The sequence below is a fragment of the Pelophylax lessonae genome, assembly GCF_965119305.1.
Source record: "Pelophylax lessonae genome assembly, chromosome: 2".
Taxonomy (NCBI): domain Eukaryota; kingdom Metazoa; phylum Chordata; class Amphibia; order Anura; family Ranidae; genus Pelophylax; species Pelophylax lessonae.
In genome coordinates, this window is record NC_138769.1 from 507636319 (window position 1) to 507780497 (window position 144179).

General features: G+C 43.0%; 1 protein-coding gene across 1 annotated transcript; it reads left to right on the plus strand.

The window, feature by feature from the left end:
- The first annotated feature begins 56396 nt into the window (after positions 1-56396).
- On the plus strand, positions 56397-101937 carry OBI1 (ORC ubiquitin ligase 1). Its single transcript, XM_082248370.1, has 6 exons — positions 56397-56543; positions 65141-65276; positions 66574-66665; positions 79188-79430; positions 91148-91236; positions 100412-101937. Exons 1-6 carry the CDS (start codon positions 56472-56474, stop codon positions 101778-101780), a joined length of 2001 nt encoding a protein of 666 aa, XP_082104496.1. The 5' UTR covers positions 56397-56471; the 3' UTR covers positions 101781-101937.
- The last annotated feature ends 42242 nt before the right edge of the window (positions 101938-144179 follow it).

Below are 144179 nucleotides of genomic sequence, written 5' to 3' on the forward strand. Positions count from 1 at the left end.
AGCCTCGGCCCTGATGGGTTCACTGCCCCTTATTACAGGAGTTTTGTAGATTTACTTTCATCTCCTCTAACAAATGCCTTCAACTCTATGTGGATCCCCCAACTCCTACCTCATAGGTTACTAGACGCCCATATCACGGTCATCCCCCAAAGAAGGTAAGGATGCAACCTCCGTAGTAAATTACAGACCCATATCCTTGTTAAACTTTGACATAAAGCTGTTCGCTAAAATACTCGCTAACAGACTACTTCCCATTATCCCAAGTATCATAAGCAAAGACCAAGTCAGCTTTGTCCCGGGACGAGAAGCCCGGGACAATACGATTAAAGCCATAAATATTTACCACTGGAAGTCTTCTACTAACTTCAAAGGTTTTATGCTTTCCCTCGACGCTGAGAAGGAATTTGACGGGTTTGACTGAACTTACATGGCAAGCATTTTACGACACCTATGTCTTCAAAATTTCATGTTTAATTTCATTATGTCCCTATACTCAACCCGACAGCTTGTGTTAGGGTCAATGGTCACCTGTCAGACGCCTTCTCTATCGGCAATGGGACGAGACAGGGTTACCCTTTATCCCCTATCCTATTCATCCTTACTTTGGCGCCTTTTCTACACTTCCTTACACACAACCATTTCTAACTTTGCACGCTCTCAATATATCTATACCCCCTGGACTAGTGAATCAATGTAAAACTAACTTCCCATTTCAATGGAAACACGATTCCATAAAATAACTGGGTATACATCTTCCGGACAATCTTTCAGATCTCATTGCCAAAAATTTCCCCCCCATGCTTAAAGCCATTACGGACGATATCAAAAAGTGGAACAAACCACACTTCTCGTGGTTTGGCCATAATTAAAATGAAAATCCTCCCTCGTCTCCTATATTTACTTTAAACGATCCCCATCAAAATTCCTCCCTCCTTTTTCCAATCCTTTAAAACCCTCTGCATAAAATTTCTTTGGAATCCGAATCGTCCCAGAATCTCTTTTAACTTACTGACCAAATCTAAACTCACTGGAGGCATTGGTCTACCTGACTTGAAAAAGTACTATTGGCCATGCCACCTTACAAGAATTTTACATTGGTTCCTTCACAAACAAAGTAAGGACTGGATCTCACTAGAAAATTAATTCGATACCACTCCTATACAATCCCTGCCTTGGATAACTCTTGCTAGACTCCCACACCCCCTTAAGAATCACCCACTAATCAAAGCCACCCTTTCTTCTTTCAGGGATGTCTGTAAACAATCCTCCTTGTCCTCAAACCCAGGCCCTCTGACCCTGGTCAAATTTAACCCTGCCTTCGACCCTGGCATGTCACCAACTTTCCTCTTGGACTACTGGAAAGATGATTTGATCTGGGTGCACCTTTTTTATAAAGGGGGCTCCCTGATTGACCGCATTCACCTCAAAACAGATGTTTCTTCCTCTCCCATACCCAGTTGGACTTACTTTCAGATACCCCACTTCTTAACTACTTTAAACCATATGGATGCACTCTCTACAGACCTTACACCTTTTGAGCGTCTATGCTTGGGAAAGTCCCCCCCAATGCCATCTGCATATGACCTGCTTTCCGCGGATTCCCCGTTGAATTAGACTAAGGTGTTGTCTGAGTGGGAATCAGATCTTAACCTATCTCTCACTGAGCGAGAATGGGGAAATATCTGCTTCATTTCACACAAAAGTTCCCTTAATGTCTCAATACAGGAAAACTGTTATAAACTTCTGACTCGGTGGTATAGGACCCCGACGACCCTACATAAATCCTACCCCGACTCTGCTGTGGTATGTTGGAGATGTCACAAAGACCCTGGCTCGCTCCTCCATATTTTCTGGACATGTCCCAGAATTCAACCTTTCTGGAAACCAATTCATGATATAATCACAATAATGTTAGATATTCCGCAATACTTACTCCACCACACTAACATCCTACCACATCGCTATTGCAAGATGCTGATCCCACACCTGATTAATGCCGCTAAATTATGTATACCTGTGCATTGGAAGTCTCATGCTCCACTTACTATACAGGAATGGTTACAGAGAAGTGACAAAATTGCTAAACTTGAAGAAAAAAATTGCCATTGCACAGGACACGACCGATAAATACGCCCGCATCTGGGATCCTTGGAGTTCATTCATTATTTCACCGACATATGCCACACTGACAAATGTACCCCATTCCCATAACATTTCTGCCATCTACGATCAGTAGTTTAAAAACTCCTGCTTCCCTCACCTCTTCCTTCAGACCCTGCCCAACCCACGTTTCACATGAATGGAGTGAATAGAGGCCCCGTATGATATACTTGATCACCGCCTATGTTTCCTCTCACCTCTAAACAAGGGATAATGATGGGAGGTTACCTCAATATATCCCTCTATTCCTCCAAGACTTCATTACCTTCGCTCTTCTTTCTTACTATACCTCCCTTGATGTTCCTTTTTATTTGAACACCCATGGGACAGAGACTGGGAGGGATCCTCCCTCCCCCCCCAATCCTTCCCCCTCCTTCCCACCTTTCCCCTTATCTACAGTTTGCTAATATATGGTCGGAGACAGACCCTGGACCCTCCTCGTTAGGGGACAGGGACCCCCTCCCCTCATACCCGCCCCTTCATGCAGCAATGCGAACACTTTAGGCTACATTATGCTAGAATAGTGAATAAAAATAATAAATAGTGCGCTAACCTAATGAGTAGATGAAAATCAATAAACATAGAAAATCTAAACTTGCACGTGTCAATATAAGTGCAAACTATAAATAATCATGTTAATAAGTCCGAGTTAGTGTAATAATCAATTCAACACAAATGAGAAAAACACAAGTCTCTCAGATAATGTGAAGTATATGGAACTTCAAAGCTTGAAAAAGGTGTTCCGTGCCAAATAAACGTGCCACTGTGTAAAGGTGATCATATTTCGGTAAGGGGCCACCTTGACAAAAAGAAGGATTTTATATGGGAAATATGATCACCTTTACACAGTGGCACGTTTATTTGGCACGGAACACCTTTTTCAAGCTTTGAAGTTCCATATACTTCACATTATCTGAGAGACTTGTGCTTTTCTCATTTGTGTTGAATTGATTATTACACTAACACGGACTTATTCACATGATTATTTATAGTTTGCACTTATATTGACACGTGCCAGTTTAGATTTTCTATGTTTATTGATTTTCATCTACTCATTAGGTTAGCGCACTATTTATTCTTTTTATTCACTATTATTTGCATTTCTCTAGTGCTGCTTTCCATTTTTCACTCATAATTTGCGCACCTTTCACTTTCACTATTGTTACATTATGCTATGTAGTTTAATTGACTTCTTTGTCGACTAAACCTTCTTCCACGAGACTCTACCCATGACCCCTATTGGTCTACTTAGACATTACCCGTATTGTTATATCACAATATCTTCTCTCCGCAATTTTTGGTGACCCCCCCCAATCGAGAACTTGTCTATCTCTTGTCAAGTTATGGGTTATTGTATATATCAAGCTTCCTGATATTCAACGGCGACAGACCTTCATTAGTCTCTGCCTAAAGTTTATACTATTGAGTTCTTCATGGCATTAGAGTTTAATGTTGCTATGAATATGTTATGATTATCCTGTTTATTCCACTGATGCCCATTTTCTCTTTGTTTTATCCTGCTGTATGATCTGTACCGTGTTATTCAATAAAAATATTTTTGAAAAAAAAAAAAAAAGGTAATTGTTTGCTTATGGCACGTATACGGCTACCAGCGAATTAAAAGACTCGCAGTCCAGGTTTTTCCTGACTGACTTCTTCGGAGTATGAATAAGAAAAAACTTTTTTTTGTACAGTATCAAGAACATTCCCTGAAGGCATAACATTTCAGTTTCTAGGAATGAAAGAAAAATGATTGAAATCCCTATGGTTAAGGGTACTGACCTGTCAGTAATAAAATTAATAATAATTGCAAAAAAAAGAAGTTTGCAAAGACTGAAACTGAAAAACAGATTGGTAATGATTTTAAATTAAGGCTAGGTTCACATTTATTTTGTGCGTGAACATGCACAAAATTGTGCGTGTTCTCGAAATGCACAAAAACACATAGCCCTTTTGAAGGCACGTGGCAGTACCATTAATTCTTAATGGCATCCCCGTCCTCATTCATGTATGCGAAAACACATGGTATTAAAATGCCATGCGATTTATACATGGTATGCGATTTATACATGTTATTAAACTGCAGAGCAATCTTTAAAAAGGGACATGCATTTGTATGATTTTCACCCAAAGGGCAGCCCATTGAGATGATGGACTGCCATAAGCACTACATGCAAAATCACACAAAAACTTGTACGCTCCGTTGCACCTGCATAGTTGTAATTGAAGCCTAATTGGCAAAGATGTTTTGAATTTATAAACACAAGTGGAGCGAGTGGAAAAAAAAGTCTGATAATACAAGATTTCTAATGGAGGACTTGACAAATATACTTGTAAAGGACAATACAAAAGCTCAACCTTTAAATACATATTTTTACCTGTATTCACAAAAAAATGGTCATTGCCGAATAAAAATGTACCGAGAGATAAACAATGCTACCTAGTCATCATTCCTAGCTGAACACAGGAAGCAACTCATTTATACCCAAGCAAAATTAAGATAGATAATGCATCTACCCATGTCTATCCTTTCCTGTGTGTTAAAAAATTTAACTCAGTATCTAATAACCCACTAAATCTTTTTTTCCCCTCTCTTTCAGCTGTGACAGTCCCACGAGACTGGCATACAAAAGATATTGAGCCATTATATATACAGTATACCTTTTTTTTCCTCCAGGCTAAAAAAATATAGGCACATGCAGTTCTGCATGTCAGTCTATAAACATCTATAAGTAACATATAAATTCAAGTTTTTTGTTATTTACTTGCTAAAGTTTTTTCAATACATTGAGGCATTGGTGACATAGCCAGAGCCTTACAGGTGCCTCCCAGGAAGGATACCCCACCAGGGTGATCTGTGTGTGTCTAATGTCACACTGCACCAGATCAATTACAGTATGAAACATGTGTAAGATTAGCCACAAACCTTGTTGGTGGGCCAATACAGTATAAGCTAGAAGAAGGCAGCCACCATTTTCTTTTTTTTTTTTTTGTTAATGGCAGTGCGTCTGTAGCTGTTGTCACATTTAATTAAGGGGGCAGGGATCTGCAATAATAACTAAGACTGGGTAATTATAAAACATGTGTTGTGTAGTGTGTGTATTTCAAACAATTCTAAAGAGGATATACAAAAAAATGATATAGCCAACAATGTCATAACAAAGAATCAGCATGGATTTATGAAATGCAGGTCATGTGTAAATAACAGTTCAGTTCAGTTTTTATGAGGATTTAATTCTATATTTGGATTTTTGAAATGGCATTGGTATACTTCAATAATTTCCTTTTGGGATATTTAGGCCCCGTTCACACTGGGGCGATCTGACTTGCCGGGGCGACCTCATAGGTCGCGGCATGCTGCTCGCACCGCGGCCGGCATGGACTTCATAACATTGAAGTCTATGCAGGTCGCTCCGGGTCGCCCCAAAGAAGCTCCGGACCCTTTTTCTAAGTCGGAGCGACTTGTGTCGCTCCTATTAGAACGGGTCCACAGCTTCTCTATGGCAGGCGACCTACGGCAGCCTGTCAGGTGACCAGGTCGCCTGACAGGTCGCCCCAGTGTGAACGGGGTCTTAAAGTATTCAGAATCTAAATTTTACTAATTATTTGATATTGTTCCTTGAAAAAGCTTCAGATGTAAGATTAGAATGCAAGCATTAGGAAAGAATGTTTGTACAGGAAAAAGAGCTGGCTAAAATAGAGAAGACAAAAGGGTACTGTGGACAGCAGTTGTGTACCAAGTAGTGTATTTTGGTTTTGTGCTGCCCTAGGAAAGACTTAAATCGGGCGCCCCATCTAAATTTGCCCCACCCCTTCATCTGTAAACTCCACCTCTTCCTCTTTAGGCTCCACCTCTTCCTATCAAAGCTACAGTGGGTAGGGTGTTAGGGGGTGAGAGATAGAGGGTGAGAGAGAGGGGGTGAGAGAGAGAGAGGGAGGTGAGAAAAAGGGGGGGTTAGAGAGAGTGGTGAGAGAAAGGGGGCTGAGAGAGAGAAAGGAGGTGGGTAAGAGAGAAGGAGGGGGGAAAGAGGTGGGGGGAGAGACAGGGGAGAGAGAGAGAGGGGGGAGAGACAGGGAAGGGGGCTCCCTTACCCTCCATACTACACCAGGAGGTTCTCCCACCCCCCTCCCCCCCCGGACTCTCACCTTTCTGCAGCCTGTGGCCCATAAGGCAATACCTAATACAGAGTTGGGTAGGTGTCCCTAGGATAATAGATAATATTTAATAGGAAGGGTATCCAAAAGGCAGTAGCTAATACAGAGATGGGTAGTAGGTGTCCAAAAGATGAGAAGATAATGATAGGGTAGATTCCAATTCATTTGGGAGGTAACTGTAGAAGAATAGGTGTCCATAGTGCAGTAGGTAGTAAAGAGAAGGGTTGGAGCTGATAGAGCAGTAGAGTACATAGCTATCCAGGTACTCTACATAGGTGTCCCTAGGACTGAGGTGAAGCCAGCTATTCGGTCTCTATTCTCCAGTCCTGGGATGGGACATTGTAGGTTCTGCAGCAGGAGGCAAAGCAGAGCAGCTCCCAGGCAGTCCCTCTTCTTCCTCCCCATTGTCAGCCACATAGAAATAATTGAGCTAAGTGACGTCCTCTCCGCTCTCCTTCTCCTCTCTGCTGGGCGGGACAATCCCACGTGCAGCTCCTAGAAGAGGTGGCCACGGAGCCCAGATGAAGAGGTGATGCCATCGGAGTATCGGCGGCTGCAGCTTGGTCACTGGTAGAGGAGCTTACACATGAGACTATTAGAGGGTCGGTGTGAAGTACAGTCCGCACCCTCATAGCAATGCCACTGCTGGTACAGTGTCCCTTCTGCCTGGAGGGCAGTGCTGCCCCCGTGTAAAATGCCCCCCAAGGCAAACGCCTTGTTTGCCTTGTGGCAGATACGGCCCTGTGTGTACCACAGGGATCCATGTTTTCTTTATTAATGATTTTTGGGATAAAACAAATACAGCTGCAAGAAAAAGTATGTGAACCCTTTGGATTTCTGCACAAATTGGTCATAAAATGTGAACTGATCATCATCTAAGTCACAACAATAGACAATCACAGTCTGCTTAAACTAAGAACACACAAAGAATTAAATGTTGCCATGTTTTTATTGAACACACCATGTAAACATTCACAGTGCAGGTGGAAAATGTATGTGAACCCCTAGACTAATGACATCTCCAAGAGCTAATTGGAATGAGATGTCAGCCAACTGGAGTCCAATCAATGAGATGAGATTGGAGGTGTTGGTTACAGCTGCCCTGCCCTTCCCTGCCCTATAAAAAAACACACCAGTTCTGGGTTTGCTTTTCACAAGAAGCATTACCTGATGTGAATGATGCCTTGCACAAAAGAGCTCTCAGAAGACATACGATTAAGAATTTTTGACTTGCATAAAGCTGGAAAGGGTTATAAAAGTATCTCCAAAAGCTTTGCTGTTCATCAGTCCATGGTAAGACAAATTTTGTATATAAATGGAGAAACTTCAGCACTGCTGCTACTCTCTCTAGGAGTGACCGTCCTGTAAAGATGACTCCAAGAGCACAGTGCAGACTGCTCAGTGAGGTGAAGAAGAATCCTAGAGTGTCAGCTAAAGACTTACAAAAGTCACTGGCAAATGCTAACATCCCTGTTAGCGAATCTATAATATGTAAAACACTAAACAAGAATGGATTTCATGGGAGGATACCACAGAGGAAGCCACTGCTGTCCAAACAAAACATTGCTGCACTTTTACAGTTTGCACAAGAGCGCCTGGATGTTCCACAGCAGTACTGGCAAAATATTCTGTGGACAGATGAAACCAAAGTTGAGTTGTTTGGAAGAAACACACAACACTATGTGTGGCGAAAAAGAGGCAAAGCACACCAACATCAAAACCTCATCCCAACTGGGAAGTATGGTGGTGGGGGCATCATGGTTTGGGGCTGCTTTGCTGCGTCAGGGCCTGGACGGATTGCTATCATCAAAGGAAAAACGAATTCCCAAGTTTATCAAGACATTTTGCAGGAGAACTTAAGGTCATCCGTCTACCAGCTGAAGCTCAACAGAAGATGGGTGTTGCAACAGGACAATGACCCAAAGTATAGAAGTAAATCAACAACAGAATGGCTTAAACAGAAGAAAATACGCCTTCTGAAGTGGCCCAGTTGGAGTCCTGACCTCAACCCGATTGAGATGCTGTGGCATGACCTCAAGAAAGCGATTCACACCAGACATCCCAAGAATATTGCTGAACTGAAACAGTCTGATCTGCAACTACAGGAAACGTTTGGTTGAAGTTATTGTTGCCAAAGGAGGTTCAACCAGTTATTAAATCCAAGGGTTCACATACCTTTTCCACCTGCACTGTGAATGTTTACATGGTATGTTCAATAAAAACATGGCAACATTTCAGTCTTTGTGTGTTATTGGTTTAAGCAGACTGTGATTATCTATTGTTGTGACTTAGATGATGATCAGATCACATTTTATGACCAATTTGTGCAGAAATCCATATCATTCCAAAGGGTTCACATACCTTTTCTTGCAGCTGTAGTTATTTTTGCTAAAGACTAAACTAGTTAGAAGGATTAACCAGTATGTTAGACATGTTGCAAAAGGATCTTTACAAGATTTCAACATTCAAAGTTAAATGATAAATTCAATAAACACTGCAGAAGGTCAAATTATCTACTGATGCCAGTGCAATATACAGGTGCATCTGAAAAAAAAATAATATATCATCAAAAAGCTAATTTATTTCAATAATTCAATTCAAAGAGTGAAACTCATACAATATATAGATTCAAAACAGAGTGATATAGTTCAAGCATTTTTTTTTTCTTTTATGTTGATGATTATGGTTTACAGCTAGGGATGGGCCGAACAATCCCCTGTTTGGTTCATGGCAGAAATTTCAAACATTGCAAATGTTCATAACCGAATAACGAACCCCATTTAAGTCTATGAGACTCAAACTGGAAAAATCAACAGTGCTGATTTTGAAGCCTTATATGCAAGTAATTGGGCATAAAATGGTTATGGGGGTCCAGGTACTGCCCTCGGAGACATGTATCAATGAAAAAAACGTTTGTAAAAAACATCATTTTTAAAGGAGTAGTCATTTACTGATGCTCAAAGTGAAAGCATAAAAATAAAAAATTCCTTTCAATATAGTGTCTGGGGGGTCCCCATAGTCTGCCTGCAAAGTGGCACTGTACTGTGTATAGAAGCTGTTGCAGCAATAATGACATTTATAAAGTCAAAGAAATGAAATTTTCCCTGCAAGCTTTCTTTATTTTGGAAATAACCGTTTGGGGAGGCAGTCTGTATGAGGCCACAATGTAGTGCACTGGGAACAAGATTAGAGTTTTTTTGGCAGACTTCGGATAGAAGTTATAGGTAAAATTGTAATGATATGCACCTGTGAAACGGGTGCAGATCAATTTAATTGGTCTTTGGGTGTCCATTGTGCCTTCACACTGTAACCCTATAGAGGTACTCTTGATGAAAGCAAGAATTGACCTTGCTGTCAAAAATGTAAATGATATGCACCTGTCAAATAGGTGCTGAAAAATTGATCTTTGGGTGTCAGTGGTGCCTTCACACCATACCCTAAAGAGGTACTTTTGATGAAAGCAAAAATTAGCCTTGCTGTCAACAATTGAAATGATGTGCACCTGTCAAACAGACGCAGAAATATTGGTCTTTGGGTGTTAATTGTGCCCATGAAACCTACACCAAAAATTTTCTTCCAGATGAAATCAACACCCACAAAGCTAGGCAGCCTAGAAGTCTTGCGTAGATTCCATAGCGACATCGGCATCAGGGGCTTGATAGTTGTTGCTAATCCAGGACTAATTCATTTTGATAATTGTCAGCCGGTCCACGGAGTCTGTGGACAGACATGCTCTGTTATCAGTACCAAAACCTCCAGCAGCACTGAACGCCGTTCAGAAAGCACGGTGGATGCAGAGCAGCCAAGCAGCTCAATTGCATACTGGGAAAGTTCTGGCCAGTGGTCTATTCTCATGACCCAGTAACCCAGGGGATCGTCAACTGGAAAGCTCTCCATCTCTGTTTTTACCCCTAGATAATTGTCCACCATATGATGCAGATGCTGCCTATGGGATGTTGAGGCTGACAGCCCTGGATGCCAAGGACTAAAAAAATTGTAAAATGCATCACTGAGTCGGCCCCCTTCTTCACCGCTCTCTTGACCAACAGAAGCCTCAAAACTATGTTTTCCACCAGACTGTAACCAACCAGAGTTGGGAAAGGTGTTACATAAACTCCTCTTTAAGGTGTCCTCAGGAAATTTCATATTCTGCTCCCTCTGTGGGGACGGGATGCGTTCTGAGACTTTCCTCTTATAATGGTGGTCAAGGAGGGTTGCCAACCAATAGTGATCCTTCTCCTTAATGCCACGCATTCTCGGGTCCTTTTGCAGGCTTCGAAGCATGAAGGATCCCATGCAGCACAAGTTTGTGGAGGCATGAGAAGCAGACTCCTCAGGGTCATTGTGCCCATGAAACCTACACCAAAAATTTTCTTCCAGATGAAATCAACACCCACAAAGATAGGCAGCCTAGAAGTCTTGCGTAGATTCCACAGCGACATCGGCATCAGGGGCTTGATAGTTGTTGCTAATCCAGGACTAATTAATTTTGATAATTGTCAGCCGGTCCACGGAGTCTGTGGACAGACATGCTCTGTTATCAGTACCAAAACCTCCAGCAGCACTGAACGCCGTTCAGAAAACACGGTGGATGCAGAGCAGCCAAGCAGCTCAATTGCAGACTGGGAAAGTTCTGGCCAGTGGTCTATTCTCATGACCCAGTAACCCAGGGGATCGTCAACTGGAAAGCTCTCCATCTCTGTTTTTACCCCTAGATAATTGTCCACCATATGATGCAGATGCTGCCTATGGGATGTTGAGGCTGACAGCCCTGGATGCCAAGGACTAAAAAAAATGTAAAATGCATCACTGAGTCGGCCCCTTTCTTCACCGCTCTCTTGACCAACAGAAGCCTCAAAACTATGTTTTCCACCAGACTGTAACCTACCAGAGTCGGGAAAGGTGTTACATAAACTTCTCTTTAAGGTGTACTCAGGAGATTTCATCTTCTGCTCCCTCTGTGGGGACAGGATGCGTTCTGAGACTTTCCTCTTATAATGGTGGTCAAGGAGGGTTGCCAACCAATAGTGATCCTTCTCCTTAATGCCACGCATTCTCGGGTCCTTTTGCAGGCTTCGAAGCATGAAGGAACCCATGCAGCACAAGTTTGTGGAGGCATGAGAAGCAGACTCCTCAGGGTCATTGATGATTACAGTATCTGGAACTGCCTCCTCCAAGCCATGTACTACTCCCAAGGGTTCTGGGGATGGAAAAAAACTGTTAAGGGTTGACGGATGTCTTGCTGTGCTTCAATGCCTTCAAAACTGCCAGAATCCTCCTCCTACCCCTCTTCCTCCCTCTCCTCTTGTGTGTTGTGTGGCCTGGCAAGAATGGTGTCTGCATAAAGCGGGCCTTAAGAGGAAAGGAAATCCTCCTCATCTTCCCACTGCTCTGCCTCGAGTGCCCTGTCCATAATGCCACGCAGAGTCTGCTCCAGCAGGAACACATGAAGGATTGTGTCACTGATGCATGCCTTGTCATGGCTCACCATCCTTGCGGCCTCCTCAAATGGTGACAGTGCATGCATATTTTATCAGCAGCCATTGGCGTAGGAAAAAAAAAAAGCTGAGCTTGTCTTTAGCCAACTGAGCACTGGCTGTGTATGCCTGCCTTAATAGCTACAGACTCTTTTGGTCTGCTTTAACCCTGGGTGCCTATTTTAGAAAGGCTGCACCGCCAAATTTAGGACACATTCCAGGCATGGCACATGTGTCAACTTTCCCTGTCTAAGGGCAGATTGCCATTATCGCACACCACCATTCCTGTCTCCAGCTGGCGTGGCATGAACCACCTTTGGGCTTGCCCCTGCAGAGCTGCAAGAATCTTTGCTCCAATGTGGCTCCTTTCCCCTATACACACCAATTGAAGCACTGCATGGCACCTTTTAGTCTGAATCATTGAATAGCCCCTTGAACGCTTAGGGGATACTTGTGGTTCATAGGACAATTCAACAGAAGAGGGCATAGAGAAGGAGGATGAAGGAGTGTAACTGACAAATCTCACATCATCACCACTAGCTGTATGGAGACATGGCAGCACAACAAGCTGCAGCACTGAGCCCTGTCCTGTATGCTTCTGGGTTGCAATCAGAGTTACCCAGTGTACTGTAAACAAAATATATCGTCCCTGACAATGCTTACTGGACCACATATCAGCAGTACCGTGGACCTTGGGGCTGATCTTGCCTTGCCCAAGGATGCCACAACATTGCCTTCCACGTGAGAGCTAAAAATGGCCTTATGTGAAAAGAAATAGTGACTTGGAACCTGCCATTGTGGTACAGCACATTCTGCAAATTCACGGAAGGGGGCAGAATCCACCAGACACAAAGGCAGGAGTTGTAAAGCCAGCAGCTTTGACAAGCTTGAATTTAGAAGCTGGGCATGTGGGTGGCAGTGACTTTTTGCTGCAGCAGATGGGGCAGATAAATTTTCCTGCTGTCGTCTATTGTTTTTGATGTGCTACTGGCAGACGTTCTGCAAAGACCTGGGACACCCTGCGTTAAACATCATCCCTGTCAGTGGATGCTGCGAGGTCATGAGGTATAGCAAGCTTAAACTGAGATGAGGAGTGAGGAGGAGCAGAATTATGTCCCTTTTGTGTGACTTTCAGGTGCTTTTGCCAACAGGCTGAGTAGGTAAATGCCTTTTAAATGTGGTAAATGTGGTACCCAAATGGCTGGTGTTTTTGCCACACTTGATGTGCTTGAGGCAAAGTTTGAACATTGCAACAGTGCAATCGGTGCACATGTGCTAAAGATGGCCCAGACAGCTGAGCTGTGGAAAGTGAGCCAGGAGATAACAGCTCCACAATGTGGTTGATTAGGGTGGCTGCTCTCTACTCTTCCATGATGGATGCCTTGTTGGGGTTTTGCCTCACCCTTACTTTCTTCCTCTGCTTTATCTGGCACCCAAGTCCCGTCAGTGACATCATCATCATCAAACCCTCCCTCTTCATTATCACTGGAGACAACTTGGCAATATGCTACAGCTGGGGGAACATGACTTCCAAAGTGTGTACCAGTGTTCTTCCCTCTCTATAGGCTCAAGTTCCTACCTTCCTCATTCTCAGAACCAACATCTAAATCAAGTAATGGCTGTGCTTTGTCAAGGAGCAAGAGCCTGATGCTGTGTTCAAATAACTCAGCTGACTCCTGATGCTGGGGCTATGGAAGGAAAATCTATGGACAAGGAGGCAGAATAAGCCACTCTGGCAGCCGCAGCAGACTGTGCACTGCTTGGCTGAAGGAGGATGAGGAGATTGAGGATGGTTTAGTAAGCCAGTCCACCACCTCCTCTGCATGCTGTGGCTGGATAGCACAGGCAACATCACTAAAAAGAGGAAATGATGCCCTGCCTGATGATTGAGCACTTCCACCTTTACCTGAGGATACATACGCTGATGGCCCCCTCACAGTGCAATGGGAACGTCTGCCTCTTCTTGATGCCCTCCCAGACATGATGGGGGGGGGGGGCGACGCTTATTAGAAAATGTAATAAAGATGTGGAAATGCGTACTTGGATGCACTTTGATCAATGGAAAATGATGTTTGGTGCACTTTAACTTGGGTACTCACTACACAGACACACTCCACTGGCAAACTACAATATACTGCCATAAAACTGCACTGATGCACTTAAGTGTACTGCGTTAAACGTGCGGTAATGCACTGAAATATACTGCATTAAATGTGCAGTAATGCACTGAAATATAATAAGTTAAACGTGCATAAACACACTGAAATATACTGTGTTAAAAAGGCAGTAACACACTGAAATATACTGTGTTTTATGGACAGTAATGCACTGAAATATGCTGCATTAAACGTGCAGTAAGGCACTGAAATATACTGTGTTAAACGTGCAGTAACACACTGAAATATACTGTGTTAAATACGCAGTAACGCACTAAAACATACTGCGTTAAATGTGCAGCAACGCACTGAAATATACTGACTTGTCATATGTCCAGAAGACAGTCATTGACACCCTCCGCAAGGAGAGTAAGTGACAAAAGGACATTGCTAAAGATGCTGGCTGTTCAGAGTGCTGTATCCAAGCATTAATAATGCAAAGTTGAGTGTTAGGAAAAAGGGTGATGGAAAAAGTGTGGTAGAAAAAGGTGCACATGCAACAAGGATATGAAGTGTAAAAGATGAATTGGCGCTAATAGAATAAAATCTCTAAAATTCTTCTAAAATGTTAACAATGCATCACAACCTAAAATCCTAGGTAAAAAAGCATGGATAAATAAAAACAATAATAAAAGATCTAACTTGCGTGATGTCTGGTAAACAGGGGATCATATAAAACCCAATAACCAAAATTATGACTGGAGCAATAAAAATGAACAACCAAATTATCGCATCATGCGATAAAAATCGCAATAAATCAATTATCCAAAAATGTGTCTATATCCAATCCAAAATGATAAACCAACCAAATTATTGCATCATGCGAAAAAATCTCAATAAAATCTTCCAAAACTGTATCAGCATCCAGTCCAAATCAATAGTCCCATAAACTATATCAGAAAATCACAAAAACTCGTAAATATATATATGTGATAAAGAAGTGTATCTCAAATGTATTCAATGATGATTCAAGTGCATCATCCAATTAAATGTTATAAATAAATTCATATATACAAAATATTAAATACTAAATAAAATGAAATATACAGTGCCTTGCGAAAGTATCTGGCCCCCTTGAACTTTTCAACCTTTTGCCACATTTCAGGCTTCAAACATAAAGATATAAAACTGTAATTTTTGATGAAGAATCAACAAGTGGGACACAATCATGAAGTGGAACGAAATTTATTGGATATTTCAAACTTTGTTAACAAATAAAAAAACTGAAAAATCGGGCGTGCAAAATTATTCAGCCCCTTTACTTTCAGAGCACCAAACTCTCTTTCCAAAAGTTCAGTGAGGATCTCTGAATGATCCATTGTTGAACTAAATGACTAATGATGATAAATAGAATCCACCTGTGTGTAATCAAGTCTCCGTATAAATGTACCTGCACTGTGATATTCTCAGAAGTCCACTTAAAGCGCAGAGAGCATCATGAAGAACAAGGAACACACCAGGCAGGTCCGAGATACTGTTGTGGAGAAGTTTAAAGCCGGATTTGGATACAAAAAGATTTCCCAAGCTTTAAACATCCCAAGGAGCACTGTGCAAGCGATAATATTGAAATGGAAGGAGTATCAGACCACTGCAAAACTACGAAGACCTGGCCGTCCCTTTAAACTTTCAGCTTATACAAGGAGAAGACTGATCAGAGATGCAGCCAAGAGGCCCATGATCACTCTGGATGAACTGCAGAGATCTACAGCTGAGGTGGGAGACTCTTTCCATAGGACAACAATGAGTCGTATACTGCACAAATCTGGCCTTTATGGAAGAGTGGCAAGAAGAAAGCCATTTCTTAAAGATATCCATAAAAAGTGTCATTTAAAGTTTGCCACAAGCCACCTGGGAGACACACCAAACATGTGCTCTGGTCAGATGAAACCAAAATCAAACTTTTTGGCAACAATGCAAAATGTTATGTTTGGCGTAAAAGCAACACAGCTCATCACCCTGAACACACCATCCTCACTGTCAAACATGGTGGTGGCAGCATCATGGTTTAGTCCTGCTTTTCTTCAGCAGGGACAGGGAAGATGGTTAAAATTGATGGGAAGATGGATGGAGCCAAATACAGGACCATTCTGGAAGAAAACCTGATGGAGTCTGCAAAAGACCTGAGACTGGGACGAAGATTTGTCTTCCAACAAGACAATGATCCAAAACATAAAGCAAAATCTACAATGGAATGGTTCACAAATAAACATATCCAGGTGTTAGAATGGCCAAGTCAAAGTCCAGGCCTGAATCCAATCAAGAATCTGTGGAAAGAACTGAAAACTGCTGTTCACAAACGCTCTCCATCCAACCTCACTAAGCTCGAGCTGTTTTGTAAGGAGGAATGGGCAAAAATTTCAGTCTCTCGATGTGCAAAACTGATAGACATACCCCAAGCGACTTACAGCTGTAATCGCAGCAAAAGGTGGCGCTACAAAGTATTAACTTAAGGGGGCTGAATCATTTTGCACGCCCAATTTTTCAGTTTTTTATTTGTTAAAAAAGTTTGAAATATCCAATAAATTTCATTCCACTTCATGACTGTGTCCCACTTGTTGTTGATTCTTACAAAAAAAAATACATTTTTATATCTTTATGTTTGAAGCCTGAAATGTGGCAAAAGGTCGAAAAGTTCAAGGGGGCAGAATACTTTTGCAAGGCACTGTATAAGCGTGAATAAAATTCAATATAATTCATACATAAATAAATGTGCAGGTGTGTGCTCAAGTCCGTGAAAGTGATACTAATCCTATAACTTCACAATAAAATGAATGGATAAAAATCCTTGTGCAAACAATATAATAAAGTGACTGTTGGTGATTAGGCAAAGCCCTTGTGCAAAAATTAGAATAAAGTGACTGTTGGTGATTTTTCTTTAAAACAATTTTGTGAACTTCCAGTGCTGTGATCCGGAGTGAGCAAAAGGAAACTGAGTGCAATGGCCGCTCACCTCACATTACACCATTACAGGCGCTTCAGCTGGTATTAACCCTGGGATGGGGTTGCTGGATTTTCCCTTTTCTCTTATGGGCTTGTGATTTTGCTGGCATCCACTGCTGAAGGTTTTGGTTTCTCTGGCATCGACTGCTTCACCGATATCCACCGCTCAAATTAAATGCTCCAATGCTCCCAGTTAGTTCAAAAGAATGTATTGACATGCATAGTGAAGTATGTCTTCAAAATTATGTTTTTTTTAAGATAACAATGAAACACTCACATGTAAACAGTAAAAACAGGCAGCCACACAATTGCAGTAAACATCCACGAGGTACTTCCGGTTACGGCCGTGAACCGGAAGTGACGTCACCCGAAAATCATATATTGGGGACATCCATCATCAGATCACATATTTGAAAATAAAAATAGATGGTCCCATAGCGTAAAACCTGCCTTGATGATCATGATACATGATTTTGGCTCAAGCCATAGCTCTGGAGGTGTAGTAAAGTCTCTATTCCTGGAAGCACCTGGACATTTGGAGACCTTAGGTGAAAAATCCTTCCCATTTGTTTGCGTTCAATATAATAACATCTGGTAAGCAGTTTGTACCACTGGTGGCAGTCACTACACTCTTGGTGGAGTCTGGTTTCTATCCGAATCATCCACTATCTTCGGGATTCTTCACGGCTTGTGTGATATACCTTAATGCTCAATTTCTTTTTACGTTTGTAAGTGTTTCTCCTCTATTATCCTAAATTGTTTATCAGTTTTACGCTATGGGACCATTTATCTTTTCTCATATGTATGCAGTCTGATGTTGGATGATCCCAATACACAGTCCAAGCCTTGGAGGTGCAGTGGAGCATTTGACTTTGGAGTGTGTTGCCTTTTGGAGACCTTGGGTGTCAAATCCCTTTGCTTGTTTGGCTTGCATTTAATTGCATTCTGGTAAGCAGTTTGTACTATTGGTGGAGGTTAATTTACACCTAGTGAAGATTGGCGATCATCAGAATCTTTAATTTTTGGAAATTCCTTGATCAAGAGACTTTATGAACTTTTCTAATATATGTGTTATATAGTATATATTTTCTTTTCCTCACAATAGGGGGATATATTTTTATATGACAAATTTGTTGGGGATAAGTTCCCAAATGACCCTTGCATAACTGTACTTTCTGTGTTGCTAGGCTCTTAAACAAAATAAACAAATCAAGAAACAAATCAAAAAAAGCTTAATTTAACACTTTCTTACAGCAGCCTAGACATTGGCGCCAACCGTATGCTCCTTCCTTAGCAGATTGGGCTTGTGAGATGGGCAGGATCGAGCACCTGGAACCAATGCTAGCCTGGGAGAATAATAAAACTGATTTTCACAAAATGATGTGGACAGTCTGGTCACATTTTTGGTTTTCTTCAATTTTGCGGCCTTTGTAACTGCACCTTCTGGGACCTCTCAGCTATAGGTATCATTATTCTCTGCCCCATCCTCATTCCTTGGCCCTATTCTTCTTCTCTTTCTCCCTCCCCCCCTTTTTTTTCTTTTTCTCTCTTTTTTTCTGTTGTTCTTTGTTTCCTACTTCTCTATGGAATTATTTGTTCTTTTAAACCAGTTTCTTGTAATCATGGTGCTCTGAAAGAACTGTTTTAGTTATTTTATGGGCAGTAGCACCGATGTATGTTTGCACCATTTTCAGAGTAATCGCTAACATTACACCATAAGATGGATAAAGTGCTAACTTTTTATACTTATGCTCTGTTCATCTTAACATGTCATAGTGATCACTATTGTTATTACAATCAACGATAGCCTTGCATTTTATTACTTTTACCTTCATGCATATTTGTGCATTCAATGGAACTTGACATTTGCTTTTACGTTTATATTCTGTATTATTTCATTAATGAATAAAACAGTTTCAACATACATTTCTATTACTTAAAGCAACCCTATTATTGCGATCAGCAATGTAAACTAAAGCCAGCTTGTAAAAGAAGAAAATGTATATCTACCTTTCCAGCATTCCCCAGGTCTTAAAGATGTGTTTCAGATCTCCGGTTGCTGCACTTGTATGACACTTCTAAGTATGTGGAATACCTATTTCCCTGCTACAAGCTGTGGTTCCTCCTATTGGCTTCTAATATAGGATTTAGGGGCCAGCAGGAGGAATAACAGCATGCAGAGAAAGCATATAATTAACACACCCTGATCAGCAAAACTGTTACAATTTTCAAATACATGCTGCCAGAAAGGTTAGTATGCTTCTTTTACAGACTAGATTTAGTTTACATTGGTGATTTTAACCCCTTTCTGCTTGTAAAAGCTGACAACTTTCACACAAAGAATTCACTTTCCACCATCTCAACTATCTATCTCAACTACAATAAATTGAAGAATGATTAAAAAAAAAATGTTTTTATTAAATCTTTTTTTTCTTTACTCATGGTTGACCCATCCCTTGTCCCTGACAATAATGTTTTTACCTTCCCCTACAGCCTCCTGGGATAACAACATCATATATTCCAGGAGGCTACAGTCTTCCAATACACAGTGTTGGGAAGGTACATTGGGTGCCACCCCAACAGGGGACATGCTGCAAGGACAAGGATGCCAGTTCAGCGTCCATGTCAAACAGAAAAACATTGGGGTGGGACAGGACCAAGAAGAGGAGAGGGAGAGAGAGAAATACAACTTTGCATTGTTTGGGCTTGTGAGTAAATTTATTCAGTGCAAAAAAGCAGCAAAGGTAAAATTCACATGAATAGAATTTTTGGTGGTTAGTGTAAAGTTCCTCTTTAACACAGAGGCATTTCCTGGGCTTCCCGATCATGTGATCACTGTGTTTGACTGTCACTAGGGTCATGTTATCAGCAGCCCATCCTACCAGCTCCAGATTGTAAACAGTGACTAGGAGCCTTTGGAGACCAGCTGTCCACATACAAGCAATACACAAGCATACCTTCCATTTTTTTGAGACGGGAACGAGGGACACCAATTAGCAAAAGGTTGTAGGCATAGGACACACTCCCTGCCACAGAGAATTATACCAATTATACTGGCTTCTGAAATTTACAAATGCAGCCATTTAGAAATTGGATGAAAGGTTTAGCATTGAGAAGTACTTTTTGAAAGATAAATAGTGCATTTTATATACAACTATATGGATCAGATAAAAATTAGGGACAAATGAGGAGGAAAGAGGGACAGAGAGACTTTGTTCCAAATCAGGGACAGTCCCTAAAAACCAGGGACAGTTGGGAGCTATGCATAAGGCAGGAAGCTCCTTTTGCTAGGGGATGGAGTAGAGCAGGGGTGTCAAACTGAATTTCATTGCGGGCCGCATCAGCATTATAGTCGCCCTCAGAGGGCCGGTTCTATCTGTAGCCCACCACTATCAGAAGTCAAGAGCCCCCACCCTCCCTTACATCACAGTGCTTCCCCTTTACAATGTGCTGCTGCTGGAAAGAAGATGGAGGCAGAGTTGGGAAGTTGGGAGTCAGCTGCCGGAGTCTGCTGAATGCGGAGACCAGTGGAGGTGGAGAGGAGGGGGTAGGAGGATCTGTAGGAGGAGTTGTGTCTTTCTCTCAGCTGCCAACTGCTGAGTTGGGGGGGGGGTCCTCTCTGCAGGTGCAGGGGGAAGCACAGGATCTGGCAGAGGAGTTCTGTCCTCTCTGATGCCGTCTGCTGAGACAGGGTGGGGACAGAAATGAGGGAGATGCAGGAGAGGTGCAAGAGCCACATGAAATGGCCTGGAGGGCAAGATTCGACCTGCGGGCCTTGTGTTTGACACCTGTGGAGTAGAGGATCCCTGGCTGTGTGCTGCATGTGTGCTACAAACTGACAAATATCTGAAGCTGGACAGTGGCGTCACTAGGGGGGGGCCAGAGGGGGCCATGGCCCCACCAAAATTAGTTTGTGCTCCCCACGTGCCCCCCCAATTTATGTGCACAACAACAGTCATGGATTCTCATTCTGCATCTCCACGGATTGGTTGGAAGCCAGGCAGCTGCAGGGAGAGAGAGTAGAGCTGTCAAAATGTCGCTCTGATGTCGGGGATGGGCGGAACTGATATGCGGGACCCGCCCCCTTTGTCAGACAGTCCATCGTGGCCACTAGGGGGCCCGCCCCTGACTGTTGCTAAACATCGGAGCAGACACATGCTGAGAGAGCTCAGCTTCCTGTTAGCACATACCGCCGATCTTCAGGTCTCCCGGGCTGCACGTTGCTGAGCTGACTCTTCTATCTCCCTCCAGCATTACTAGAAGAGCTGTGAGTACACACACAGCTCTCACACTGATTCAGCCTGTCACTGTCTCTTCTAGCTGCAGCACGTCTTTGATCCTTCCCATGCGCTCCCTCCTCCTCTCCTTGTGACTGATAATGGAGGTAAAGTCAGCTACTTTCTCTTTTGTTCGCCCGGCCACTGCACGATGCCTCTCTGATACTTTTTCCTGATGCTTTCCCCTCTCCCCCTCAGTTTTGATAACAGAGGTCACTACACCACACTGGTTCTTTCTGAGCATTCCAGCCAGCACACCTTCTGTCCCTGCATTCTCTGATAGCCTTGTGCTGTGAATCTCCCTGAGCTCCCTCAAACAGCACAATAGGAGAGGGGGTTCAATAAGAGCACCTGTCTTGCTCAGCAGTAGCCTGGCCTGTCATTACAAATACTGTCCCTGTTGATGCACCTGTGATTTCTGCGGGCTCCCTTGCTGGCCTGGCCACCTACCACAACTCACAAGTGGCTGGCATTAAAAGGCCCCTTTCACACGGGCGCACGGAGTCCGTTATGCTCAGTGGGGGATCGATCCACTGATCCCCCGCTGAGCAGACAGATAACAGCTCCGTCTCCACTTTGTGAACAGAGACTGACCTGTTAGATCCCCGCTCTCCTCTATGGGAAGATCGGATGAGAACAGACCGCCTGTTGGTTCTCATCCAATCCAATCCTCCAGACGGTGAACTAAACTAAATTTTTTTTTTAAAGAAAAATCCTTCTCGGTTACTCTGAACTGTGCATGAACAGTCTGGAGCCAGCTGATTTCAGAACTGCTGGGCTCAGCTTCAGATTAGGCAGTGGAATGTGGCTTAACCACTTAAGGACCAGAAAGGTTTTGCCCCCTTAATGACCAGGCCCTATTTTGCGATTCGGCACTGCGTTACTTTAACCACTTAAGCCCCGGAAGATTTTACCCCCTTCCTGACCAGGGGGTTTTTTGCGATTTTTTTTACTGCGTGACTTTAACGGACAATTGCACGGTCATGGGACGCTGTACCTAAGCGAATTTCACGTCCTTTTTTCCCCACAAACAGAGCTTTCTTTTGGTGGTATTTGATCACCTGTGCGATTTTTTTTGATCATGCACTATAAACAAAAAAGAGCATAAATTTTGCAAAAATAACAATATTTTTCACTTTTTTTATATGAAATTCCCCAAAAAAAATGTAAAAATCAAAATTTTTTAAAATTTTCGGCCAATTAACGAGTAATGGCGGCGATCTACGTTTTTTTTTGCGGGACTGCGACATTGCGCCGGACACATCGGACCCTTGACTGACATTTTTAACACTTTTGGGGTACCAGTGACATTACTGCAGTAATCAGTGCTATATATATGCACTGTTACTGTAAAAATGACACTGGCAGGGAAGGGGTTAACTGTATTGGAGAGGGAGGGGTTAAGTGTGTCCTAGGGGCGTGATTCTAACTGTAGTGGGACAGGTCTCCTATTGTAAAAACAGAGATCAACAGTTCTACATAGTAGAACCGTCTGATCTCCATTTTTACACAGGGGATAATGACAGGTGGCTTGTTTACATCAGCCGCCCGCCTTTCTCCCACTCTCTCCTCCTGACCCCGTTCACCTCTTCTCTCCTCTCCTCTCCTGACCCCCTGTACCATGCTCCATAGCACCCCATGTCTGACCTTTGACTGAGGGGGGGCATTGGGTGGAGTATGGGCGGTACTTTTTAAATGTGGGAGGAGCTTGGGCGGGACTTTAAAATGTGGGAGGGGTTATCAAATTTACCTTCGGGCTGAAGCCCGTGGTCTTTTTCCCACCTAGCAACGCCCCTGCTAACAACACAACACACAGACCGGCGGGTGTGTGTGTATGCATGTATGTGTGTATGTATATATATATATATATATATATATAAAATTGCGTTTTATAGTTGGCCCCCCTACTTTTGATCCCGTCCCCCCATGTGCCCCCCCTAAATATAAAAGCTGGAGACGCCACTGAAGCTGGACGCTGCTAACTCTGGTGTAAAGCCCTTACTTGAACTTTGCATATCTAATAGTTTGATTTGTGCTGAGCATAAGCAGACTTTTTGTGTTGCATTTTTGAAGTTTTGTTCTGCTGCTGGAAGCTCTGTTTTGTATGCTTGAAAAAAAGAAAAAAGACTTTTAGGTTTACGATAACCGGCTGTAGCATATGGTCCTAAGGTTCTGGATCCCCTGAATATTACACTAAATAGTTGTCTCTTACTATGGTCTTTTGATTGAAAAAACTGCTAATACTGTATGTCATTTCATTAAAAATATCTTATCTAAAAAGGAAACAATCGCGTTACTATTTAAGGTAAACATCTTCACAGATCAAATCTATTTTCTGCACTACTAATTGGCAAATAAATGCAGTTTAGCTCATAAGTCATTTTGTTGGAATATTATACCACCTAATCTGTGTTCATTAAAAGATAAAAATATCCTGGGTAACAATTTCACTCTTATTAAGGCATGCCCTTTAATTTAAGAACATTTCCTTGTTTTTTGGACTTGGGGCTATAAAAATTCATCTGCTCAGTCACAGACCATTTAATTTTGGATGCATCATTGCCAGTTGGTTACAGTAATTAGCATTCCCTGTGTTGTGGCAGATTCCCTTAAGCTATGCTAACTAGGGTTGCACTTCTTGTATGAAAACATAAGCAGCAATGTGCAAATGAGCCAGGCCACCCATCTCACAGACATAAGCTCAACCTACAGTTTTTTGGCTCAGGGTGACTTGTAAACCCACCTGCAGATCTTATTTACCGGTTATTTATGACAGGGCTGAAAGCATCTGTGAACAAGCACATTATGGCATTCAGATTCATACCTAATGTTTAATAAATTTACTTTTTTTATCATGGCTCGTTAATTCAAATGCCTCAATACTCTCATAAATCACAACTCAAATTTTACCTAGAATTATCTTTGTGTATCTGCTCAACTCAAGATCAGTGAAGGGAAGGTAGACTGGTAATAAATTGCATGAGGCCAGGTTTTGCATTTTTGCCTCAAGGTACAAGTTATAAAGAAAAAGTCAGCGACTTTCTATCTACAAACTCCTTACAGGGGCACAAGTTTGAAAGTGTGTTTTGACCAAAGTAACAATTAATTTTGACAATTTTTTTTGGCTGAAGTCAGCTGATCTGCTGCGTCCAATCACACACAGTGGTCTGTGTTTACAAAAACACAGAACTCTATGTACAGGGAACAGCGATCTGGCTGTTTCTTCACCCTACAAAACAGTCATGGTCTAGAATCAGGCTTAGAGACCAGTAGCTATAGCAGTGGAGTAGCACCCACAGACAAACGGGACAGGTATACAAGCAGATCACCCTGGCTGATGACACGGGTTCAACTGAGGTATTCACCAGAGCGGATAGTGGAGATGAGTTTTGCTATGTGTTAGTACCAGGTCTCAACCCTCAGGATCGCCCCACCAGGAGGTGAGCAAACCGGGGTTCAGTAGCAGATATAGCAGGTAAGGATCAAGCAAAAGCATAGTCAGGAAACTAGCCAAAAGGCCAGTTATAAATAGTTGCAGGTTAGGATTAAGCAGAAGCATAGTTAAGGTACAAGCCAAAGGTCGGTAAGAGCGACAAAAGCAGGATATTGGCTGTAGGGAGCACAATAGTCTGGCAAACAGGACGTGCAGTGACATGGCCTAAATCAGTAAGATCATGGAAGAACACAAGTTGAAGACAAACAAGATTCAAGGCAGGATCATTCAAGGAATTTTCAAGGGGACTGTCACTTCCGGTACCTCCCTTTATGCCCTACGCGTTACGTCACAACCACGTGACTTTTTCAGGGGTTTTTATAGTGAAGGGACACCTTTGAAACAGTATTATGGACTTTGTTTTTGTATGTTTATCACAGAGTATTGTTTTTGGATATCAGTTTTGAACACAGTGCACGCTTGTATTTTCATATAAGGTAAATTTATATTCCGTTGCTCCATTTTCTTTTGCACGGTTATTGCAAAGGTATTTTTTGTATGTATTAGTAAAATTGAGACATTTTTTTATCACGGACAGCGCGGCACCACGCTTTATTCACTTTAATTTTGACCACTAGCTTTGGATAAGCTTTCAAGTGCAAGCAGCAGCCTGCACAATAATTTGTATACTTATTTACATCAGATAGCGCCAGAGCCCACACACATTTTACATGTTGTTATATGTCACTTCTTGTGCACTGCAGTCTGCATGAGTTTAAAGTAACTTGCAAGCAAAAAATGATTAACAGAACATCTAGATTCAAGCCACTTGCGCTGCGAGAGCGTGCTTTTTCCTGAACTGCACGGAAACATGCTGCCCTTTGCAGACAATTCTTAATGGGCCCCCACACATCTAGCAAATGCAAATGCGTTTGTGGCCACCAGATCGCATGGTACAGGAGTACCATGTGGTTTGGTGCAGCACTATTCTAAAAATCATTGCTGTAGTATTTTTTGTGTGTTTCCCATGCATTTGGCAGCTCATTGAAATTAGTTCTAAATGCCAGAGGTGGGGGACTCGAGTCACATGAATTGACTTAAGTCAGACTTAAGTCACCAGTTTGAGGACTTGAGACTTGCTTGACTAAAATTAATAAAAGACTCGACTTGACTTTGACTTGGTATTCATGACTTGAGACTTGACCTTGACTTGAGACATATGACTCGAAATGACTTTACTTTTTTAAGTTATTAAATATTTGCATTTTCTCAAGATGTGTTAAAGCAAAATTAATTTGCCTGTTATGTTTCTGACACTTAAAACACCTCAGTGTGTTCTGATTTTTAGGACACTGGCTGTTTAACAATGGAAATACTTAACATGTTTTTAGTGACTGTGGTGTTGAAACATGACTGGATGAAGGATTTTGAGCTGTTTGGGCATTCAAAGTGTTTCTTTAATATGCAAAGAAAAAAGCACTAAGCAGTTTTGTTAATGTTGAAAATAAAACAAAACCTTTCCTGACCACTGACTTTTAACTGATTTAAATGTGAAAATTGGAGTAGATCAGTATTTTGAATTGATTTGTGACTTGACCAAAATAAATGACTTGACTTGACTTGCTTGACTTCTAGCAGGGACTCGTCTTGACTTGCTTGCTTTTCACCACAGTAACTTGGGACTTGCTTGAGACTTTAAGGTTAAGACTTTAGACTTGCTTGTGACATAGAAATGTGTAAAACTGCACATGCTCGGACGTACCTTCTGTGGTGTGAACCAGCCTTGAAGCTAAACCCATTCATTTAGCTGTTTCTCAAAACAGTATTTCTGGGCATCCTGTAAATGATCACTGTCACAGTTGCTTATGCTCTCAACTGAACTGTCAAGCCATCAACTGACTGATGCCATAATTGATCACATGTACAGCACCAGGGCAACTGCAGATCAAACAGAGGCTAATGCCCCTTACACACGTGCAGATTATCTGAAGACTTTTGTCTTCAGATTTACCTTTTCTATGTAGTGCAAGGGCCTGCCGGATTGCATACAAATTGAAAGTGTTTAGGTTTGACCTCATATTATATGGTTTTGGTAAGTCTGCAGACAAAAGTCTTCAGATAATCTGCACGTGTGTACGGGGCATAAGATGGCAGCTTTGTTTGCTGTAAAGTATAGGAGGGTTTAGTTCCACTTTAAAGTCGAACTGAAGGCAAAATATTTTTTTCATTTTCGATCAAGGTAAGGTTATAACCCCTGTCAGGCTTTTTGCCATCTGTGTCCCATAGGGGGGATTTCTGTTCACTTCCTGTTCCAAACCTACAACAGGAATTGAGATAAAATTCCTCTAAAGTGAGTGAAATATCTATCAGTCACCAGGGTCTCCAAAGCTAGTGTCCCCGTTGGAAGATGTCCCTTCCATTCCAGCTCTAATAACTCAAATTTTGGATTTTCTGTCACTTGTAACGTTCAATGGTCAGGGGAAAAAGAGAATGTGAATTTCCGTAATGGGGACACATGCAGCAATAAAAACCTGACAGGGGTTTTGCATTCAGCAAAGAATTGGCAATGTGTAATGTTTTCTAAATATTTTATTTATTAAATACAGAACAAGCATATTACTTTTTATGATCAGTTAGGTTTGTATCAATAATTACATATTTAATTTTTGCAATCGGCAAGTGGTGCCCTCAAGATGGTTCTCTTTTTATTATGTAACCTTATAGTCATGCAATGAATAGCCTATGTAATTTGATCTTCCTTTAGATAAGCAATGTACATCACAAAGATTTAAAAAAAAAAAAAAAAGAAAAAAACTATGTTGCAGATTCCTACCTGTTTCTGTCCTGATGAAATAGCTCTTTATTTGACCATGTCCTGTGCAGATTGATTCTCAATTGTAGTGACTGTGTCATTATAATTAGTGTTCTGATGTCAAAAGTTGCAGTGTCTGCATCCCTTTAAGAAGTATTTAACCATTAGGGAGTATCTCACCAAAAACAACATTTTCTTGGCAGAAAATGCCGAAAGCCTAACTTGTATTGTAAGGGCCGTATACACAGGCCTAATATCGGAAGGTTTCTATTAAACTGACCGGCCAGAGTATACAGAAGCTGGCTTCTGTTGAATGGGCATGATTAAAAAAGGTCTGCCGATCGGTCTCCGATCAGCGCTCTCAACCAATGACTGAGAACGCTGACTGGTGTGTTCTGGCAGGGGGGTGAATCCCCTTCTCAGAACACCATAGCTCAGTGGGGGAGATTACTATTCCAACTTCGGATTGTTAGTACAGCAGCTCCTCCAGTTTTTCTTTTCGTTCAACTGGCTGGGTTGAACAAAAAAAAAAAATGCTAGTGTGTACTAGGCTTTAGTGCAGAATTGCTCACATTAGCATGTCTTTCAAATTAGTATAATTGGCTGTCTCCATGCAGCCCCTCTATCCCTTTACATGGGTTGCCTGCATGCAGAACCTGACGGCTGAAGCCGCAAAAACACGCAGTCCAGTCACACTGTCTGTGTGAATGAAGCCTAAACCTTCCCCTGAACTCTCTTTCTCCTTCTGAATGAAGAAAAAAAAAAATCAATTATCTTTTTCCCCTAGTCAGAAGAGAAGAGTATAAAGTCCGTTTGTATTGCCCCATTCATACTTGAAAACTGAGTCGATTGCAATTAGCTGCACTAGACCCAGCAGTGGATCCCTGTGATTAGCTAAGGGTTGGGAAGTCCTGCTGAAAGCAATGAGAAGCTGACAGCTCCCACAGCAATTCATGGCTGATCGCATGTAATCGCTCATGCAGGAATTACCTGCGAACAATCGGCCCTGGGCACAGACTGCTTGTGTCCAGGGCTGATCATCCACAGGTAATTACTGCATGAACAATTACACGCAAATGGCCACGAATAGCTGCGGGAGGTGTCAGCCTTCTATTGGTTTCAATCGGGCTTTACCCCAGAGCTAATCGCATCTTAATAAATGCGCCTTCTCTTCTCACCCGCTCTAGATTATTTTGCAAAGGGCCTACATGCTCAGACCTGACTTTTTTTTACTATTGATATATTTGAAGAATTTGTTGGGGTTCATCCTATTATCTTTTCCTAATCGCAGGAAACCACTGCTGGATCTCCCCAAGCTAATCACAAATGACCCCATTCATAATTGTGAATGGGGCCTTAAAAATAAATAACTAAATAAAATAGCTAGATCAGGACTTTAAAATGAATAACTTTATTTAGTGTCAGTGTGTTTTAGTTAGGATAAAAAAATAAAATGTGCAATACCGTTTCTTGGCTCTACTAAGGCTACAAACAACAAATAGTATATACATACAGTATATGGAATTGCCACAGACGTCAGAACTAGGATAATTTATTTTGGGTTTTTCCATTTGGTGGTGGGTTGTGGTAATTGCAAGAAAAATGTAACATTATCATTTACCACCAAATGAAGACCCATTATATCCTAAAAAAAAGTATAATTTACCCAAATACACAAGTAGTTGTGATAAGTACAGTTTGGGTACCATGACAAAATTGCAAGTTTAACTTCAAGCGTTAAGATTTGTTTTACCTTCAGGCAATAAGGGGTTAAAGAAGGGTGCTTCTAAACTTCTAATATCTATATCTTACATTGGATATTTTTGCAGTTCCAATGTCTAAGTTTTTTTTTTGAGTATGGATGAGCTTGGGCATCCTTACGCCAATCCAGTGGTACTATTCCAGTCATTAAAGAGTCCCTAAAAATGAGAAATAAGGGATTTAAAATAAAATAGCTCAGTTATTTTAGGATACGTAGGTGGGTGCCATCTGGTCCAGGTGCTTTATCCACCTTTATTCTGTCTAAATATTTCTGGACCATATCAATTTTGAGCCATTGTGGATTATTTGGGGCTTTGTCAATATCATCACCATTATAGACATGTGCTCCCCCATGCTTTTTTTTGTATACACAGAGCTGAAGAAGGTATTTTCATAAATGAGCCTTCTCTCACCCACTCTAGATTACTTTGTAAAGGGCCTACATGCTCAGACCTGACTTTTTTACTATTTATATATTTGAAGAATTTGTTGGGGTCTACCCTATCTTTTGTTCATTTTGAATTTTTGCGCCCTTTTTTTCCTTTTACATATTCTATTATATTCTTTGTAACATTTAAACAATTATATTGTTAATTTTTATATTTTTAAAAGCTCTTTCCTTAATATGTATAGCTTTTTTTAACTTTGGATGTAAGCCACATAGGTTTCTATTGTTAGCCTAACGTATTGCCCATGGGAATATACAGTATCTCACAGAAGTGAGTACACCCCTGACATTTTTGTAAATATTTTATTACTGTATATCTTTTCATGTGACAACACTGAAGAAATGACACTTTGCAATGTACAATGTAAAGTAGTGAGTGTACAGATTGTATAACAGTGTAAATTTGCTGTTCCCTTAAAATAACTCAACACACAGCCATTAATGTCTAACACCACTGTGGATGGAAGGCTGGCTTTCATCCACAGTGGCCATGGAGCGATCCAGTCCCCAGGAACACAGTGGAAGCAGTTAGACCCTTCACATTCAGATAGAAACATAGAAACATAGAATGTGTCAGCAGATAAGAACCATTTGGCCCATCTAGTCTGCCCAATATATCTGAATCATATGAATAGTCCCTGGCCCTATCTTATATGAAGGATAGCCTTATGCCTATCCCATGCATGCTTAAACTCCTTCACTGTATTTGCAGCTACCACTTCTGCAGGAAGGTTATTCCATGCATCCACTACTCTCTCAGTAAAGTAATACTTCCTCATATTACTTTTAAACCTTTGCCCCTCTAATTTAAAACTGATGAGCCCATGATGATATACACTCTTGTAAGTGTTTTTAACCGCTTGTATTAAATGTACCCGTTTTAATACTGTACTGTAGAGTGGCGCCTCCTTCCCTCTTCTTTCTTGTACACCTTACAGAGCAAGTGCACTCTCTGAGGATGGCAGCCTGAACTACAGTGTAATTTCTCTGCACGGACAGCAGACCCATTCTATGCCCTATATTAACAGTCCAGCTGACTCTATAACATTGGAATTGTGGAGCACCAGACTCCCACCATTCCCCCTCCATTAATGTCTGACCCCTAACTGACCTGTCTGCCCTACTGAATTCTAATTCACCCTGCCCCCCCCCCAAATACTGGTTTAAATACTCCTCCAGCCTTCCTATAAACCTCTCCCCCAGCACAGCAGACCCCTTTCCATTTAAGTGCGAACCATCTTTAGCATATAGGTTGTACCCCAATGAAAAATCAGCCCAGTGCTCTAGAAACCCATTTCTTTAAATTGGTTCTTTTGGAACCTCCACCTTCCATGTATTGTCTTATTCACGTTTGTATTTGAACGGGGGCTGTTCACATACAATCATTGGGGTTTATTATTAAGGATCACCTTTTATGTATTACCCAATATTGTTTCATGTAAGCATCTATTGTTCACTAGCTTTTCATTAATATAGCACATCACTACGAGTAAGGCTGGCCATAGATGGAATGATTTTTGTGATTGCAGGAAAGAAAAATCGCTCAATTCCCCAATCAACACAGTCAGTGTTGACGGGGCAAACCCTTCCACAGAGCCAGTGTATTGTCCCGGCGGGGGAAGCCATATCCACCGGGAGAACACACTGATTATTGCTAGTGGCTATAACAGCCGCTACCAATAATCATATGTAAAATCTGACAGGCTGGTTGTCGATCAACTTGTGTACATTCAGCCTGCCCATACATAGTACGAATCTCAGCTGGATCCTCCTAAACTGGCTGAGATTCGAACCATCCATGGCCGTCTTAAAAAAACACTGAGTTGTTTGGATTATTTTTGGAGTTTTAAGTAGCAGCAGTGAGTTCATACACATACATTTTTGTTAATTTTTCACCTTGCTTTAGTTTTTAATACATAAGTTTGTGATACACATTTTTGTTTTATTTTTTTTAGCAAGGAGAGGGGATACATATAATTAACCCCTTCGCGCCTAAGGATAAAACAAATCTTAATGCTTAAGGCCAATTTTGCAACTTTAACATGTGTTAGTAAAACCGTATGTAGCACCCTACAGGTAGGTGCTAGGCAAATGTATAGTGGGCCTTGTCTGCCTAACAGCAGGCCCATGATTTCTTTTTGTCAGCGTGTCATGGCTTCCAGGTGTTCCTGCTGAGAGGGGAGTCTCGCCACTGGTTCCTGTGAGAGGCTTCTCATAGGGCAGTGGAGGAAACCCAATCAGGGGACACATTCAGGCTTGTAACTACCCCAGAAGGTAGATTATGCCGCAAGGGATTCTGGGAGTGGGTATACGTTTGAGGGAAGTGTGTGATTGGGTGTCTTTGGCGGGAGCAGAGTCCCAGGAGGGAGAGAACGGCTGTCTCTCCTCCTGTTTGAGGAAGAGGATGTCTTGGGTGCTGCCTGAGAATCCAGAGAGTGCTGAGTTGAGCTGAGGGGATCCGGTGTGCCGAGAACCAGCAGAGAGCAAGAGGGGTCCAGTCCCAGGAAAGCCTACACAGGTCGTGAGTAGAGTTGAGCGGACACCTAGATGTCCGTGTTCAGCGGGTTCGGCCGAACTTAAAAAAAAAGTCCGGGTCCGTGTCCCTGACTTTTTCCAAACTTTACCCGGACACCGAACCCCATTGAAGTCAATGGGGACCCGAACTTTTAGGCACTAAAATGGCTCTAAAACACCAATGGAAAGGGCTAGAGTGCTGCAAATGGCAGCAAAACGTAGTTAAGAGCATGGCAAGTGCTCTGCAAACAAATGTGGATAGGTAAATAACTTAAAACAACAAAAAAAAACTGAAAAATAAAACAATTTTCTTCATCTGTGAAGGACGAGGCCCATATGGAGTAGGAGGGAGGTTGAGGTGGTGGTGGATGTGGCAGTGTAGGTGGAAGCGGTGGTGGAGGAGGACGAGGTAGCCAACACTGCTTTTTTTTCAGTCATTTTAAATGAGGGTACACCCCAAAAGAGTGAGAAAGATCAAAAATAGAACAATGGCTGGGTAAGGTCGGTATCCATCTCTATTCTGCACAAGGTATGGAAAAGTCCTGTGGGATCCATGCCTGGTTCATTTTAATGAACGTGAGCTTGTCCACATTGTCTCTGGACAGGCGGCTGCGCTTGTCTGTGATGACGCCCCCAGCCGTGCTAAATACACATTCAGATAATACACTGGCTGCAGGGCACGCCAGCACCTCCAAGGCGTAAAGGGCAAGCTCAGGCCATGTGCCCAATTTATATTAAAAAAGAATAGCGCGCAAATGCAAAAGAAATTACTACCAAATCTGAAGAGAGTCCATAAATAAAAATGGGGGTTTGGTCCCACCATATGGCCATATCGTGCTCAAGCCCACTACTGCGTCAAAGTACCCCATTATCAGTGGGTCCTACACTATCCATGAAAAAGAGATGAATCCAGCCTTTCTAACCCTTGGAGATAATACTCCTTGCTGGGAGAGATGTGCAAATGCACTACAGGGGACTCCTCCTATATCCACTTGATGGTGGACACTGATTGAGTACAGGTGTGTGTGGGGGGTGGGGAGGGCTGCTCAACCTCGACAGTCTGGTCAGACCGAATACATAATAAACAGGCAAAAAATTTGGGGGAGCATACCCATGTATTTCCAAAGCTGCTGCAGCTATGAACCAAAAGACATGTATATTAAAAAAGAATAGCGCGCAAATGCAAAAGAAATTACTACCAAATCTGAAGAGAGTCCATAAATAAAAATGGGGGTTTGGTCCCACCATATGGCCATATCGTGCTCAAGCCCACTACTGCGTCAAAGTACCCCATTATCAGTGGGTCCTACACTATCCATGAAAAAGAGATGAATCCAGCCTTTCTAACCCTTGGAGATAATACTCCTTGCTGGGAGAGATGTGCAAATGCACTACAGGGGACTCCTCCTATATCCACTTGATGGTGGACACTGATTGAGTACAGGTGTGTGTGGGGGGTGGGGAGGGCTGCTCAACCTCGACAGTCTGGTCAGACCGAATACATAATAAACAGGCAAAAAATTTGGGGGAGCATACCCATGTATTTCCAAAGCTGCTGCAGCTATGAACCAAAAGACATGTATATTAAAAAAGAATAGCGCGCAAATGCAAAAGAAATTACTACCAAATCTGAAGAGAGTCCATAAATAAAAATGGGGGTTTGGTCCCACCATATGGCCATATCGTGCTCAAGCCCACTACTGCGTCAAAGTACCCCATTATCAGTGGGTCCTACACTATCCATGAAAAAGAGATGAATCCAGCCTTTCTAACCCTTGGAGATAATACTCCTTGCTGGGAGAGATGTGCAAATGCACTACAGGGGACTCCTCCTATATCCACTTGATGGTGGACACTGATTGAGTACAGGTGTGTGTGGGGGGTGGGGAGGGCTGCTCAACCTCGACAGTCTGGTCAGACCGAATACATAATAAACAGGCAAAAAATTTGGGGGAGCATACCCATGTATTTCCAAAGCTGCTGCAGCTATGAACCAAAAGACATGTATATTAAAAAAGAATAGCGCGCAAATGCAAAAGAAATTACTACCAAATCTGAAGAGAGTCCATAAATAAAAATGGGGGTTTGGTCCCACCATATGGCCATATCGTGCTCAAGCCCACTACTGCGTCAAAGTACCCCATTATCAGTGGGTCCTACACTATCCATGAAAAAGAGATGAATCCAGCCTTTCTAACCCTTGGAGATAATACTCCTTGCTGGGAGAGATGTGCAAATGCACTACAGGGGACTCCTCCTATATCCACTTGATGGTGGACACTGATTATTTATGGACTCTCTTCAGATTTGGTAGTAATTTCTTTTGCATTTGCGCGCTATTCTTTTTTAATATACATGTCTTTTGGTTCATAGCTGCAGCAGCTTTGGAAATACATGGGTATGCTCCCCCAAATTTTTTGCCTGTTTATTATGTATTCGGTCTGACCAGACTGTCGAGGTTGAGCAGCCCTCCCCACCCCCCACACACACCTGTACTCAATCAGTGTCCACCATCAAGTGGATATAGGAGGAGTCCCCTGTAGTGCATTTGCACATCTCTCCCAGCAAGGAGTATTATCTCCAAGGGTTAGAAAGGCTGGATTCATCTCTTTTTCATGGATAGTGTAGGACCCACTGATAATGGGGTACTTTGACGCAGTAGTGGGCTTGAGCACGATATGGCCATATGGTGGGACCAAACCCCCATTTTTATTTATGGACTCTCTTCAGATTTGGTAGTAATTTCTTTTGCATTTGCGCGCTATTCTTTTTTAATATACATGTCTTTTGGTTCATAGCTGCAGCAGCTTTGGAAATACATGGGTATGCTCCCCCAAATTTTTTGCCTGTTTATCATGTGCCCAATTTGGAGACCCAGAAGTTGAAGGGGGCAGACCCGTCATTCACTACATGTAGGCGTGTGCACACATACTGCTCCACCATGTTGGTGAAATGCTGCCTCCTGCTAAGACGTTCCATATGAGCTGCTGCTGCTGTTTGTTGTGGCGTGCTGACAAAGCTTTTCCACATTTCGGCCATGCTAACCCTGCCTTCTGAGGTGCTGGCGGTGCCCTGGTTGCGTTGGCGACCTCTTCCTCCTCCTCCTTTGCCTTGGCCTTGTGCTTCCACTGTGGCCCCGCTGTCAGGTGGGATTGCCAGCAGCATCGCGTCTACCAGCGTGCGCTTGTACTCGCGCATCTTGCGATCGCGCTCCAGTGAGTGAATTAAGGACGGTACGTTGTCCTTGTAACGGGGATCCAGCAGCGTGGCCACCCAGTAATCAGCACAAGTTAGAATGTGGGCAACTCGGCGGTCGTTGTGGAGACACTGCAGCATGTAATTGCTCATGTGTGCCAGGCTGCCCAGAGGCAACGTAACGCTGTCCTCTGTGGGAGGTGTATCGTCTGTGTCCTCTGTATCCCCCCAGCCACGCACCAGTGATGGCCATGAGCTGGCCTGGGAGCCACCCTGCTGTGAACATGGTTCCATCTCCTCCTCCTCATCCTCCAGAACTGTGCCCCTGCTGGACAATTGTGTACCTGGCGTTTGTGGGTGCAGGAACCCACCCTCGGAGCCACTTTCAAATGACTGCCCTGAAAGCCTTGGAAATGTTACCTCTTCATCCTCCTCCTCCTCATCCTGTGCCACATCCTCTTCCATCATCGCCCGAATCGTTTTTTGAAGGAGGCATAGAAGTGGGATAGTTAAGCTGACAACGGCGTCATCGGCGCTGGCCATGTTGGTGGAGTACTCAAAACAGCGCAACAAGGCAGGTCTCGCATGGAGGCCCAGTTATTGGTGGTGAAGTGGTGCTGTTCCTCAGAGCGACTCACGCGTGCGTGCTGCAGCTGAAACTCCACTATGGCCTGCTGCTGCTCGCACAGTCTTTCCAGCATGTGCAAGGTGGAGTTCCACCTTGTGGGCACGTCACATATGAGGCGGTGAGCGGGAAGGCCGAAGTTATGCTGCAGCGCTGACAGGCGAGCAGCAGCAGGGTGAGAACGCCGAAAGTGCGCACTTTCTGCAGCAGCTCTGACATATCGGGGTAATTTTTAAGGAACCTTTGCACCACCAAATTCAGCAAATGCGCCAGGCAAGGGATGTGCGTCAAACCGGCTAGGCCCAGAGCTGCTATGAGATTTCGCCCATTATCGCACACCACCAGGCCGGGCTTGAGGCTCGCTGGCAGCAACCACTCATTTGTCTGCTGTTCCATGCTCCTCCACAACTCCTGCGCGGTGTGTGGTTTTTCCACCAAACAGGCAAGTTTTAAAACTGCCTGCTGTTGTTTACCCCTGGCTGTGCTGAAGTTGGTGGCGAAGGTGTTACGCTGACCGGATGAGGAAGCGGTAGAGGATGAGGAAGCGGAGTAGGAGGAGTTAGGAACAGGAGGCAAACTGAAGCGCCCTGCAGTCCTCGGTGGTGGAAGGACATGAGCCAAATTGCTATCCGCCTCAGGCCCATCCGCCACTGCATTTACCCAGTGTGCCGTTAGGGAGATGTAACACCCCTGACCGTGCTTACTGGTCCACGTATCGGTAGTTAGGTGGACCTTGGCACAGATGGCGTTGCGCAGTGCAAACCTGATTTTTTCCCCCACTTGGTTGTGCAGGGAAGGGATGGCTTGCCTGGAAAAGTAGTGGCGGCTGGGCACGACGTACTGTGGGACAGCAACCGACATAAGCTTTAAAAACTGTGCGTCTCCCCCAGACGGAATGACAGCATTTCAAAGGCCAAGAATTTTGAAATGCTGACATCCAGGGCCAGGGATCGCGGGTGGGTAGGGGGGTACTTCCTCTTCCTCTCAAGTGTTTGGGAGATGGAAAGCTGAACGCTTCCACGGGACATTGTGGAGATGGTTGGTGACCCAGGTGGTGGTGTTGCTGACAGATCCTCTGTTTGCGGGGTGGCAGGTGCCGGTATCACTACAGATGTGGCTGGAGCGGCCTAGACTGCAGCAGAAGAGGAAGCAGGATGAGCCAGAGACGTTTCTTGGTTTTGAAGGTGTCTACTCCACTGCAGCTCGTGCTTTGCACTTAGATGCCTGATCATGCAGGTTGTGCTCAGGTTGAGAAGGTTTATGCCTCGCTTTAGGCTCTGACTGCACAGGGTGCAAACCACTCGTGTCCTGTCATCAGCACATTTTCTGAAGAACTTTCAAGCTAGAGAACTCCTTTGAGCTGGCTTTGGTGCACTCGGTCCCTTGCTGCGTTGGGCAGTAGCAGGCGTAGTGTCTAGGGCACGCCCGCTCCGCTTCTGCACCCTTCTCCCTCTTCTGCTGTGCTGGTGGCTCTGTGCGACCACCGCCTCTTCCTCCAAACTACTCAGGTCACCTGCATGACCTTCATTCCATGTGGGGTCGAGGACCTCATCGTCCTCCACATCATCTTCCACCCAGTCTTCACCCCTGCCCTCCTTGTCGGTCTCCACAATTCTGAGTGCCGCAGCAGTTGGCACCTGCGTTTCGTCATCATCGGAGACGTGCTGCGATGGTCCTTCCATGTACTCATCTTGAGAAATAAGTGGTTGGGCATCGCTACACTCAATCTCTTCCACTTCTGGGGCAGGGCTAGGTGGATGGCCCTGGGAAACCCTGCTGACAGAGTCATCAAAAAGAAGAAGAGACTGCTGCATGACTTGGGGCTCAGACTGCTTGCCTGATTTGCAAGGGGGTGAGGTGAAAGACGGTTGGACATCGGCTGCAGGTGCCAACTCTGACCTTTCTGCAGTAGACTGGGTGGGAGACAATGTGAAGGAACTGGAGGCACTGTCAGCAGCAACCCAATCTACTATCGCCTCTACTTGTTCTGGCCTCATCACTTCTAGAGGCGCATGATGCCCTACCAAATACTGCTGCAAGTTCTGTCGCCTACTCACACTTGAGGAAGGAGTTTCACTTGTGCGTGTAGCTGGCACAGATCGACCACGTCCTCTCCTTGCAACAGGAGCTCTACCAGCAGCACCACGACCCAGGCCACGGCCCCTATTTGACGGTCTCCTCATATTTCTGTAATTTATGATCTTGCCCTAGAAAGGTGTTTATTGAATAGCGGAACAAAACAACAACAGTATCGCACTGGTGTATCTCACAGTCAAATATGCAAAGTATGCCGCAAATTTAATTTTTTTCACCCCAAAAGGGTGTATATTGAATAGCGGAATAGAAAAAAGGATATAAAACAGTTTATCTCACACGTACAAACACAGACTAGGCCCTGATTACAATTTTTTGTACCCTAAAGGGAGGATGAGGAAGAGGAGTAGGAGGAGTTCGGAACAGGAAGCAAACTGAAGCGCCCTGCAATCCTCGGCGGTGGAAGGAGATGCGCCAAACAAATTTAAAAAGGTGCATCTCACACGTACCGATACAGACTATGCCGTAATTTAATTTTTTACACTCCAAAAGGGTGTATATTGAATAGCGGAATAGAAAAATTTTTATATAACGGTGTATCTCACACGTACAAACCCAGACTAGGCCCCGATTACTATTTTTTGTACCCTAAAGGCAGGATGAGGAGTTCGGTAAGGGTGTATCTCACACTTACCGAAACAGACTATGCCGCAATTTAATTCTTTTTACCCCAAAGGGTGTAGATTGAATAGCGGAATAGAAAATATGATAGAAAAAGGTGTATCTATCTCACACGTACAGACCCAGACTAGGCCCCGATTACTATTTTTTGTACCCTAAAGGCAGGATGAGGAGTAGGAGGAGTTCGGAACAGGCAGGAGGCAAACTGAAGCACCCTGCAATCCTCGGCGGTGGAAGATGCGCCCCAAAAATTGGAAAGGTGTATCTCACACGTACCGATACAGACGATGCCGCAATTTAATTATTTTTACCCCAAGGGTGTAGATTGAATAGCGGAATAGAAAATATGATATAAAAAGGTGTATCTATCTCACACGTACAGACCCAGACTAGGCCCCGATTACTATTTTTTGTACCCTAAAGGCAGGATGAGGAGTAGGAGGAGTTCGGAACAGGCAGGAGGCAAACTGAAGCACCCTGCAAGCCTCGGCGGTGGAAGATGCGCCCCAAAAATTGGAAAGGTGTATCTCACACGTACCGATACAGACTATGCCGCAATTTAATTCTTTTTACCCCAAGGGTGTAGATTGAATAGCGGAATAGAAAATATGATATCAAAAGGTGTATCTATCTCACACGTACAGACCCAGACTAGGCCCCGATTACTATTTTTTGTACCCTAAACTCAGGATGAGGAGTAGGAGGAGTTCGGAACAGGCAGGAGGCAAACTGAAGCACCCTGAAATCCTAGGCGGTGTAAGATGCGCCCCAAAAATTGGAAAGGTGTATCTCACACATACCGATAGATACTATGCCGCAATTTAATTCTTTTTACCCCCAAAGGGTGTAGATTGAATAGCGGAATAGAAAATATGATATAAAATTGGTGATTTTTCAATAGCACATGTGAACACAGCAGTGTCTTATGTCACAGTCAGCTCTGCAGCAGGCTATGAAGGGAAAAAAAAAAGAAAATTCCCCTTTAAGTTTGTAATTTTTAAATAGCTTAGTACAGACTATGCCACAATTTAATTTTTTTTTAACCCAAAAGGGTGTATATTGAATAGTGGAATAGAAAAAAGTGTATAAAATTGAAAATCACTCAATAGCACATGTGAACACAGCAGTGTCTTATGTCACAGTCAGCACTGCTGCAAAAAGGCTATGAAGGGGGAAAAAAAAACCCCTTTTAACTTGTAGTAAAATAGATCTAAGATGAAAGCTGCACACAACTGACTGATAAAAATAAATTTTTTTTTCTCCCTCCTCCTCCTCCTCAGTGGGCTCAAGTGAGGGCAAAAAGATCGTTCACTGCACCACCCCCCACACAGCAAAATCGATGTATACTGTCCCTGCCTAATCTCCAGCCTGTCCCTAATATGCTCAATAAGATCGTTCACTGCACCACCCCCCACACAGCAAAATCGATGTAGAAGACTGACCCTGCCTAATCTCCAGCCTGGCCCTAAAATGCTCTAATAACTTTCCCTGCCTGCACTCCGACCTGTCCCTGCATTCTTTTCGGACACAATTTTTCACAGAATCACTGTCTGTCCCTAATCAGCAGCCAGCACGTATGATGTGTGCTCTGTCCCTACACTACAGCAGAATGACGCGCGGCGCGCTGTGTCCAGCTTATAAGACCTGGGTCACATGCTTCAGATGGCCAATCACAACTACTAACACATTAGTAGGCATGGCTGGGATGGCTTAAGGCACACCAGTTAAATGCTTGTTGATTGGCTGTTGAAAGCCCGCCATTAAAAGCGCGCCATTACATACAAAACAGGAAATAAAATGACCGAACATGGATTTTAAACCCGAACATACAGTAAAGTTTTCGGGTCCGTGTTCGGGTAACAAAAATCCAATTATTCGGTACGAACACGAATAATACAGTCCGTGTTCGCTCAACACTAGTCGTGAGTACTGAGGATTGCCCCTGGGGGTCTGCCTGAACTGTTAGAGGGGACCACTCCGGAGGAGGTTCTAGGATCAAGATATCAGCTAGCGGACAAAGGGGGTACCTAGGTTGAGGACCCTGAATTGACAGAGGGGGTACCTAGTCAGGGGGCCCTGAAGAGTTAAAGGGGGCACCTGCAGGTTGTGCCCTAAAGAGACAGTGTGCAGTGTCTTAGTTGGGAGTTGCAGCCATACAGGATTCCGCAACAGTCTACCTCAAGCCAGTGCAAGGCTGGAGGAAGAAGTCAGTGACTTTGCAGTACAGCAGTGTTTGTAGCTCATTGTTCTACAGTCCTGGATCTTCTGGACTCAAGGTCGAGGATCTAGCACTTCTTTCAAGTTACAGAGTGTTCTGAGTGTCAGTGAGCGTTGGCTAGCATCGGCTGGCATCAAGACAGCGTTAACAGACATTCCCTGAGAAAGTCCCAAGTTGTACTTAGTTGAGCCTAAAGGAGTATCCCACTCATTCCCTTCTCCCATCCACTTAATTACAGTAAAACAACAAAACAAAGATGCCGGAGTTGTCAATGTCCCAGTTCTCACACCCAGGGTTGCAGGTCACATGGGCTGGAGAGGTAACTGGTAACAATGGCAGACCCACATCAGGCCAAATGTCTGGAAAACCTGCTACATGTACATATCATCACAACTACTTTGTGCATCCAGTAAATTATTCCTTGATTTTTTAGGACAAATTGGGCTTTCATTTGGTGGTAAATGGTAATGGATATCGCCTGATTTTTTTTATTGTTGAATAAAAACTTGCCCAAAGTAGTAAAAAAAAAAAAAAAAATATATATATATTTATATATATATATATATATATATATATATATATATATATATATATTTTTTTTTTTTTTTTTTAGAATTTAGGTGAATATTTATTGCTACTGTCATAACCCACCACCAAAAAACAACCCAAAAAAATGTTTCCTAATTATCGCAGCGATACCACATGTGTGTGTGTGTGTGTTTGTTTTTATCAGTAGTACAGCCCACAAACAACAGTGCACATTTTGTTTTGTTTTTTCATATCCTACTTAAAACACACTGACACTAACTGACACTGATACTAATTAAAGAAAAAAAAATACTGTCCAAAAAATACTAACCCTGACCTTTGACCTTGACCCAAACACTAACCCTTGCACTGACCTAGATCAAACCTTTATATAGGTATTTTTTTACTTATTTCTGCAAGGACTGAGAAAATTACAATGTATCTCTGACTGATCACTGTGATAGCCAATCAGAGGCTATTACAGCGATCAGGTGACCCATTCCCGGCACAAAAGGAGATTCGCAAATGTGGGGCCCCACGGAAAAAAGCCCAGTCCAGTGAGGCTGCATATTTGTGTTACGACGGCACCAAGGGGTAAAAAAAAAAAAAACTTTAAGTGCCGGTTCACACTGAAGCGGCACGACTTCGGGGGCGACCTGTGAAGTCGCATGCACCGCGACTTTGGCGCGACTTGCACAGACTTCATAAAATAAATGTCTATGCAAGTTGCTCTAGGTCGCCCCGAAGTAGTACAGGACCCTTTTTCTAAGGCGGAGCGACTTGTGTCGCTCCTATTAGAACCATTCCTGTACCACACAATGGACCGCGACGGTGCACGACTTGTCAGGCTGACCAAGTCGCCTGACAAATCGTACTAGTGTGAACCGGCACTAAAACCCTTTAGGCAGATACACTTGCTACAAATCTCTGCTATAAAGTTGCTAGTGTGACATGACCCAAAGACATTTGAGAAGATAAACAGCAAAGTAGCAAGTGAACCAGAAAAAGTAACCAAAGTTGAGACTCTAAATTGTTAGTTTACACAAGTCTCACCACTCCTCTGGACCAGTGGTCTCCAAACTGCAGCCCATTTCTTGCCTTTATCTGGCTCTTGGGGCACTATTCCTTTCACTGACACCAAAGATGAAGCACCATTTAATTTCCACTGACACCAACAATGGGACACTATTCCTCAAACGGACACCAATTATAGGGCACTATGTCTCCCTCTAATAACAATGATGGGGCACTATGCCTCCCTCTAATTACCAATAATGGGGCATAATTCCTCCAATACAAATGATGGGGCACTATCCCAGTATCCCTCCTAATGCTCACAGGAGTTATGTCATTTATTTACTCCAATGGACCACCAAGACTGAGACCACCACTGATGTTGGGGCATTTTCACTCCAACTTACCACAGTCTGGCCCCCCTGAAGTCTAAAGAACAGTAAACTGGCCCTTTGTTCAGAAAGTCTGGAGACCCCTGCTCTAAACACTTTATTAAGTTTTTAACCGTTGCCACTAAGCCAGAAAGTGCCAACATTTTAGACATGTCTCCAGAGCAAAATGTAAAATCCTGCAATTGGGACACCTATTCCTTTAACAACTCCCAAAGATGGGAATTTATTTTCGTTTAGGCTCTTTTCTGTCCTTTCCTAGCATAAAAATACCCCGATGGGGATTTAACAATTCCCTACTCTATCTGAAATGTGGGCTGGAGGAGTGGCCCTGTCCGCATCCAGTGGCACACATCTGTTCCTGTATGAAATTAAACGCTCTGATGTGCAGAAAATATGTTTGAGGGTAGGAAAGATGGGATTTTAATGGTGCAAAGAGACCCAAAGTTATAAAAAAGTATGACAAAGTTTTATTAAGACTTTTTGATTTAAAATTTTACATATAATAAAACCACAGCCCAATAGTCATACGATTAGTATATTATGCAGTTATTCCCGCTCTACATTTTTCGCCAACCAATGGCTTCTTCAGGAGTGTGACAGTATTCACCGTCACTGGAAGTTAAAAACAGATAATTGATGGTTTGAATTGCTTCAGAATGGATGGTCATATTTGCCCGCAATATCTCCATATAGGAATATAAAGATTTATTCCCATTTGCCATGAAATCTGTTCTTCCTAAATGCTGTGTATATTACATATCTTTCAATGTAAGACAGGTTTTCCTTTTGTTGTGTATTGGGAGGGAATATGGATTGCCCTGTCTCATTGTTAAGTGTTAATGACCTCACATTGTTCTGCCTGTCTGCCTTAAGAGAAACTTATTATGGGATGTATATAGGTATGTGGATTGGATGCTAAGGGGGAGGGGGGATTGTCCCACATTGTATATTTTTCTGTACACTGTATGAGAATGTATAACTCTGTTCCTATTGGATGGTGAATGTTATGTCCAGTCTTCAACAAGGTCCACCTGGGTGGTAACCCTGTGGGTGAAAACTGTATATAAGTCTGTTTTCTTGTTTAATAAAGTGTTCTAGAGTTACTTCACCCTCAATCTAGAGTCCTGTCTCTTATTGGGGGAATCTGCTACAAGGGATTGCTATGGTCTTCCATACTCCCTTAGATAATCACTAAGCTCTTGTAAGAGCTTGTGTAAGAGCTTGTTCTGCTGTACTCTCTGGGGAAAGAGAGGTTCACCCACGAGAACCTGGAGCCTTGTTGTAGGACCAGGGTGGGTAGGAGACAACGAGACCATAACCAAGCTGCGGCGGTTCGTGGGGTCTGAAGTGGTTACGGTGTCTGGTCGAGTGCTTGGAGCCCTCGGAAAACACTAGAAGCATCTGTCAACGGAGGTACCCATTACAGGGGTGCCCTGTTCCGTTACAATGAGACTTGAGTCCGGCAAAAAAAAAACGCTATGAAATTGAAAAACATATTATTTAATCAGATTAATGCAATCTGATTCTGTCACACTGCGTTTTTCTAACCGTTTTGGGGTGTCTTAAACTTAACATTGACACCCCTTATGGTTCGCATGCAATTTCAATGCGGTGCGGGGTTCCCTGTGTTTCCCGCACCGCATATATGTGAACCAAGCCTTAGGCTCCATTCACACTTGTATGACTTCAAAATCACGTGACTTTGGAGTGCAGCTTTGGATGGGTGTGACTTGTCCCTCTACAAAGTCATACCCACTACTGTATATAAAACATTCAGGTATGACTTTTATGCAACTTTTGAGGGTTAACATTGAAGTCTATGGCCCTCAATTGCATGAAAGTCGGACCAAAGTAGCGAATAAATTACTTTGAAGTCTCTGCGACTTTAGGTCATACACTGCCTGGCCAAAAAAAAAAAAACACGCACTCTAATATTTAGTTGACTTTGATTACAGCACGCATTCGCTGTGGCATTTTCCAATAAGCTTCTGCAATGTCACAAGATTTATTTCCATCCAGTGTTGCATTCATTTTTCACCAAGATCTTGTATTGATGATGGGAGAGTCGGACCACTGCGCAAAGCCTCCTCCGGCACATCCCAATGATTCTCAATGGGGTTAAGTTCTGGACTCTGTGGTGGCCAATCCATGTGTGAAAATGATGCCTCATGCTCCCTGAACCACTCTTTCACAATTTGAGCCTGATGAATCCTGGCATTGTCATCTTGGAATATGCCCGTGCCATCAGGAAAGAAAAAATCCATTGCTGGAATAACCTGGTCATTCAGTATATTCAGGTATTCAGCTGACCTCCTTCTTTGGGCACATGCAGTAACTATCCAATAGTGTAGCTGCTGAATTTTAAAGAGGAAGTAAACTCTTCCTTTTTTTTTTAGTTTTTTTTTTTTTTTTTTTTTTTAGTTTTTTTCTTCCCTGCAAAGTAAATGCACAATGTGCGAGTATGCATAGTATACTAGTACATTATGTGATGCTTACCTCCAAACAAAGCCCTTGTCCTCCCCGCTGGAGGCCGCATCCAACTTAAGCCATCTTCTTTCCTGGTCTGCGGACTCCGGCTATGCTACTGGCCAGGAGCCACGTGACGTCACTCCCACGCAAGCGCGCGGGAGCCGCCACTCACAGCACAGGGCTCTGAAGAAATGGCACGGGCATGAGCCGATGACGTCATCGGCTGAATGAAATGTAAATATCCCCTAAACAGTGCAAGTTTAGGAGATATTTACAGTACCTATAGGTAAGCCTTACCTATATGTAAAAGTTAGAAGAGTGGGTTTACAACCTCTTTATTAAACACACACTCACCTGTCCCAGGATCCAGGATGCGACCGCCCGAACCCTTGGTTCTGCTCTGTCTCTAGCATCACTAGTGTGGGCACCCGGCTGTGACAGCTTGCGGCTTCAATGCTGGGTGCGCACTGAACGTCCTGAGTGGGCGGGCAATTTTCTGGGACCTGTGATGTGTTCCAGAAGATTGCCGGGAGGGAGGTGGAGAGGAGAACTTCCACTTGAGCCGCCTAGGCGATCTGAGTGGAAGTACGTACCTGTCAAATCTAGGTACCTGCCCCCCCCCCCCCCCAACAAAAAAATGACATGACAAATGTGGTATGTAAGGGTGTGAGGAGTACTTAAACCGGAAATTCCACTTTTGGGTGGAACTCTGCTTTAATTTTCAATGATAATGATAAACAGGACAAATAGGGTGAATATCCCTAACAAGGGCACAGACTGAAATAAAAACAGACAGGTGTTTTAATCCCTCTCCACTCTATCCAAAAGTAAAAAAAAGTTTTGCCTTTAGTTATGGTGCCGCATGCAGAACAATTTAAACATATTACTTTATAATTAAATAAAGACAAAAACGATGCTGGACTTGCAATGGTATGATGGGCCCTGGCCCTTTATTAACTATATTTAATAACTACATTACTTTAGTTCAGCCCCAAAGCTCGAACTAACCATACACATTAACGTAGCAATAACTGTGATCCAGTCAAAAAACTCAGACCACCCTTTGTATGACACCATACAAGAAAAACACACCCATTCATAACACTATGAACATAGGGAGGGCGGGAGGGACGAACTTCTTGGTCCTCTCCTGTCCACTGATTTTAAACCGTTAATTCACTCCCTTATATAGGGAATAACTGTCACTTCCAGGATTGAAATTCCTCCAATCAATACAGTAAATATTTTTTTTTTTTTTTTTAAATACCAATAGCCTTTTAGCTTTAACTGACCAATCCTGTCATCTGTAATTTGACCAATAGCAATATTTATATTCTATACAGTACATTTTTTTTTTTTTGGTCTTGCCACGGCCCCATACATGCATGGCAGGTACTATGACCCGCCATGCATTTCATGGTGCCGCATGCAGAACAATTTAAACATATTACTTTATAATTAAATAAAGACAAAAACGATGCTGGACTTGCAATGGTATGGTGGGCCCTGGCCCTTTATTAACTATATTTAATAACTACATTACTTTAGTTCAGCCCCAAAGCTCGAACTAACCATACACATTAACGTAGCAATAACTGTGATCCAGTCAAAAAACTCAGACCACCCTTTGTATGACACCATACAAGAAAAACACACCCACAAGCCATGCTCAACTTACGAGCATGGCACCACCACAAGGCCCAAACCTCTTTCAATACACGATTGCAAGTCCAGATTAAAAATGTCATTTGCAACTTCTGACAAATGAACCATATCCCATATATAAAAACCCCTTAAACCCCCTTCTAAATCCACATGTCTGAATGAAAAACCCCCCATAGAGGACATAAATTTAGAGATAGCCCTATTTACCTTTACACGTGTTTTCTCCAAAAAGAATTGCTCTTCCGAAAACCAACACAATCTGGGTATAATTTTGGAAAAAAACAAAAATACAAGCAGAAAACACAGACTGCAAATGCATAAGATCAGATTTAATATGCAATAACAAATCTACGCTTTTTCGGGAGCCTAAATCATTCCCCCCAAGATGAATAATAACCGCATCGGGGGAAGGCCAAATCAAACGCAGTTCATAAAAAACAGAACGGATGTCCCGCCAACGCATTCCACGCCTACCATACCAGAATAGCGAAGCAGAGGATGATGAAAAACCCAAATTTGTAGTATAAACCCGAACTTCTGCCCTCTTGTGGGCCCAAAAAACGAACGAATGTCCGACGATCCAAATAATTTTGCGGGAACCTGCAATTAAATACAAGAATTAGGACGGACATATGACTTGAAGGCAGAAGAACGCCATCTACCAATATTTCTAATAGAATCGTCAGACATACCAAATTGAGCAGCAGTGGTAGCTGCGCCAATTCGGAAGGAATGAGCAGAAATCGGAAGATGGCCCAAATTCAAATGGACCAAACATTTTTTTTAGAATAGAATTGAATTGAAAAACCGTCAGTGGGCTACCGTTTTGATGTATGAGAAATTGAAGAGGCCTGACTAACAAATAACTCTCAACCCGATGAACAGCGCAAATTTTAGAATTTTCGTATCGCCCCAGAGATATCCAATGCCCCTTACCAAATTGATCCGTTTTACTTCGCCTCAAAAAAACGCGAAGCACACCTCTGGTAACAGAAACATCAGAGAATCTTAAACCATCGATGGCAGATGATTTAGACGCCAGCAGCTCCGAAATGCGAAATGCACCGAAGAAGCACAAGCAAAAAGCGCATTGCAACAATACAGCTTCATAATGTGAAAAACAAACAGAATTGGAGGCCACACACAAATTTTCCAACAATGAAAGGGAAACAGCAAGCCTTCTATCAGGGGTAATATTAGACTTGCGATAACCCTTCAAAGCCAATTTCACTGAGAAAATTTCCATACATGAGCGGTGACCATGCAATTTCGCGAAAAACGAAATACCAGCCAAAGACTTGAGAATATGGGAATAAGAAAATTGTCTAATAAATAAATATTCCAAAAAGGACAAAACGTTTTTTTCAGAAAAAGAAAATTTACGAATATCACTGCCAACAAAAAAGGAAGACCACATACGCCACGCGGCGTGGTACGAGCGCCATGTAGAAGGAGCCAAGGAAGAGAAAATAGCAGAAGAAACCTTTGTCAAACCAGATTCCACAGGTGAGAAGGGCATGAAATGCCCAATGGATCCGCGCCGGGAGCTGCAATCCGAAAACGGTCCATCTGCTGGCGAGACAGAGAATCAGCAATAATGTTGGAAAATCCGGGAATATATTTAGCTTTTAGCCATATATTGAGTTTTAAACATAACAAAACTAAATACCTAAGAAGTGAAATGACCGGAAGAGACCTGGAGGACAAGCAATTAATTGCAAATACTACTCCCTTATTGTCGGAATGTAACAATATACGCTTATTACTAAATTGCAGTCCCCAGATCTCCAATGCAACCAGAACTGGAAACAATTCCAATAAAACTATGCAACCAGTCAAACCTTTATCTATCCATGTGACAGGCCAAGTAGCAGCTGACCAATGGCCGTTCCAGTAAACGCCATAACCATGCGAGCCGGAGGCATCAGTGAACAAATCTAAAGCAGAAGATGAGCAAAAACAATCTTGCCAAACGGTGTAGCCATTGAAAGAATCCAAAAATCGCAACCAAATTAATAAATCATCTCTAATGTCAGCCGACACAGAAATGAAATGACTAGGGGAAGAGACTCCGGAAATAGCCCTATACAACCGTTTAGTAAAGGCTCTGCCCATTGGCATGACCCTTGATGCAAAGTTGAGTAAACCTAGAAGAGATTGAATAAATTTCAACCTGACCTTCTTCTTACCTACAACAAAAGTCAAAAGTAAACGAATTTTAGATATTTTTGAATCAGGTAGACGAAAAACCATGGCAGTCGTGTCGATTTGAATACCTAAAAATTCAAGGCAAGATGTAGGATATACTGATTTTTCGACTGCCAATGGAACACCAAATTCACAGCAAATATTTTCAAAGTACATAAAACAAGATATGCAATCGGAAGACCCTGCCTTTCCAATAAAGAGAAAGTCGTCTAAATAATGAAGTACACTATCTGGACCCGACTTGCTAACAATTACCCATTCCAAAAATGTGGAGAATAATTCAAAATAATAACAGGAGATGGAGCACCCCATCGGCAAGCATTTGTCAAAAAAGAACTCTCCATCGAAACAAAAACCCAAAGAATCAAAAGCATTGGGATGAATGGGCAACAGTCGAAAAGCGGATTTTATGTCAGCTTTAGCAAGTAAGGCCGAGCAACCTGCTTTTCTAATCTTGGACAGTGCATCGTCAAATGTAGCATAAGACACAGAACATAAATCAGTATCAATCTCGTCATTCAATGATTCTCCTGACGGGAAAGACAGGTGGTGTATCAAACGAAATTCACCATCCACCTTCTTGGCTATGACCCCTAGCGGGGAGACCCTAAAATTAGGAAATGGGGGAGCAGAAAAAGGCCCTGCAACCCTACCGCTAGCAATCTCTTTAGCAATTTTGTGCCGGACGACGTCAGGATGCACAGCCACAGAAGGAAGATTGTCGTGAATTACACAACCTGTACCTGAAAAGGAAGGTAAAGAAAAACCAAAACAAAAACCCTGAATCAAAATATCGGCGGACCTACGGTTTGGGTAAACCCGTAGCCAGGGGAGCATTTTTTCCAAGCTCACCGTAGTTTCCGCCTTTAAGAAAAATTTGCTTCTCATTCGATTGACTACCAAGCGAAGCCTGTTTTTTGTAGCATTTAGATACAGGATGAGCCCCAGCACAATGCGAGCACTCGTGCCTGAATTTACAAGCATGCGGCCATTTACACATGCCATCGTTGAATCCAAAACAAACACCTTTTCTATGAGTAACAGAATTAGGAGGTTTCGGCACAAAAGCAGGCTTCTGCGGCAACAACAAGTTGAGCCATAATCCTACGTCTTTAACACCCCATTGCAAAGATTTATGGATGGACAGCTTCTGTCTGAACGATTTGTCATAAGCCAGCCAACCTAAACCAGGGAAATTCTTGTATGCTTCCAGCACTATATCCAAGTGCTGGAAAAGCCCGCTACACAATTCTGGTCTCTTTTCACCTAGCACACTGGAATAAATACAGAAACCCTGTAACCAATTATGGAATGTCCTGGGAGCTGCCCTGGATCTATCCTCGCCCATCTTATCATTGTCAAACTTCGAAAGCTTGAGGCCAGGAAGCAATGACAGGATGTCAACATACTCCCCTCTAAAAATTTTCTCTTTAACCGTCTCCTTAAGATGAAATCCTAAAGGAGATACTGGACAGGGTAAAGCTTCCTTTAAAGCAATCTCAGGTACCTTTCCACAATTACCAGCAAAAGCCTCATGATGAGCTACTGGAACTGGATCTACAACGTATGCATCAGAAGGAGAAACATCCACCAGTGCAACATTACCCCAAACCTCCTGCAGAGAGGCAGGAACCTCAGACTCATTAACATTTAACTCATTAACATCCCCACATATGGCAGAATCGCTTGTTATGGCAGAATCGCTTGTTAGCATTGGATTAGAAAATTTCTTACAAAAAGTAGACATAACTTGCACAAATTCAGAGATTAACATAGCATTAGCAGGGTGCTCACCTGCAACGGCTGCGTCACCACTGACCGCAGCACCGCTATTTGATACTTGGTCCGAACTTCTTGGTCCTCTCCTGTCCACCGATTTTAAACCGTTAATTCACTCCCTTATATAGGGAATAACTGTCACTTCCAGGATTGAAATTCCTCCAATCAATACAGTAAATATTTTTTTTTTTTTTTTTTTTAAATACCAATAGCCTTTTAGCTTTAACTGACCAATCCTGTCATCTGTAATTTGACCAATAGCAATATTTATATTCTATACAGTACATTTTTTTTACACACACATTTTTTTTTTTTTGGTCTTGCCACGGCCCCATACATGCATGGCAGGTACTATGACCCGCCATGCATTTCATTCTTTAGGTCCAAGGTGAGGGAGACCCCTCTTAGCTAGGTGTTCTCAATGAAAGATTTCCCGTTTGCCCTCCATCAGTGACAACAGTCTCCCCTAATGGAAGGGTGACACTGTGTAGCAGGAATGATAAGTAGCTCAGTAATTAGGGTTGCCACCTCATCCCTTTAATTCAGGACACATATTAATTACACAGGTTCTGAGGCCGATATAATGCATATAAGGCACCAAGTGAGTTTAATTACCACCTTAACCCCTTCTGGACAGGAAGGATTTTCCCCCTTAATGCCCAGGCCATTTTTTGCGATTCGGCACTGCGTTACTTTAACTGACAACTGCGCGGTCGTGTGACGCTGTACTTAAATAAAATTGATGTCCTTTCCCCAGAAATAGAACTTTCTTTTGGTGTTAATTGATCACCTGTGCAATTTTTATTTTTTGCGCTATAAACAAAAAAAGAGCGACAATTCTGGGAAAAAAAAATATATATATATTTTCACATTCTGCTATATAACATTCCCCAAAAAAAAAAAAAATTAAAAATCATATTTTTTTATCATTTTAGGCCGATTTGTATTCTGCTACATATTTTTGGTTAAACATTTTCCCAATAAGCGTTTTTTGATTGGTTTGCGCAAAAGTTATCACCTCTACAAACTAAAGGCCCGTACACACGTACCGATCGTCGGCATACAAACGTCGGCGGACGAAAGATCTGCCGATTGTACGCGTGTTAGTATGGTGCCTCCGACAGATGTCTGCGCACAATCCGCGGACAAAAGTCTTTCGTGCAAACATGAAAATTTTTGTCTGCGGACACCAGAACGGACGATTGTTCGCCTGTCAGTACAGAATTCGGCCGACAGACCGCAGATTTGCAAGACTGGGCATGCTCAGAAAATTAAAAACACAGGGAAAGTTAACCATTACATGACATCACTTCTGCAGTCAGCTGAAGTCTGCAGACAAAATTCTTGTGCTGTCCTTGTGCTGTCTTTGCACTTTTCAACAGACACCGACATCCCGGGGAGAAAAGACGAACATTTGTATGCCGACGATCGGTACGTGTGTACGGGGCTTTAGGGAAAGATTTTTGTCATTTCTATTTATTTTTTTTACTAGTAATGGCAGCGATCAGTGAATTTTAGCGGGACTGCGACATTGTGGCGGACAGATCCGACCCCTAAATTAAGTTTTTGACACTTTTAGGGGGGACCAGGGACTTTACTACAGCATACCTCCCAACTTTCTGAGATGGGAATGAAGGACACCTATAAGCAAAAGTATTAGGTACAAGACACACCTCCTGCCACACCCCCTTAAAGGAGAATTATATAAGAAAAAATGATTGGTTAAACCCACATGTGTTTTTTTTAACCACTACTATTCCTTTATATTGGCTTTTGAAATTTAAATGCAGCAATTTAGAAGCTGGATGAAAGGTTTAGCACTGGGAAACACTTTTTGATAGATAAATAGTACATTTTATATACAACTATATAGATCAGTCCAGACTGAGGGACAAATGAGGAGGAAGAAGGGACAGAGGGACTTTGGTCCGAATGAGGGACAGTCCATCAAAATTAGGGGCAGTTGGGAGCTATGCCACAGTAATCAGTGCTAAAAATTTGCACTGTTACTGTAATAATGACACTGGCAGAGAATGGGTTAACACCAGGGGCAATCAAAGGGTTATGTGTGAGCCTAGAGGGTGTTTTCTAAAGCTGGCCATACACTAGCCGAAAAATGGTTCAAACTAATTTTCTAAAAACGAAAAATCGGCCGTGAGAGTAGACGATCGTGCCATCATGTAATGACCGAAATTCGAACGATAAATCAATCAATGGACATTTTTCGTTCAGCTTGTCACATATGCCTAGTGCAAACAGTCCGGCCGAGAAACACATTAACAGACATCCCAACCTGCAAAAACTAATTTCAGGGAGGTGGCAAAGTCATTTCAGGGAAGTGGCACCCCCCCCCCTTCCCAATTTAACACAACCAGAGAATAATGAAATGAAATGTAATCAGTATACCTGGTCACTGTGGTGCTGCCCTGGTCACTGTGGTGCTGCCCTGGTCACTGTGGTGCTGCCCTGGTCACTGGGGTGCTTGCCTGGTCACTGGTGCTGGCCTGGTCACTGGTGCTGGTCTCTGGGTTAGGTCACAGTTGGTTGGAGGAGGTAATAAATACATACAGATGCCTGGCGAGGTCTCTCTGTGCAGTCAGTGTTGTGGCCGATCCGATGGCACGCGCCAAACTGCCTCCTGGAGTGGAAGCTGGCTTGAGACTTAAGCCTCGTACACACGCGTCGAAAATTGGCAGGGAATTTTCGGCCAATGACCGATCTGCCGATTTTCGGCTTGTTAGTATGATGCTTCCGACAACCAACTCTGACTTTTCGGCCGAAAAAAATCTGGTGTGCAGACTATAAAATTTTTGTTGCCCGTCAACACAACGGCCGATTTTCGTGCAGTCAGTACAGATTTTGACAGGGAAAAATCTAATGAGCAAGTCTGGGCATGCTCAGAGAAGAAAAAACACAAAGAAAACTAACCAACACATGACATCACTTCTGAAGTAGAATTTTGTTGGCCGAGAAAATTTGTGTGCAGTCTAGGCACATTCCAACCAACAAAACACCATTCTGGACAAAAGTCGAACGATCGGTCGGCCGATAATCGTTGCGTGTGTACGAGGCTTAAAGCTGGATACACACTAATCAACTTTTGTGGTTAGATTTCCTTCTCTATGTAGTGCAAGGGCCTGCCGGATTGCATACAAATTGAAAGTGTTTAGGTTTGACCTCATATTATATGGTTTTGGTAAGTCTAAAGGAAAAAGTCTTCAGAAAATCTTATAGTGTGTATGGTCCATAAGATGACTTACACTCACTGACACTGACAGCCGGGATATTGCCCTGAGCTTGCAGGTGTCGATGAGCTCAGGGGGGAAAGTGGGAGACTTCTGCGACTTGCGGGAGACTTGAGATGTCTGCATTAACCTTTCAATTTATCGTTCGTTCGGCAGAATTTTCCAAATTGTTCCTTCAATTTTTCGGCTCTGAAAAATTAAAAACAATTTTCTATTTGTGCTCATTAACTGGATGAAAAACGAACGATTGGACCAAATGACAGATTTTCAAACAATTTTTCAGCTAGTGTATGGCCAGCATAACAGTGTGGGGGATGGGCTTGTAATATCAACACAGAGACCTATGTTCCTAAATAGGAGGATCACAGGCGCTCTGTGTTGATAGCTGGGAGAACAGCAGTCTGCTGTGTTTACAACAGCAGACCGCCATTCTCTCTTCACGGGGAGAAATCACAGGTGCCCAGCAGCCCCTTGTGGATCTGCTGGTGAGTGGGTGTGGGCCCCCAGGATCGCTCCCGCCAACCATTGCACAGGTACGGCAATTTGTGGGAACCTGCGCCGTATACAAGTGGCGGCTGGTCAACAAGTGGGTAATAAGCCTCAGAACCTGTATAATTAATGTGTGTCCTGGTTTAAAGCGGAGTTCCAGCCATTCACTCACCTGTCCAATGGTCCAGCGATGCGGCCGCCCGAAGCCTCGATCCTCTCCCCCGGCGCCGGCATCACTGCTGTGGGCACCCGGCTGTTACAGTTTGCGGCTTCACAGCCGGGTACCCACTGCGCATGCGCGAGTCGCGCCGTGATTGGCCGGCAATCTTCTGGGACCTCTGACGTGTCCCAGAAGATTGCAGGGAGAGAGGGGGAGAGGAGTACCTGTCAAAACTAGGTACCCGCTCCCCCCCCAAACAAATGACATGCCAAATGTGGCATGTCAGGGGGTCAGGACTCCCTAAAGCGGAAGTTCCACTTTTGGGTGGAACTCCGCTTTAACCACTTTGCCGCTGCTCACTAGAGCTCTACTGCGGCAAAGTGGCTTGATAACGTCTGGCGGCGTAGACCTACGTCACCAGACATTCCCATCTCTCGGCGGTGCGCACGCGTATTCAGTCACAGCGGGAGTCGGGCCAGGGGAGGAGCGGCGCGATCGCCGCTACTCTTCCCCGATCATCGGGGATCGAGTGTGGAGATCCGCCTGCTTGTGTAAACAAAGCGGGCGGATCTCCTAAGTGACAGGCAGGGTCAGATAGCAGGGTTCAGCATAGCTGAACATGCGATCTGTCCCTGTGTCACATAGTCCCCTCCCCCCACACACGTCAGTAAGTACCAGGCATGCATTAACTCCTTGATCACCAATAAAAATTAACCCCTTCCCTGCCAGTGTCATTTTTACAGTAACAGTGCATATTTATAGCACTGATTACTGTAGTAATGTCACTGGTACCCCCAAAAGTGTCAAAAATGTCAGTCAAGGGTCCGATCTGTCCGCCGCAATGTCGCAGTCCCGCAAATAAAAATCGCAGATCGCCGCCATTACGCGTTAAAAAAAAAAAACACCAAAAATGACATAAATCTTTCCCTTAGTTAGTAAACGCAATAACTTTTGCGCAAACCAATCAAAATACGCTTATTGTGATTTTTTTTACCAAACATAGGTAGCAGAAAATAAATTGGCCAAAAATTATAAAAAATTTTGATTTTTACATTTTTTTGGGGGGGAATTTCATATTAAAAATGTGAAAAATATTGTTATTTTTTCAAAATTGTCGCTCTTTTTTTGTTTATAGCGCAAAAAGTAAAAATCGCACAGGTGATCAAATACCACCAAAAGAAAGCTCTGTTTGTGGGGAAAAAAGGACGTAAATTTCGTTTTGGTACGACGTCGCACGACCGCGTAATTGTCCGTTAAAGTCGCACAGTGCCGAATCGCAAAAAGTGGCCTGGACGTAAGACAGCAAAATCCTCCGGAGGTAAAGTGGTTAAAGGGATGAGGTGGTATACCCTCAGTATACCCTTCCCTTCCCCCTTGTAGTGTATGTTTATACACACACAGCCCGCACATGTCCCCGCCACTTCCTGTGTGCAGGGCGCCAACTTCCCCGGGAACAGGGAGCGCTGTGTGTACGGAGGGAGAGGATTGGTCTGTACGGCGATCCGTAGCTGATGATTGGACGGGATGGAGCGCTGTGTGTACAGAGGGAGGGGATTGGTCTGTACGGCGATCCGTAGCTGATGATTGGACGGGATGGAGCGCTGTATGGAGTAGTAGTGTGTGCTGAGCCCGGACAATGGAACACAACGTACAGAATGTTACCCTGGCTCTGACTTTGCCGATCAGCTGTCACATCTGTCTGGGCAAGGTAAGGACTTGTATAGGGCTACCCCATGTCACACACTGCCTACTCTGATCTGTATACATGTCAGGGATAGAGCCTGCTCGAGGTGTCATGGTGGACGATCATTGTAAACAAGGCAATGACACCGAGGACTTCCAGTGATAGACAGCTGCGATCTACCAGTGTCGGCTAACAATGCTAGTAGGGAATGCTGGGATTGGATCTTATGGCACCCAGGGTGTGAAAGCTATAAAATGAAGACTACTATAGGAATCAATCATACCATGTATGGATCAATGCAGGATCAATGAATGAAAGTATACAATTGTTGTCTCTGTTCACACTATATACATGGGTTGTGTATTCATGCAGCCTGGGTGCGTTTCTACACAGCACACCCTGCAACGCAGCACATTAACCACTTAGTGCCATGTCAGACATCGCATGTGATTCGCACTGCGCTGCACATGTGATGTCTGCCATGCGAATTCGCATTGCATTCGAACACAACTCACACAGGACCCTTTTTGGGGTCCGCAGCAGAATCGGATCACATGGGTGTTCACACCTATGCGATCCGATTCATGTCTGAACTGGCGGTTCGCACTGCGATATGCGACCTGATCTGGGGATGTCGTTAACTTTGTATTGACACCCCCAGCGATTCGCATATGGAAGTGTGAACTGCCTGCGAGTTTAAATGCAATGCAGGAACCCGCAGTGGATTTGCAGGGTTCCCGCATTGCATATGTGTAAACCGGGGCTTAAGGACCAGGCCTATTTCTGACACTTGTTGTTGTTTACAAGTTAAAATCAGTATTTTTTAGCTGGAAAATTATTTAGAACCCCCCCCCCCAAACATTTATAAATATTTTTTTAGCAAACACTATGGAGAATAAAATGGCAGTCGATACAATATATTCGTCATGCAGTATTTGCACAGCGGTCTTTCAAACATAATTTTTTCGAAAAAAATTTATTTCACTGTATTTAAAAAAAAAAAAAAAAAAAACAGCCCCGGTTCACAGTAGTGCGATCACAGAGATCGCATGTAATTCGGAGCGCACTGCTCCTAACATTACATGCGATCTCTTGTGCGGTGCAAATTTCAGCCATACACTTTGTATGGCTGAATTCGCACTGCATCCGCACTAAACACGCACCTGACCCTTTTTTTATCCGCAGCAGAATCGGATCGCATAGTGGTTCACACTAGTGCATTCCGATTCTGTGCAAACTTGCAGATCGCACTGCGATATGTGATCGCAACTGGGGGTGTCATTAACTTTTAACACCCCCTGCGTATCGCATATGGCAGTGTGAACTGCCAGGGGTGCGGACGCGATGCGGGATCACAGTGCATATTCGTAGCGTTCCCGCATCGCACAAATGTGAACCAGGACTAAGCCACGGTTCACACTTCTGCGTGTGCGGGGTTCGCATGTAATGTCGGAGCGCACTGCTCCGACATTACATGCGATCAGCTGTGCGAGTTTAGCCATACAGTTTGTATGGCTAAATTCGCATCGCACCCGCAGCAAACACGCACAGGAGGCATTTTTGCTGCCGCATCAGGATCGGATCGCACAGCGGTTCACACTTGTGCGATCCGACCCTTTGCAAACTGCACGATCGCACTGCGATATGCGATCAAACTGGGGGTGTCGTTAAGATTACATTGACACCCCCAGCGGATCGCATATGGCAGTGTGAACTGCCGGGGGTGCGTGTGCGATGCGGGAACAGGCTGCAAATTCGCAGCCTTCCCGCATCGCATCAGTGTGAACCGAGCCTTAAGCTAGCCCAATATTTTTGTATATTATGAAAGATGATGTCACGTCGAGTAAATAGATACCTAACATGTTACCGTTTAAAACTGCGAACACTCGTGGAATGGCGAAAAAACGACAGTACCTAGAAATCTCCATAGGCAACAGTTTAAAAATTAACGGTTACTAGTTTAGAGTTAGAGGAGGTATTTTTAGAATTATTTGTCTCACTCTGGCGATCGCGGCGATACCTCACTTGTGGTTTGAACATTGTTTTCATTTTTTGGGGGCGTGATTTACATATGCTTTTCTTTCGTGCATGAGCTTACAGCGACTGGGGCGCTTTAAAAATATTTTTTTTTCCTATTTATTTTATTTAATTTTTTATTTTTAGCATAATTTAAAAAAAAAATAAAATCTGATCACTTTTATTGCTGTCGCAAGGAATGTAAACATCCCTTATGACAGTAATAGGCAGTGACAGGTAGGGCTGCAACGACGCGTCGAAAAAAATCGTCGACGTGCGTGAAAGGCGTTGACGCGTCAATACGTGACGTCACACGCCCCCTGGCCGGCCGCAGTGCCGCTGTAAGCATTTCCGGCCGGGTGAAATCACCCCCCCCCCTCGGCTCCGTCCACACCAAAGTCGGAGACAAGAGGACCATGAATACCTGAGGAGCTGTTCAGGATGAGCGCTGACCGTCTCCAGCACTCCCGTACTCCGCCGCAACACCTTCGCCATCCTCCCCGATCACCCAGGTACTCAGAGATATCACATGTGCGGCACTACACCGGATGTGGCTTGTAATGGTCTGTACTAGGTGGGAGGGCTTACTGAGGGGTCTGCACTGGGAGGGGGGGGGGGCTTACTAAGTCGTCTGTACTAGGCGGGAGGGCTTACTGAGGGGTCTGTACTGGGAGGGGGGGGGGCTTACTAAGTGGTCTGTACTAGGTGGGAGGGCTTATTGAGGGGTCTGTACTGGGAGGGGGGGGCTTACTAAGTGGTCTGTACTAGGTGGGAGGGCTTATTGAGGGGTCTGTACTGGGAGGGGGGGGCTTACTAAGTGGTCTGTACTAGGTGGGAGGGCTTATTGAGGGGTCTGTACTGGGAGGGGGGGGCTTACTAAGTGGTCTGTACTAGGTGGGAGGGCTTATTGAGGGGTCTGTACTGGGAGGGGGGGGCTTACTAAGTGGTCTGTACTAGGTGGGAGGGCTTATTGAGGGGTCTGTACTGGGAGGTGGGGCTTACTAAGTGGTCTGTACTAGGTGGGAGGGCTTACTGAGGGGTCTGTACTAGGTGGGAGGGGGCTTACTGAGGGGTCTGTGCTGGAAGGGGGCTTACTGAGGGGTCTGTGCTGGAAGGGGGCTTACTGAGGGGTCTGTGCTGGAAGGGGGCTTACTGAGGGGTCTGTGCTGGAAGGGGGCTTACTGAGGGGTCTGTGCTGGAAGGGGGCTTACTGAGGGGTCTGTACTGGGAGGGGGGCTTACTAAGTGGTCTGTACTAGGTGGGAGGGCTTACTGTGGGGTCTGTACTGAGAGGGGGGCTTACTGAGGGGTCTGTATTAATTACAGGATTAATTAGCTAATCAAAAAAACACTCAATTAAGCAAAAAAATAAAATTAAAAAAATAATCGTTAGATTAGTCGACTAATCGTAAAAATAATCGATAGATTAGTCGACAGACAAATTAATCGTTAGTTGCAGCCCTAGTGACAGGTACTCTTTATGGAGGGATTGGGGGTCTAAAAGACCCCTCCACTGCACTTCAAAGTATTCAAAATACCAAAATCGTATTTTTAAATACTGACAGTTATTTTTAAATGCAGGCATCATCCCGGTACAACCACTTCTCTGAGCTGACGTACAGGTACGTCGATTCGCGGGAAGTAGTTAAAAAGGTTCCAGCACTACTTTTTTCGGGATTTCTTACGACTTGCGTAAACTTCAGTTAAATAAAGTCGCAAGCTGCAATGAAATCAAAGATCCAGATCTCACTGATCTGCGGCTTTGAAATCACATTGAGTAGCGTGATTTTAAAAGCCGCATTGGTGTGAACCAGGGCTAAAGTGCCTACTGCTTCAACATGCTTTTTTGATGAGTTTTTAATGATTTAGTGATGGTTTTTCGAACCGTTAATGAATCTTGGCAAATTCCCTGTGTGTGTTGATTTTCTGTTTGTTCTAAGGGGCCCAGTAGAACACTAGCTCTAGTACCCTTGTCCAGCAGATCCCCCGCTCGGTAGTAACCCCCCCAGCTCTGCCAAACCCCCGCTCCATAATAATCCCCCCGGGCTCTGCTGTTCCTCTTCTCGGTAGCAACCCCCCCAGCTCTGCTGATCCTCCCTTTCAGTAGTAGCCCCCCAGCTCTGCCGATCCCTGGCTCAGTAGTAGCCTCCCCTCCCAGCCCCGCCGACCCCCTCGCTCAGTAGTAGCCTCCCTGCCACGCCGACCCCCTCGCTCAGTAGTAGCCTCCCCGCCCCGCTGACCCCTCGCTCTGTAGTAGCCTCCCTGCCCCGCCGACCCTTGCTCAATAGTAGCCTCCCAGCCCCGCCGACCCCCCCCCCCTCGCTCAGTAGTAGCCTCCCCGCCCCGCTGACCCCTCGCTCAGTAGTAGCCTCCCCGCCCCGCCGACCCCCTCGCTCAGTAGTAGCCTCCCCGCCCCGCCGACCCCCTCGCTCAGTAGTAGCCTCCCCGCCCCGCTGACCCCTCGCTCAGTAGTAGCCTCCCTGCCCCGCTGACCCTTGCTCAGTAGTAGCCTCTCAGCCCCGCCAACCCCATCCACCCCCACCCTGCTCAGTAGTAGCCTCCCAGTCCTGCCAACCCCTCGCTCAGTAGTAGCCTCCCAGCTCTGATCCTCTGATTTACTGATCCTCCTCTCTCTCCAATTCACGCTCACCTCCCGCTTTATTACTTCCACGCTGCACACCACGTGTGACATCACTAGTTTCTCCTGCTCTGGTCCCCGAGCTCTGCTGTTCCTCTGCCACTCAGTCCTCTCTCTCCAGTCACCGCTCACCTTCCACTATAGCGCTCCCCAAAAGCTTGTTCACATGAGCGGAGCGCTCTAAAGAGCAATCCATGGGGGGGAATGGGTTTTCAGAGGGCATTTGAAAGGCAGTGATGAGGCTTTTTCATGCTTTTATTTATTTATTTATTTATTTTTTTTACATGAATATGCCTATGTGGCATCTATATATCTGATCAGAGAATTAATACTAGTTCACTGTTCCCTAAGTGCCACCTTTACTAAATTTGCACTGTTCAGAATCAGATAGTGTCTGTACTAGAATACTGACCAAATATCAGGAACTGATTTCCGATTCACTTGTCCCAATGCTTTCTTTTATCTACAAAGCTTAGTAGAAGGCCTGGCTCGCAGTGTTCACTCTAATTTATCCCAAAGACGTTCGATCGGGTTGAGGTCAGGATTCTGTGCAGGCCAGTCAAGTTTCTCCACCCCAAACTCGCTCATCCATGTCTTTATGGACCTTGTTTGTGCACTGGTGCGCAGTCATGTTGGAACAGGAAGGAGCCATCCCCAAACTGTTCCCACAAAGTTGGGAGCATGAAGTTGTCCAAAATGTCTTGGTATGCTGACACCTTAAGAGTTCCCTTCACTGCAACTAAGGGGCCAAGCCCAACCCCTGAAAGCAACCCCACACCATAATCCCCCCTCCACCAAATGATTTGGACCAGTGCACAAAGCAAGGTCCATAGAGGTGTGGAGGAACTTGACTGGTCCTGACCACAACCAGACAGAACACCTTTGGGATGAATTAGAGCAGATACTGCGAGCAAGGCCTTCTCGTGCCTGACCTCACAAATGCGCTTTTGGAAGAATGGTCATACATTCCCATAGACACTTCTAAACCTTGTGGACAGCCTTCCTAGAAGAGTTGAAGCTGTTATTGCTGCAAAGGGTGGGCCAACTCAATATTGAACCTACAGATTAAGACTGGGTAAAGGCAGGCGTCCCAATACTTTTGAAATTATAGTGTGTCTGGATGAAGCCTGCAGCTACAGGCATCATCCAGATGTCTCTTCTTTTTTTTTTTTTCTCAGCCGGCGATTCCCTACATTGTAAAAGCCGTTATTGCAGCTGTTTAGCCACTTGATTGCTTTTGCTGGTGATGGGAGAGGACATCAACCCCCCCACACGCCGCCCTTCAGTGCTGCTCTGGTCTCTCTCTCGTGATCGGGGAGCCAGAGAATGAATCTGCAGGCGGTGGTGACAGTTTACCATAGAGCTGGTCCCTGCCCAACTCTTTGACCCTCAGAGGCATAAAGCAACATCATAACATTACTTGCGGCGACAGCAGATGCAAAATACTGCTTTTTTTTGTTAACTGGAAAGCCTGAAATCGATATATATATTTTTTTTTTTTTTACATGCCTTCTCTAATGTTGGAGGCTCTGGTGTAAGCACTACCATGGAGGCAACACCTTACGTAAAATGAGGCTGAAGGGATACAGTGGGGAACATAATTATTTGATCCCCTGCAGATTGTGTTTTGCCCACTTACAAAGAAATGAAGAGCGTATAATAATTTTTATCATAAGTGTATTTTAAATGATAAAGGCAGGATATCAACCAAAAATCCAGAAAAAAACACATGATATAAATGTTATAAATTGAATTGCAGTTCAGTGAGTAAAATAAGTATTTGATCCCTAAGCAAAACATGACTTAGTACTTGGTGGAGAAACCCTTGTTGGCAAGCACAGAGGTAAGATCTTTCTTGTAGTTGGTGACCAGGTTTGCACACATCTCAGAAGGGATTTTGGTCCACTCTTCTTTACAGATCTTCTCTAAATCCTTAAGGTTTCTTGGCTGTCACTTAGCAACTCGAAATTTCAGCTCCCTCTATAAATTTTCTATAGGATTAAGGTCTGCCGACTGACTAGCCCACTCCATGACCTTAATGTGCTTCTTCTTGAGCCACTCCTTTGTTGCCCTGGCGGTATGTTTTGGGTCATTGTCATGCTGAAAGACCCATCCTTGACCCATCTTCAGTGTTCTGGCTGAGGGAAGAACACAAGATTTTACAATATATGGCCCCGTCCTTTGGCCCCATCAATGCGGCAAGGTCAGTCTGTACCTTTTAGCAGAGAAACAGCCCTAAAGCATCATGTTTCCACCTTTGTGCTTGACTGTAGGGATGGTATTCTTGGGATCATAGTCAGCATTTTTCCTTCCTCCAAACATGGCAAGTCCCCCTCCTCAAGAAGGCACAATGCAGTAATTTGTAATAAAAAAAAAAAAAGGCAGCGCTCTAAAAAAAAAAGGGGGAAAACTAGATCTGCTAACAAAATAGTGCAAATTATACATACACACAAAGAATGAATATAAAACAGTTGCAGCGATAAAACATAATAAGAAATCCCAATATGAGTCCAAAAAGATATATAAATCAAATACAAGAAAAGTGTCTCAGTGTAAAGAACAAAAAATGAATATTGACACTTGTGACCGTTGTCCTCCACCGTATATATAAAGTGCACACTCACCAGAGCTTGTTGCTGTCCAAATTATAAGACCGCAATAACGCATGTAGCTACTGGTGTCTAGGTTCTTTTTGGTCCTGAAGAGCAAGATTGGCCAATAGAGAGAGTCTCCTTATGTGGAACCATGGCATAAATTAAGCGAATATGGACATCCAAATAAAAAGTATAGAGATACACATGGTGTAGTAATCAATATAAAAAAATATTTAATAAAAAATGCAAAATAGTTAAAATGACACAGACAAATCGCATTATAAATGTAACGGAAAGCGGCCAACTAAATGAAAAAGGGAAAGGTGAAGAAGTAAAATCCCAAAGTATTTGGGATTTGTTATAGCACTTGCTACTATTAACCAGGAATGGACAATTGCTTGTCAATATCCTGGGTAGAAAAAATGGTGGGCAAAGGTAAAGTGGTTAGGATGATAAATAAATAAACCCAATATATAAATAGGTAAGTGCGTAATGAATGTGACTGAATGAATAATATAATAAATCACAATATAAAAATTAATGTCACAATAAAAACCATATGTGCCATAAAGTGCAAAGTAGTGCCAAAAAAGTCCAAGTAAAAGTTCATAAGTGACTTCAGTGCATGAATAAATAAAGCTTGAGTGCCAAGTAAGGGAAAGTGCAGGTACTTTGTGCTGGGTCCTCCAGTAGTCCAACTGCTGGTACTTGTGGTATGGGCCTTGTGGAATAATGGGGGGTGTGCACTCACCAGAAGTTGTGGGTCTTAAATACCGTACGGTAAAAATACCTTTTGAGCCTTAAGGCCTCCTAGGCCGGGAAGTTGACTGCTGGGCTTTGTAGTCCCATACGATCCAGGGTCCCTCTCCTGGATAGCCTGGATCCTCAGGGTCCGGTCAGGGTAAAGAATAAAAAGCTCCAAATAGTGCAGTACCGTTAAAAATATCCTTTTAATAAAGTAATTGCGGGATGCACAGTACATAAAAGTATAAAATCTCGGGGTTACATCTTGCCGAAAATGGCGCCTGTGAGTGGAGAGCGGTAACTACCGACTTGCGTTCCACCAGGCTCCCAGAACATGCAGCGTGCGTTCCACCTTCCTTCTAATGTATACTAGCCCACAAGTGGTTTGTGGTGCACATTTAGGGAAATGGTACATTCATTTAGAAGGTCTTCAGTCCAATAAAGGAGGTAATTCTAGGTAGCTGAGTAGCATATTTCTATAAATAATAATACAAGACTGTCACCTGTAATTATTTAAATGCAATGACCTTGCTTTTGGTTGTTGCCCAGCTCTACTACTAAACCTCTGTGTGCTGTGTAATGCGTCAGACAGCGTTCCTGATTTATAATCCTTTTTCCTCTTCTTTACAGGTACGACAGCCCGTCATTTGCGTCAACCATCATGTTTTCTGTTCGAGTTGCATTGACTTGTGGCTGAAGAACAACAACCAATGCCCAGCCTGCAGAGTCCCTATTACACCTGATAATCCCTGCAAAGACATCATAGGTACTGAGAATGGCCTTTTTACTCTGCGTCCTTCGGGATAGTTACAATTTAAGATAAAATAAGACCAAGCCCTATAAACTTTTTTTTTTCTTAGAATATATAGTGGTCTTGTACATGTACTAAATCCATTTGTTTTTTAAGTCAACTAAATTTGAAATTTATGTATTTGGTGCAGATTTTTTTTTTTTTTTTTTTTTTTTATATTTTATCAAAAAATTGGGTTATTTGTTGCATTTTTGTGCCCCTTTAAAATTACCTTTTTTAGTGTGTGTTTTTTTTTTTTTTTTTTTTACTGAAATGTTGCGTTCTTACACCTTTGAGGTAATAATAAAGCTTTATTTAGCTGTCTTTCTTTCTTTTTTTTTGTCTTTCTTTCTTTCTTTCTTTCTTTCTTTCTTTCTTTCTTTTTTTTTTTTGTCTTTCTTTCTTTTTTTTTTTTGTCTCTTTCTTTCTTTTTTTTTTTTTTTTGTCTCTTTCTTTCTTTCTTTCTTTCTTTCTTTTTTTTTTTTTTTGTCTCTTTCTTTCTTTCTTTCTTTCTTTCTTTTTCTTTTTTTTTGTCTTTCTTTCTTTCTTTCTTTCTTTCTTTTTCTTTTTTTTGTCTCTTTCTTTCTTTCTTTCTTTCTTTCTTTTTTTTTTTTCTTTCTTTCTTTCTTTCTTTTTTTTTTTTTTCTTTCTTTCTTTCTTTCTTTCTTTCTTTCTTTCTTTCGTCTCCTTTCTTTCTTCTCCCTCTGTCAATCACAGCCAGTAAGGCAATGAGGAGAGAGCAGGGGCGGGGCTGAGCCACGCTCTGTATGTGACTGGACAGACAGAGCAGCAGCTTGGGAGCGAGCCTGCTTGGGTGCTCCTATTCCAAGCTGCTTGCTGTGGTGGGGGAGGGGTGGGCACTCAGCAGGAGGGAGGGGCCATGAGCACCGGTGGGGGACTTGGGAAGGGTCGGGGCTGCTTAGTACAAAACCTATTTATAAGTATGCTTGGTATTTTTTTAAGAAGAAACAAACTGTCTTTAATATCACTTTAAAATAGCCTATTTACACACCATCTAGGTACAATTTTTGTAAGCATTTGAAAGTAGATAACACATACTTATTATGAGAGGTTTCAATCAGACAGAGGGAGCCACAAAGTTATCGGGGTATGCTGTGCCATCTCTATCTAGAAGCTAACCTATAATGCCCTGGGGATGCTTTATCAAAATAACAAAAAACATAAAACGTGGTTCCAAATTTATTATGGTTTCCCTTTTTAGCATCTGTTTTGAGCTCTAGCTATTTGCATTGATAGATATTTTCTTTTGTAGGAGGGACAAGTGAAAATGAACGTGTGCTCAGTCATTCAGTGCGAAAACACCTCCGAAGAACTAGACTTGAGCTCCTTCAAAAAGAGTATGAGGTAATGTAATTTGCATATATTTTTGTACCATGTGCCATATTCAGCATTTATAATGTAATTGCTGCTGGAAATTTTATGTTACTGTTTTGGTTACTTTGGGGCATATTTTATTAATCACAAATTTTGACTTTTCCAAACATTCACTGTAAGTGAATCTTTCAGGTGCATGTACTTTAAAATGGCAGTGATTGCTTCACCACTAGTAAATGTTTATTGTCACTGCTCTATAATTATGCTTGTTTTATGTTCTCCTGGAACTATCCTTTAGTTACTAGCTTCAGATATTACACATTGATGATTTAAATCCTCCTACATAAGCTGTACCTGTTTATCTGCAGTCTTCTCTCCTCCACAAATACGCAGTTTGGATGGTATTTCTCAGCTTCCGGAAGGCAAGGGGTGGGGATCTGATTTCACACACTGCACAGTACAGAGCTGAGTGTAATCAGAATCTTGATTGTAGGGAATGGACACACTCCATTTAGGCCCCTTTCACACATGGTGTCCGTTTGTCCGTTTTTCATCCATCCGTTGACGGATGAAAAACGGACATCAATGTATCTCTATGTAAAAACGGATGACAACTGATGATCATCAGTTAACATCCGTTTTCATCCACTTCCGTCAACGTCCGTTTTTTTGAACAGATGAATGCCCTATTTTTCATCCGTCAAAAAAACGGATCGGACGAAAAACGGATGACAACGGATGAAAAACGGATGTCAACTGATGACAACGGATGAAAAACTGATGACAACGGATGAAAAACGGACGACAACGGATGAAAAACGGATAACAACTGACGAAAAACGGATGAAAAACGGATGAAAAACGGATGAAAAACGGATGAAAAACGGATGAAAAACGGATGAAAAACGGATGAAAAACGGATGAAAAACGGATGAAAAACGGATGAAAAACTGATACATTTGACGTGACTGAACTGATGAACTGAATGGACTGTATGTGTGAAAGGGGCCTTACACAATCTCACTGGGAAACATGCACAGCTGAGGCTGTCGGTAACCTGCTGTGGGCTGGTGGGGTGGGCCATCTGCAAGGATTGCCTGGTGTCTGGAAAAACCATCAGAAGTGACTCATGCGGATAGAAAGCAGACAAGATCCACACTAAATGCCAAGTACACACTATGAGGATATGCTTTGTTCCTTTTTGTTATTTCAGAGGTTTACTACCACTTATAAAAAAGAAAAAAAAAATCCATACTTTCAATCATGAACCCTCTATAAGGTGCAACATACTTTTTCTCTTGAACTTTACTTTTTCAAGAAGAACTGGCAAATCCCAGATAACTTTATTCTGAAAGGTAGAAGAAGTTCAATATCGGGGTATGTTACCATATGGTGTAGGTCATGTCTGGTTCCTCAAATGTAGAAATGATGATGTAAACTTACCATCAAGATCTTATGTCTATACCCTCCTCCTAATGAAGAATACGCTGGATGTGGATAAGGCTGTATAAAATAATAGAACTTTTCACAATTAGGAGTAGTTCTATGCAAAATAGGTCAGTGTTGGTTGAGATTTTCAACGTGAATTATGTATTGCATTTAACCATATTTCAAAGTGTCTGGACTGAGAATCTTTGCAAGCAGCTACTAATTAGAATCTCCCTATCCCGTCTCTGTTGTGGTAGGAGAGAATAAAATGAAGGATCTTATTGCTGGTGGCCCTAGGAACACGGTTTGTCAGCAGATCTTCACCCTCTCTTAAGTATATTGAGTTTTACTCCCTCCCTCCCCCACTTTTAAAACTATTGAATATTGAAATTATTTCTTGCATGTCGGGTTGTACAACATACTGGCATCCACCAGACCCTACAGGATACATTAGTTATGTAAGATCTGGGTGGATGAACCACAGCACACATCAGGGTGTCAGGCATCTGATAACACAGGAATCAGGATTGTCACATGTGAAGATTCAGCCTGAGGCCGTAGCTCTGGGGGATCCCACAGAAGAGGTAAGTATTAAAGAGGAAGTAAATCTTCCTCTGTAACCTGTACCTATAGGTAATCCTATGATAAGTCTTCCCTATAGGTACTGTATATATCTCCTAAACATACACTGTTTAGGAGATATTTACTTTGCATGCAGTCAGTGACATCACTGGCGCATGCGCTCTGAAGGAACGGCCACCCGTATCGATCCTTCAGAGCCCTGTACCATGAATGGTGGCTCCCATGTGCATGTGCAGGAGTGACCTCATTGCGGCTTCGGCCAATCAGATGGCCGGAGGACACAAACCGGAATGAAGACAGGTGAACATGTAAGCCGTGTGTGAGTGGAGCTGCGGGGACTTCGTTCGAAGGTAAGTATTTCATAATGAGCTAGTATGCAATGCTAGATAGCTCATTATTTTGTCTTTCAGGGTCGTTTTTGGAGGTTTACAACCTCTTTAAGAGCCACTTTTTGTTGTCCCCATTTTTTTTTTTTTTTTTTAATTTTCAGTTGAGTTATTCTCTTAAAGTGCTACTAAACCCACAACAGTAAAATTGGTCTGTATATGCACTAAAGAATGCTTGTTATACGCACTGTGGAACCTAAGGGGTTAATCCTCTACATTGTGTAAAAGGTTGTTTGATCCGGTGTTCTCTAATCCTCCCCTTCTTCCACTGTTCTCAAACCATCTACTTAACCTCCCTGGCGGTATGATTCTTTTGGATTTTAGGTGCTGAAAGCGGTACCATTATTTTGCATGTAATTCTTGTGAATAAGCAGCCCAAACCAACTATTTACATTTATTATATATACAGTGGGTACGGAAAGTATTCAGACCCCCTTAAATTTTTCACTCTTTGTTATATTGCAGCCATTTGCTAAAATCATTTAGGTTCATTCTTCTTCCTCATGAATGTACACATAGCACCCCATATTGACAGAAAAACACAGAATTGTTGCAGATTTATTAAAAAAGAAAAACTGAAATATCACATGGTCCTAAGTATTCAGACCCTTTGCTCAGTATTTAGTAGAAGCCCCCTTTTGATCTAATACAGCCAGGAGTCTTTTTGGGAAAGATGCAACAAGTCTTTCACACCTGGATTTGGGGATCCTCTGCCATTCCTCCTTGCAGATCCTCTCCAGTTCTGTCAGGTTGGATGGTAAACGTTGGTGGACAGCCATTTTTAGGTCTCTCCAGAGATGCTCAATTGGGTTTAAGTCAGGGCTCTGGCTGGGCCATTCAAGAACAGTCATGGAGTTGTTGTGAAGCCACTCCTTCGTTATTTTAGCTGTGTGCTTAGGGTCATTGTCTTGTTGGAAGGTAAACCTTCGGCCCAGTCTGAGGTCCAGAGCACTCTGGAGAAGGTTTTTGTCCAGGATATCCCTGTACTTGGCCGCATTCATCTTTCCCTCGATTGCAACCAGTCGTCCTGTCCCTGCAGCTGAAAAACAGCCCCACAGCATGATGCTGCCACCACCATGCTTCACTGTTGGGACTGTATTGGACAGGTGATGAGCAGTGCCTTGTTTTCTCCACACATACCGCTTAGAATTAAGGCCAAAAAGTTCTATTTTGGTCTCATCAGACCAGAGAATCTTATTTCTCACCATCTTGGAGTCCTTCAGGTGTTTTTTAGCAAACTCCATGCGGGCTTTCATGTGTCTTACACTGAGGAGAGGCTTCCGTCGGGCCACTCTGCCATAAAGCCCCGACTGGTGGAGGGCTGCAGTGATTGTTGACTTTCTACAACTTTCTCCCATCTCCCGACTGCATCTCTGGAGCTCAGCCACAGTGATCTTTGGGTTCTTCTTTACCTCTCTCACCAAGGCTCTTCTCCCCCGATAGCTTAGTTTGGCCGGACTGCCAGCTCTAGGAAGGGTTCTGGTCATCCCAAACGTCTTCCATTTGAGGATTATGGAGGCTACTGTGCTCTTAGGAACCTTAAGTGCAGCAGAAATCTTTTTGTAACCTTGGCCAGATCTGTGCCTTGCCACAATTCTGTCTCTGAGCTCTTCAGGCAGTTCCTTTGACCTCATGATTCTCATTTGCTCTGACATGCATTGTGATCTGGAAGGTCTTATATAGACAGGTGTGTGGCTTTCCTAATCAAGTCCAATCAGTATAATCAAACACAGCTGGACTCAAATGAAGGTGTAGAACCATCTCAAGGATGATCAGAAGAAATGGAAAGCACCTGAGTTAAATATATGAGTGTCACAGCAAAGGGTCTGAATACTTAGGACCATGTGATATTTCAGTTTTTCTTTTTTAATAAATCTGCAACAATGTCAACAATTCTGTGTTTTTCTGTCAGTATGGGGTGCTATGTGTACATTCATGAGGAAGAAGAATGAACTTAAATGATTTTAGCAAATGGCTGCAATATAACAAAGAGTGAAAAATTTAAGGGGGGTCTGAATACTTTCCGTACCCACTGTGTATGTATATGTATATATATGTATATGTATATGTGTGTATATATATATAATATATATATATACACACACACACACATAATATATATATTGTGTGTGTGTGTGTGTATATGTGTGTGTGTATATGTATGTATGTGTGTATATATATATATATATGTGTGTATGTATGTATGTATGTATGTGCATATATATGTGTGTGTATATATATATATATATATATATATATATATTATACAGTAAAACCTTGGTTTGAGATTAACTTGGTTTCAGAGCGCTTTGCAAGACAAGCAAAATTTTCAAATAAATTTTGACTTGATATACAAGTAGCCTCAAGTCACAGCTGAGTATAAAAGAGAAGAGAGGCGCCTCTAAGTGTAGCAATATGGTTAAATTTAATGAAGGTACAACATTTAGCAACTCACATGGTTGATGATTGGAACAGGCCCATCTAAGGATGCAGGCATCCAGGCTAAAGCTATCCACATAGACCATCCTCCGCACCGCCATCTACGTCATCCCTTCCATGCTGCCCCTCGCTTTCAGATCGCTTTACTGCAGGGTGGTCTTTCCGGTCAGGATTACAGACTGGCAGCCGGCGGTGCAGAAATAGTCTATGTGAACAGCTTTACCCCAGATGCCTGCATACTTAGATGTGCCTGTTTTATTCATCAACCATGTGAGTTGCTAAATGTTGTACCTTCATTAAATGGAACCATATTGCTACACTTAGAGGCGCCTCTCTTCTCTTTGATACTCTGTAGCTCTGGCTGGATTTTGCTTCTAATCCCCTTGTGGAAGCGGCTATTTGTGGATGGACATTTTATGGTTATATAACCTATCGCAATGCTATAATCTTTTTATATGGACTATAAACTGAAGGACATATGAATAAATGGTTGTGGAACGAATCATCTGAGTTTCCATTATTTCTTATGGGGAAATTTGCTTTGATATAAGAGTGCTTTGGATTACAAGCATGTTTCCGGAACGAATTATGCTCGCAATCCAAGGTTTTACTGTGTGTATATATATGTATATATATATATATATATATATATATAGTACAGTAAAACTGCAGGAAAGGGCACTGGGGGGGCAAACTAATGTGATTTTTTTTTTTTTTTATTTTGAATTGTATCAGTGTGTTTTTACATTTGAATTTGCCGCTGGTTCCACCCCCCTGCGTACGTCACGTCGTAGGAGACGGAAGCCGGGGCATGGAGAGGATCGGGAGGAAGATCCGCCGCGAGACACCTTAGGGACACATCGCTGGATCCCGGTGACAAGGTAGGTAACCCTGCTTACAGGATCCAGCGATGCTTCTGGCGGTGCCCAGAGTGTGGCTCGGGGGTTACCGCTTTTGGCTCTGAAATTTAACCCCAAACCACGCTCGGGAATACCGCTAAAAAGGTTAAAGAACAGAGCCTTGGGGACAAGTTGCACATGCTCTGTTTGGTGTGTTTTGCTAGAGAGTTTTTTTTTCTTGGGAGGGTCAATCGGCACTGTCCAGACAGAGGGTCAGGGGTCCTGTAGCCTCATAGGACAATCAGGGGAGAATGAAAACCCCTCCTACAAGCTTTAACCAAACACTCATAGAAGCCACAAGACTGCTCTAACTGCTGATGAGAAAATATATTTTCTCCTTACGTCCTCCGACAGTCGCCGCCCCTCCATATTCATCACAATGGGGTTATGACCTTTGCTCCGTAGGAGTAGCTAGGCAACAGAATATGTTAGTACAAAGGCTTTTAACATATCCCACCCCCAGGGGGTGGTCCCCTCAGTACATAACCCTCCACTTCCTGTATCCAACTCAGTTTCAATGTCTAGCTTGTCAGGAGTAGCTGGATGTTTCTATGCTGGGACACTTTGTCTCAGCCTTCTCTCTTTTTTGATTTTATTTGAGTTTTTTCTCTCTTTCTTTATTTAGCTGTTATTTTTTACCAGCATTAGTTAGATCTTCTGATGAAGAGGATACTGCGGGCTGCGTCTCGGGCTGACTCCCCTGGTCGCAGGTTGTGGGTCAGTGGCTTCTCAGTCCGCCATCGAGCGTTCAGTCAGGTACCGCTCCTGAGTTTTCTGAACGACCCATCCCTGTTCCGTGCAGGGATGCTAGGGTGAGGTGGCTACCTCACTGGACGCTGTGCGGTTTCTCAACCCACCTTCTGCTGCGTCCTGGATGCGACTCTCCCTGTCTCATGTACAGCGGCTTGTTCGCCTGTGTGGGTCCCCCACGCCATGTAAGAGGTAAGTGTATCTATGTGGGGACCTGTCTGTCTGGGGGGTGTCAGTCTGGGACTGTGTTACCTTGCCCTGTGTTCACACTATTGATGTTTCCCTATCTCTCACACTGCATGCTGTGGGCTGCAAGGAGGGGGGGCTGTGCTGCACTCTGTGTCAGTCTGACTGTGTGAACGGCTGTGTGCTGTGGGGCTTGATGCTATCATGCTTGGGGCACATTACAGCGCCGCTGCGGCGGTCCACCATGTTATTCATGACTTATGGTGTATTTTCAGTTCACCTTCATGAGGTGAGGGAGCGGCGGTTTCGGCGCCAAACGGCGCCATTTTGGCTGTGCTCGCTCCGGCCGCATGGTACACATGCATGGCGGCCATTTTCTTGTAGCCTCCATAGGCTTTCATAGAGCGCCCTGCATATCAGCATTTCCTTTCATCCAGGAGCACCGATCTAGGCAGCAGCAGCAGCGGTCTCTCCAGGTTTTTTCCCTCTATTCCCTGTATCCTTGCCTGAGTATACCTTCTCCCTGTGTGGGTCCCTGGTGTGAGTGTACTTGTGTGGCGGTGGGCTACGTTCGCAGCGCCTTATTTAAAGGGGCGGTCACCCATTTACTTGTACTCAATTTGGGGCATGGATTCTCAGGAAAGCAAATTTCCTGCCACATTGGTGGGAAGCCAGGGGACTGCTGCTTCCCCCCCAGGGGGGGATTTGGCTGCGATTGTGGCTAGCCTTGCGACTCAGGTGCAAATGCTGGTGGCTGCTCAATCCTCAAAAAGGCCCAGAGTTTCAATTTCCTCTGATTCAGAGGGTGATGGTGATGGGGCTGCTGTGGCTGGGGTCTCCTTGTCGGGGTCCCGTTCCTCCCTGGACCTTATAGGGTCAGAAATGGAGGCTGAGGTTGAAGGGGTTGATAATTCTCCCCCTGGCTCGTCTGAAGAGCTTGCACTCATGGATGATCTGGTTGCTTCTATCAAGCAAACACTGCGTTTACAGGATGAACAATGTCCTCCTGCTGCCTTGGCGACTTATGGGACGCAGAAAAGGCGCAAAGCATCGCAGGTGTTTCCTTGCACTGATGATTTTCAATGCGCTGTAAAAGAACAATGGCGTAATATACGCAAGCCTTTTGCTGTACCGAGTAGGTTTAAGCTGCGCTATCCTTTTACGCCCGCTACTGATGAGCGTTGGTGTATCCCACCTCCGGTGGATCATGCGATAGCGGTTTTGAATAAGTCCACTGCGATTCCTGCTGAGGACACTCCGGTGTTCTGGGATGCCACGGACAAGCGGATGGAGTCCCTTGCCCGTCATACCTACTCTATTATGGGTTCCATGTTGAAAGCCTTATTTGCTTCACTTATGGCGGCCCAGGCTGTCGCTAGCTGGACGCAGGTGCTTAGACGCGTCCTGGTGGCTGATTCTGCCCCCCAGGCGACTTTGGATATGGTGGATCAAATCCACCAGGGTGTCATGTATTTGTGTGATGCGGACCTGGATATGGTTCCGTTGGCTGCACGTGTACATAGTGTGGCGGTGTTGTCCCGCCGTCTGGTTTGGTTGAAGTGTTGGTCGGTGGACCAATCTTCACGTAAGACCTTGGCTAACTTGCCTTATGATGGTTCTCGCCTTTTTGGTGAATCCCTAGATACCTTAATTAAGGGGGTCACGGGTGGTAAGAGCACGCTCCTGCCCCAATCCCACAAGGCTAAGACGGCTCCTGGTAAGAGGAATGCTTCCTTTCGACCCCCTCAGGGGTCCTTTCGTGCCTTTCGGTCACACTATAGGGGCAAGCCGTCCAAGGGTCAAGGCTCCCACAAGAAGCCGTGGGCTGGTAAGCAAAAGTCCGGCCAGTCCGTTTCCGCGGCCCACAACAGTGCGGCCTGAAGGGGCGCCCTCACCCGGCTCAGGGGTGGGGGGACGCTTGCTCGGTTTCCTTCGGCCATGGCTGTCCCGTGTTCGGGACAGGTGGGTTCAGGAAATCGTTCGATCTGGTTACAAGATCGAGTTTCTCTCTCAGCCGGAGAGCAGATTTTTTCCCTCAAATCTTCTACTGTCCCCGGAGGGTTTGCGGGATCTGCATCTAGCGGTGCAGGACCTGAGGGCTCAGGGAGTGGTGGTCCCGGTGCCTCATCGGGACAGATTTCGGGGGTTCTATTCCAATCTATTCACCGTACCCAGGAAGGAGGGCAAGGTGCGTCCGATTCTGGACTTGAAGGCGCTGAACCGCTTCGTGCGGGTGCGCAAATTCCGCATGGAATCCCTGCGGTCGGTGGTGGCTGCCCTGATTCCGGGGGAGTTCATGGCTTCCATCGACTTGAAGGATGCGTATCTTCACATCCCGATTTTCGAGGGTCACCAGCGGTACCTTCGATTCGCCATAGCGGAGGATCATTACCAATTTGTGGCGTTACCTTTTGGTCTCGCCTCGGCTCCACGGGTGTTCACCAAAGTGTTGGCCCCGGTTCTGGCTTTGTTGAGAGCCCAGGGCATCTCGGTCCTGGGGTATCTGGACGACATTCTGGTTCGGTCTGCGACCAGCCAGGGTCTGGAGAAGGATCTGTCCGTTACGTTGCAGACTCTGCAGGAGTTTGGGTGGACGATCAATTTTCCAAAGTCAACGCTGTACCCATCGGTTCGTCTCCCTTACCTGGGAATGATTCTGGACTCTGTCCAGGCGAAGGTCTTCCTTCCGGACGACAAACTCAGGACTCTTCAGGAGGAAGTCGGGTCCCTCAGGGACGATCCGTCCTCGTCCATTCGGACGTGCATGCGGTGTCTGGGATTGATGGTCTCGGCCTTCGAGGCGATTCCCTTCGCCCAGTTTCACACGCGGGGTCTCCAGGCGGAGATTCTGTCCAGGTGGGACGGGCGACCACAATCTCTGGATCTTCGGATATCGTTGAGCCATCGGACCAGAAGGGATCTTCTGTGGTGGCTTCAGTCCCCGTCGGTGTCGGGGGGCAAATCTTTTCGTCCCTTCTCGTGGACGGTGATCACCACGGACGCCAGCCTGTTGGGCTGGGGTGGTGTTCTGGGCGTTCTGTCTGCCCAGGGTACTTGGTCGGAGGAAGAGTCCTCCCTTCCGATCAACATTCTGGAACTGCGAGCGATACGTCTCTGCCTTCGACGTTGGACGGACAGACTACAGGGCTGTCCGGTTCGAGTGCAGACGGACAATGCCACGGCGGTGGCTTACATCAATCACCAAGGGGGCACCAGGAGTGCCAGGGCGGCTCGAGAAGTGGCCGACATTCGGTCTTGGGCCGAGACGCACGTCCCGGCGATATCGGCAGTTCACATTCCAGGGGTGGAGAATTGGCAGGCGGATTATCTGAGCCGTCAGTCCCTGGACCAGGGGGAATGGTCCCTCCATCCGGATGTTTTCCAGATGTTGTGCGCGAAGTGGGGTCTCCCGGAGGTGGACCTGTTCGCGTCTCGTCTGAACAACAAGGTACCACGGTTCGTGGCAAGGACGCGCGATCCTCGGGCAACTGCGTCGGACGCGTTGGTTGCCCCGTGGCATCAGTACCAACTGATGTATGCGTTTCCACCGATTCAATTGCTGTCCAGGTTCCTTCGCAGGTTGCACTTGGAACCAACCACGGTGATTCTGGTGGCACCGGACTGGCCTCGTCGGTCCTGGTACGCAGACCTCGTAAATCTGGCGATCGACGCCCCGTGGCGTCTGCCTCTTCGAGAAGACCTCCTGTCGCAGGGGCCGATCTTCCATCCTGCTTTACAGTCGCTGGCTTTGACGGCCTGGCTGTTGAAACCGAGGTCCTGAAGTGCAGGGGTCTTTCCCCTGAGGTCATTCACACTTTGATCAATGCGAGGAAGTCTTCCTCGGGGAAGGTCTATTACCGTACTTGGAAGGCGTATTTTGCCTGGTGCGAGTCCAGGGGGTTCTCACCTCGCACTTACTCGGTGTCTAGGGTGTTGTCCTTCCTCCAAACGGGTGTTGACCAGCGTTTGGCGCTGGCTACGATCAAGGGTCAGGTGTCTGCGTTGGCCGTTCTCTTCCAACGTCCTGTGGCATCTAACTCTTTGGTTAGCACTTTTGTGCAGGGGGTACGACATCTGATTCCTCCTAGGAGGGACCCTCTACCCCCTTGGGACTTGAATCTAGTTCTGTCCGTGTTGCAGCGTGATCCTTTTGAAAGGATCAGGGAAATCTCGCTGTCTTTGTTGTCCAAGAAGGTCGCATTTTTGGTGGCTATTACCTCGGCTCGTAGAGTGTTAGAGCTGGCAGCCTTGTCCTGCAAGTCTCTGTATCTGATCGTGCACTTGGACAAGGTGGTCTTGCGACCTAATCCTTCTTTTCTTCCGAAGAGGGTTTCGGACTTTCACCTCAATGAGGACATTGTCTTGCCATCGCTTTGCGCGAAGCCAAAACATCCGAAAGAGGTGCAGCTGCACGCCTTGGATGTTGTCCGGGCGATCAGGGTTTACCTGAAATCGACTGAATCCTTTCGCAAATCGGATTCCTTGTTTGTTCTTCCGGAGGGTCCTCGGATGGGCATGGCGGCGTCGGCTTCTACCATCGCCAAATGGATCAGACAGACCATTGAACAGGCCTATGCTTTGAAGGGGAAAGTTCCCCCTGTGCCTGGGAAGGCGCACTCTACCAGATCTCTGAGTACGTCTTGGGCCTGTCGTCATGGGGCCTCTGTGGCCCAGGTGTGTAAGGCGGCGACTTGGTCGACCGTGCACACTTTCACGAAATTCTACAAAGTAGATGTTCAGGCATCGGCGGATGCTTCCTTTGGCCGCAAGGTTCTTAGTGCGGCAGTTCCCTAGAGTCCTTGTTGCGGGCTCCTTGGCTGTTTGGGATTCTTTGTTTTTCCCTGGGTTCTTGCTCCTGTTGAGCAAGTGTTTTTTTCTCATGCCCGACTGGTTTCCTTCCTTTGGTAAGGTTCCTTTCTCTGATGGGAGACGGCGTTGCCTTAGGCGCGGCTGCTTTTTTCCCACCCCTCATGTTTGCACTGCTTTGGGACATCCCCAGTGATGAATATGGAGGGGCGGCGACTGTCGGAGGACGTAAGAGAAAACTGAATTTTTGTAAAATCTTACCTGTAAAATTCCTTTCTCTGAGTCCTTCGACAGTCGCCGCCCCCCGCCCCTCTTTTGGGGTTGTTGGTTATATACTCCACTGCTATTCCACTGAAACTGAGTTGGATACAGGAAGTGGAGGGTTATGAGCTGAGGGGACCACCCCCTGGGGGTGGGATATGTTAAAAGCCTTTGTACTAACATATTCTGTTGCCTAGTTACTCCTACGGAGCAAAGGTCATAACCCCATTGTGATGAATATGGAGGGGCGGCGACTGTCGGAGGACTCAGAGAAAGGAATTTTACAGGTAGGATTTTACAAAAATTCCGTTATTTTATATTTACTAAAACTATACTATTGCATCTCTTTGTACTGTGAGAGACCAGATATAGTGAATGCAGGGTCCTGGGTTTAGTAACACTTTAAAAGTAAACCCTATCATGGAGTTTCCTTCTTTCAGAAAATGTTCATTGCCTGAGTATTATACTGACCATTTGGCTTCGAAATTTGAGTCCCTGAACCAGAACAAGTATTTTTATCTGAAGCCTAAACTTCATATCTTCATACTTGTCTCAGTTATGATGCAAAGTATTAAAGCCTGATGTTCCATATGACCATAAAATGGCACACATGCAGTATGGAAAGTCGGCAATGGCAAGCTTAATGTCTCTCTCATGCAAGGTTCTCTTTAATCCAAGCCTATAGTGCAGGACTTTTTGTTAGGAACACAGGCCATGTGGCAGAATTTGCATTCTTTTGATCTCTTCCTTAGGCTGTTGTATAAAAGGGAAGTGGTCCAGACTTTCAGTAGGCTAACATATATTTTTCTTTTTAGGATGAAATTGAATGCTTAATAAAAGAGACAGAAGAACTAAAAAGAACAAACCTTACATTAGAAGAAAGACTTAATAGAGTTGCTGGTCCGGTCACCGAGTCTTTACCTTGCAGTTGTGGAAATGGGCAAGCAGAGGACAAGATCGGTGTTTGTAATAAACTGCTAGAGGACTGGAACAGAAAGCTTGAGGAGGTCAATGCTGCAAATAAAAGGGTTACAGAGGACATTGACAAGATAAAAACGGTACCTTTTGTATTTGAATGATATTCTTTTTTTTTTTTTTTTTTTTTTTTTTTTTTTTTTTTCTTTTTCTTGGAAAATACATAAATGAGTAATGACAACCTATGGTAGCACAGAGTTTTTCTGAGGTTGTCTTATCTGTTATATGACTAATTTTGCTAAGCAGCTCCAAGATTACCCACAAAAGCTCATTAGCTGGCCATACACTGTTACAGTTTTGGTTAATTCAGATGAAGTGTCTAAAATTCTAACAGGAAGTACCCCTGCCGGTTCAACAAGTCAAGTACTCAGTCGGTTTGTGTTGAAGGTGGGCTGAAAACAATTGGCTGAACGGCACCTGCAGTCAGTCAGCTGCTGGCACTGGTCCGGTATTCTGACAGCTGGTGCTAGTGCCTGTCAGTAGTCTGGAATGGCGGATTTGTTCATCAATGCGGTTTGTGTGGGTTGAGAAATCTGTTAGATTTCTTTTGTGTGACCCATAGACTGAGCAAAAGAAATCTATTAGTGTATGGTAAGATTTATTGAGAATAGAATTGGAAAATTTAGGGGATAGAAATATATGTTAGTGGGAAGGAGGGGGTAAGGGCAAGAAAAGAGGTGAGATACCTAAGGGGATCAAGGTGAGAGTTACTAAACTTAGTTTACATCATCATTCTGTTGTGTATGGCGTTCTTCAGTAAGGTTGTGTGTCACATAGATGCCCCCGTTATGTTTTTCTTATGGCGACTCATTGGAATCTTTCAAGTTTGGTTCAAAGCAGCTTCACTGAAAGTGGCAGAGATACTATTTTAGGGGATAAAGTCAATATCAGTAACTGCCGAGTATTTAAAGTGGAGTTCCACCCATTTTTGATAAATTGGATTACATAGATGTATATAATCCCCTTTAAAACGACTTTTACCAATGGAAATTTTTTTTTTTTTGCTAGTAAATGCCTGATTTTCTGCTTTATTTATCCTCTTCTCACTTCCGGGTCTGGTCGGCGATTACGTCATTCGGCGATTCGCAGTGTGTGCTGGGATGGCATGAAATCTCGCATTATTACACAGGAGATGAGCTGCACTGTGTGCTCTGCCCCGCCTCCGCCCCGCCTCCTCTGTGAGCTGTATGTATGTAGTGTATTGAGGTTGTGCTCCGCCCCGCCTCCTCTCAGTGAGCTATAATGATTTCAGTCCTCGCTCACTGAGAGGAGGCGGGGCGGAGCACGGCCTGAATACACTACATACATACAGCTCACTGAGAGGAGGCGGAGCGGAGGCGGGGCGGAGCACGGCCTGAATACACTACATACATACAGCTCACTGAGAGGAGGCGGAGCGGAGAACGGCCTGAATACACTACATACATACAGCTCACTGAGAGGAGGCGGAGCGGAGGCGGGGCGGAGCACGGCCTGAATACACTACATACATACAGCTCACTGAGAGGAGGCGGAGCGGAGAACGGCCTGAATACACTACATACATACAGCTCACTGAGAGAAGGCGGGGCGGAAGCGGGGTAGAGCACAACCTCAATACACTACATACATACAGCTCACTGAGAGGAGGCGGGGCAGAGCACACAGTGCAGCTCATCTCCTGTGTAATAATGCGAGATTTCATGCCATCCCAGCACACACTGCGAATCGCCGAATGACGTAATCGCCGACCAGACCCGGAAGTGAGAAGAGGATAAATAAAGCAGATAATCGGGTATTTACTAGCAAAAAAAAACAAAAAAAAACTCCATTGGTAAAAGTCGTCTTAAAGGGGATTACATAGATCTAAAGTGAAAAAAATGGGTGGAACTCCACTTTAAGGAGCATAAGAGACTTGGAGATTGGTGGAATCAATGTTTTGTAGATTGATTACAAGCTCCCAGTTTTAAGTACGGCTCAGATATGCAATTTATAAAACTTACACATTCACCTAATTTTTTAAAGACCAACTCAAGCGAGTGTGGAAGGGTTGCATCCGAAGCTCTTTTTAGCTGTCTCTGTTTCGGGAAATATCCAAGCTCTTCCTTTCACATAATAGGGGTTTGCATTGCCAGGAATTGATAGAAAATCTCACAAGTGGCTACACAGAGAGTTAAACATTTTTTTTTTTTTTTTTTAATTTTAAAAAGAGTAAGGAAAGATTAGAGACTCGGTGAGGTTTTTGTTGATGCCTGCTTTTCTTGTACTGTTGGCTGTTGTTGTTTTCCCTAATTTTTTTTTAGATAATTGGTAACCATAAATTCCTTGAATGGAATCATAGAGAGCAATAAAACCTGAGCTATTCTAATGCTGAACTAGGTAGATCTAAAATGCACAAACTATTTCTGCTCTGTATCTAATACATCATTACATGTATTGTTAACCACTTCTGGACCGGAAGATTTTCCCCCTTAATGGCCAGGCCATTTTCTGCGATTCAGCACTGCGGTACTTTTAACAGACAATTGCACAGTTGTGCGACGCTGTACCCAAATAAAATTGATCCTTCTTTTTTTTTTTTTTCTTTTTTTTTTTTTCTTTCCTACAAATAAGCTTTCTTTCGGTGGTATTTGATCATCTACCTGTGTTTTTTTTTTTTTTTTTTCGCACGCTATAAAAAAAGCGACTATTGTGGAAAAAAATATATATATTTTTCACATTCTGCTTTATAACATTCCCAAAAACTAAATGTAAAAACACAATTTTTTTTTTTTCATCGTTTTAGGCCAATTTGTATTCTGCTTCATATTTGTGGTATAAAAAAAAAAAAATCCCAATAAACGTATTTTGATTGGTTTGCGCAAAAGATATCGCGTCTACAAACTAGGGGAAAGATTTGTCATTTTTGTTTTTTGCTAGTAATGGCAACGATCAGCGATAATTTAGCGGGACTGGGACATGGCGGCGGACAGATCGGACCCCCAAACTGACATTTTTTACACTTTTGGGGGAACCAGTGACATTACTACAGTAATCAGTGCTAAAAATATGCACTGTTACTGTTCTAATGACACTGGCAGGGAACGGGTTAACCCAGGGGCAAATAAAAGGGTTAAGTGTGAGCCTAGGGGGTGTTTTCTAACTGTGGGGGGATGGACTTGTGAAATCAATACAGAAACCTGTGTTCCTAAATAGGAGGTTCACAGGGGCTCTGCATTGATTCCAGAGAGAACAACGGTCTGTTGTGTTTACAACTGCAAACCACCGTTCTCTCTACGCGGGGAGTGATCGCAGGAGCCCGGCGGCAATCGCGGCCGCTGGCCCCATGGATTGGCTTCCCTGCTGCCGAGTGGGCGCACGCGCCCCCAGGAGCACTCCCACAGACCGCCGTACAGGTACGGTGATTCGTAGGGACCTGCCACCATTTAACTGCTGCAGCTGGTCAGCAAGTGGTTAAAGAGTATGTAAACCCAACATTTACTTATTTCTGATATGTGACCGTTGTACCATGTACTTGTATGAAAACGTATCCGGTTCTCTTTGTATTGCTTCCTTTGTGTGGATGCCCTGGTTATTCCTGCCAGTTCATCTGCTTTCCTAATAAAAATGGACCCCACTAAGCAGTAGAACACACCATTGTCAATTCTCTAGCTATGCTGGGAATTCATTGTGCTCTCCTCCAATAATCAGACTTTCCTGACACCCCCCCCCCTGCACAACCTTTCACTGGGAAGTTCAGTGTGCTGCTCTTTCTCCTCCCCAGCTCTTTGCAGCTGGGCACATGTAATCAATTAGAGAAAAAAAAGTGTATTATAATGTTTTAAATGTCTTGCCTTTTAATTTATATTTTAAGCTGAATGGATTGTTTTACAAGGTGAATGTTTACATATACTTTAAATACAAGTGAGCAAATATAATCTCCTTGATTTCAGCCTCTTGCAATTCACTGTACAGCAGACATAGGAAGTAGCACATAGAGCTAGTCAGTTGTGCTGCAGCACTCATGTACTAACAAAGAGCATGCTGATAGGAGGAAAGAACAGAGTAATATGAGAGATGATCGCATCAGTTGGTTGCTTCTACTTTAATGTTTAATCAAAGGCTGAGGGGAGGAAAAGAGAATGCGGAGACTGCATCTACATCTGAGTGTTTTGTAGCTTGCAGCTTGACGCTTAACCACTTGCCGGCCGCCGCAAGTACATATACTGCGGCGGTCAGCCCCTCACAGGCAAAGTGACGTATGGGTACGTCACTAGCCTGTGAGGCTCTGGGGAGTGAGCGCGTGCCGCCAGAGGCGCGCTCCCGCTCGGTCACGGACCGCCCCGGGCGTGTGCCCGGCGAACCCGATCGTTCGTGACAGAGGGAGAAAGGCAGGCGGCTGATGTAAACAAGCCGCCTGTCATTCTCCCCTGTGTAGGAATAGTGATCATACGGTTCTACTATGTAGGACTGTTGATCACTGTTCCTACAGCTCAAGCCACAGCCAATCACAGTTAGAATCACGCCCCTAGGGACACACACCACCCCTCCCTCTCAAAAAAAAGTTAACCCCTTCACTACGAGTGTGATTTTACAGTAACAGTGCATATGTATAGCACTGATTACTGTAGTAATGTCACTGGTAACCCCAAAAGTGTCAAAAATGTCAGTCAGGGGTCCGATCTGTCCGCCACAATGTCGCAGTCCCGCAAAAAAAAACGCAGATCACCGCCATTACGCGTTAAAAAAAAAAAACAACAAAAATGACAAAAATCTTTCCCTTTGTTAGTAAACGCGATAACTTTTGCGCAAACCAATCAAAATACGTATTTTGCGATTTTTTTTTTTTTTTTTTTTTTTTTTTTCTAAACCTATGTAGCATAAAACAAATTGGCCGAAAATGTTAAAAAAATTTGATTTTTACATTTTTTTTTTGGGGGGGGGGGGAATTTCATATAAAAAAATGTGAAAAATATTGTTATTTTTGCAAAATTGACGCTCTTTTTTTGTTTATAGCGCATGATCAAAAAATCGCACAGGTGATCAAATACCACCAAAAGAAAGCTCTGTTTGTGGGGGAAAAAAAAGGACATCAAATTCGTTTAGGTACAGCGTTGCACGACCGCACAATTGTCAGTTAAAGTCACGCAGTGCCGAATCGCAAAATACCCCCTGGTCAGGAAGGGGGTAAAATCTTCCGGGGCTTAAGTGGTTAAAGACGCTCGGCAAACAAAATCCTGTTTTATTTTAATGGTCCCTGTTCACATCTGAGAGTGAACAGCGGCCATTGAAATGAATGGGATTTTGCTTATTGAGTGTCTTCCAGCTACAAAACACTGAAATAGGAATGCAGCCTTATCCACTTCAGCCCCAGAAGGTTTTGCCCCCTTAATGACCAGGCCATTTTTTGCGATCTGGCACTGCATTGCTTTAACAGACAATTGCGCAGTCGTACGACACTGTACCTAAATAAACTTGATGTCCTTTTTTTTTTTTTTTTTTTTTTCACAATTCGTTTTCTTTTGGTGGTATTTGATCACTGTTTTTTTTGTGCTATAAACAAAAAAAATTGAAAAAAAAACAATTTCTTACTTTCTGCTATAAAACATACCCAATTAAAAAAAAATGTAAACATCAAATTTTTCCCTCAATTTAGGCCAATATGTATTCTGCTACATATTTTTGGTAAATAAAAAAAATCCTAATAAGTGTATATTGATTGGTTTGCGCAAAATTGCAACGATCAGCAATTTTTAGCGGGCCCACGATATTGCGGCGGACAAATCTGACACTAAGTGACACTTTTTTGGGGACCAGTGACACCAATACAGTGATCATTGCTAAACAAATCCACTGTTACTGCATAAATGTCACTGACAGAGAAGGGGTTAACACCAGGTGTGATTAAGGGGTTAAGTTTGCTCCTAGGGAGTGCTTTCTAACTGAAGGGGGAGTGGATGCACTGGACGAAAAGAGAGATCTTTGTTTCAACTTAGATGACACACAAGATCCCTCTCTTCCTCTGTGACAGAACGGCGGTCTGCCTTGTTTACATGTATACAAACGATCGGCGGGTCCCAGCCCCCATTGCATCCGCCAGACAAGTTGATTGGCTCCCGCTGTGTCGCTCATGCGCCCCCAACATCTCCTGCACTAAATCACGTACATATGATTTTGCGCAGGCGGTCTGAAAGTGGTAAATTGCAGTAAAAAAAAGTTTGAATCCCTAGCCTGCCAGACAGAAATGTGCATGTGGCTGAGCTGTCTAAATCTCAGAATCTGTGGCTGAGCTGTCTAAATCTCAGAATCTGTGGCTGGACAGAAATATCTTTTGGTAGGTAAGAAGCCCCCTTCTATGTATTTTATCCGTGTGTTTAGCTGTTTGCCTGGAGTTCAGCATTTTATTTATTTCCCCCCCCCCCCCCAAAAAAAAAGTGAACATCTCTTTGAAGGTGCACACAATTTGGGAACGGTTTGTGGTTCTGCTTACATTACGTCTGAGATCAGTTGGATCTCACAACCTATGTAATATGCCCCCTATAGCAAGTGTTATTTTATCTAGACTTCAGTTTCTTGTACTGTCCTTAAAATGCAGCATCATAGGACATCAAAGTAGTACCTGCCATCATCTATCACAAGGTGGTTTGGGAATCTTCTCATAACCCGGTGACGGATGGAAACATTTATGTGCCCTTGGGTATCTACGGTAATGCTTTGCCTGAGAGGAGTTCAAGGGTATCTACGGTAATGCTTTGCCTGAGAGGAGTTCAAACCTTTTTCTTTTTATAACGGATATATTTTTTCAGGGTGCTCTTGTGTACAATTCTGTGTGCTTTCATAGAATAGCAAGCATTATTTTTTGGCATTCTTTTTCCTTTCACGTGATATTTATGTACTTGCAAACATAAACCTTTACCCAAAGGCAATTAGCACAGGGGATTGCAGCCCACACATGCTAAATAGATCAGATATGTCCGCTTTGAGCTATCCTATAAATTGGTGACACAAGTTTACCTGCACAGATGTGATACAGACCCCACTACTAGAGGTGCACCGAATTAACATTTTGGTGCCGAGAACAAAAATAAAGGATGCGCTGAAATCAAAAATGACAGTTATAAATATATATATTTTTATATAGAAGTGTAGTATTATTCGTCTTTTTAATTAATATCATGAATTTAAATGAGAATATTAATTTGTCGGCCGTTATCGGCACCTTTAGCTCAAGAAAAATGCTTCCCTTCTTCTAATTCTATGTATGTCTTCACACTGGTCCCTTGCGCTTCTATTTTGGTCTTAAAAATCTTGCTTTCTGCATTTTTGGCCAGTTAAAAAAAACGCACCTCCCCATTGAAATGCATTGAAAACACAGAGAACGCATCGAGAACGCACCCGTGTTATGTTTTTTATGTGGTTTTTGAGTCCCATGACCTATGAAAAATGCACCATAAGCACAGTAAAATCAAGTGCGTTTTCAGCGCCATTATCCGCACCTTTTGTTCAATCGGCAAAATGCAGAAAACACCATTTTCAGCCACCAAAATTTCACCGCATCTCTACCCAGTACTGTAGATGTGCACAAAATAGGATTAACTACACAACTGGGATCTAGACTTTTGGTATGTAACCACAAAATTGTAGGTGTGCACCCATTTAACAGCATGATTGTGACAGTCTATAGCAGTGTTTCTCAACCTTTTTTCAGTTGCGGCACCCTTTAAAATTCTGCACAATCTCGAGGCACCCCATTCTAAAAAAAAAACAAAACTAATAGTTTTACATATAGCAGCAACATCCATACACATGGGCCATCCAACGTTAGAAGTGATTTATTCCTCCACTATTGCAAACTGGTACTGACTAGTATTTTAGTGTTTTTTTTCTGCTTTAGTTTCTCTTCTTCTACTTGCTAATGTGACCCCCAGTGCTGATGGAGAGGGGAAGAGGAGGAGTAAACAAGGATTCTATGCAAGCACCTGTCATTCTCCTTATCAACCACTGATGTCATTGGTTGTCAGGATGCCAGTGGCTTAACCCGCATGGTGCCCAGGATTGTAATGCTGCAATGTAACAACCTGTTTCAATTTGTTGCAATTTTTAGTTATTTTGCCGAGGCACCCCTGAAGAACCCAGGAGGCACACCAGGGTGCCGCGGCACCCTGGTTGGAAAAGGCTGGTCTATAGCACTAGACTTGTTTATAGGCCTCTTTGTCTGTCTATCTATGAAAATAATCTAATGAACCCAACCATATCTATCAGCCTGTTGGATAGGATATGAATAGATCTGCCATGGTGCAGTGCATAGTTTTGGTTTTCCAGTGCAGATGGTTTGATCAAAACCTGGGTCCCGGCTATAGCATTCCCACTTTAGTTGGGATCTAACTGCATAACTTTATTGTACTTGTATATTTTTAAATATATTACGGGAGAACTGTGTATCTTTCTTATGGCACTTTTCCACTGCAAGTCCTGGCTCAGCTCTACTCGGCCCTGCTTGGCCCGGTTTGCTTTTCCACTGCTGGTACCGCATGGTACGGTGTTGGAACGGTTCGGTACGGTTTGGTATGGTTTGCTTTTCCACTAAAGTAGTACTAAAGTTAAGTGGGTGGGATAACAACGATTCTCTGACCAATCAGTGGCTAGTAGTGACTGCATGCAAAGGATTGTGGGATATGGTACCCGTATGATACCTCTTGGAACCACAATCGAGGTGGTACTGTTTGAGAGCCGTACCGTTCGGTTCCATGCAGTGGAAAAGCGCCGCCGTACCGAACCGTTCCTACGCCGTGCCATGCGGTACCAGCAGTGAAAAGCACAAAAGCGAGCCGAACCGTTCGGTTCCATGCAGTGGAAAAGCGCTATTAGAGTCCTTTCATATGGGCTTTCCGCATGGTGGACTCCGTTTTGCTTAACTGAGGTCGATCCGCTGAGCAGGCGGATGACAGGTCCATCTCCGCTTACTTTGCAGAGACAGACCTGTCAGAGCCCCGCTCTCTTCTATGGGAGATCGGATGAAAAAGGGTTTCCATCCGTCTGGATTTCACGGACAGGATTGGATTGGATAGCAGCGGGTGTCGGCGGACATGTCACCGCTGACATCTGCTGCTCCATAGGGGTGCATCGATGGAGCATCCTATCAGGTCCGCCTGAAAAACTGACAGGCAGACCTGATCGGAAAGCCTGTGTGAAAGGGGCCTTTAGAACTGCACGATTAATTGCTACAAAATCGCCCGCCCCCAATGCAGTCACGATCAGCATTTCCTTGATTGTTACAGAGCTGTTCTCTGCTCACTCACAGCTGTCAAAAAAAAAAAAAGAGCCTTTGACAAGTGTTTATCAACATTGTTAAGGCTGTGAGATAACTATAAACACAATGTTTTCATTGTATCTTTTTGTTCTTTTAGATCAAAGGAATGAACTTCCTTCTGTAAGTGAGGGCAGTTTAAGCCTTTTTCTGGCCTTTGTTGCTTACAAGTTAAAATCAGTAATGTTTGCTAGAAAATTAATTAGAACCCCCAAACGTTTTATTTATATATATATATATATATATATATATATATATATATATATATATATATATATATATATATATATAAGCAGTCTTTCAAACCCAGTTTTTTTTTGGGGGGGGGGGGGGCGGAGGAATACACATTAATGTTTTAAAAAAAATAAATAGTAAAGTTGGCCCAATTTTTTTTGTATAATGTGACAGATGATGTTACGCCAAGAATTGTAATCTTTATTCTAAGCAAAAAAATTGTGATTCTCATTTTACCCAGAATCGTGCAGCTCTACTGTCTCCTCTTGACTACTTTTTTTTTTTTTTTTTCTGATCACAAGAGGCATGGCATATTCCCATTGACTTCATTTTGCATGCTGGATAAATGGTACTGCAAACCAGACATGTGACATACAGGGATTGGTTTACTTTTCTTGAGCCTCTCCCATCCTATGGAACTCCCTACCCTAGTCTCTCCCACTATCTCACACTCTTCTCTTCAAAGAAGCCTATTCTCCCCCTATCTAACAACTGTACTTTTATTTTCTCCATCAGCTCGTTCCCCACAGCTATTGGCTTTTTTATCACTTGACCCACCCTTTTTAGATTGATAGCCCTAATGAGCAGATTCCTCCTGTATTTATTATTATTGGTACCGTACTTGTATAACGCCGTCAATTTTACGCAGCACTTTACACACTTTACACATATATTGTACAGTCACATCAAATTTGTATTGTAACTGTACTGTCTGTCCTTATGTTGTAAAGTACTGCGCAAACTGTATAATAATAATCGTAATAATAATAAAGGCAAATAGACGTTGCACTTTGAAAGTATAATTGCTCCAGAGCTTGGTAAATGTGCAGAAACTTTGCTGACTTATATCATCCAATCACGTGCAAGCAGAAATGCTGTATTTTATATTTTAAGGCAGAAGGTTTTTTAATCTTCATGCATTTTATGCAGTAAGATAAGAAATCTTCTGTGTGCAGCAGCCCCATCTTGGTCCAGCGATGTTACATGAGCGACTCGGCTGTCGGGGACTCTCCCTCCCGATTCACTGGGACACACGGCAGGCACCATTGACTTCAGCTGCTGTCAATCAAAGTCAGTAAGCCAATGAGAAAAGAGAGTGGGCAGGACCCAGCTACAGCTTCATGTCTGAATGGACACACGGAGCAGTGGCTCGACTCAGGTGCTCCCATAGCAAGCTGCTTGCTGTGGGGACAGGAGGGAGGGGCCAGGAGCGCCAGCGACGGACCCAAGAAGAGGAGGATCTGGGCTGCTCTTGCACAGAGCAGGTAAGTATAACTAACATGTTTTGTGATTTTAAAAAAACACGAGACTTTAGTATCACTTTAACGTGCATGTGATTGGGTATTGTTTGCAAAGTGAAGCTTTAACTTATTTACTAAGATCTGGAGCAACTGCACTTTGCTAAGTGCACCATCTATTTGCCAATATCAATCCCACAATGTTCAATTTTCTGCACTGTGAAGCATCGCAGTTGCGGCAATGCGTACAGACCTTAGTATACCCACCATGTTATTTTGTAGGTAGGTGAGAGGGTGGTAAAAACATTGATCAGTGGTCTGTTTTTACTGACCCTTTATCACTCGTGAACTATACAGAAAACTAGAGTACACATCAAAAGGTCCTGAATGTGTGCGTCCACTGTACAGAAGGACAGCATAAAACTGCATGTGATGTGGACATCCCTGTGTAGTGTATAATAGTAGGCAAATCAGTTTTTGAGCAGAGATCTGCTTTGAGTCATTTAACTTTAACACATGCTGATCTTTCAGAAAAAGTACTTCACCACGTGTGCCACTTCTGCATTTCCCTGCCACTTGTCTATATTCATTAGGCTACACGGAGTTTACCCAGTTTTCAAAAGCACAAAGCCTGTAATCGGCCAGACATCAGTAGGTACATGTTTGAGCGGTGACCTACCTGATTCACATTTAATATGTCTTAGACCTCCATGTTTCAACTTTAATATGTCTCCTTTTATTTAGTCATGTGGAGCAAATGATCATCTATTTTGCTGATACCTGCATATTGTGAGTTTACTTGCCCAAAATCTATCTAGTCATGTGAAAAAACATGGAAAAGCAATTAGTACATTCCCTTAATGACTTTCTGCACTAAATGCAAAGCTTTGTTTTCCTCCCTTGATGGGGAATTTGCTTTGTGTTTAGGGAATATGAATACAAAGTGCCATTTCTGTCCCAATGTTAATTAAAAACAATGTTCTTGCAGTGGCACGATGTATCTGCACGTTATTTTCCTCTGTATGTTGCGGTGGTAATGTCTTCTTTTTTTTTTTTCTTCCAGGAAAATAGAAGGCTGAAAAATGAAAACGTTGAAATTGTAAGAGAAAACTTAAGGCTGAAAAATGAAGTAGAACTCCGTTCACCTCAAAAGTATGCATTTTCTGTGATTGGACAGTTTTTTTTTTTTTTTTTTTTGGACAGTCAATCGTTACTTTTAAAAATGTTAACAAACTTCATCAAAACAATATGTATATGAGCAAGGTGGTGAAACTGAAAATAACACTCTTCCAGGCACAATATAAAACAACGAAAGCTAAAAAGTAAGAATAAGCAAATTTATAGAGACCATCAGCTAAACCCCTTTACACAGGGAAAATAAAAAATCATCCATTTATAGATCTATTTTAAAGTAATACTAAAAACCAGGGTAGATAAAAATCAGTGCTAAAAAAAAAAAAAAAATTTATATATTTTTATATATATATATATATATATATATATATATATATATATATATATATATATATATATATATATATATATATATATATAATATATATATTATAAAAAAAATAATATATTTTTTTTTTTATTAAAAATGCTTTTGGAGTAAAGATATTTTTCTATTTAATATACATTTATTACTTGAGCTTATTCAGCATGAAAAGGAGCTTAGTTATGTAGAATGAGGCTGTATATTCTGCAATAATTAAAATTTTTGTTAAACTCTTTCAATGAATCCAAGCTCTGCAAGCTGAGATAACATGCACTGCGTTGATGCATTCACACAATTTCACACTTAATACCAGCAAGAATGAGTCCTTATATTTAAAGAGCACCTGTCATTTCAGATCCATCATGGCAGCGCATGTTAGCAGGCATCCACTCACCGTGTCGCCTTGTTGTGTCACTACCACATCACCAGCAGTCCCAATAAAGTGAATGGGACTGTCGGTGAGTCAACAACAGTGGGTCAGAGAAAGACGAAGATAATTGCTCTTTAAAAAATATGATTTTAATCGAGTTGATTTTAAATTAAGCCTTTTTACTGGTGATTTAAATCAAATCCACCCTGCTAAAAACACACTGTTTAATTTACATTGCCCCTTCTGTTTCTCTATGTGGACGATGGCACTGTAATTAGTTTAATAAAAAACAAAAACTTCTAGTACCTTTTTGCTAATCCAATATACAGATGTCACATGACCCCGATTATTTTTTTATTTTTTTTTTCCCAGACTGTCTGCAGGGAAATGAAAGCAAAATGAGCTTCTAGTTCTCTGCTGCTGGTCACATGTTCAAAAAAAAAAAAAGACAGCATTTGAAATGCAGAGTAAAAATAAATATTATCCATAAACTGTTTTAAATCATCATACAAATATAAATTTGAAATTTAAAGCTTTATTTTTTGTGGAAATAACATGGTGTGGGCAGATTTCTTCCTGTCACAGGCTTTGTCACACCCCCTCCAGCCTGTGTTTTGGGATAAGAGGGAGGTGAAGCCTCTGTGAATCTACATGTAATATCCCACCCCCATTGTGTTTATCTGGTTAATGGGCATGGAGGGAGGGAGTGGGCTGTCATCTACTACTGTGTGTAAACACACTCACATGTGTACCTATATAGTCACATGGGCTGCTCTGATGTGATCGGGAGGAAATGCTAAGCATAGCAACTCGCTGAAAACTGCATGTGCAGAGTTGCCACCACAGCTGCAAAATCCCTACATGAAATCCCTACATGGGGACATGAACAGAAGGTGGAGATAGAGAACAGCAGGATTAACCACGCAGAAAACAAATTTCATAGTGACTGAGTAAATATGAACAGCATGTTATACACCATTTATTGATTAGTTTTTTTTTTTTATGTGGGTTTAGTGACCCTTTAAGTCGGTTTATAAAACAGGATATACTATATCCTAAAGGAAGAAACACATTTGAATATATTGAGATTAGTATTTACATGGAAAAATAAAGCCGGATAAAAATTGGTATCCAACACAGCTGGAATAGGTACTGTATATGGAATCTGTTTTCCCATGTTTGTAATTCTCTTTAGCTAATATTATGATCCCAGCACTTCTACCTGGCTGCACAGCCAGATTCCCATTGTTCACTGCAGCAAAGCTTGGTCAAAATGTACCATGTTATTTATTAGATGGGCATGCAGCAGAATTTGATTGGCTCCTAGGGCTGGACCTTGCTAGAGCTGGCCATACATAATACAATTTTCTTATTCAGTTTCCTTTAGTTTTAGCTAAGCCTATAACTATGGCCTGCCTGATTGTGTGCAAATTGAAAGTGTTTACGTTTGGCCTCATATTATATGGTTTTGGTAAATCTAATGTAGAATTGGACTAGAAAATTGTATAATGTATGACCAGCCTTACCCTTGTGTGCATTTGGGAAGATAACAGAATGCTTTTATCAGCACAATTTCAGCTATTTACATTAGTTTAACCACCTACGGACTGCCCACCATGTATTTATGTCGGTGCTTTGACGTTAAATACCAGGGTTATGGCAGCAGATAGCGGCAGCTAGCGGTCCACTTTAACATAAGGGTGGTCCCAGTGGGATCACACTTATGGGCGGTGAGAGAGGTGCCCCCCCCCGCGCGTTCCCGGTCATTTTCCCCACTGACTGGAGCCGTCGGAAGCGGGAAAAACGATCCGTTGCGCTGTCCTCTATGGCAGGAAGTCGAGTGAGGGTAAGATGGCCGCTTCCATCATACGTCGCTTCCTAGCAACGGTTTTAAAGAGCCAATTTTTTTTTTCATCATAAAAAAAAAAAATGTAAGCGCACCGTCATAAGCAAGTCATGCCAACATATGTAAACTGTGTTCAAACCACACATGTGAGGTATCGACGCGATCGTTAGAGTAAGAGCAATAATTTGAGCCCTAGACCACCTCCTGTAACTCTAAATTGGTAACCTGTGGAATTTTTTATAATGTTGCCTATGGGGATTTTTGAGTACCAATATTTGTCGCCATTCTACAAGCATGCGCAGTTTTGAAGCATGACAAGTCCGGTATCGGTTTACTCAGCATAACATTATCTTTCACATTCTAAAAAAATTTGGGCTAGCTTTACAGTTTTCTTATTTTTAAATTTAAAAAAGTGTATTTTGTTCCAAAAAAAATTGCGTTTGAAAGACCGCTGTGCAAATAGGGTGTGATAAATATTGCAGCGATCTCCATTTTATTCTCTAGGGTCTCTGCCTAAAAAAAATATATAATGTTTGGGGGTTCTAAGTAATTTTCTAGCAAAAAAAAATTATTTTTAACTTGTAAACAACAAGTGTCAGAAAAAGGCCTGGTCCAGAAGTGGTTAGCGGAAAAAAAAACATTTTATTTATTTTTTTAACAAAGACATGACTGTATTAAAGCAGACAGCAAGACGACAGAAAAAAAGACCCACATCAATAAACTCCTGGAGCGGCACATTAGGCATTAAAACCTCCACTTAAAAATATTAATTGTGAAAGTATCATAAAATAGTTTTCCTAAGTCCCCGTTCACATTAGGTTGCTCCGACTTCGGGGGCGACCTGTGAAGTCTCGTGCACCGTGACTTCGGCGCGACTTGCACGGACTTCATCTAATGAATGTCTATGCAAGTCGCCTCCAGGTCGCCCCAAAGTAGTACAGGACCCTTTTTCTAAGTCGGCGCGACTTGTGTCGCTCCTATTAGAACGGGTCCTGTACTACAGAATGGACCCGATGGTGCGCGACTTGCCAGGCTGACCAAGTCGCCTGGCAAGTCGTAATAGTGTGAACCGGCTCTAAATCAGGTCACATGATTCTGCCAGTTTCTTCCGATCTCAAAATATGCAAACTAGGAGGAGAAATTGATGCCGATGCCTAAGTTGGTAACGTAATGCAGGCACATTCATGCATCTTTGGAGAATTGTTTGTGCAACTACAACCTCTCCTGGCAAAGCGGCCGGGGCTCACCAGACACCTCCCACCAAACATGCCACCTTAATCTTTATTTTTCAGCTACCCAGGGGAGAAACCATCTTGCCTCTCATACAGGCAACTATTTATATTCAAGCCTTTTTTAGGAGTGGCTGTAACTGGGATTCACACTGAGTTTTCCAGCAGCTGAATACAATATTGCAGGCTGATGTTGGTCCTCTATTTGGGCTTTGGTTTTAAAGGGTTTTATTGGAGTATGCAATATATGGTCCTAGTAATATGTCTTTTCTAATTCCTAATAAAAAATATTGTTATCTTGATGGTGCAGAATACTATTTTTTACATGATAATTAGCTCCAATGAATGACGCCAGCAGCTACTAAAGCCAGCAACTCTTTAGCTAGTTCAAGATGTTGCCGAAGGTCAGTTTCTCAGCAATTGAGATTGCTGCAACTGATGTCAATTTATGACATATTCTCTTCAGGGCATGTTCACACCATGTCCATTGCATTGTGTTTTTTCTGCACACCGCACACTGCCTCACAACACCATATACACTGCCTGGCCGAAAAAAAGGTCACACACATATGTTGTTGGCTTTGATTACGCACGCATTCGCTGTGGCATTTCTATAAGCTTCTGCAATGTCACAAGATTTATTTCCGTCCAGTATTGCATTCATTTTTCAACAAGATCTTGTATTGATGATGGGAGAGTCGGACCAGTGTGAAAAGAATTCTCCAGCACATCCCAAAGATTCTCAATGGGGTTAAGTTCTGAACTCTGTGGTGGCCAATCCATGTGTGAAAATGATGCCTCATCCTCCCTGAACCGATCGTTCACAATTTGAGCCTGATGAATCCTGGCATTGTCATCTTGGAATATGCCCGTGCCATCAGGGAAAAATAATCCATTGATGGGAAACACCTGGTCATTCAGTATATTCAGGTAGTCAGTAGGGATGCACCGATCCAATATTCGGATCGGATATCGGCCCCGATACTGGCAAAATAGCTGGATCGGGGATCGTTAAAATTTAGCAGACCCATGGGCCGATCCGGGGCGTCGCTACTCTCACTTCAATAGGAGTAAAAAAAAGCTTTTACTCATCTAATTCTACAGTTGCAGGCATTCTTCTTCTGCTTATAGGGGGTGGGGGGGGGGGTCGTCTTTCTTTCATCCACATCACTGGCTGTGTGATGTGAACATTTCCTAGGTATCTGCCGATACCGATCCGGAAGTATTATTTTGTTATAAGCTCACAAAACAGTACTTCTGTATCAGGATCGGTGATTTCACAAAGCAAAAGATCGGGATCGGGACCAAAAAAGTCAGATCGGTGCATCCTTGGTAGTCTGCTGACCTCATTATTTGGCCACATGCCGTAACTATCCAATAGGATAGTTACTGCATGCTTAGTTTAGTTAGTTGCTTAGTTAATTCCAGGTGCTGACTTTTTTGGGGTCAGGCAGTGTATATGTGGTAGTGCGCAGAAAAACAGTTTAACGAACATGGTGGGAGCGTGCCCTAAAATTTCCTGCTATAAAAATGTGTCCTGCTATTACGGATCTGGTGCAAGCTCTGAGGTTGTCATCCTTCCTTGCTGCAGGACCAGCATGTCCCAACACATGATATGCAATCCTTGTTCCCAGTCAGTGACTTGAATCTTCAGACACCATCCACAGTGGAAGTTACCATATTACTCTCTGGCATCAGTCTGCAGGTATGCAGCAGTCTACATTGGTGTAGGGGCTGCATTTATTGTGTCCTTTCTCACACTTTCTTTATTGGGTTTCTGATATTGAAGAATTCCTCTGGCTGCATTTACTCAAGTACTCTCACTGGTTCTTTAAGATCATTTCACTAACATTAATTAAGAATGTTTTCAAATTCTGATTTAATTAAAGATATTAATGACTAAGCTGTAATTAGCCTACAGATATAAATTATGCAGATTTTACTATGATTTATACACAAGGGCTTTCGGGGAAAAAAAGGACAAAGGAAAAACTGATGGTGTTTCTGGTTTATTATTTCATTGATGTGTTGCTTCAGTGGTGCTGAATACCAGTGGAAAGCGTGAAACCCAAATCTTTTCTGTATGTACTTCATTAATACTTTTTGTTCCTGTTAGCTAAAGAAGTGTTCTCTTCCAACATCCATCTAATTACAAAGAAAATGTAAATTAAACACTGTGCTCCACATTTTAGGGGTGGCCTAAATTTCATGTTTGGAAACTAATTTTGTATGGCTTTTTTTTTTTTTTTTTTTTAACTCAAGGTTTTTTAACTCAAGGTAAATTTTTTTTTTTTTAAGAATTTTAGTTTTTCATGATATTGAGTACAAAGAGCATAGAGTCTGTAAGTTTTGAAGAACAGCTCCAAGCAACAAGTGAAGTTCATCAATAAAGTGCTAACACTTAAAGGGAAACCTTGCAATTAAGCTGAATTCCATAGCAACTTCATTTACCTTATAAAAACTAATGCTATGATTTTTATGTTTTGTGCAGGGTTTCTGTTTCTGCCCGTCGTATCACATAATTGTGTGCTGTGCAACCTTCCTTTCATGCTTCAGTTTGAAGATGAACCCTTTGTTTTCAGAAAGAGAGAGAGAGAGAGAGAGGGGCATGCTAGGATTAAGGGTTATTTAGAATTTACCAGTGATTGTCAGAATTCTGAGGTCAACAGTATGTGATGTATTTAAAGTGGATCTAGAGCCTTAGGGTTGTTTTTACCTTAACCTTTTCTATGCATTAAGGTAATGCTCCCCTTTATACATACTTGAGCCCAATGTTGATCCAGTAATGTGCATGAGAGCAGCGGCGCGCTCTCTCCTCACTGGACAGATTGATAGCAGCAGGAACCATTGGCTCTCACTGCTGTCAATCAAATCCTGTGACGAGGGAGCAGGGTGCGAGACCGATCCCCACTGTCTGTGTCAATGGCCTCACACAAGGCGACTCTGGAGCATGCCCGCATTAATGCCCCCCTCGGAATCCACTTCCTATGGTGGGCACTCGCTGAGAGCCACTGAATAACAGGATAAGAGGAGAAACATAGCTGTATCTTATGACCCTATTGTAGCATTTGACACAGTTCCCTACACACTGTAATGTGTAAGTTAATATCAACAGGCGTAGAAAAGTCAGTTTGTAAATGGATAGAAAACTGGCTAAAAGACCATATTCAGAGAGTAGTGGTTAATGATTTCTACGTTGAATGGTCTAAGGTTATCAGTGCTGTACCCCAAGGTTCACTGCTCGGACCCTTACTTTTTAATAAGTTTATAAATGATCTACATCTGGGAATAAAAGTACCATTTCAGTATTTGCAGATGACACCAAGTTTTGCAGTGGAATAACTTCCTTACAGGATGTCTCCAACTTACAAGCTGATATCAATGCACTATTTATTTGGGCAACTATGTGTCAAATTTATATTTATTGTTGATAAATGTAAAGTTATGGGGGCTAAGAATATGCATGCATCATACACACTAGTACAAGAATAGCTAGAGGAGTCAATGAGAGAAAATAATCTGGGTGCTCCAGTAGATCATAGTAATATTATGCAATGCCAAGCTGTGGTTTCTAAAGAAAGCAAAATTTATTTTTGTATTAAAAGAGGTATGGACTCGAGAGAGAGAGAGATAATTTTTCCCCTGTATAAATCATTAGTAAGACCTCATCTGGAATATGCAGTTCAGGTTTGGGCACTTGTTCAGAAAAAGGATATCGGGTAACTGGAGAAAGTGCAGAGAAGAACAACCAACCAAACTGTTTAAGAGGCATGGAGGAGCTCAGCTATGAGGAAAGATTAAAGGAAGTGAATTTGTTCTCTTGAGAAGAGCAGATAAGGGGGGGGGGGGGGATATGATCAACATGAAAAAATACGTAGGGGGCCATATAGTGAACTTGGTGTTGAGTTATTCACTTTCAGGTCATTACAGAGAACAAGGGGGCACTCTTTACATTTGAAGGAAAAGAGATTCAACCTCCACATAAGGAAAAGCTGCTTCAAAGTAAGAGCTGCGACAATGTGGAATAGACTCCCTCAAGAGCTGATTTGGGCCAGCTCAGATTGTTTTAAAAAGGTCTGAATGTATTCCTAAATTTACATAATACAACTGGATATGAATATTTAGAGGTATTATATTTATTTCGGTATTATATAATATAATATATATATAGTAATATTTAGAGGTACAACTGGGGGTAGTTGATCCAAGGAAAATCTGATTGCCTCCCAGGGGATCAGGAAAGAATTTCCCCCCCCCCCCCCCCCCACTGGAGCGAATTGGACCATGCTTTATTGGGGTTTTTATTTGCCTTCCTCTGGATTAACTGTGGGTGTAAATTGTGCATAAGGGGTTTTCAGTATCTTTTTATTGTTGCTTGAATTAGATGCTCAATCATGCAATCATGTGCAAGCAACATCCACCACTGCACTGTTACAACAGTTGAACTGGGTTTCTAAATATAACTATGCAGTCCAATATACACAAGGGTTAGACTTCCTGCACTCTGTAGTCACTCAGTGGGGTTGATTTACTAAAACTGGGGAGTGCAAAATCTGGTGCAGGTGTGCATGGTAGCCAATCCGCTTCTAACTTTAGTTTGTTCAGTTAAGATTTGGACAAATAAAGCCTGGAAGCTGATTGGTTTCTTTGCAGAGCTGCATCAGATTTTGCACTCTCCAGTTTTAGTAAATGAACCCCAGAAACAGACATGATCATAGCTACCCCCTCTCTCTTCCTATGCAGTAAAAGTGTGAAGACACACATGATGCTGTTACACAGCTATGTCAGCATAGAGCACTGGAGTGGACGAGAGCATTTTTAGGCAATTTCCAAGCAGAAATCAGATACACAAATATGTAGTGGCATAGGATTTTAAAGCTATAAAAAGTTTGAGATTTCAGTTTGTCTTTAAACCTTAATTCCAAGTCATGTTTTTTGCATGACATTTTTATTTTCTGAATAGAACTATATAATGAAGTGAGGTGCAGTCACATTATTTGAGTTACTCCTCAAATAATTATTGGAGGTTGTGTTGTGAAGGAGGAATAATCAGTTCTACAATCGTAAAGCAGTTTTACTATGTGAAGTCCAAGTTGCAATCAATTATTTTGCAAAGCTTTTTACATTTTTGTGTTCTCTCTTATTCCTGAACTTTTTTTTGTGTGTCTTTATTCAAATCCTGACCACTATGGACAGTGCTGCTTTAAAAATGTGTTACATTTGTTGCAAAAAAATTCTGGGCACTTTGTATTGGATGTTATCATAGTGAGAAGGGACTCTTCTGATTAAATATTTTGGAGTATCTTTTGTAAGGCTCTCTTTCTATCAGTCTTTTCAGATTTGGGATTAAACTTTCTGTCTGTCTTTTTGTTCTCTGCTTTCAGATTTGGACGGTTTACAGTGGCTACATTGCAAGCTAAAGTAGATCAGTATGAAAGAGAGATGAGCAGACTTAAAAAAGCTCTAGAGAGGAGTGATCAATACATAGAAGAACTGGAAGAGCAGATTGTGCAGCTGAAAAGGCCACCAGAGGATAAGCAAATAGAAAAATCTCAGTGTGGAAATACTGCCCTCATGGAAGAACATACTGGCAGAGCTGCAACTAGTCACGTCTGTCAAGATATTAGCACTGCCAAATCAATTTCGAAGTACAGCAAGGATGATGGAATATATTCTGATGACTCCAAAGGCCTTTGCCCCATTTCGGTCAGATTAAAGCAAACACAGTATAAAAGTGTTGGCTCACCTAAACTTAAAAATAGTTTACATACCACTCTTCTGAATGGCAAGAAACAAACTATCTTGGATAGAGACAGTCCTGGTAACATCATGGTTTCAATGTCCCAGGACCTGGGTAGCCCTTCTTCATCCATACCTTTTAGCTCTCTTCAGCTGAACACCCCAAACTGCAAAACTAGTTCTTTCAGCAATACAAATTTAAAAAAGCCACTAACATACCTTCGAAAATTAGTGTTTGATGACTTGCCTCAAAGACGAGAACTTGGCAGATTGGCTTCTGCAGGTAGTGAGCACAATGTAAACAGTGCTGATGGAGCAAAACAACATGGGCAAACAAATGCTGTATTTTCTCATTTTTGCCATATTAATGGAGACTCACCGGACAAGAATTCTGAAAGGATAGACCGTAGTTTACAGCTCCCAAAACAAGAAAGAAATGCAGCAAATCGATTTTTAAGCAGGTTACACAGTATAAGTAGAGAAGACTTAAACCAGGCTGGGACCTCAGGTGAAAACACTGCAGATGTACACTTAAATTATGACAGTGTTGATCCCAATAATGTGGTGTCTCACCTGGGAACCCAAAAAGACCTTCCTCATGCAAGTGATCCCTGTTTCACACCAGACTGGGTCAAACAGTTTCAAAGTGACTCTCCAGTCCACATGTGTAAATCTTCTGAAAAGACTACACTGTCTCCTCATGAAAGTGGTCTGTTCAACTCGCTGTCTTCTTCTTTAGCCGACAATGAAGAACAAGCAGATTTGTTTATGGCTCAGTCATCTACTGATAGGTATAATATAGACTTTAATAACCACTTGCACTCAAATAATTTACCTTGTGAAGAGGAAGTCCAAACTCATGCTTATTCTGATAAGGTCCTCCTTCCAGGATATGTTTCCGAGCCAGCATGTTTATCTTCCTCTCTTCCTCAAATGTACTGTGGGAGTCCTCCAGCAAAACGAAAGCTACCGAACCCATGTAATAACAGTCCTTCAAAATCCTCCAAACACTGAACCTGCATCCTCCCTAACATCATGTCAATATAAATTGGGGTGATTGATTTAGAAGATGAATATTCTTGTAAAATAGCCAGTGCTCCTTTTGATACACAGAATTTTGATACACCTCTATTTTTCTATACTACTTTACTTTTATGCAGCAATAAAATATTAACTGTTTTGAAATTATTTGGATTCATAGTTTGGTCAGCATTTCATATTCTTCTGATGTTGTAGTACCCGAAATGCCTATCCCTTCCCCACACTGTCCAAAAAAAAAAATTAGTTGGAATTAGGCTTTAGGCTGTTTGTCCGAGAAAGACAGAGGCGCCTCTAAGTGTAGACTTTTTATGGTAAGTTTAATAGATAAATTATACACTCACATCTGCAAGCATATGTTCATGCCCATAGACAAGTTTCTGATGTAGATAAGTGATGAGGAATGGTCATCCAGTCCTAAACATCCACCCCGCTGGAGCCGAGATCCCCTCGCCGTGGCCGGCAAGTACGGCGGAGTTGTAAACCGGAAGCAGGCTCGGTATGGTAGCTGAAAGCGAGGCTTGGTTGATAGTCGGATAAGGATGACGTCATCTGTGTGCGACGCGTTTCCGAGCGTGCTCCAGCGGAATGGATGTTTAGGACTGGATGACCATTCATTATCACTTATCTACATCGGAACCTTGTCTATGGGCATGAACATATGCTTGCAGATGTGAGTGTATAATTTTATCTATTAAACTTACCAAGAAAAGTCTACACTTGGAGGCGCCTCTGTCTGTCTTTGTTTCTAGCCCTGTGGAACCCCTGGCTTTGGTTTCTGGATGGCTGCCCTATATGGTGGACTTTTGTTCTCCATGTGCCATTCATGACTCCTTGACTCCCATGGACTCTGGTCTAAAATATGTGACTAATGAGCCTGTTACAATTTTGTATTTAGGCTGTTTGTCGATGGACTAATGGAAGACAAAGCCTTTAGAAAGCATTTTGTAAATTCACCTGTGTTCTAAGCGCTTAGACCAATCATTTTGATCTAGGACCTATTTAAACATAAATAGGATTTTGTTGCAAAGGGCAGGTGCCCAAAATCATGTGAGCTTCTTTTAGTTGACAAGTCGAGTCTGAATCACGCCTGACTTATTGATTGCAGTACCTGTCTAATTACCCACTTGTAAAGATGTCCGGCCTCTCTAAATGAATGAACTGCCAATAAATGACAATAGAAGGAAAATGCAGTGCATACCATTTGTGCTGCACTGTGGTCCAGATCTGTCAGCACTACTGTACTTGTGTGTTGGGGTTCCATTCTACATAAATGGCTATCTAATGCAATGTGGTAAATTACTGTAACACAGGAATTCTAAGGTCTGAAACCAACCTAAGTGTTTAAAGTGGATTTTCAGGCTAAAACTATATTTAAATCTACTCGCAGCCACTTCTAAGACTAACCAATCTAATTCTGTAAAGCAAAGATTGCTATACATACCTTTTCTGATCAGGTCGGTCTCCAGCGACGGATGCTATGTGCAGGAGACAGCCGACAACAGCTGGGAAGTGATGCTCATAGAGTTACTATGGGGCTTCAGTTGTCGGCTGCTTCTGCACAATCCCCCACACAGAAGCCACCGCTGACAGCTCAGTGAGGGACCAGACCAATGCCGGTTCAGAAAAGTTGTCTAGCAATTTCTGCTTTACAGGGCTAGATAGGTTAGTCTTACAATATGGCTGTGAGTAGATTTAGAGTTACAGTAGTTAGTGTTAAGCTGAACTTCTACTTAAAGTTCTGTTCAGTAAAGATAATTCTTTATCAAATATTTTTGTTAAAACTGACTTTTATTTTTAACTACTCCTACATGAGGGATAGAAATCTAGAAATTTCCTAAGATTTCTCAAACTATTTTTCACAACTGCATCAGGTTATCTTAAATCAAAAATGTTGATGTTCCCCCAAAGCAGCAATGACTTTCCTCCATAGTACTTGCATTCAAAACAGTACCTTGAAAAATGAGCCATGATCAATTTTATAATTATTAGGCCTCATGCACACTGGCCGTTTTTACAGCTGCTGTTTTTGCTGCTCTAATAAAAGCTGAAAAATGCTAAAAAAAAAAAATAAAACACGGCTATTCGGCGTTTATCAGCGTTTTTGAGCCATAAGCTTTTGTGGGGGTATAGTTTTGCTAATAAAGGTAAAAAATACTACTGCAAAAAAATGCTCCAAAACCCATGCTACAGCTATGTTTTTAAAACTCCCAGCATGCATGAGGCCTTAGGTTAATAAAAAAAAGATTGTGAATATAAATTCCATTGTGATCCTCACCCTCATACAAAACGGCTCAGTTAATTGCCATCACAGAGAGCGACTTCAGCCTGGAAACATGAGAAATGCAGATAAAACTCTCCCCTCCCCAACTGAACCTGAACCTGTAATGCAGTCTATACAGTAATAAAAATGCTGCTATTTTTTAGTTTTTTTTTTTGTTTTGAAGTGCTTCAGCAAGGGTTAAAATAGCCAGTGCTGACTGCACCCTGGAGAGTCAGACCACTGCACTTACCCAGAAGCCCTGCCCTATGTTTCCAGGAGACTTGCATGCCCCTTGTTGTAGCACTTCGAAACGAATACAAAAAAAACAAATGAAACTTGACTGCATTATATAAATATACTGAACAAAATTTTAAACGCAACACTTTTGTTTTTGCCCCCATTTTTCATGGGCTGAACTCAAAGATCTAAGACTTTTTCTATGTACACAAATCTGGCTAAATCTGTGTTAGTGAGCACTTCTTTTGCCGAGATAATCCATCCCCCTCACAGGTGTGGCATATCAAGATGCTGATTAGACAGTATGATTATTGCACAGGTGTACATTAGGCTGGCTACAATAAAAGGCCACTCTAAAATGTGCAGTTTTATCACACCACACAATGTCACAGATGTCGCAAGTTTTGAGGGCGCGTGCAATTGGCATGCTGACTGCAGGCATGTATACCAGAGCTGTTGCCAATTAATTGAATGTTCATTTCTCTACCCATAAGCCGTCTCCAAAGGCGTTTCAGAGAATTTGGCAGTACATCCAACAGGCCTCATAACCTCAGACCACATGTAACCACACCAGCCCAGGACCTCCACATCCAGCATCTTCACCTCCAGCTGCTGTAACAATCGGTTTGCATAACCAAATAATTTCTGCACAAACTGTCAGAAACCGTCTCAGGGAAGCTCATCTGCATGTTTGTCATCCTCATCGGGGTCTCAACCTGACTGCAGTTTGTCGTCGTAACCAATTTGAGTCGGCAAATGCTCACATTTGATGGCGTCTGGCACTTTGGAGAGGTGTTCTCTTCATGGATGAATCTCGGTTTTCACTGTACAGGACAGATGGCAGACAGCATGTATGGCGTCGTGTGGAAGAGCGGTTTGCTGATGTCAACATGGAATGAGTATCCCATGGTGGCGGTGGGGTTAGGGTTTGGGCAGACGTATGTTATGGACAACGAACACAGGGGCATTTTATTGATGGCCTTTTGAATGCTCAGAGATACCATAATGAGATACTGCGGCCCATGATAATGCACGGCCCCATGCTGCAAGGATCTGTACACCGTTCCTGGAAGCTGAAAACATTCCAGTTCTTGCATGGCCAGCATTCTCACCGGACATGTCACCCATTGAGCATGTTGAGGATGCTCTGGATGGGCGTATATGACAGCGTATTCCAGGTCCTGCCAATATCCAGCAACTTCCCACAGCCATTGAAGAGGAGTGGACCAACATTCCACAGGCCACAATCAACAACCTGATCAACTCTATGCCAAGGAGATGTGTTGCACTGTGTGAGGCAAATGGTTGTCACACCAGATACTGATTGGTTTTCAAGCCCCCCTCCCCCCATACAGTGAAACTGCACATTTTAGAGTTACCTTTATTGTAGCCAGCCTAAGGCACACCTGTGCAATAATCATGCTGTCTAATCAGCATCCTGATATGCCACACCTGTGAGGTGGATGGATTATCCTGGCAAAGGAGAAGTGCTCACTAACACAGATTTGTGAACAATATTTCAGAGAAATAGGCCTTTTATGTACATAGAAAAGGTCTTAGATCTTTGAGCTCAGCTCATGAAAAATAGGGCAAAAAAAAAAAAAAAGTGTTGCGTTTTTTATAATTTTGTTCAGTATCAATATAGAAGGTTTAGTTGGGCTGTAAGGGTAAATGGTATACCTTCTTAGTGAGGTGTTTTTGTTTTATTTTTTTTTATTTTTTAAATGCCCACTTGTGGAATTAGATGTTCGTACAAATAGTCCCATTCAGCTCATGTACTAATCAATTCAGACAGTGAAATCCTAGTTTGCCATCCCTTTTGAACAACATATCCTCATCAATTCAAATTATCCACTTAAAGTGGAGTTCCACCCATTTTCGTAACTTTAGATCTATGTAATCCCCTTTAAAACGGCTTTTACCAATGGAAACTTTTTTTTTTTTTTTTTTTTTGCTAGTAAATACCTTAATTTCTGCTTTATTCCTCCTCTCCTCACTTCCGGGTCCGATCGGCGATGACGTCATTCGGCGATTCGCAGTGTGTGCTGGGATGTATTCCATTCCAGAAATCTTGCAGTATTAGCCAGGAGCTGAGCTGTACTGTGTGTATTCAGGCCGTTCTCTGCCCTGCCTCCGCCCCGCCTCCTCTCAGTGAGTTGTACTGTATGCATTGTATTCAGGCCGTTCTCTGCCCCGCCTCCTCTCAGTGAGTTGTACTGTATGCATTGTATTCAGGACGTGCTCTGCCCCGCCTCCTCTCAGTGAGCTCAGTAAGGATATAATGCTTTCAGTCCTCGCTCACTGAGAGGAGGCGGCGGCGGGGCAGAGAACGGCCTGAATACAATGCATACAGTACAACTCACTGAGAGGAGGCGGGGCAAGGGCGGGGCAGGTCACGGCTCAGTACAGCTCAGCTCCTGGCTAATACTGCGAGATTTCTGGAATGGAATACATCCCAGCACACACTGCGAATCGCCGAATGACGTCATCGCCGATCGGACCCGGAAGTGAGGAGAGGAGGAATAAAGCAGAAATTAAGGTATTTACTAGCAAAAAAAAAAAAAAAAGTTTCCATTGGTAAAAGCCGTTTTAAAGGGGATTACATACATCTATGTAATCCAACCTATTAAAAATGGGTGGAACTCCGCTTTAAGGTCCTGAAGATTTTACCCCCTTCATGACCAGGCCATTTTTTGCAGTTCAACACTGTGCTACTTTAACTGGGGATTGCGCGGTCATGCAATGCTGTACTCAAAGGAAATTTTGTATAATTTTTTTTTTTTTCTTCACATAAATGGAGCTTTCTTTTGGTGATATTTGATCACCACTGTTTTTTTTTTTTTTTTTTTTTATTTATTGCTATATAAACAAAAATACCCAAAATATTTTTTTACTTTCTGCTATAGAGCATATTCAATACAAAAAATAATAATAATAATTTCCTAAATGTAGGCCAAAATGTTTTCTGCTACATGTCTTTGGTAAAAAAAAAAAATCCCAGTAAGTGTATGTTAAATGCGTGAAAGCTTTAGTGTCTACAAACTATGGTATAGGTACTAAAAATTTTTATTTATTTTTTTTATACTAGTAATGGCAGCTATCCGCGACATATTGTGGGACTGTGATAGTGCAGTGGACTGACTGACTGACACGGACATCTCCAGTGACACTAATACAGTGATCAGTGCTAATAATCTGCACGGTCATTAAACTAATGACACTGGGTAGGAAGGAGTTAACATCTGGGGCAATCAAAGGGTTAACGGCATGCCTAGTAAGTGTTTAGGTTGACTGTGTGCTTCTTTTACTCAGGGATGTGATGGTTTTATTGCAGGGAGACAAAGGTCACATCCCTGCTGTCAGGAGAGAGATCTTTGATTGTTTACATACACAGATCTCTCTCCTGTCATCCTCCCTGCCGATCGCCGGGTCCTGACCATGAATCATTGGTCGGGACCTGCTAATCGGCATGTGCTTGAGCCAGTGTGCGCACCCCCTACCCGAAAATGCAAAATCACGTATATATGATTTAGCACAGTCGGCAAGTGATTAAAAAAATGAACTTGGATGGCCCTCTAAACATTGTAATTTGCAAAGCTAAGCAGCATGTCAAAAAAAGCCTATACACTGTGCTGTTATAAGGGGAAAAAAGGCTGTGTGTGAATGGGTATTTATAATTGTGATCTCTATTCCAAGCACTGCCAAATTGAAGACCAATTGCAGCCTAGATCATGTAGTATACGACTATCGATGAGCATTTTTGTAGTTTCACATCATTAAAGGAGTTGTAATGTCAGGAAAGTTTTTTCATCTTAATGCATTCTATGCATTAGGATAAAAAGTCTTCTTTGTGTAGCAGCTCCTCCAGCACCCCTAATACTTACCTGTGCCCCCTCTCTGTCCAATGATGTCCACCAGTCCCTCAGCCGCCCTGGGACTCTCCCTCCTGATTGGCTGAGATACATCTGTGGCGCCATTGGCTCCCACAGCTGTCAGTCAAAGTCAGTGAGCCAATCAGGAGAGAGAGGGTGTGGGGCCGAATGCAGTCCATTCAGACACGGAGCTGCAGCTTGGCTCAGGTGCCCCCATAGCAAGCTGCTTGCTGTTGGGGCACTCGATAGGAGGAAGGGGCCAGGAGCAGGAAGGAGGGACAAGAGAAGAGGAGGATCCAGGCTGCTCTGTGCCACACCAACTGCACAGAAGAGTTAAGTATAACATGCCTGTCATGTGTTTTTTTTTTTTTTTTAAAGACTGTAGAGACCTATTGTTTTCAATCAGTCTTTGCTTGGTAGACTTGCAGTGACATAAGAAGTTCAGCAAGGCACAATCTTGTGCAGCACATTGTAAACAGGAGGCAAAGCCAATGTGAAAGAAAGTACTAAAATTACTTAATTTCCAACTTTTAAAAAGTGCCTAAACATTACTATCTAATTCTGCATTTGTCCATGACTTGCTCTCCACATTTCCTGCATGCAGTTTCTTGGTGCTAGCTCAGGTTCACACTGCTGTGAAATGAAAGTTGTGTCACTTCCGATCCGACTTTGTCCTGCAACTTCAGTCCGACTTTAATGTGACTTTTTACGCTGGCATTGAAGTCCTATCAAAGTCAGACAAAAGTAGTTCAGGAACCTTTTCTAAAGTCACAGCAAGTGGTGTTGGATCAGTTGAGATGGCTCTCATAGGGAAATATGGAATTTGACATGTCACGTGACTTGCATGCTCTCACAAGTTTGGCCCCATGTCACAGTGTGAACTGGGCTAAGGTAAAAAGTCACATCATTAAATGAAAGTATGTGGAAGGAGGTATTACCCTTGTGTGGTCTTCCCGAAAACTGGAAGGCTGGGTACATCTGTTAACTGTGTATATTAAATAATAAAAAAAAAAGTAGAAATTTACATGTGGCCACTTTTAAAGTTGAATCTAACTTTCCAATCCCTGCTGGCAACTCCACATCAAGTTAAAATGGGGCACACACAGTGAGATACTTGCTTCCCTTTCCTACTGAAAATAGGAGTAGGTTGGCCATGTGACCACAGGTTATCAGCCCTTCGTGTGGACCATATCAAGCTGTTTGTAGCCAGCCCTAAGATATCAAAATACATGGGAAGATTGTGGACCAATCCAGTTCATAATAGATCAAGGAAGGATTATATATCTTTAGGCTGCTACAAATTTGTGCAGAGCCCCTTTCCTGGAAAAATGGATGAGCAAGTAGGATTTTTACAGATGACCACTGTATTTCCTACCAAGGTAAGTTTGCTGACAGGGTTTGCTATGCCTGCTTAGTCTGCAATTGTACATGTTATGATTGCTCTGCAGAGTGATAGTATGGTGTTTAAATGTTCCCACTGTTATTTTATATAGGAGACCAACAGAAGGATGGGCTCTCAAGTCACAAAGGGCTGAATTATTACATCGATGTTATTAGTGTTGATTGAATGACTACTCTTATTACTGCTACCCCAATTCCAAAAAAGTAGGGACACTGTATAAAATCTACATAAAAACAATGACATGATTTGCAAATATCCTAAACCTATATTGTATTTGCACTTGAAAATAGAAAACAGATCAAAGTTTAACTGAGAAAATGTATTATTTTAGGAAAAAAATAAGGTAATTTTGAAATTGATGGCAGCGACGGGTCTCAAAAAAGATTTGACAGGGCCGTGTTTAGTACGGGGTAGCATCCTCGTCTTTTCACAATCTGCAAAATGTCTGGGAACTGAGGAGACCAAATGCTGGAGTTTTGGAAGAGGAATGTTGTCCCATTCTTCCCAGATATAGGATTCTAACTGCTCAACAGTCCTGGGTCTTCTTTGTCCTACTTTTCGTTTTAAGATACACCAAATATTTTCAATAGGACTCTTCTATTTCAAAGCCATACTGTTGTCATAGACAGTCATGACAATAGACAGTATGTGTTTTTGCATTGTCCTGATAAAATATGCATAGCCTTCCCTGAAAAAGACTTTTTTTCTGGATGGCAGCATATGCTGCTCTAAAACCTGAATATATCTTTCAGCATTGATGGTGCCTTTCCAGATGTGCAAGCTGCCGATTGCATATGCATTATTGCACCCCTATACCATGTTATATTTCAGAATTGTAAGCTCTAACAAGCAGGGCCTTCTAGTTCCCCCTGTTTTGAATTATATTGTAACTGTATTGTCTTCCCTCACATTGTAAAGCGCTGCGCAAACTGTTGGCGCTATATAAATCTTGTATAATAATAATTGTCGCTCTTTTTTTTGTCTATAGCGCAAAAAATAAAAATCGCAGAGGTGATCAAATACCACCAAAGAAAAGCTCTATTTGTGGGGACATCAATTCTCTCTGGGTACAGTGTCGCACGACCGCGCAATTGTCAGTTAAAGTAACTGAATCAAAAAAAATGGCCTGTTCATTAAAGGGGAAAACCTTCTGGTCCAGACGTGGTTAAATCTACTGTTCATATATTAATCTATTTGCTCTTCACAAATTATCAGCTTTATTCCTTAATGCATTTACAAAGTGTTTTCTTTTTTTGAATTTGTTATCAGCTATTTTGTTATCTCTTATGCACACTAGCCAGTATTCTTCAGTAAAACTCCTGTAATTACTGCTTTCTGGCTTATGAATATGTAATGTGCCTAACTTGCTAACAAAATTTGCGTCGATACTAAAAGTGCACACTTCCAGCCATGCTGCATTCAAAACTTCTCATTGTGGACCTGAAAAGAGTGCTTAATAAATACAGTGTGATGCAAATGAATGCAAAGGAGGCTATTCTGAGCCCAAAGTACACTTGTCTCAGTTTAATGACTGGGATCCTTATGTCCATCTCAAGTTAGTAATTTAGTCAGTGAGTACTGCTACGGAAACTATTGTTGTCCCTTCCATGTGCTTTGCCAAATCAGAAAGACATTAATCTGTCATTGAGCTGTCTTAATTACTGCGTGTGCAGTGTAGCTTTAAAGGTTAATTAAGCAGAGCAAAGCAAGTCAACATTCTTGTTCACAGTTGTACTGAATTATTATATGCAAATGTATACACATTGCCATTATTCTGCATTGTCTATTAGTAAATATTTAGATTATGCATCTCAGTTTTAGCTGTTTTCATATAAATTAACATTTGTAAAATAAAAGCACGACTCTGTTTATTCCCCTTAGCAAGTGAAATGTGTGATTAAGATTTTCTCACACATGATTAAACTGATTTGCCAAATCAAGTTCCAATGCCATTTGTTTGTGACTGTATATGATTTCGTTCCAAGTGGCGCAGCTTTGTAACAACTCTCTTCAATGTTTGATGTGATCGTGTGCTGCCAAATCTATCTATGCTTTAATTCACAATGGGATGGCAATGACAATAGGAAAGTTGAGGACCTTGCTGGATGAGAATGAGGAACACAAGGCAGATCTTTAATTGAGCAATGAGAATGAGAGCCCCTGCCGAGCGGAGTGAAATTCATTAGAAAGTGTGAGATGTCTGGCTTGCTTCTAAATGATGCTGAGATACAGTATTAAGGACATACTCAGGAGACCAAATGTTCTGTATATAAAGTTAATGATTTCTTTCATTGTTTAGGATTGCAAATGGCCTAAATTTGATGCACATTGCACCCTTAAATGGTACTAAATATGCCCTGGTGCATCTTTCCTTCATTAAAATTCTAATGTCACTGTACAGTTGTAGCTAGTGGTTAAGTCCACTATCATTAAAATTGGTATGACAAATATACTAATGACACAAACCATTTTGATATTTACTGTTGTTTTAAATTATTTTAAATTTCAGTCTGATTTTCTGAAAATGTTTAACAGTGATGGTTAAACTTCTGAAAAGTGAAAATCTAAACCAGGATTTAAAAAAGCGTCAATTACAGAGCAAGCTATATAAAATTGTGCAGAATACCACATGGTCCCAATGGCTACGGCACCCAAAATGTACTGTACTAGTATGAAACCTTCAAGTAGCCTCTATACTCCATTATTCACTCAACATTCACTGCCGGTGCTCCCTCTTCCTGCTCACCTCCTATTCCCTCCCTCCCCCCCCCCCCCACCTAACCAGCCCCTAGCATCACTCCCGTCTATCTTTTATATACTGTATTGATACATCTGTTGTTTAACAGCTTTATCCCAACACTGTTGTTACCACAGGTTGAAATGTTTCTTTTTCACCCTAGACGGTACAATGCTGTAATTAATGTTTGACTACTTAACTGTTTTTTGTTTTTGTTTTTTTGTTACTATACTTAAACCTTAATAAAAATCAGTTTGGAAAAAAAAAAATGTACAGAATGGTTTTGGGAGCCAAAAAATATCCTGAGCCATTTCCTTTCAAAATTCTACTAGGAATACTAAGATAGAAAGGTTTGGCCCAGTAGCACTGGTGGTCAAGCTATAGTTTCTTTGGCTGTTTTTCTATGTATCGTCTTCTGCTGTTCCCCCATGGAGCAGCCTTCAGTCCCTTTCCCCCAGAAGCATTTTGGAACTCTGAACCACCAATTTTATTTTTTTAACTTTAGGCGACATTTCAAGTATTTGTTAAAGCTCAGCTCAAGCAAAAACATACTTTTTGGTTTTGATTACAGTGGAAAAGAGTTTTAACGTAAGGTATTACTGCCGTTACTGGTGTTATTATTTTACCACACTTCCTGTCCTGTTGATTTTAGAGGATGTGACCCACAGCAGCACAATTAACACTAAAAACTTGACAGAGGTTGGAATTACATTTAACAAATGATTTTATCGGTGACCCTGTTGCAGAGATTTTGCTCACTTCCATCATCAATGACCCCACAAGTGAGAGATTGTCACCTTTGTGGCTTCACAAAAAGAAAAACCTGAAAAGGGTTCTAACTAGGGATCGACCGATATAGTTTTTTCATTGCCGATACCGATATTTTGTTCGTCATGTATCGGCTGAATTTTTTTTTTTTTTTATTTGACAGGTACTTTTGTGGAGGGATCTGGGAGTCTAAAATACCCCAAACCCCTCCTCTGCACTTAAAAGCATTCAAAACACCAAGTATGGCTGTTTTGAATGCTGTCATGCTGTTAATCTGGTGCCAGTACCCGGAAGTGATGTCATGACACCACTTCCGGGTTTTTGCATAGAGACCCGATCAGAGCGGAGTGCAGCTTTGATCGGGTCTTCGGCGGCCGTGCAGGCTGGTTGCCCGGGTCTCCCGGCGGGACAGGCTTCTCAGCCACATTGGTTGTCATTACAATACAGCCAACCGTTGGCTATGGACGCCGGTACCGGAGTGATGCCTCTAGCTGCAGGCATCACTCCGGTACAAGCAATTTCCAAAATATCGGTAATATTGGCCACCTTGGTGGTCGATTCCGATATATTGGGGTAAGTGCATATCGGCCCTTGACATATCGGTCGATCTCTAGTTCTAACTCTTTCCCCACTTTGTCAAAATCTAAACAGAAAGCTTTTCCTGGAGTTGGACCATAAAATTTCTCCATTGCTATTGACCTTTTGTGTAGGGAATCAGAGGAGAGTCTTCCACCGTGGCACATCCATTTATTGGAGTCTACAACTGTTAAATATTACAGTGGACTATCACCATCATCTAAAAAAACAAGCTATTACAACCTGACTATTCTATGACTATCGTTGCCTTTGTGTCTGCTTATGGTCCACCAAGCTGAAGTGTTTGTCATAAGTTTAAGGGTATTATTGTTGCTTTTTTATCCTCTTCCTGCCCATCCCCAGTATCCTTTTATTTAGACTATTACATCCCTCTGCCCATGGATGCATATGTGCGGTGTATGGACGTGAAAGTCCTTCATCTTTGTTGCCGCACTTTTATGTTACGTGGGCAGCAACAAGTTAAGTTCTGAACAAGCCTCAGTGTTCTTAAACTAGACTTAAAAGCTGTGATGACATTTCCATCTATTCTACGACTCAAAAGAAATGAATACAATACATCTTCTCAGTTAAGTTTTGCTTGCAAATATATTGTTTACTTTGTCAAAATGCAAACTTCCAAACTGTTCACAGAGTAAACATTAAGCTACCTTTGGGAAGAAAGCTTTGCTCAGCTACAAGTAGATGCATACTGTTTGAAGAATGATAGTAATTCAGTCTCAGCTTCTTCCACTGCATTTAGTCCATTTACTAATGGGCCCTGTAGTGTATCTCGCTTGTGCCCATTGATTATTGGAATGCATTAGCTAATAAAACAATGTTTTGGAAGATGACTTGAAAACACTCAGAGAACCGAACTGTCATCTTTGCACATAACATTGTAATTTCCTACATGACCAAAATGTTTCTTTTGACCAACAAACTTGTACATCCTTAATTTTAGTGCTTAACCCAGTAGGGCATTCTGAAGCCACAACAGGTTAGATGATTTGACAAAAAAAATATGTTTTACAGGTCACCCTGTAGACTTTTAAATGGATTTGAATGAGATACAACGATCATATGAAGCACATCTGGTGGCATTGATAGATGTCTAGGCATGTTGCCAAAACAAAGGGAATTCCTGGCTTATCCTATAAGGATTAGTAGCGATCATGATCCCCCACTGTATAAAGTCTAGAGCAATGGAAACTGCATGGACTTAATTTTCTGAAGTCGTAGGGCCTCCAATACTGTAGATTGTAGAAATGTTTGGTTTCTTGTCAGCCACAATTCTTATATTAGGTTTTCTGACTTGGCAAATTTAAAAGTAGATCTGAACTCAAATAGTTAAGATTTGCTTAGTGATGGGAAATATCTAGAAGTGTTAATTATGCCAGTGCAGTATCCTGAAAAATGTACCCTTTGTCACGAATAGCATGTTGTACCACTAGATTGGCCAATATGTTGTCTTTATTTATTTAAAAAAGGATCAAAGTCTTTACCCAGTAACTACAGACACAAAGGTTACAGGTTAGTTTAACTTCTATAGTTGTTGGGAAGATTCTGGGGAGTTTAATAAAGAGACCACATAGAAGAGTTTTTGCTGTAATAAAATATTTTAGGCAATAATCAGCATTGATTCACAAAAGACCAAAGCTGTCAAACAAATTTGTTTTCTTTTATGAGGAAGGAAGGAAAAACTCAGATAAATGAGTGGCAGTAGACATTGCATACCTGTATTTTGTATTTGACACAGTTACCCACACACAGCTAATGTGTAAGATAAAGTGGTTGTAAAGTCATAAAGAAATTATTGCCAGCCCCTCTTTTACAAAGCTATACAACACTGTGTGCATGTTTAAAATTATGCCTCTAAATACTTTCTTTTAGATTTGGTTCTCTTTGGTCACGTGACCTCTGGCCGCTCTCCTCCTCCGTTCCAAGGGCTACAGTGCGAGGGGCTGAGATCCCCCCCACCCCCCACGTCAGTCGGAAGGTCAGGTGACCCCTGTGTTGTCTGCTTAGCCCCACATGCTGTAACCCTTTGTAACAGAGGAGAGCGGCCAGGTATTTAGAGGCATAATTTTAAACAGTGTTGTATAGCTTTGTAGAATTAAGGGGCAGGCAATAATCCTTCTTTGATTTTATTGCCAGCTGCTAATAGCACCAGGAGGGGAGGGGCAGATTTGTTTATCTGCTCAGAGACAGGAGCTGACAGGCAGGAAGGTAGGGGGAGAGAGGAGAGCAGCAGAATGATGGTCAGTTTAAATAGGGGGACTCAGAAACCGGCAGGATCAACCAGGTTTTTTTTTTAGAACAGAGAGAGAGAAATGACAGCACAAGCACTTTGCTGTGCATCCTGCTTTTAAAAGAACAGGATCTCTTCTTCTTTTTTTTTTAGGGTTACAACCACTTTAAAGTCTATAGGTTTAGAAAACTAAGTGTGCAAATGGATAGAACGTTGGTTAAAAGACCATATTCGGAGAGTAGTGGTTAATGATTCATACTCTGAATGGTCTAAGGTTTTTAGTGGTGAATCCCAAGATTCAGTGTTGGGACTCTTTCTTTTTAACCTATTTATAAATGATATAGTGTTTTTGGGATTAAAAGTACTATTTCAGGATTTTCAGATGACACAAAGCTATGCAGTGAAATAATGCACCAATTAAAGTAGATGTTCAGGCAAAACCTAACCTGCTCTCTGCCACATTTTAAACCTAATCTATCTAACCCTGTAAAGCAAAAATCGCTAAACTTGCCTATTTTGCAGCTGATCTGGTCTGGTCCCAGCATCAGCAGTCAGCAGTGGCTTCACTGTGGAGGTGGATGCAGGAGAGGCAGCCGACAACGGAAGCCTCATAGTAACTCTATGAGTGACGTCATTTCCCATCCATTTCACAGACGTTTTCGGTCCTTTCCTGCACTCCGCTTCCGCTGCAGGAGACCAGACAAGATCAGCTGCAGAATAGTTAAGTACAGCAATTTTTCTTTTTTTTTTTTTTCTTTTCAGGGTTAGCTAGATTAGGTTTAGAATATGGCAGAGAGCAGGTTTTGCCTGGACTTACACTTTAAGTATTTGGGCAACAATGTGGCAAATGAGGTTTAATGCTTATAAATGTAAAGTTAAGCCCAGCACACACTAAGGGTTTTTTTAAAAACAAAAACAAAAACTCCGCTCCGGTCAGAGAGGCTGTACTAATAAACCAACGTTCGTACAACGATCTTCGCCACTAAGCTGTTGTGTTCTGACAGGGGGATGGCCAGAACACTCTGATCAGCGCTCTCAGCCATTGGCCAGCATGCTTGTGTGACAGAAGCTGGCTGCCCTACACACATATGAGTAAAAGTCCTAATAGTATGATTAGTTAACTTTTAACTTTTTAGAATTGGTTGGCTAAAAGCCCATTCTGTTTAAGCTATCATACTGTACTAATAAGGACTCTGTTGATCCTATGTTTGTTTAAAACAAATCTGATCAAGTTAGATGGGTTGAAAATCCTGAACTTCATGATCCATTGGTTTTGTTGCCCAGCAAGTATAGGAATGGAATCCATAATCGGTACCAATGTTTCTTCTTACATCTTGATAGTCATACTCCTATTCCTTTATAATGACTAATCAGCTGTGGTAAAATCTTTCCTAAGTCAATTTTTTTATTGCTATGCTAATCAATTACATTAATCTTCAGTAAGGGTTGGTGGAAAGCATTTACTAAGTACCCATTTTGTTCCAATACTAGGGTGTTTCAGTTCAAGAAATTAGCACATGCAACATCTGCTCCTCTGTCATGTAAATGAGGCAAGGGACTGTGAAATGTTAACTGTATATCTGATTGGCATATTGACAAACAGCGAGCAGCGACAGTCCGTATTTGTAAATTGAACAGTCAGTCATGAAGCTCTCCATCACCAAAATAGTAGAGTTACGTGAACATGCTACCTTGAAGCAAAGCCATGTGCATATTGTATTACAAGTTTAGGAAAATTGTTCTTTTTTGACCTCTGTTTTGTTAGGTTGGTGCTAGCTGTCCTTAAAGGGGCTTAAGCAATTCATAGGCTGCAGTGCATACGGCTGATATACTATACTGAGGGCCAATTAACAAATTAAAAACTGGATGTGTACAGACATTGCAGGTCTATTTATATATTTTTTACACAGCTTTCATCCAGGATTTAAATATGCTCTAAATGGATGTCATTTCCAAAATTGTGTGTATCCTGGGTGAAATCTGTATCAATCTTGTATCCAAATTTCATTCATAGAGCCCTTAGTGTTTTACCAGTGCAATTAATTTTATATTGCACAAATACAATTCATTTCAACATTATCATCTTCTAAGCTTTGAATAATACCCAATCATTGAACTGAAATGATTGATCATGTAGGAAATCTTTTTTGCCAAGTACAGCATTTGACAGATTTAACGTGTAAGTTTTTACATTAAAAAAAAAAAAAAAAAGGTCCCCACTGCGGTTACCCCTGTGGGTGAATAGTTGTTACTGCCCATGCAGCTGGTGCAGCGGTCCAGGGAAGTGAAAGCCCCGCTTTTCTTTCCCGTTTTTCCTTAGGGGTTCAGGGATGGATCAGCGCAATTCTGATTGGTCAAGTGCTGGCAGGTGACCATTTTGACCAATTGGATACACTTTAATCAGTCCCAGAAGCCCTAAGGAAAGATGGAGAAGTGCGTGCTTTCAAATCCTTGGACCGCTGCATCGGCTGGGAGGGAAGTGACAGCTGATTACCCACAGAGGTAAGTGCAGTGGGGACGGGAGGTTGTAGGGAGGGTTCACCTTTTCATTTTCTATGGAAAAGTGGACTTAAACTTTAAGCATCTCTAACAATAATTACGCAGTTTGAGGTATAAAGAAAGAGACTGTTTCTGAGAATACCAAACATATAGCTAGCCACATGTTTTCACTTTTTTTCTACAGTTATTAGAATGGAGGTTGGTGAAAAGTAACTCTTTTAGTGTCATAATATTCTATCATGTTTGTCCATATATATAGTAGCTAACAGTAAATATTTTATACATAGATTGTCCAGCAATGCAGAAAAGGCTGGGGCTATAAGGAATCACAATGTACTAATGTTTAACCACTTGCCGAGCAGCCGCCGCAGTTATACAGGGGCAGGTCAGCAGGTTCCCGCGAATCGTCGTACCCGTATGACAGTCCGTGGGAGCAATCCTGTGGGCCAGTGGGGAAGCCGATCCATGGGGCCACGATCGCTCCCCATGAAGAGAGAACAGCGGTCTGCTGTTGTAAACACAGAAGACCGTTGTTCTCTCTGCAATCAATGCAGAACTCCTGTGTTCCTCCTATTTAGGAACATAGGTCTCTGTATTGATTTCACAAGCCCATCCCCTCCATAGTTAGAAGACACCCCCTAGGCTCACACGTAACCCTTTGATCGCCCCTGGGTTAACCCTTCCCTGCCAGTGTCATTGTTACAGTAACCGTGCATATTTTTAACACTGATTACTGTAGTAATGTCACTGGTCCCCCCCCAAAAGTGTCAAAAATGTCAGCTGGGGTCCGATCTGTCCGCCGCAATGTCGCAGTCCCACTAAAAATCGCTGCTCGTCGCCGTTACTAGTAGAAAAAAATAAATAAAATTCACATAAATCTTTCCCCCTGTTTGTAGATGCAATAACTTTTGCGCAAACCAATCAAAATACGCTTATTAGTATTTTTTTTACCAAAAATATATAGTAAAATACAAATTGGCCTGAAATGATGAAAAAAATTTGACTTTTTTTTTGGGGGGGGGGGGATGTTATATAGCAGAAAGTGAAAATTTTTTTTCAGAATTGTCCATCTTTTTTGGTATAGCGCAAAAAATAAAAATCGCACAGGTGATCAAATACCACCAAAAGAAAGCTCTATTTGTGGGAAAAAAAAGAACATAAATTTTATTTAGTTAGTGTTGCACGACTGTGCAATTGTCCATTAAAGTACCGCAGTGCAGAATCGCAAAAAATGGCCTGGTCATTAAGGGGGAAAATCTTCCGATCCAGGAGTGGTTAAACAAATTCATGTAACTGGCATAATAAAGCTGCTGGGATCTAATGATGGGTGAATGTGTTTTTGGCCTAATACTAAAATATCCTTTACTGTATATGTGTGTGTTACAATAAGTGGTGCGTAGGAGCCTTTCTAAAAGTGCATCTCATACCTCAGTGCTATGTTAACTACAAATAAGGAGGAGTATAATTAGGTAATAAAACATAGTTGTTAAAGTTGTAAATGTTTATAGGAAAACAGTACATCTTTAAGAAAGGGGTTTTAATTAATCAGGGAAATGTCAATGCCACATCAGAGAGTGCTTGTAAATCTTTCGCTAAATGCACAATCAGGAGCTCATTGTCCAATAATCATCCCCTTATAGTTCTATATTTGTGGTGGGCAGCAAAGCACAGATGTTATCAGTAGGGTGTAACTGTGCAGCACAAGTACCGATTTGTGTAGGGTATGTGTGCCCTTTCGTAAGCAATATTGCAGAGGCTGGACTATTTAGTTTATCAAATGCATTATTGTATGTAGTAGAGACATTATCATCTGCGTGTCTTGTACACTGTGGAGGAAGCCCATTGTGCATATGAGTATATAGTAAAAAATGCAGTGCTAAACAAAATTGGATAAATATGTAAAACAATAAATATCTAGTGAAATTTAAAGTGCAAAAGTGCCAATATTAAATAATCATGACAATAAAGTCCATATAGTGATAATAGAGTGCACAAAGAAAGGAGGATGAAGATCTCGGTGTAAACACTGTAATAAAAATGGATCGTGCCACCATCTGTGCCTCAATCACCACTGTGTGACTGTCCACCACTTTATAAGGATAAACTGCTCACCAGATAGTATGGACTCAGATACCTTTAGCACTGAGTAAACAACGCTTGAGTGTACCCAGAGGTGGCGTTTGAAGGCAGCTCTGAAGGATTCCAAACGTGATTCCACGATAGGACCGTCACTCACAAAGTAGTATCATACGATGCGTTGGACCACAAGGATAAAAGAAGCCTTCACATAGTGTAAAACTGTAATTTCCAATTTTATTTAAAAGGTAAAAAACTTACCAAGTAACAAGTGCCATCAGAATGCAATGGCTTGAATGACAGGTAACCCGACATCATGGTCATTCAGGTCATTGCATTCTGATTTTCCATGCTGGATGTTGTTAAAGGCGCTTGTTACTTGGATATGATGTAAGTTTTTTACTTTTTAAATAAAATTGGAGCGCATATCCTGAATAAGCTTGGGATTTGACAATATTTGTATGCGGGTACTTTTCTGTGTACTTGCGAAATGCTGGAGTGAGGATGGGCTGCTGTAGCCAGCACCTTTTTCACAATAGGCCGGAGAGGCTGATCAGAGTTTGGGGCTGCTCTCTACGCCAAGTATCTTGGAAGGCTGTCACTAAACTGCCAGAGTAGATCGCTTATTACCACCGGATTCACAGCAGCCAATTGGGGTGTGCTTGAAGTTTATGAAGATCCACCAGCTGTGTAGTGGCGAACCAAGGTTTATGATCGATTTAACATGCAGATTCATGAGTTTTCAAGCAGAAGTTAGATAGCTGTTTAATGTTGACGGTAACTGAGAAGTACAAATTCAATTAAAGTAAAGAAATCATGAATAATGTACCTGAATAAAAAAATGGTTGCCGACAATAAAAGAGGATGCTGTTCCCACACAGGTGTAGAAGCCAGCTAATGCTTTTATTCTATGTTTTGAACCTCCAGTGCTACGTAAACTGGGTTTGGTGTTTATTCTCTGTGAAATATTTCATTCCTCAGTGCCTATGATGGTAACGTTTTCATGCAAGTTCACTATATACTAGTCAGGAAAAATATAGCCATTTTCCCTAACAACCAAATGTAAAAACTCCAAAGTAAGGGGCCACCTGATGAAAAAATATGCCTCCTCGATGACATTTTGGTAATAAATTGAGCTCTGAGTGTATTAATGGACCTTGGACTGCTGTTTTAAAGAATAGATGTGTAACACCCCATGGTGGCTCTGGATGGATTAGATCATTCTGCAGTTAAGACAGGAAGCCTAATCAAAGGTCTGTGTATATTATTGAACTGAAGAATTAATTAAAGAATACATTTGCTGGTGGTGTCATGGGGGGGGGGGTCCCTTACTTAAGGGGTTGTACATTTGGTCCTCCATTGTGGCCATCTCCTTGCAGGATTTCAGAGCAGCTACAGTGGGAAAGTAATTATTTGATCCCTGCAGATTTTAAACATTTGCCCACTTACAAACAAATGAAGGGTCTATAATTTTTGTCATAGGTGTATTTTGAATGATAGAGACAGAATATCAACCAAAAATCTAGAAAAAAAAACACATAATACAAATGTTATTCATTGAGTTGCAGTTCGGACTAAGTACGTGGTAGAGAAACCCTTGTTGGCAAGCACAGAGGTAATACGTTTCTTTTAGTTGGTTTCCAGGTTTACACACATCTCTGGAGGGACTTTTATCCACTCCTCTTTACATTTCTTCTCTAAATCCTTAAGGTTTCTTGTCTGTTGCAACTCAAAGTTTCAGCTCCCTCCATACATTTTCTATAGGATTAAGCTCTGAAGATTTGCATCCAAGATTTTACAATACATGGCCTTGTCCATTGGCCCCCTCAATGTGGCAAAGTCGACCTGTACCTTTAGCAGAGAAACCGCCCCAAAGAATTATGTTTTCACCTCCGTGCTTGACTGTAGGGATGGTGTTCTTAGGGTCATAGTCAGCAGTAAATTCGAGTTAATGCTGAAGAGCTCACTTTTGGTCTCTGACCACAGTACTTTCACCCAATCCTTCTCTGAATCATTTTGATGTTCATTGGCTAACTTCAGATGGGCCTGTACATGTGCCTTTTTGAGGAGGGGGACCTTGCGGGTGCTGCAGGATTTAATCTTTGGCAGCATATTGTGTTACCAATGGTTTGTTTGGTGACTGTAGTCCCAACTGCCTTGAGACAAAAAATAAAATACCAGGGAATAGGTGTGATCACGGTATCGGATCCAGATGGATATGATATCTCAGTTTTTTGGTATGTATAGTACCAGGAACCACATGCAGCCGTAATATTACTATGGGAGAAAAAGGGGGGTGTGTAGAGGGGATATAGATCCTCTCAAGATGTTTGCAATTACTTGGCTCACAAATTTCTGAGGTGCATATTTAAACTTTATTGGTGATTACAAAAATTATTCAAAAAATAATAAAAATGACATATACAGTTGACAGTAGAGAAAGACGACTAATTATAATCATCTATTTAAGACATTGTTCTCTAGACCAATAACGGTGGGGCAGCTAATTGAAGCGATAATCCCCACCGTGCCTATCGCTTCAATTAGCTGCCCCACCGTTATTGGTCTAGAGAACAATGTCTTAAATAGATGATTATAATTAGTCATCTTTCTCTACTGTCAACTGTATATGTCATTTTTATTATTTTTTGAATAATTTTTGTAATCACCAATAAAGTTTAAATATGCACCTCAGAAATTTGTGAGCCAAGTAATTGCAACCATCTTGAGAGGATCTATATCCCCTCTACACACCCCCCTTTTTCTCCCAACTGCCTTGAGATCATTCACAAGCTCCTCCTGTTTAGTTCTGGGCTGATTCCTCCACTTTTCTCATGATCATCCTTACAACATGAGGGGAAATTTTGCATGGAGCTCCAGACCAAGGGCGGTTGATGGTTATTTTGTATTTCTTCCATTTGCAAATAATTGTTCCAATAGTTGTCTCCTTCTCACCAAGATTCTTGCTGATGGTCTTGTAGCCCATTCCAACCTCGTACAGGTCTACAATCGTGTCCCTGACATCCTTTGACAGCTCTTTGGTCTTGCCCATGATGGTGAGATTTAAGCCCAGTACACACGTACCGATCGTCGGCATACAAACGTTCGTCTTTTCTCCCCGGGATGTCGGTGTCTGTTGAAAAGTGCAAAGACTGCCCAAGAATTTTGTCCGCCGACTACAGCCGACTGCAGAAGTGATGTCATGTAATGGTTAACTTTCCCTGTGTTTTTTCTTTTCTGAGCATGCCCAGTCTTGCAAATCTGCGGTCTGTCGGCAGAATTCTGTACTGACTGGCGAACAATCGTCCGTTCTGGTGTCGGCATACAAAAATTTTCATGTTTGCAAGAAAGACTCTTGTCCGCAGAATGTGCGCAGACAGCTGTCGGAGGCACCATACTAACAAGCGTACAATCGGCAGATCTTTCGTCCGCCGACGTTTGTATGGCGACGATCGGTACGTGTGTACGGGGCTTTAATTGCAAGTAGTGTTGAGCGAACACGGACTGTATTATTCGTGTTCGTACCGAATAATTGGATTTTTTGTACCCGAACACGGACACGGACACTTTACTGTATGTTCGGGTAAAAATCCGTGTTCGGTCGTTTTATTTCCGGGTTTTGCATGCTTTGGCGCTCTTTTCATGGCGGGCTTTCAACAGCCAATCAACAATCGTTTAACTGGTGTGCCTTAAGCCATCCCAGCCATGCCTGCAAATGTCTCAGTAGCTGTGATTGGCCGTCTGAAGCATGTGACCAAGTCTTTATAAGTTCGAGGCAGCCGCAGCGGCGTCATTATGCTGCTTAGATTCAGGGACAGAGCACACATCAACGTGCTGGCTGCTGATTAGGGAAAGATAGGCAGGAAAAAACCATTTGTGTCCGGATAGAATTGAGGGACAGGTCGGAGTGTTTAGGCAGGGCGAGTTGTAGGCATTTTAGGGATAGAGTCTGCTGAATTATAGGGTCAGTGTCTTCTACAAACTACAATCGATATTGCTGTGTGGGGGGTGGGGTCTGCACTCAATCCTGATCTACGATCTCTTCTCAATCCTGTTAGGGACAGAGTCTGCTGAATTTTAGGGAAACTGTGTTCTACAAACTACAATCGATATTGCTGTGTGGTGTGGGATTGGAGATAGGCAGGTGTCAGTGATCCACATCCATTTTTCTGTGTGTGAGCTGCAGTGAACACAATCTTTTTGGGCTGCAGTGAACACAATCTTTTTGGGCTGCAGTGAACACAATCTTTTTGGGCTGCAGTGAACACAATCTTTTTGGGCTGCAGTGAACACAATCTTTTTGGGCTGCAGTGAACACAATCTTTTTGGGGTGCAGTGAACACAATCTTTTTGGGGTGCAGTGAACACAATCCTTTTTGGTGTGCAGTGAACACAATCTTTGTGGGGTGCAGTGAACAAAATCCTTTGTGGGGTGCAGTGAACACAATCTTTTTGGGGTGCAGTGAACAAAATCCTTTTTGGGGTGCAGTGAACAACATCCTTTTTGGGGTGCAGTGAACACAATCTTTTTGGGGTGCAGTGAACAAAATCCTTTGTGGGGTGCAGTGAACACAATCTTTTTGGGGTGCAGTGAACAAAATCCTTTTTGGGGTGGAGTGAACAACATCCTTTTTGGGGTGCAGTGAACAAAATCCTTTTTGGGGTGCAGTGAACAAAATCATTTTTGGGGTGCAGTGAACACAATCTTTGTGGGGTGCAGTGAACACAATCTTTTTGGGGTGGAGTGAACAACATCCTTTTTGGGGTGCAGTGAACAACATCCTTTTTGGGGTGCAGTGAACACAATCTTTTTGGGGTGCAGTGAACACAATCTTTGTGGGGTACAGTGAACAGAATCTTTGTGGGGTGCAGTGAACACAATCTTTGGGGGGTACAGTGAACACAATCTTTGTGAGGTGCAGTGAACACAATCTTTGTGGGGTGCAGTGAACACAATCATTGTGGGGTGCAGTGAACTCAATCTTTGTGGGGTACAGTGAACACAATCTCATACTTCTGAAGGTTTGAGGGTGCTGCCTGTTCCATACTCCCCCTACTCCTCATCTAGCCTTTTAGGGGTACAAACAATAGTAATTGGGGCCTAGTGTGGTTGTGTACGTGTGATATACATACACTTTTTTGGGATCATATTTTCTATTCCGCTATTTAATCAAAAACCTTTGGGGATCAGTTAAATTGGGGGATAGTCTGTGTTGGTACGTGTGAGAGAGATCCACCTTTCCAAGTTGTTGGGGTTCATCTCATACTTCTGAAGGTTTGAGGGTGCTGCCTGTTCCATACTCCCCCTACTCCTAGCCTTTTAGGGGTACAAACAATAGTAATTGGGGCCTAGTGTGGTTGTGTACGTGTGATATACATACACTTTTTTGGGATCATATTTTCTATTCCGCTATTTAATCAAAAACCTTTGGGGATCAGTTAAATTGGGGGATAGTCTGTGTTGGTACGTGTGAGAGAGATCCACCTTTCCAAGTTGTTGGGGTTCATCTCATACTTCTGAAGGTTTGAGGGTGCTGCCTGTTCCATACTCCCCCTACTCCTAGCCTTTTAGGGGTACAAACAATAGTAATTGGGGCCTAGTGTGGTTGTGTACGTGTGATATACATACACTTTTTTGGGATCATATTTTCTATTCCGCTATTTAATCAAAAACCTTTGGGGATCAGTTAAATTGGGGGATAGTCTGTGTTGGTACGTGTGAGAGAGATCCACCTTTCCAAGTTGTTGGGGTTCATCTCATACTTCTGAAGGTTTGAGGGTGCTGCCTGTTCCATACTCCCCCTACTCCTAGCCTTTTAGGGGTACAAACAATAGTAATTGGGGCCTAGTGTGGTTGTGTACGTGTGATATACATACACTTTTTTGGGATCATATTTTCTATTCCGCTATTTAATCAAAAACCTCTGGGGATCAGTTAAATTGGGGGATAGTCTGTGTTGGTACGTGTGAGAGAGATCCACCTTTCCAAGTTGTTGGGGTTCATCTCATACTTCTGAAGGTTTGAGGGTGCTGCCTGTTCCATACTCCCCCTACTCCTAGCCTTTTAGGGGTACAAACAATAGTAATTGGGGCCTAGTGTGGTTGTGTACGTGTGATATACATACACTTTTTTGGGATCATATTTTCTATTCCGCTATTTAATCAAAAACCTTTGGGGATCAGTTAAATTGGGGGATAGTCTGTGTTGGTACGTGTGAGAGAGATCCACCTTTCCAAGTTGTTGGGGTTCATCTCATACTTCTGAAGGTTTGAGGGTGCTGCCTGTTCCATACTCCCCCTACTCCTAGCCTTTTAGGGGTACAAACAATAGTAATTGGGGCCTAGTGTGGTTGTGTACGTGTGATATACATACACTTTTTTGGGATCATATTTTCTATTCCGCTATTTAATCAAAAACCTTTGGGGATCAGTTAAATTGGGGGATAGTCTGTGTTGGTACGTGTGAGAGAGATCCACCTTTCCAAGTTGTTGGGGTTCATCTCATACTTCTGAAGGTTTGAGGGTGCTGCCTGTTCCATACTCCCCCTACTCCTAGCCTTTTAGGGGTACAAACAATAGTAATTGGGGCCTAGTGTGGTTGTGTACGTGTGATATACATACACTTTTTTGGGATCATATTTTCTATTCCGCTATTTAATCAAAAACCTTTGGGGATCAGTTAAATTGGGGGATAGTCTGTGTTGGTACGTGTGAGAGAGATCCACCTTTCCAAGTTGTTGGGGTTCATCTCATACTTCTGAAGGTTTGAGGGTGCTGCCTGTTCCATACTCCCCCTACTCCTAGCCTTTTAGGGGTACAAACAATAGTAATTGGGGCCTAGTGTGGTTGTGTACGTGTGATATACATACACTTTTTTTGGATCATATTTTCTATTCCGCTATTTAATCAAAAACCTTTGGGGATCAGTTAAATTGGGGGATAGTCTGTGTTGGTACGTGTGAGAGAGATCCACCTTTCCAAGTTGTTGGGGTTCATCTCATACTTCTGAAGGTTTGAGGGTGCTGCCTGTTCCATACTCCCCCTACTCCTAGCCTTTTAGGGGTACAAACAATAGTAATTGGGGCCTAGTGTGGTTGTGTACGTGTGATATACATACACTTTTTTGGGATCATATTTTCTATTCCGCTATTTAATCAAAAACCTTTGGGGATCAGTTAAATTGGGGGATAGTCTGTGTTGGTACGTGTGAGAGAGATCCACCTTTCCAAGTTGTTGGGGTTCATCTCATACTTCTGAAGGTTTGAGGGTGCTGCCTGTTCCATACTCCCCCTACTCCTAGCCTTTTAGGGGTACAAACAATAGTAATTGGGGCCTAGTGTGGTTGTGTACGTGTGATATACATACACTTTTTTGGGATCATATTTTCTATTCCGCTATTTAATCAAAAACCTCTGGGGATCAGTTAAATTGGGGGATAGTCTGTGTTGGTACGTGTGAGAGAGATCCACCTTTCCAAGTTGTTGGGGTTCATCTCATACTTCTGAAGGTTTGAGGGTGCTGCCTGTTCCATACTCCCCCTACTCCTAGCCTTTTAGGGGTACAAACAATAGTAATTGGGGCCTAGTGTGGTTGTGTACGTGTGATATACATACACTTTTTTGGGATCATATTTTCTATTCCGCTATTTAATCAAAAACCTTTGGGGATCAGTTAAATTGGGGGATAGTCTGTGTTGGTACGTGTGAGAGAGATCCACCTTTCCAAGTTGTTGGGGTTCATCTCATACTTCTGAAGGTTTGAGGGTGCTGCCTGTTCCATACTCCCCCTACTCCTAGCCTTTTAGGGGTACAAACAATAGTAATTGGGGCCTAGTGTGGTTGTGTACGTGTGATATACATACACTTTTTTGGGATCATATTTTCTATTCCGCTATTTAATCAAAAACCTTTGGGGATCAGTTAAATTGGGGGATAGTCTGTGTTGGTACGTGTGAGAGAGATCCACCTTTCCAAGTTGTTGGGGTTCATCTCATACTTCTGAAGGTTTGAGGGTGCTGCCTGTTCCATACTCCCCCTACTCCTAGCCTTTTAGGGGTACAAACAATAGTAATTGGGGCCTAGTGTGGTTGTGTACGTGTGATATACATACACTTTTTTGGGATCATATTTTCTATTCCGCTATTTAATCAAAAACCTTTGGGGATCAGTTAAATTGGGGGATAGTCTGTGTTGGTACGTGTGAGAGAGATCCACCTTTCCAAGTTGTTGGGGTTCATCTCATACTTCTGAAGGTTTGAGGGTGCTGCCTGTTCCATACTCCCCCTACTCCTAGCCTTTTAGGGGTACAAACAATAGTAATTGGGGCCTAGTGTGGTTGTGTACGTGTGATATACATACACTTTTTTTGGATCATATTTTCTATTCCGCTATTTAATCAAAAACCTTTGGGGATCAGTTAAATTGGGGGATAGTCTGTGTTGGTACGTGTGAGAGAGATCCACCTTTCCAAGTTGTTGGGGTTCATCTCATACTTCTGAAGGTTTGAGGGTGCTGCCTGTTCCATACTCCCCCTACTCCTAGCCTTTTAGGGGTACAAACAATAGTAATTGGGGCCTAGTGTGGTTGTGTACGTGTGATATACATACACTTTTTTGGGATCATATTTTCTATTCCGCTATTTAATCAAAAACCTTTGGGGATCAGTTAAATTGGGGGATAGTCTGTGTTGGTACGTGTGAGAGAGATCCACCTTTCCAAGTTGTTGGGGTTCATCTCATACTTCTGAAGGTTTGAGGGTGCTGCCTGTTCCATACTCCCCCTACTCCTAGCCTTTTAGGGGTACAAACAATAGTAATTGGGGCCTAGTGTGGTTGTGTACGTGTGATATACATACACTTTTTTGGGATCATATTTTCTATTCCGCTATTTAATCAAAAACCTCTGGGGATCAGTTAAATTGGGGGATAGTCTGTGTTGGTACGTGTGAGAGAGATCCACCTTTCCAAGTTGTTGGGGTTCATCTCATACTTCTGAAGGTTTGAGGGTGCTGCCTGTTCCATACTCCCCCTACTCCTAGCCTTTTAGGGGTACAAACAATAGTAATTGGGGCCTAGTGTGGTTGTGTACGTGTGATATACATACACTTTTTTGGGATCATATTTTCTATTCCGCTATTTAATCAAAAACCTTTGGGGATCAGTTAAATTGGGGGATAGTCTGTGTTGGTACGTGTGAGAGAGATCCACCTTTCCAAGTTGTTGGGGTTCATCTCATACTTCTGAAGGTTTGAGGGTGCTGCCTGTTCCATACTCCCCCTACTCCTCATCTAGACTTTTAGGGGTACAAACAATAGTAATTGGGGCCTAGTGTGGTTGTGTACGTGCGAGATACATACACTTTTTTTGATCATATTTCCTATTCCGCTATTCAATAAAAACCTTTGAGGATCAATTGAATTGCGGGATAGTCTGTGTCGGTACGTGTGAGAGAGATCCACCTTTCCAAGTTGTTGGGGTTCATCTCATACTTCTGAAGGTTTGAGGGTGCTGCCTGTTCCATACTCCCCCTACTCCTCATCTAGCCTTTTAGGGGTACAAACAATAGTAATTGGGGCCTAGTGTGGTTGTGTACGTGTGATATACATACACTTTTTTTGGATCATATTTTCTATTCCGCTATTTAATCAAAAACCTTTGGGGATCAGTTAAATTGGGGGATAGTCTGTGTTGGTACGTGTGAGAGAGATCCACCTTTCCAAGTTGTTGGGGTTCATCTCATACTTCTGAAGGTTTGAGGGTGCTGCCTGTTCCATACTCCCCCTACTCCTCATCTAGCCTTTTAGGGGTACAAACAATAGTAATTGGGGCCTAGTGTGGTTGTGTACGTGCGAGATACATACACTTTTTTTGATCATATTTCCTATTCCGCTATTCAATAAAAACCTTTGAGGATCAATTGAATTGCGGGATAGTCTGTGTCGGTACGTGTGAGAGAGATCCACCTTTCCAAGTTGTTGGGGTTCATCTCATACTTCTGAAGGTTTGAGGGTGCTGCCTGTTCCATACCCCCCCTACTCCTCATCTAGCCTTTTAGGGGTACAAACAATAGTAATTGGGGCCTAGTGTGGTTGTGTACGTGCGAGATACATACACTTTTTTTGATCATATTTCCTATTCCGCTATTCAATAAAAACCTTTGAGGATCAATTGAATTGCGGGATAGTCTGTGTCGGTACGTGTGAGAGAGATCCACCTTTCCAAGTTGTTGGGGTTCATCTCATACTTCTGAAGGTTTGAGGGTGCTGCCTGTTCCATACCCCCCCTACTCCTCATCTAGCCTTTTAGGGGTACAAACAATAGTAATTGGGGCCTAGTGTGGTTGTGTACGTGCGAGATACATACACTTTTTTTGATCATATTTCCTATTCCGCTATTCAATAAAAACCTTTGAGGATCAATTGAATTGCGGGATAGTCTGTGTCGGTACGTGTGAGAGAGATCCACCTTTCCAAGTTGTTGGGGTTCATCTCATACTTCTGAAGGTTTGAGGGTGCTGCCTGTTCCATACTCCCCCTACTCCTCATCTAGCCTTTTAGGGGTACAAACAATAGTAATTGGGGCCTAGTGTGGTTGTGTACGTGTGATATACATACACTTTTTTTGGATCATATTTTCTATTCCGCTATTTAATCAAAAACCTTTGGGGATCAGTTAAATTGGGGGATAGTCTGTGTTGGTACGTGTGAGAGAGATCCACCTTTCCAAGTTGTTGGGGTTCATCTCATACTTCTGAAGGTTTGAGGGTGCTGCCTGTTCCATACTCCCCCTACTCCTAGCCTTTTAGGGGTACAAACAATAGTAATTGGGGCCTAGTGTGGTTGTGTACGTGTGATATACATACACTTTTTTGGGATCATATTTTCTATTCCGCTATTTAATCAAAAACCTTTGGGGATCAGTTAAATTGGGGGATAGTCTGTGTCGGTACGTGTGAGAGAGATCCACCTTTCCAAGTTGTTGGGGTTCATCTCATACTTCTGAAGGTTTGAGGGTGCTGCCTGTTCCATACTCCCCCTACTCCTCATCTAGCCTTTTAGGGGTACAAACAATAGTAATTGGGGCCTAGTGTGGTTGTGTACGTGCGAGATACATACACTTTTTTTGATCATATTTCCTATTCCGCTATTCAATAAAAACCTTTGAGGATCAATTGAATTGCGGGATAGTCTGTGTCGGTACGTGTGAGAGAGATCCACCTTTCCAAGTTGTTGGGGTTCATCTCATACTTCTGAAGGTTTGAGGGTGCTGCCTGTTCCATACTCCCCCTACTCCTCATCTAGCCTTTTAGGGGTACAAACAATAGTAATTGGGGCCTAGTGTGGTTGTGTACGTGTGATATACATACACTTTTTTTGGATCATATTTTCTATTCCGCTATTTAATCAAAAACCTTTGGGGATCAGTTAAATTGGGGGATAGTCTGTGTCGGTACGTGTGAGAGAGATCCACCTTTCCAAGTTGTTGGGGTTCATCTCATACTTCTGAAGGTTTGAGGGTGCTGCCTGTTCCATACCCCCCCTACTCCTCATCTAGCCTTTTAGGGGTACAAACAATAGTAATTGGGGCCTAGTGTGGTTGTGTACGTGTGATATACATACACTTTTTTTGGATCATATTTTCTATTCCGCTATTTAATCAAAAACCTTTGGGGATCAGTTAAATTGGGGGATAGTCTGTGTCGGTACGTGTGAGAGAGATCCACCTTTCCAAGTTGTTGGGGTTCATCTCATACTTCTGAAGGTTTGAGGGTGCTGCCTGTTCCATACCCCCCCTACTCCTCATCTAGCCTTTTAGGGGTACAAACAATAGTAATTGGGGCCTAGTGTGGTTGTGTACGTGCGAGATACATACACTTTTTTTGATCATATTTCCTATTCCGCTATTCAATAAAAACCTTTGAGGATCAATTGAATTGCGGGATAGTCTGTGTCGGTACGTGTGAGAGAGATCCACCTTTCCAAGTTGTTGGGGTTCATCTCATACTTCTGAAGGTTTGAGGGTGCTGCCTGTTCCATACTCCCCCTACTCCTCATCTAGCCTTTTAGGGGTACAAACAATAGTAATTGGGGCCCAGTGTGGTTGTGTACGTGTGATATACATACACTTTTTTTGGATCATATTTTCTATTCCGCTATTTAATCAAAAACCTTTGGGGATCAGTTAAATTGGGGGATAGTCTGTGTCGGTACGTGTGAGAGAGATCCACCTTTCCAAGTTGTTGGGGTTCATCTCATACTTCTGAAGGTTTGAGGGTGCTGCCTGTTCCATACCCCCCCTACTCCTCATCTAGCCTTTTAGGGGTACAAACAATAGTAATTGGGGCCTAGTGTGGTTGTGTACGTGCGAGATACATACACTTTTTTTGATCATATTTCCTATTCCGCTATTCAATAAAAACCTTTGAGGATCAATTGAATTGCGGGATAGTCTGTGTCGGTACGTGTGAGAGAGATCCACCTTTCCAAGTTGTTGGGGTTCATCTCATACTTCTGAAGGTTTGAGGGTGCTGCCTGTTCCATACTCCCCCTACTCCTCATCTAGCCTTTTAGGGGTACAAACAATAGTAATTGGGGCCTAGTGTGGTTGTGTACGTGTGATATACATACACTTTTTTTGGATCATATTTTCTATTCCGCTATTTAATCAAAAACCTTTGGGGATCAGTTAAATTGGGGGATAGTCTGTGTTGGTACGTGTGAGAGAGATCCACCTTTCCAAGTTGTTGGGGTTCATCTCATACTTCTGAAGGTTTGAGGGTGCTGCCTGTTCCATACTCCCCCTACTCCTCATCTAGCCTTTTAGGGGTACAAACAATAGTAATTGGGGCCTAGTGTGGTTGTGTACGTGTGATATACATACACTTTTTTTGGATCATATTTTCTATTCCGCTATTTAATCAAAAACCTTTGGGGATCAGTTAAATTGGGGGATAGTCTGTGTCGGTACGTGTGAGAGAGATCCACCTTTCCAAGTTGTTGGGGTTCATCTCATACTTCTGAAGGTTTGAGGGTGCTGCCTGTTCCATACCCCCCCTACTCCTCATCTAGCCTTTTAGGGGTACAAACAATAGTAATTGGGGCCTAGTGTGGTTGTGTACGTGCGAGATACATACACTTTTTTTGATCATATTTCCTATTCCGCTATTCAATAAAAACCTTTGAGGATCAATTGAATTGCGGGATAGTCTGTGTCGGTACGTGTGAGAGAGATCCACCTTTCCAAGTTGTTGGGGTTCATCTCATACTTCTGAAGGTTTGAGGGTGCTGCCTGTTCCATACTCCCCCTACTCCTCATCTAGCCTTTTAGGGGTACAAACAATAGTAATTGGGGCCCAGTGTGGTTGTGTACGTGTGATATACATATACTTTTTTTGGATCATATTTTCTATTCCGCTATTTAATTTAACTGGGCCTCCATGCGAGACCTGTGTGCCTTGTTGCGCTGTTTTGAGTACTCCACCAACATGGCCAGTGGCAATGACGCCGTTCTCAGCTTAACTATCCCACTTCTATGCCTCCTTGAAAAAACAATTCGGGCGATGATGGAAGAGGATGTGGCACAGGATGAGGAGGAGGAGGAGGATGAAGAGGTAACATTTCCAAGGCTTTCAGGGCAGTCATTCGCAAGGGGCTCCGAGGGTGGGTTCCTGCACACGCAAACGCCAGGGACGCAATTGTCCAGCAGGGGCACAGTTCTGGAGGATGAGGAGGATGAGGAGGAGGAGGAGCTGGAGGAGGAGATGGAACCATGTTCACAGCAGGGTGGCACCCAGGCCAGCTCATGGCCATCACTGGTGCGTGGCTGGGGGGATACAGAGGACACGGACGATACACCTCCCACAGAGGACAGCCTTTCGTTGCCTCTAGGCAGCCTGGCACACATGAGCGATTACATGCTGCAGTGTCTCCACAACGACCGCCGAGTTGCCCACATTCTAACTTGTGCTGATTACTGGGTGGCCACGCTGCTGGATCCCCGTTACAAGGACAACGTACCGTCCTTAATTCACTCACTGGAGCGCGATCGCAAGATGCGCGAGTACAAGCGCACGCTGGTAGACGCCATGCTGCTGGCATTCCCATCTGACAGCGGGGCCACAGTGGAAGCACAAGGCAGAGGAGGAGGAGGAGGAGGTCGCCAACGCAACCAGGGCACCGCCAGCACCTCAGAAGGCAGGGTTAGCATGGCCGAAATGTGGAAAAGCTTTGTCAGCACGCCACAACAAACAGCAGCACCAGCAGCTCAGATGGAACGTCTTAGCAGGAGGCAGCATTTTACCAACATGGTGGAGCAGTATGTGTGCACACGCCTACATGTAGTGAATGACGGGTCTGCCCCCTTCAACTTCTGGGTCTCCAAATTGGGCACATGGCTTGAGCTTGCCCTTTACGCCTTGGAGGTGCTGGCGTGCCCTGCAGCCAGTGTATTATCTGAACGGGTATTTAGCACGGCTGGGGGCGTTATAACAGACAAGCGCAGCCGCCTGTACAGAGACAATGTGGACAAGCTCACGTTCATTAAAATGAACCAGGCATGGATCCCACGGGACTTTTCCGTACCTTATGCAGAATAGCAATGGATACCGACCTTACCCACCCATTGTTCCATTTTTGCTCTTTCTCACTCTTTTGGGGTGTACCCTCATTTAAAATTTTTGAAAAGAAGCAGTGTTGGCTACCTCGTCCTCCTCCTCAGGGCCAGATTAATGTAGGGGCTATTGGAGCTGCAGCTCCAGGCCCCTACCTTTTATATAGGCCCCGGGTTGGCCATATTCACTGTTACCGCTCTTCTGTCACTTGTAAACACAGAAGTCTGGCTTCTATGCTCGCTTCCCCAGGCAGCACCCTCAGAACCTCCCCACACAGCGTGAAGGCCGGACAAGGAGGGACAGTTGGCGATGCATGGATGTGTTTATGGGCTTCAGAGACAGCATCCCATGTTGAATTAGGCATGCATGGCTGCACCCTTCCTCCTCTGGGTGCATGGCAAGGCACGGCCCTTAAGGCCCTTCAAAATCCTCAGCACCAAGCCCATGATGCTGTTAATCCGGCCCTGGTCCTCCTCCACCGCCGCTTCCACCTACACCGCCCATAGGTGTGCGCAGCCTATTGCATTAAGGTGTGCACCCCAAAGTTGAAATACACATGCATGTGTTTGCCAGCAGGGAGAGTAATGTATCGGGGCCATGTACCTGTAGGCAAGGAGAAATAGAGCAGAGCAGGTCCCAGGGAGATCTTTCCCATCTCCTCACTGGCAATGCTATGTGCCCTAGGTGATTAGGGTGTGCCCAGGCACACCCAGCACACCCTGTGCGCACGCCTATGTCACCGCCACATCCACCACCACCTCAACCTCCCTCCTACTCCATATGGGCCTCGTCCTTCAGAGATGAAGAAGAACATTGTTTTATTTTTCTGTTTTTTTTTTGTTGTTTTAAGTTATTTCCCTATCCACATTTGTTTGCAGAGCACTTGCCATGCTCTTAATTACGTTTTGCTGCCATTTGCAGCACTCTAGCCCTTTCCTTTGGTGTTTTAGAGCCATTTTAGTGCCTTAAAGTTCGGGTCCCCATTGACTTCAATGGGGTTCGGTGTCCGGGAAAAGTTCGGTAAAAGTCCGGGACACGGACCCGGACTTTTTTTTAAAGTTCGGCCGAACCCGTCGAACACGGACATCTAGGTGTTCGCTCAACCCTAATTGCAAGATATTCTGTGGACAGTTGTCTTTCATACACATAAGTTGTCTTTAGGAGCACCTTCTTAAATTGACATGAATAATCTGTGTACCACAGGAGCATATACTGTAGTCAGTCTGTGGGAGCCAGAATTATTGTTGGTTGGTGGGGGATCAAATACTTATTTCTCTTTCGTTCACTGACAGACACAGCTTCAAGTCTACAGACCATTGGGCTTATGCTCTTGCTCTCGAAAAGCAGGACTAGGCGGAAAACTTTTATATACCAAACTTTTAGGTATACCATCACTTCCTGCTGTAGGACAAGTTTTTCTGCCTAGTTCAGGAGTAAGGACCTGGCTCTCTGCTGGGATCTGCCGTCCTGGCATTTTTTCCTATTTAAATTGATTTTTTTTTTTTTTACTTTTTTGTTTCTGTGTGAACTACAATAAAATTATGGTCTTCCCAGTCTGGCCTGCGAGTGCGACCCAACTACTAGCTCCGCGCTAAGTTGGCAGCGACATAGTCCCACTGGATGGGGGCTGACCAGCAAGTGAAACACCTCGCAAGGTCGCATAGCACTGGTCACGATAGCAGTCACGACCACGAGTCACGAGTCGCAGCATATCTCAGGCCACAGCACCACCATTCCAAGATGGTGCAGTAGACCGCTGGGAATGGCGCCCACCTGGTGACCATGGTATGGTGAGTAGTGTCCCCCCTCCTTTCCTGCGGAATTGTTGGGGTGATCACAGCCCCCCCCCAGGAATGGTAGGCCACCCTGTGTCTTTCCTCCCTCCTTGTGCTTCCCCCTTGCAGGGTTCCTCCTTAAATTTGGATGCCCTCACCTGTCCCCTGTACCCCTAATTGGGTAGGGGGGCTACATGGCTCTGGCCTGGAGGAGCAGTGGGTGATGTCGCTGGCGTTCCCAGTTAGGGGTGTCCATACCTAGGTGCTGCGGGGGGGGGGGGGGGTGAGGGTCCTCTCTGGGGTCCAGAGTCCCGTGCAGCGCTGCGTGGTACCGCCATTTTTCCGTGGTCTCTGTGATTCCCGGTTCGGCTCCCATGTTTCTGTAATTCAGCGGCCATGTTTTTGGTTTCCCCATAGACTTGCATTGGTGGCCATTTTCCTGTAGTCGGAGACAGTGCTAAAGCTGTGGGGGCCTCTAGTGTCAAGTCAGCATTTCCTCTTCCTCTTTCCAGCAGTGTGGCAGATCATTTTGGCGCTTTCCAGCTCATGTGGGGAGTCTCTGGGGGTACACTATCCTTCCTTGCTGTATACAGCGCCGCGGGTGCGCTGCTCCTTGTGGTGCCACAGCGGTGCACAGGGGGGAGGGGACTCCTGTTTTAAAAAAATAAATACATTTTTTCTTGCTGAGCAGCGGTCCCGCTTAACCCTTTATGGTCACGGAGCCTGGGGATCTCATTTCACCACCCGATCCACTCCTGGAAGCTGCGGAACCCTCTGATTCTCAGTCTGCATTGGAAGCCATGACGGAAGCCCTGCAGTCACTAGTAGCCAAAATAGATATGGCCCTGCAAAGGAGACCTGGCAAGAAGCGCCCTCAGATTCTGAGGTGAATTTGGCTGCCGCAGACGAGAGTCAGTCCACTCGGTCTGCGTCCACGCACGCTGAGTGCTCTAATATTGAGGGTGAGTCGTCCTCCTCCTCTGCAGCTGCACATGAAAAAATGCTGGTGGAGGCCCTGATTGTATTAGTGCGGGAAACTTTAAAGTTGGAGGACTCAGCTGCTGCTGAGTGGGCGACGCCGGTGCACTTTGGCACATGCAAATTTTCCAAGGTGGATAAGGTTTTTACCTTTCCTGCTTGGTCAGTGGGGTTCCCCGAAAGGTATGGTTGGTATGCCAAAGTGTTTTGCTAGAAGATATCCCTTTGAGGAGTCTCTGCTGAAGAAACTGACAGTTCCACCGTCAGGGGACTCTCAGATTTCCAGGCTGAATAAGACCACAGTTTTGCCGGAGGAAGATTCCCCGTCTTTTAAGGACCCCGTGGACAAAGGAGTGGAGGCTCTGGTCCAGTACCTTTTCACAGTGGCTGTTTCAATTTTAGGACTGTATTTGCTATCACCTTGGTATCCCAGACCTTAACAGAATGGGTTAAAGTTTTGCGCCAGGCTCTGGAAGGGAGTCATTTGATTTAAGGGTTACAGGATATTTGTGATGCATCCCTGGATGCGGCTCCCCTGGTCGGTAGGGTTTCTGCGAAGGCAGTGATTCTTCGCCGCATGATCTGGCTGAAGTACTGGTCAGCTGACCAGGCTTCTAAAAAGGCACTAACTGATCTTCTCTTTGTAGGTGACCGTTTGTTCGGTGCCTCTATGGAAGAAATCATTAAGAATACTTTGCTTCCACAGGCTGCTAAACGCAAGGAACCTCGCCGTAAGAGAGGTCCCTTGTTTTGGGCTCACAAGCTGCCCTTTCATCCGTCTAGATTGCAAGAAAAAGGCTCGAGATCCACCCGTAACTTTGCGGGAAGCTCCAAGAGATCCTGGAATGGCAAGTCTAAATCGGTTTCTCTGGTTCTGCAGACAAGCCTTCCCCAGCCTGAAGGGGGGCCCTCACCTGCATCTGGGGTGGGAGGACGTCTTCGTCTTTTTCCAGATCCGTGGACCTTATTTGTTCAGGACAAATTGGTCCATGAACTGATTTGGTTCGGTTACAAAATCGAGTTTCAGTCCTTGCCTCCAGCAAGATTCTTTCCTTCCAACTTATGCCTGTCTCCAGAGCAGCTACAGGGACTCTACAGAGCAGTGCAGGACCTGTTAGCACAAGGAGTTATTGTGCCGGTTCCAGAGTCGGAAGGTTTCCAAGCTGTTTATTCAAATCTGTTTACAGTTTCCAGGAGGAAAGGCAAGGTTCATGCAATATTGGATCTCAAGGCTCTGAACCACTTTGTGCGGGTTCAGAAATTTCAAATAGAGTCCACCTGCACAGTAGTAGCCTTCCTTCATCTAGGAGATCTCGTGACTTCTATCGATCCTAAGGACGCTTACCTTCATATTGCAATATGTCGGGCATCAGCTTTTTCTTTGTTTTGCTGTGGGCGGGGGGCACTTTCAATTTGTGGCTTTACCCTTTGTTCTCGCTTCGACTTGCTTCAACTGTTCACAATGGTTTTGGCCCCAGTGTTGGTCTTGTTACGGCAGAAGGGGATCGTGGTACTGGGTTACCTAGATGATCTGCTTCTGCGTGCAGAGTCTTCTTTGGCTCTAGAAGCCGACTTGGAGATTATGGTGTGAGCTCTGCAGGAGTTCGGGTGGACACAGAATATTCAGAAATCAGCACGTCTCTATCCACAAAGCTGGACTACTTGGGGTCTGACACTGGATTCAGCCCAGATGTTTCTTCCTCAGACAAAACTACTGAAGCCACAGGAGGCTGTTCGGCTCCTGTTGTCCAACCATCAATCTTCTCTCAGGATTTGCATGCAAGTACTGGGTCTGATGGTCTCCACGTTTTGAGGCGGTTCCATTTGCACAGTTCCACACCAGACCTTTGCAAAGGGAGATTCTGATCGAATGGAACAAGGATCCGCTGTCATTGGACAATCTAATTCTGTTGAGTCGGGGTTCGAGGGAGTCTCTCCTTAGTGCCTCTTGGGTCTTCCGTCATCAGGCTTCAGTGGTTCAGGTGAGCAAGGCGGCTACTTGGTCGTCTGTACGCACATTCACAAAATTTTATAAAGTGGATGTACTTGCATCTTCGGATACGGCGTTTGGCTGGCTGCGGTTGCGAAGGCTTACGCTTCTTGAGGGTGAAAAATGTTTCTAATGGTGAGCTCCAGTTGTTCCTAGTTGGCTATGTTTAGCCTTGTTGGGAATTCTGTGTTTGCTGTGTTTTTTCCCCACCCCTCATGTTGCACTGTTTTGGTCTGAAGACTTGAAGCTGTGTCTGGCAGTGAACGAAAGAGTGAACTGGATTTTTGTCTTACTGTAAAATCCTTTTCTCTGAGGTTCACTGACAGACATAGCACCTGCCCCTCTTTTGGGGTTGAGTTATTTGTTATTCTGACACTGCTTGTTACAAACTGGAAGTCCTACAGCAGGAAGTGATGGTATACCTTCTGGGACAGCCCCAGGGGTGTAACCAAAAAGGTTTCTGCCTAGTCCTTCTCCTTGAGAGCAAGAGCATAAGCCCAATGGTCTGAAGACTTGAAGGTGTGTCTGTCAGTGAAACTAAGAGAAAAGGATTTTATGGTAAGAAAAATCCAGTTTTTACTCACTGAACTGCAACTCAATTTATAACATTTGTATTATGTGTTTTTTTTTTTTTTTGGGATTTTTAGTTGATATTCTGTCTCTATCATTTAAAATACACCTATGATAACCATTATTGTGGGAAAACTTACAAAATCTGCAGGGGATCAAATAATTATTTTCGCCACTGAACTTTACTTCTTATCATCTATTGTCTAAAGAAGTGGGTTATTGGACAAGAAACTCGTAGAGCCATATACCCCTAAATCGTCTGGGTTCAAAGGGAAATTATAGGTAGTTTTATCCACTAACTTGTTATACCATTAATTTGTGATGGATGACAAAATTTAAACAATTGGGGGCACGTTTGTACTAGATTGCTTTTAACAAAATAATGAAGTGTTTTAATGGTTGAAATGACGTAATAAAAATATTTGGAATTTTATGTAAGTATTATTGTGTAAGTTATGCCTCAAAAATCCCATTATATATTTTATTTTAATTGCTTTTTTAGGGATGTGGCATGTTTTTTGAAGCCAATACGTTATACTTCTGAGCGATCACATGACCACTGATCATTGCTCTCCTCTCTGTCCATCCAGCACTCAGTGGACCACCGTGCTGGAGAGGGGGGTGGGCGCAGCTGACTTTAGCCACACACTGAGAGCCAGCTGTCAATCAGGCTGCTAGGTGGAACCTGACAACATGGTCATGATCCTTCTAGAATCTGGAGCTGCCCTTTGGTGTCAGCTGACAGTGAGCTTTAACCTGCTGTCAGCTGATTTTGGGTAACAGGAGAGCAAAAAAAAAAAAGTGTGTTTTTCTGTGAAGTATGGCCAAAGTATGGCTTTTTAGAAACTGCAGATATATAGCTGCCTGTACAAGCTGACAGGTCTGAGCCATGGATGTTTTTTATGATACGCTAATCCCCAAGCCTTATTTATCAATCTGATTTAAAACAAGAACTGTCTGTATTAGTCCATGGCACCCAATCAGATGAACATGCAATCCTGCACTGGGGTATCCTGTTTCTGAAAGCAAGTTTGCGTTAAATTGGTTGCAATCTGACACTTTAATAAATTAAGCCCTGAGCGTGTTTTCTTTTTTTTTTTTTTTTTTGTGAACTACATTATTATATGCTTGGTGGCATTGTGTAAACACTTGGCTGAACTAATATGTTGCATCTCTTAATTACTGAGAACCAATAGAAAAGCAGAACATGGAGTGTGAATTCTAGGCACAAGTCTAGGTACAGCGACCTCAGCAAAGGTCTGTTCATTTCATCCTCGCTGATTACCCAAATAAAATGTGCTGTGCCTGGGGCCTAATCCGATGACCCTTGCTTGGATTTTATCTGGTGTAACCTCATTATCCACAGCAGAGGTTTTGGCTATACAAGCCTGAAATTCCCCAGGGGATCTCACTGAATTATTTGATTCCATTCACAGTGAAGTGGCCCTAATCAACAGCAGTCAACATCTGATGGGGTTAATGTGTTAACCCTTTCGCTGCTGCAAAGTTTTGGCCGCAGATCAACAGGGATATTTGTAATTGGCTTAAAGAAAAAAAAAAATACTTCTCTGCACATAAATTTGTGTAAGCCAGGCAGTCATGCCTATTATATATTTTGATGTTATTAATTATATTGTACAAAATGTAATAAGATTTGAATACAGGGATGTACAAAATTTAATGAAATAATAATACATTGTGTTATACTGTATAGTTTGTATTTACATGTTTTTTTAAAGTGTTACTAAACCAAAGACCCTGCATTCACTATATCTGGTCTCCCACAGTGCACAGAACATGGAATCTAAATTATTTTAGTAAATATAAACTGCTAAATACCTTTTCTCATCAGCAGTATAAAGCAGTCTTGTGACTTCTATCAAGTGTCTGGTTAAAGCTTGTAGGAGGAGTTTTCATTCTCCTCTGACTGTCCTATGAGGCTGCATGACCCCTGACCCTCTATCTGTCCTATGAGGCTGCATGACCCCTGACCCTCTGTCTCTACAGTGCTTATTGGCCCTGTGCTGATCACATGCACCCTCCCAAGAAAAAAAAAAACTCTAGCAATACACCTCAAACTGAGCATATGCTTGCTGCTATTGCTGTTATGAGATGGTAATGTTCCTAGTTATTTATGTGGAGTACAGTACACCTCCACCGTTATAGAGAGCAGAAGATGTAGTAAAACACCTGGTCCTACAGGGGCAACACTGATCTCTCACAGTTACAGTAACGGGGAGTCAAACTGGCGGCCCTCCAGCCGATGCGGAACTACAATTCCCATCATGCTTCTGCCTGTGAGAGTCATGCTTGTAACTGTCAGCCTTGCAATGCCTCATGGGACTTGCAGTTCTTCAACAGCTGGAGGGCAACCAGTTTGACACCTGTGCATCTAGGACAAGAAATGGCAGGATCAACAGCTGATATAAAAGAAGAGAAAGAAAACTTTTGCATCAACTAAATGTAAGGGTTGGTACCCTACAATTCACTGAATTTTTGTTATTGGATATGGGTAAGCCACATGGTCAATTCATAATGTGATCGTTGGCTCAAAATAAAGTGTTTCCCAAGTCTATGGTTAACTTTACAAGTGACAATTGGCAAGATGGAAAAAAGGATGTATATAAAATATGAGGTGTTAAAGGGGTATAACTACACATAACAATGAATATACCCTCGACACAATTCTGGACCTGTTCTTGTGCCCAAATATCCTCTAGTTAACCTCATTATGTTTATTTTTTTTAATGGAATCATGTTATTTTTTATTTATTTTTTGATAACTGTCTGTGTCTGACTGGGAATATTCCTCTGCACTTAAAGTGGCTGTAAACCTCAGGCATGGAATATGAACAAAGCACATCCCTCTATAGTGTCTACTTGTCTCAATGCAGAGCGCTAAGTGTCATTTCTGTCTGCTGCCCCATTTCTCTGACAGCGGCATCGGTAACTTCTGACAAGTTTTCCTGACACCAAGAGAAAAAAGGGGACAGGGGAGAGAGCTCCAGCACACAGCCTGTGATTGACAGCCTCAGCTCTGTTTCTGGGTTTTGTGTGAAGGGGGGTCTGTCTCTTCTCTCTAATCAGCTCTCAGAGCTCTCCTCTCTAAGGTCTGCATTGAGTAATTTCAGCTCTCCAGTCCCCTTTTTCTGAAAGCTCAGACAAGCTTCATAAATTCTGGACTTTGAACGACTGTAGAGAAGCTATTGGGGTTTGAGCTATTTGCTCTTTTCTGTTGTAACGCAGGTCAGTGACCAGATCTGAACCTAGTTGCTCTCCCCACCTTGGGTCTTTATTCCCCATGTTTGCATGGAAACCCCCATAGCATTTGCAGCGAAAAAGCAATGTAGAACTGGCCAGAAGAGGGATTTCTTTGATGCAGTTGACTAGCTTAAACATGTATTACAATATATGTGAACTAAATATCCCTGTTTTTCATTGCATAGCTTGCTGGAAAGGGTGTAGTAGTGTGCAGAGGGTCTGTCCAGAATTTGTAGTGTTAACATGTGGTCACACCCCTTTGGCACCTGTTAGTTCAAATACATGAGCAAGCTATTGGGATTTGAGTATAGGTATATCTCTTTTCTGTAGAGAAGATAAGACTGCAGATAAATGGGTACAAATTTAGTAGGAGAATTGGTTTAAGTTTTGTGGATCAGCTGAGGCCACTGCACTGGGTATATGTAGGGTTTACATTACAACCACGTTAAACTGGCTATACAAAGATGAAAATTCACTTGATCCCTTTCTGAATTGGCCGAAATTAGTTCTATGGGTG

Excerpts from the sequence above, each read along its gene's own strand:
- OBI1 (XM_082248370.1), top strand. The coding sequence starts at position 56,472 with ATGGAACACAACGTACAGAATGTTACCCTGGCTCTGACTTTGCCGATC. Across the intron at positions 56,544-65,140 it reads GTCACATCTGTCTGGGCAAG|GTACGACAGCCCGTCATTTG; the intron begins GTAAGGACTTGT and ends TCTTCTTTACAG. Across the intron at positions 91,237-100,411 it reads GAACTCCGTTCACCTCAAAA|ATTTGGACGGTTTACAGTGG; the intron begins GTATGCATTTTC and ends CTCTGCTTTCAG.